This window comes from Xenopus tropicalis, chromosome 9 (genome assembly GCF_000004195.4).
Source record: "Xenopus tropicalis strain Nigerian chromosome 9, UCB_Xtro_10.0, whole genome shotgun sequence".
In the NCBI taxonomy this organism is placed as follows: domain Eukaryota; kingdom Metazoa; phylum Chordata; class Amphibia; order Anura; family Pipidae; genus Xenopus; species Xenopus tropicalis.
The window spans coordinates 21,943,874-22,088,052 of NC_030685.2; the positions used below are offsets into that span (position 1 = coordinate 21,943,874).

The 144,179-nt window shown below is 42.3% G+C and overlaps 2 protein-coding genes and 1 long non-coding RNA gene across 4 annotated transcripts; 1 reads left to right on the top strand and 2 right to left on the bottom strand.

Moving 5' to 3' along the window:
• Window positions 1-8,782: 8,782 nt before the first annotated feature.
• Window positions 8,783-72,321, bottom strand: ntn3 (netrin 3). Of its 2 annotated transcripts, none has more exons than XM_031892968.1 (7): window positions 71,879-72,321; window positions 48,661-49,634; window positions 29,476-29,664; window positions 25,606-25,755; window positions 24,287-24,340; window positions 16,608-16,682; window positions 8,783-11,968 (listed from the first exon to the last, which is right to left on the bottom strand). In XM_031892968.1, exons 2-7 carry the CDS (start codon window positions 49,628-49,630, stop codon window positions 11,640-11,642), a joined length of 1,767 nt encoding a protein of 588 aa, XP_031748828.1. In that variant the 5' UTR covers window positions 49,631-49,634; window positions 71,879-72,321; the 3' UTR covers window positions 8,783-11,639. The 2 variants fall into 2 exon arrangements, with proteins under 2 accessions (XP_031748828.1, XP_004918061.1); XM_004918004.3 differs by having other exon boundaries at window positions 71,867-72,321.
• LOC116407541 lies at window positions 58,082-68,754 on the top strand. The gene is made up of 3 exons (XR_004220401.1): window positions 58,082-58,169; window positions 59,377-59,437; window positions 68,218-68,754. It is a non-coding gene; the product is annotated as an uncharacterized LOC116407541 (long non-coding RNA).
• Window positions 72,322-115,933: 43,612 nt separating the features above from the next.
• nog2 (noggin 2) lies at window positions 115,934-117,056 on the bottom strand. The gene is given in 1 exon segment (NM_001007475.1): window positions 115,934-117,056. A coding segment is annotated over 1 exon segment (657 nt). The 5' UTR covers window positions 117,048-117,056; the 3' UTR covers window positions 115,934-116,390.
• Between the last annotated feature and the right edge of the window lie 27,123 nt (window positions 117,057-144,179).

Here is a 144,179-nt window from a genome sequence, read left to right on the forward strand (position 1 = left end):
CCCTGTGTGAAAAAGTAATTGCCCCCTGAACCTAATAACTGGTTGGGCCACCCTTAGCAGCAATAACTGCAATCAAGCGTTTGCGATAACTTGCAAAGAGTCTTTTACAGCGCTCTGGAGGAATTTTGGCCCACTCATCTTTGCAGAATTGTTGTAATTCAGCTTTATTTGAGGGTTTTCTAGCATGAACCGCCTTTTTATGGTCATGCCACAACATCTCAATAGGATTCAGGTCAGGACTTTGACTAGGCCACTCCAAAGTCTTCATTTTGTTTTTCTTCAGCCATTCAGAGGTGGATTTGCTGGTGTGTTTTGGGTCATTGTCCTGTTGCAGCACCCAAGATCGCTTCAGCTTGAGTTGACGAACAGATGGCCGGACATTCTCCTTCAGGATTTTTTGGTAGACAGTAGAATTCATGGTTCCATCTATCACAGCAAGCCTTCCAGGTCCTGAAGCAGCAAAACAACCCCAGACCATCACACTACCGCCACCATATTTTACTGTTGGTATGATGTTCTTTTTCTGAAATGCTGTGTTACTTTTACGCCAGATGTAACGGGACACGCACCTTCCAAAAGGTTCAACTTTTGTCTCGTCGGTCCACAAGATATTTTCCCAAAAGTCTTGGCAATCATTGAGATGTTTTTTAGCAAAATTGAGACGAGCCATAATGTTCTTTTTGCTTAAAAGTGGTTTGCGCCTTGGAAATCTGCCATGCAGGCCGTTTTTGCCCAGTCTCTTTCTTATGGTGGAGTCGTGAACACTGACCTTAATTGAGGCAAGTGAGGCCTGCAGTTCTTTAGATGTTGTCCTGGGGTCTTTTGTGGCCTCTCGGATGAGTTGTCTCTGCGCTCTTGGGGTAATTTTGGTCGGCCGGCCACTCCTGGGAAGGTTCACCACTGTTCCATGTTTTTGCCATTTGTGGATAATGGCTCTCACTGTGGTTCGCTGGAGTCCCAAAGCTTTAGAAATGGCTTTATAACCTTTACCAGACTGATAGATCTAAATTACTTTTGTTCTCATTTGTTCCTGAATTTCTTTGGATCTTGGCATGATGTCTAGCTTTTGAGGTGCTTTTGGTCTACTTCTCTGTGTCAGGTAGCTCCTATTTAAGTGATTTCTTGATTGAAACAGGGGTGGCAGTAATCAGGCCTGGGGGTGACTACAGAAATTGATATTGAAATTGAAAATTGAAATTGATAAACCACAGTTAAGTTATTTTTTAACAAGGGGGGCAATCACTTTTTCACACAGGGCCATGTAGATTTGGAGTTTTTTTTCTCCCTTAATAACGTAAACCTTCATTTAAAAACTGCATTTTGTGTTCAATTATGTTATCTTTGACTAATAGTTAACAGTTTTTGATGAGCAGAAACATTTTGTGTGACAAACATGCAAAAGAATAAGAAATCAGGAAGGGGGCAAATAGTTTTTCACACCACTGTATGTGCATGTAGTGTGTGTGTGATTAAGAAAGTGGGTTACCCTTTCCAGACTTGGAGTCCAGACTCCAGTACTAGGCAAGAAGGTACACCTAGGTATCAGGGGTGTAAGTGTCCCAGAAGCACAAGGCATGTAGCTGGGTGACTGTGGATTAGCAGCGGGTGAGAGGGCTGTGCCTTGTGCTTGGGAAGAAGGTGAGAGTTATGGAGCCCATGGAATGAGAGGCATGTGTCACTGATGTCTGGTGAGTATGATGCACCAGAGTTATGGCTTCTTTATGCCTGGGAAGTATTAGAATGGAGAGTTTGGTGTCATTAGGAGAAAGAAGAGGTTTGTGCCCCCCCATGTGTATATGGGAGTGCTAGGACTGGGGGTTTATTCCTGTGCTCTGTATTCTGTAAGGACTGAGACCTCACTCTATATCTTAGTTCCAGCACTGAGAAATTAGAACATGGGATGCACCAAATCCATCATTTTTGGATCCAAACACAGATTTTCATAATTTTGAACAAAAAATGTTACCTTCAGTCATCCAGAGCTTTAAAAATCACATGACCTTAAGTGTTTGGATTTATATTATATAGTTGTAAGCAAGGGCAAGTGTCCCCTGTATATGGGTGCTGCAGAGATGTGCCTGCTCTCTGTATTAGGGGGGGCAGGCAGGCTGGCAGTAGTGAGAGCGGTGTATGGTCTCTGTTAATCACCGCTTGGCTTAATTGAAATATAAAATGAAGTGCGGTTCTCCTGTTTCCAGGGAGCTGTCAGAAGTGCAGGTGTGAGTCCAGGCAGCCTGGGGTTGGCTTGAGGGGGGAGAGAGGGCGGCTCTTTTAACTGGAGTTGGGTTACTGGCAGCGATGAGAAGAACGGGAGGAATCCTGCCTCGGCCACAAGGCTCAATTCTTCCTCTTGGAATGAAAGGCAAGAAAACAGACCGCCCCTGTGCACCTGTCCCTTAGCCATGCTGGCCAGCACAGGAAAGGAGCGGGCTCACATTAACCCTGCAGGTGCCAAGACCTCAAGCACAGCTCCTAATATAAGGGGCTCCCATGTACCCCAACATACCTTTGCCTTTGTTGTGCTTCACATGTACTGTGTATTTCCCACTGTCGCTGGGACAGTACATAGAGGAAACACTGACAAGGTGTGCCTAATAGAGCACTGGGTGCCCCCAAGCCACCCTAGAACAACTGTTGGTGTAGTTTACAATTGTATCCAGACCATAACTTTTTCATGACAAAAACCATCATTGGTATTTTGTTGGTATTGCTAAAACCCCCTCTGTTGGATGTGCCCACTTGGTTTAAGGCCTGGTGACTGGGATTCCCACATTATATGGTTTTTAGCCTCATAAAACCTGATGTTTTCAGACAATTACCACAGGGGGCAGTGTTGAGCACATAGGTTTTCACCCCTGCAGTGTCAGACTGGGGTGTCCAGGGCACAAACTCCTCCACTACAACCAGCCTCCACCCCCACCCTGTGCACACTACATACCCCCTACATCCTTCATGTGGGGCCTAATGTTACTGCTGGGGAGTGGGCCTGGGTCGGCGGGGTCCAACAGGTTTTTTTCCAGTGTCCTGCCAGCCCAGTCTGACTCTGCACCTCAGATCTCACCCTACCTGACCTCCAGGCTGAGCTTAATGGTATGTCTTAGGAGGGCAAACATGCATTCAAGTCAAACCTCACCCTAACTAGCCTTAAAGTTCAGCTTCATGGTGTATCTAGGAGGGCAAACATGGCCTCAGCTTCATGGTGTATCTAGGAGGGCAAACTGGCCCTCTAGTTTTAGTATTTGCACAAGCAGCCTCTGAATTGCCAGCAAATATTGCCCATGAAAGAAAAGAGTTGAAACAATAACATGAGTGATATTTTGAGCTCCTTCCCAGTTGCCCCCTTGGGGGCCATGTGGCACATCGGCCCATACATACTCTCCAATAAGAAGCCATGTGTTTAATAGTGCATGCCATGGCTTGGGTTGCCGACTCACCCCTTTAATACTGGCTGCACATTAATCAGTTTATTCTGCAACATGCATCTTAATTAATTGCTACTTATCCATGCAGGGCGTGGATTCCATATGTGGCCGGTATTAAAGGGGTGAGTCGGCAACCCTAGCCATGGCATGCACTATTAAACACATGGCTCTTTATTGGAGGGTATGTATGGGCTGATGGGCCACATGGCCCACAAGGGAGCAACTGGGTAGGGATAAGGGGTGAGGTGGCAACTCTAGCCATGGCCCTAACTAGAAGTTAACGTGCTCTGCAGCAAAATCATATTAAGCACCTCCCTTAACTTTGGGATTAAGCCACTTTTTTAATAAAAACTGCTGATCAGTCTAAGCCCTACTGGGTGCCCTAAACCTACTAGGCCCCCAGCAGCCGCAGGGTCTGCTTCCTGTATAGTTATGCCCCTGGCGCTCAGATTGCAGACAATTCTGTATTTATACATACAGGCACCCTATCGGAATGACCCAGTCGCACTGCATTCCTGCTTCTGTTCATGACTAATACAGTAGAACAAATTGCCTGTTCCCGTCGCCCTATTAATACAGAATATTAGCTCTGGACAAAGTCATCGAATGATTTACTGCATTCCCTGATGATGTATGAAGACTGTTGGCCTAAGGCCTTGTGCTCATAAATTTGACTTTAGTATAAATGATTCTTTATAGTCAATAAGCAGTGCCACATATATGCCACCCCCCTCTCCCACTGACACATGCTGGTAATAATACTTGCATTCCATCCTCCCCCATCCACCCTGGGTGCCCAAACTGCCCAACAGACAGGTGTGTGGCTGATGATAATGTGATGAATTGTCGTCTCATTCCATTTAAATCTGTCCTGGCTCCCCCTGTTTCCTTTCAGCGCTGCACTCTCTCTCTCTAACATCCAGGTGCCTCTCTCTCCATGTATTGCCCCTTCTATACCTCTCCCCCACCCCCAGGTTCCCACAGGGGAATGTGCAGATCAGGAGCCGGGGAAGCAGTCAATCAAATTCATGTACATGGGAAAGCAGTGACACAACCAGGTTAATAAGTACAGACCACAAAGGGTGCTGCGCGCCAGATGCCTTCAATAAATCCTGCAAACATTTAAGCAAGTGCCAAAAACAAATAAACCTATCAGGAGGATTAATAAAGCTGATTGCCAGGCATTAAATGGCTCTGCATTGTTTAATGGAACACCGCTGCTACAATCCCTGTACTGGGGGGCTGGAATTTTTAAGGATTTTATCTGGTTTTTTTTTTAACCCTAGAATAGACTTTCATGTGCAGTTTGTTCTCAGGATTCCTGAAGTTATGAATATCTCATGTCTGTGTTTGTTTTATGGAACCAACTGGCAGTTCTGTTTGGTTGGCAGTTAGCTAATAATTTATGCACGGAATTGTTGATTTCTTATCTTACCTATGTTATTTTCTATTTTTATTTTCAAACATGTTTGAGGGCCATATCAAGATTAAATGGGTTGTGTACCTTTAAATTAACATGAAGCAGTTGGTCTTCATTTTGTTTTATTACTTGTGGTTTTTGAATTATTTAGTTTTTTGTTCTTTGGTTTGGTATTTCAGCATTTGGTTGCTAGGGTCCAAATCAACCTAGCAACCAGGCAGTAGTTTGAATGAGAAACTGGACTATAAATAGGAGAGGGTCTTAATGGACAGATAAATAATAAAAAATAACAATAACAGTAAAATTGTAGCCTCACAAAGCAATGTTTTTTTGACTGTCAGTGTCTGGGAAGAGTCAGAATAGAAAGGCAAATAATTCAAAAACTATAAAAAAATAAAGACCAGTTAAAAATAATTGACCATTATATAGACCATTATATATCATAGTAAAGTTAACTGGGGTTGCCAATATGCAATGCTAAGGCTGAAGGCACCATATCAACTTGTAGTTAGAATGTAACTGTGGTGCAGGGAGAGTTGGGCCCCTCATATCCATAGAAGTGACCCCTGCAGTCTGAACCATCACTCACCCAGCAGGGTAAGGTCTATACCATGTTGGTTGCACATTGTGTTGCTATGTTAACAAATTCCAGACAAGTCAAGGTTTTAGGGGCTTCACCAAGTGAATTTCCCTTGACAGTAAAGAAAAATGCTGCAAGTAGCCCTAGAACCTCGACACCAGGAGCAGCTCCAGGAAAGGTCTGAGAAGATGTTGGCCATGTAAAGCACTTTGGTAGCGGATTCCTTATACCCCCATTTATGGGTCAACCCCACCAAATCAAGTGGAGGTAAGGAATTCCTAAGGACAGAGGCAATGTGTTGAATATGTCCCTACCACAGTGGAAACATGAATGGAAGAAGAGTACATTACAATCTAGTTACTCACCCCATATACTACAATGGCAGAAGGGAATCAGACCCATATTATATAGTTTTTGGAGAACCAGCAACTTTCTTTTTTACTTCAACCACTGTCACACCTGGGGACTTGTTTAGAATATAGTGAGAAACCCATTTTATTGTCATAAGGGACCCCATACCTTCATGTTTTATTTTTCATTTTATTTGCCTAATGGAAACAACGTTTTATTTTCCTCATTTCTGTCTCCATTATTCTCAGTCTATCTGATCACAGCCTACCATAACCCTGCTGTAATGAGATATCCCCTTACAGGAAGCCAACAGGTGGCATGGCCTGACCTTATGAGTTATTATTGTAGGTGGGGTGGTCTAACAAATTCACAACCCCCAGTATATTTTTACTTTACTTTTGACAGGTCAGGTACATACCCTATGAGGAGCTAAAAAGAACATGCTTTTTGTGCGTTAGAGGTCATTCATACAAGTCAGAGTAATGGAGTGTACAATCCCAGCCAAACCTCAATACAACTGGGCTCTTTCAGTGTCCAAGAATCCAAGTATTTGCCTAGCACTAAACGCGTTAGGCACCCCTCTATATGTCATCCAGCTCCCAGTTGTTGGAGTCAAGTAAGATTTATTTAGTCAGTTATCTTTTGACACCCAGATCCTTTCAGGATTTAGCACAATTTTGAAAAAAACTCCATTTGAAGCCACATCTAATCCTGGCCACGCACAACGACATCCAGTTTGCACTCAACAAACCAAGAGACCCATGAATGAATTGGGACTGAGGACCAGCTTTTGTTCTGGGCTTTTCTTAACAAATACAGGAAAACATTGGTGTATCTGCCATTCAGAGAATATATAGGACAGCAAATAAGTGTTTACCCCAAAGTTTACCCTACCTACTACCAGGGCTTTCAAGGGTTTGTAGAAAGCATATAAGGAGGGCCAGCCATGCAGTTTGGGAACTACTGGTTTAGGCAGTCGATCCTACACCAAAAGACCAGACTTTTTAGTATAAAGATGGATATTCAACCCTTACAAATAGCAGGGGTGGCTTTTTACAATTCCTAGTAATGTTCCCTTAGAGAAAAGGTTCTGACATCCCTGACCTATGTTCTACAAATACTGTGCGCTAGATTGTTTGATAATGCTAGCCATTGTGTGTCTTAGGTGTCTCCTTCATCCTCCCTTTACTCAGGGTCTTAAGCTGGCCCTGGGGCCAAACGATCGAATTCTGCACGCGGCAATGGGGCAGTCGGTTCGGAGACCGCATCAACGAGCCGATGCGGTCCCCGATCCGACGGGATTTTCTAACCTGGCCGATCGATATCTGGCCAATTTCAGGCCAGATATCGGTCGGCCAGTCCGCTCGTTTCTGCCCCTACACGGGCCGATAAGCTGCCGAGTCGGTCCAAGGGACCGATATCGGCAGCTTCTATCGGCCCGTGTATGGGGACCTTTAGTTAAGTTTCTAGCGTCAGTGATGCTGCTGTCTGCTTTTACTTTGTCTCAGTAGAGATCTGTGTTTCTAAGCTAAGCTTCGGAGTGCGGAGACGTTGTCCCTTCCTTCTTTAGTTAAAAAAGACTAGCCCTGGCCATGTTTAAAGACCAAACTAGTTCTATAGATGATCATGAAGTTCAAAACCCAACACCCTTCCAAAGTCTTTTGGGAGAATGTAATAAAAGTCGTAAACGGAAAACAACGTTCACGAATAAGAATAGAAATGTGCTTTTTGCAATGTAATATTGTTCATTATACTGTTATTGCACTGCAAATTATAATTGTGCATTACATGAAGGCACGTTTGAACGTGGCGTAATCATTTGGAGCAGATGTAACTTTTTCATTAAGAGGTTTTATTACATACACTGCGCACTCTCGCTATCAATAACATTCGCAAACTTTCTGCCACTGTCGGAAGTGGTTGCTAAACAGTTTCCACATCCGCAAAGCCCATATTGAATTAGCGCAAAGGCAAACTTGTTTGCACAGAGGCATATATTTTTTTAATGGGAATAATTTGACAATTACAGACATTTATTACATTCCCCCATTTGGATGTTGCTTGGAATACTTCTAGTAGCCCTGTGAGGTCACAACTTACCTTCCAAGTTCTGCTGTCATAGCTTTCCCTCTGCTGTTCTTCAAGGGTGATAATCGTTTGCAGTCAGGGACAGACTGGACCAGAGGATTTACCAGAGCTCTATATAATTCCTATTACAATTAGCACTGCCTACATCTTAGACCTTTATGCCTGCGCTTCTGTTGGGCCCTCGGGTGCTTAGTCCAACACTGTTAGAAGTATGCCATCTTAGGGTGAAGACACACGGAGCTACTAGTAGCAGCTACTTATCACGGCTACTAAGATAGACAATGCTAATCATTTACTGATAATTGTCTTTATGTGTTTTCTAGCAGAGGCAATTCTCAGTATTGTCTATGGCAGGGGATTTTCTGGTGTTTAGTAATCATGACAATAACTGCTACTAAGTGTGTGTCTTTACCCTTATAGCCACGTGAATTATAGGAATCAGTTTCCCAATACAGTATGAGAGCACAGCTTGTTGTTGCTTCCTTCTCTGTAATATGGTTCCTACTCTTTGCTTTGGAAGATGGGTTCATCAATTATATGAACATCACCAACCCTAGTAGTTGTAAATATATTACCAGTACTTTTCCTTGCCAAATAGAGCCAAAAATACTACGGGTCTTATCCCTCTGAATAAATGCAAAAGTTTGCAGAGAAGGAAAGTTTTGCGCATAGAATCATCTCTGCCCTCCTGCATTTTCTATCTATGTGTATTTCAGGAAAAATCAACAGAATTTAAATGAAAGGAAAAAGGTTGTATCCCCCTTTAAACATGCTGGCACTTTGCATAAACATCTGGAAGGCAGTCGCAGTGACATTATTTTCCATGATCAATTACAAAATAATATCTGATGCAGATGGGAAAAAATGAAAGCGGTGCAGCAAAAACATTATTTCACTTGGTACAAAAGGAAAAACACACAGTTACAAGGTCAGATAAATCTTTTTATTGAATGTGTTTCCATGTTGGAAAGGTGTTTACAAGGCGGGAGCCTGCTCCATCGCCACAAGGAGGAAGGGAGAGAAGGACAGTGTAAACACAGGGAATAACTCCATTGAAAGTGGGGGGCAAAGTCGGCCAGTGGCATGGCCTAGAGTAGTGGTGGGAACCTGGCAGTCCTCCAGATGTTGTAGAAGAAACAACGGATACAACACACTTGGTCTATTGAATGTGCATAGATGCAGGAGAAAACCCACTAAGGCACTGAGGGAGATGAGGAGAAACAACAGCTTGTACAGGATCTCCCCCATAAATGTCTGCTATTTGGAACCAGGGTCAATACTGAGACCAAGGGCATAGAAACCAAATGTGCATTTTTGTTCTAAGGCGGGAGCAGGCTCTGTGCCTACTGGGTGTCCCAGGAGTAAAATGGGGCCCTGTCGGGGACTTGCCCAAGGGAGTGTTGGCCCTGTCGGGGACTTGCCCCAGGGAGTGTTGGCCAATAGAATCTAGTAGCAGTGTAACAATACACACAGCCGTGCTGGTGACTTCTGTGAGAGGCAAAGGGGGTCCTGGTCCATGTACCATGGTAATATAAAGCAAATATTTCTTAATAATTGGGGAATAGAACCAAATGTTTGTATCTAACGCCTCCAAGTACCTGCCTGTCAGGGGATGCTGGGAGCTGTGGTTTAAACACAGCTGGAGAGCGTCAGGCTGCTTGTTTCTGCCTCACCCTGGCTGCCCCTATACAGCCAAGCAAAGCAATAACAAACAAAAAAAATAATAATAACATTTTCCAGTGCCTGGAAATGAAAAAGGGAGAGGTTTTAATGAGAAACAATTTTTAACTTGATGTATCTGTTGAGATCACAGCACAATATGAATTCATTGCAATGTTGGCCACTGCCAGAATCATTCCTGCCGGCTCCCAAAACTTTGGGATTAATGAAAAGAAGACACACGTTATGCAATGCTTCTAAATGGCTGTGCCCCCTTTATGCTTTCATGGGGAATGAGCAGGCCCAGCCTCCATCTGCAGTTAAACTACCAGACTCCTGGCTCTTTATTAAATAACAGCAGGATTTTGGTGGGACAGTCCTGAATTCTGCACCTCCAAATGGACAGGACCAGTAGTATTTTAGGGGACTGAGGGTGTGGCATAAATGTTAGGAGGTATGGGATACAGCACACAGAGTTGTGATTGGGCAAATGTCTCTCACAGTGCTGATACAATTAGAACATCTTAAACAGCTGGTTGTGTAACTAGGGGCTGGCAGCACAACAGGGGGCCCGCAAAGAGAGGGGTCCCAATAAGAACCTGTCCTGCCAGCCCATTGAATGTAGCCCATGGTTGCCCCATGTGTGTATGCCAGTGCTGCTGATTTAGGAGGTGCAGCCTCCAAAAAGGCACCTTCCTGGAATGTGACAGGTGTCCCGGTGGATTGTGGGTGTGTCTGGGTGTGACATGGAGGGGTGGAGCAGGGGTGAAAACTGAATTTTTTCTCTTTTTAGTATTCAAATGCTCTGTGGTATGAGCCAGTATCATGAGTAGGGACCTAGAGATGATACTAATGCTCCATCGAGCGACCGTCGTCTCATTCTGGACCTGTGTGTTTATTTCAGGGAAAGAGGGGATAGTGATAGGAAGCTGAAGAGGGGATAAGTATAGATATTGTACAAACCAGACATACAGCCCTTCCATGTTCCAAGGCTACTCATAAAAATACATGAATTACTACACAAACCACAAATAATGTTAGTCTCTCCGTCAGAGGCCTAAACTTGCGCTACAGAGCCCCACCGCTGAGGGCAGTCTTTACCGACGTAGGTAAAACACAAGGATAAAAGTACAATCTCACACTATTTTGCATATCTGAACACATTTACAGTTTTCCCTTCTATGGTCCTTTTATTCATAGCTCCGGGGAAAGAGTCCCCAAATGCTGTGTTCTTTGGCAGAGATTCAGATTACTACACAGTACTCTGCAGGTCTAAGTAGGGAAAACAAAGCGTATCGATGGGCCGTAGGGCCGGCACAACCCAATGTGATGTTCCTATTGGATGCCCATTCCAGTCTGTGTGTAGTCACATAAGAACAGAAGATTTGGGGCATTGAGTGTCCGGATCCAATTTTAAGATAGAATAACACAGGAATAGCTTTTGTATTGAGCTCATCCAAAAACAGCTCCAGGTTAAAAGGACGTTAATAGCCTTATGCGTAAAGCTATGTCATATTCTTTTCTGTGCTGTTTTACTAGGAATTTGCCAGTACAGTCATGTAAATATTGCCCTTTAAGGCAGAACAGAGTTCTGAAGGAGATCTTCTGGCAAAAATCATTGTCTGAGAGAACACGGCTAAAGTTTGGCCCTTCCCCTTATCCTCTGTTTACATTTCATGTAAAATTTCCAATAAATGTTTATCAGGAGAGCAGAAGGCGGCCAAGTCTTGCAAGTTTCTTTTATCAGTGCCTAAGAATATAGCACCGTGGCCTTGGTGACTCCAGAAAAACAGAATTCCGACCCAAGAAGCTTGCAAGCTGTTGTTGCATGCCGCGGGAGCTGCTCTCGTTCAGCAAGGCAAGGTAGGGATGCAGTATCTGGAGTGGTTCCGCAATGGGTAGAGAGTAGGCAATGATCTCACTATAGATGGGTGAGGCTACAGGAGTCATAATCCATCGAGAAGAAGCCTCATTCCACATGTGTGGATCTCGTATGGGCTGCTCAGCACCACTGTTATTATAACACCTCTAAAAATTGGGTGGTATCAGAATGTCTACAATCCCAAGAGCAAAGACTTTTATATACAGGGTTCCCAATGTCTTCAACATCAGATGTTTTTCAGGGTTTGAGACATTTGCCTTTCTTTTCCCTGCGTTGGAGTTTCCTAAGCCGCCGGGTCCAAGCATCTCTCCACTGGATAACCATGCTGTTCTTGTCAGCCGTGAGTCCCGGCCTCTCGCTGGGCCCTTCGCTGCTGCCCATCACAAGGTACCGGCGGCTCAGCAAGATTTTGGGACACTTGCAGGACAGGTCTTTGATGTGTATCCATAGGAAGTTGTCCCCACGTTTTATTCTGTCATCTCGGCACTTGTACACGGACAATATGTTGACCGTGAACTTCGCCCATGATCCAACCATCTCCATCTCCAGCACGTTCACCTGAACCACTGCAAAAAAGAGAAAGTTCATTGAATAAAAAAATGAGTCAGTTGCATGTCTCCACCCACATTTAATGGCGTAAGGTTAATCCCCTTGTTCTCGGATTTTGTAAGGCAATACAGAAGGCACAGTAATATCATTATATAGTAAGGTCCTTTCTGTCTGTTATCCCAAAGCTTTATACTGAAGAGGAAAATTTAGTTATTTGCATATATTTGTTAACTAATTTGTTTGTCTGAGGCAATGGCCTCGGGCCCCAGTGTCGGACTGGCCCACCGGGAAACCAGGAAAACTCCAGGTAGGTTAAGGGCTCTGGCACACGGGGAGATTAGCTGCATGCAACAAATCTCCGTCGTCGCTGGCGACTAATCTTCCCGAAACGCCATCCCACCGGCAAAAATGTACCGTATTTTTCGCCACATAAGACGCACTTTTCCTTCCCCAAAACTGGGGGGGAAAAGTTTGTGCGTCTTATACGCCGAATGCGTCTTCCTCTATGTGCCGCGGCTTATAAAAGCACAGAAGCCGCTGGGAGCCGCGACACAGAGAGGAAGACATCACGGGAGCCGGAGGCCGCTGGGGGGAAATGGAAGGTGCTTGGGGGCCCGGGGGGAAGCTGAAGTATGCTGTTTGTGCCGTGGGGGAGCTGGAGGATGCTTGGAGGCCCTGGGGGACGCTGAAGGATACTTGGGGGGGCCCAGGGGGAAGCTGAAGGATACTTGGGGGGGCCCTGGGGGAAGCTGAAGGATGCTTGGGGGGGCCCTGGGGGAAGCCTCATTATGTGCGAGCCCAGAGACAATTAACTTTATACAGTTGATATAAAATATTTTACAACAGTATTTGCTTCAGAATCTTTTTTTCAAGATTTTCCTCCTTTAAAATTGGGTGCGTCTTATATTCCGGAGTGTCTTATAGGGTGAAAAATATGGTAAATCGCCGAGGAAACTTCCACGATTTCGAGGAAATCGCGTGCCGTGTATGCCATCCCACCGGCGATTTACATTTTTGCCAGTTGGATGGCATTTCGGGGAGATTAGTCGCCAGCGACAAGGGAGATTTGTCACAGGCAACTAATCTCCCGGTGTGCCAGAGCCCTAAGGTGTCAGTGGGCCCTTCTGCTCCTAACCATTTGGCCTCGGATAGGATACGAAAATTTCTGAAGATCGCAAATATCACGAAAATGCTTACGGAAAAATCGTATTAGTCACGATAATATTGCATCGTGATCCAAAAGTTACAACATTTTTATACCGAACGATTGTAAACAGCGGGAAAACCTTTCGCGCAAACGTACGAAAAAGTTGCGCGGACGTCGAAAAAGTTGTGCAAGACACGAACAATTTGGTGAAAATACGCTTCGAAGTGTTCGTGCCTTAATAAATCTGCCCCTAGGAAAACAAAGAGGCTGAGTGAAGAGAGGAGTTGAAATAGTTAGGAGAGTGAGCCCATAGTGTAACTTTCTGGTGGGCCCCCGGCATCCCAGTCCGGCACTGTAGACTGCTCTTAAGGCACCATACACTGGCAGATCCGACCCACGTGGTGAACAGATGGACACCATATGAGAGGCTATACCTTTGTGTTGCTCTGTACATTCATGCCAACAGCTTGAGCCAAGTCTGGTCAAAACAGGCCCTGGCATTTCAAATACACAGATGCCCAGACGCCCCCCCACAGGCCAAAGTATATGGTAAGTTACAGTGGTTCCTTGGCATTTGCCAGAATGGTCTGAACTTTTGGGCACCTGTGAATGGCTAATTTTTACTTATTCATTCACAGCCTACATGCTGCATCATTAGATAAAATTTTCAAACCTGCCCAACTATCCGATATTCAAGGAACTTGGATATCAGTGGGGACTGTGTGGCCAGCACACATGTGCTGATTATGATGTCTGCTGTGTGCTATGTGCATTTTCATTGGCGTACTTGTACTAAGTGCAACTTTTTATTCCCAGTCCGCGGCAGTCAAAGGGGCATTAAACTTACCTGGAACCTTACCCCCCATTTATCTCCAAAAAGGCTGTGGAAAATGTTTATGGGACAATGTATGACAGTTCCTGGCAAAACTTTAATGGTTGAAACTATGTTGCAGGATGCTGGGAGTTTGACTTGTGTAACATTCTGGTTGAGCAACACAGCTATGGGAGATTTTCCCTTAGCCCTAGGTGCATAAAATGTATTTTTCCGTCTACTGGTTGCCGGCCACGTCCCTTTTTGCTTTGGCGAAAGAAGGTAAAACAGAGTGAGGTTGTGGTATGAGACTGCTACCTCCCACTTCTATTTATCAGCAGGGGGGTTTTGTCTGGCTGACAGGGACAGCTTGGGGAGGCCTGTTGGAGCCCCTCTCGCCTCACAGACCATAACGCCCCCTCTATTCTCCACATGCCAAGATTCCCTGCAATACATCACTGAGTTGCTTCCCCTCTGTGCTCAGGATGAATGGTCACCGTGTCACACTGATTAGAGGCCATCAGTCTCTGTCCAATGGCAGCACAGCCAGGTGATTATTAGCATTTCATTAGCATACGGTACCCTCCCACAGATATTTAATTTTTTTTTTTTTTGAAGGCAATATCCTTTTTAACATTCTTGGCAGGGAGAGAAAAGGAGTGGAATGAAAAGCGAGAGGGAAGAGAGAGATACTGTCCCACGAATCAATAGGCAGGAGACTTTTCTCTCAGGACGGAATCCTTTTATAGCCCAGAGTCATCTCCCCTCTTGGAGCCTCTTCCAACATCTGAGTTGATGGAGGGCCTATTATGTGGCATTCAATGGCACAGCGTTGGAAAGGGCACGCACAGTCCACATTTCGCTATGATCTGTGTGCGCACATGGTGATCGCTGATATGGTGTGACCTCGGCTAATGCTATTCACTCAAACTCACAGACACCTGTGGCCTTAAAGCTTTGTGAGCCCATGGCCTGGCGCACAGTTTAAGTGACATATAAACCTTCTGTTTTGTTGCCCAAAGCAGGCAGCAATCTGACTTTCAGTACTTGCTACTTCTTCTTCTTGTCAGAACTGGAAATCAGGGCAGGGCTTTTGGATAACACTCAATCCCACTCTCACATTTGCACTGAACCACTGTTCCCCACTCATAAGTCACTAATTTGTTTAAGCTTTTCTTCACTCCCTGTTAGATCAGATTGCACAATACCTGCCCAATCAGGTTGTGGCCCATTGGTCAGATACCTTTCAAGTCAACCAGTATATGGTCACCTTGAATCATGTTCCTATTAGACTATCTGGATCACACATATAAATGTTTGTACTCTGGCATAGGTATTTCCTTTGCTATACTGATACACAATCTCACAATCCCTTATAAATGAGGTTCCCAAACTGTGGGGCTCATCCCGAAAGCCAGTTAGGGTGAGAATTGGGGAGATTGCCCATTTGCTCTTCTAGATACACCTGAAGCTTGAAGACCAGTTAAGGTTTGGAATGGGGAGATTGGTCATTTGGTCTCCTAGATACACCTGAAGCTTGAATACCAGTTAAGGTGAGGAATGGGGAGATTGGCCATTTGCTCTTCTAGATACACCTGAAGCTTGAAGACCAGTTAAGGTGAGGAATGGGGATATTGGCCATTTGCTCTTCTAGATACACCTGAAGCTTGAAGACCAGTTAAGGTGAGGAATGGGGGGATTGGCCATTTGCTCTTCTAGATACACCTGAAGCTTGAAGACCAGTTAAGGTTTGGAATGGGGAGATTGGTCATTTGGTCTCCTAGATACACCTGAAGCTTGAATACCAGTTAAGGTGAGGAATGGGGAGATTGGCCATTTGCTCTTCTAGATACACCTGAAGCTTGAAGACCAGTTAAGGTGAGGAATGGGGATATTGGCCATTTGCTCTTCTAGATACACCTGAAGCTTGAAGACCAGTTAAGGTGAGGAATGGGGAGATTGGCCATTTGCTCTTCTAGATACACCTGAAGCTTGAAGACCAGTTAAGGTGAGGAATGGGGAGATTGGCCATTTGCTCTTCTAGATACACCTGAAGCTTGAAAACCAGTTAAGGTTTGGAATGGGGAGATTGGTCATTTTGTCTCCTAGATACACCTGAAGCTTGAATACCAGTTAAGGTGAGGAATGGGGAGACTGGTCATTTGCTCTCCTAGATACACCGGAAGCTTGAAGACCAGTTATGGTGAGGAATGGGGACATTGGCCATTTGCTCTCCTAGATACGCCTGAAGCTTGAAGACCAGTTAAGGTGAGGAATGGGGAGATTGGCCATTTGCTCTCCTAGACACACCTGAAGCTTGAAGACCAGTTGAGGTGAGGAATGGGGAGATTGGCCATTTGCTCTCCTAGTTACGCCTGAAGCTTGAAGACAAGTTAAGGTGAGGAATGGGGAGATTGGCCATTTGCTCTTCTAGTTACGCCTGAAGCTTGAAGACAAGTTAAGGTGAGGAATGGGGAGATTGGCCATTTGCTCTTCTAGTTACTCCTGAAGCTTGAAGACAAGTTAAGGTGAGGAATGGGGAGATTGGCCATTTGCTCTCCTAGTTACACCTGAAGCTTGAAGACCAGTTAAGGGGAGGAATAGGAAAATTTACCATTTGATTTTAGTTCAGTCACTCAGGGTGAGATTTGGGAAGAATATGTAGTTGCTGTCCTAGAAGCACAAATAAAATTCTTACCAAAATCTTTTTTGCAGTATTTCTTCAAGTTGATCTTGTAGTTTCCCTTGGGCGGCTTGCAGTACTGCTCACAATCTAACAAAGGACGACAACAAAAACTTCATTGAACATCACAGGATGAAGCTTTCAAAGCTCAGGTCCCACATGTGGACCCTATAGTATAATATATAGGTTGTTTATTACGGTTATGTTTTTTACCCAAAGTGCTTTACTGCTCCAGCCTCTAATATCACTGTGTGAGACTACAAGCCAGTGTACCAGGCCTAAATATCAGTATTAACATTCTGTGTGCTCCGTCATTCTTTCAATTAATACAAAGTAATAGCAAGGTTCATTTAGCAGCTGAAATGGAAAATGGTTTGTTTTTCCACTTACTTTTTCTCCCTGGAATCTGCGCTAATTGCAAGGTAACATAACGTGTTCTGTGTAATTTGCCCCACCCCCACAGTCCTGTCTGCATATCAGGAGAAATTACCACTCAGCGGATCGCTATACAGAAGCGGGAAGGAGAGGGATTAACTGGGAGGGAGAGTCTGACAAAATATCTTCCTCCCCTCCCATACTGACATGAAAAAGTCCCGGTAGGGAATATACATTATACAATACTATTTTGCCTTATGAAAGAAAATGCTCTACTGAAAGCAGAATCTGTCTGTTCCTTTCTGTTCTATGCCATGGTGGTTCTGACTTTTGAAACCATGGAGCAGAAGCCAGCTGATTAACAGATCAATGTAGAAGGCTGCACTGGGCCCTCTGGCGCTGCCTTGGGGGGACTGTGGGTTCTGCTGTATTTATGCCACTGGTAATAGCTCCCATAGCATGATTTTATAGGAATACTGTCATGGGAAAACATATTTTTTTCAAAACACACACTCACACAGTTAATAGAGCTTCTCCAGCAGAATTCTGCACTGAAATCCATTTTTCAAAAACAGAGATTTTTTTTACAGTCATGTGACTAGTGCTCTGATAAACTTCAGTCACACTTTAATGCTGAGCTGCAAGCAGCTGATCAGCAGAATAATGGGAAGGGAGCAAGATAGCAGCTCCCAGTAAATATCAGAATAACACTTTATAGTAAGAAATCCAAGTCCGGGTTGGGACTCCTCCAGTTACATGGGAGTAGGAGAAACAATAGGTTAGCTGAAAGCAGTTCTAATGTAGTGCTGGCTCCTTCTGAAAGCTTAGGCACAATGCACTGAGATGGCGCCTACACACCAATATTACAGCTAAAAAAATACATTTGTTGGTTCAAGAATTAAATTTTAAATGGTAAAGTGAATTATTTGCTATGTAAACATTTAGAAATAAAAAGTATACCATAAAAATCACAACAGAATCGGCACTGACAGGCAAAAGCCCCTTTCTTTTCCCCTGGTTTCCCCCCTTACTCTGCTACCTTCCCTGTGTTTGCACACCTAGTTACCAGCTCCCGCTCTATTTTTCATTTCTCCACAACATGAAAATAATATTCCATTTATTTGCTGTCTCCACGCTAGGTATAACAAATGATGCACTGCCGTAATGAATACCCAGTGGCACAGGGTCCCTGGAAATTTCCTGTAATGCTGGCAGTTATGCATGGCGTGAGTGTGTACATTGAGGCCACATACCTGGAATTAGCCCACTAGGCAGAATGATCGATTTTATGCTTTTTGACATGTTATATACATTTCTGGCTGCGCAGAAGGCGGTTTTATGACTGGTCTCGTTTCACAGTCAGTATAGCGGGGTGTGAAGTGCACTGGGAGCAGGAAGCTAAAAGGATGTCCTCCCCCAGCAGCTTCTGGCCACCGGCCAGGGTGAAAAGGCCATCTGTTCTGGGGTGGAGGGTGCTAAGCGTGCCAGGGACCCATGCCAGGGTGACACTGGAAATCCTGTCACATGCCAAGTGAGTGCTGGGCACAGACAGGTACATCCCAAGGGCCCAGTTCCCTGCTTTGTAAGAAGCTGTGGCTGGATCCCTTAGTATAATGCTGATTACAATGACCTCACTGAGTGGCACAACAGGTTTTAACAGCTGCACTGCTGGAGACGACTGCCGCTACATACATCTGATTGAGCACCAGTGAATCACTCACTCTCAGGGCAATGTCTCTGTATTACCTGGCTATGCACAGTAGTGTAAAGTGTCTTCAGTTTCTGTAGACCCCCTAGCCCAACAATCAGATCAGCCTGATTTGGCCCAGAGCATGGGTGGCCATATTGGGCAGAGAAACACTCATTTGGTGATCTGACCAAACTAATGTATCTAAAGGTGCCCATACACGGTTGGCGAGATCGCCAAGCGAGCAGATCTTCACCCGCTATCCCCACCTACAGGTGGGCGATATCGGGGAGCGTGAAGGCTAATTTGATCGTTTGGCCCATGGGGACCTTTATGGTGTGTAGTTAATTCATCTCAGATCTGCCAGAAATAAGGAAATAATGGGGCCTTCCCTGTGCAGGGCCCAGTCACACAATATTTTGTTCATTCAGACCAATATATCAGTGCTTGTGTGCCCTTTAATAATCATGTTTTAAGGTTTGAAGTTCAAGTCACACCATGAAAACTTCCTATTATTGCCTTTGTTTAGTGTCAGTAAGCAAATTGCAGCTACCGTTACTGCTAAGGTAAACTGATCTGTGCTTGCTTGTGGTTTTATTCATGAGTAGTTACCTTTGTAATTACACACAGTTAACAGCCCATGTAAGCCATTCCTTATGGTGGATGTATGCAGGTTTTCTCCTGATGCACCTATGGGCTTGCAATGCTCTAATGCACAAATGAGCAAAGCGAAAGTAGCTATGGATAGTGCAAAGGGTGGGGACAGGGTTGGTTCTAAGGTAGGCAGCAGAGGAATGTGCCTTGGGCACAACTGGGGGGCACATCTGGAGGGCGAGCGAGGATGGGAGCAAGAGGCAAGAAGCCATAAAGGCTTATTTATTGTCTACCACCACAAATGATGGAACACTATGGAGCAGAAATGGAGGCCTAGTTTGTCCCCCCCCAATCTGTTCATAGACTTCTCTGCATGACAAGGGAGACTTGTTCTTACTATATAGGGCATCAGATAGCTTTGAATCCCCTTGCACCTCCTAAATGGTGCATAAAGAAGTTCTGCAAGGTGTTGCCCACATTAACTCTTTTTGTTCATTGTAGGGGTGAAAAATGTTGCCCCTTTGGTGGGACCTACTCCATGGTGTGGTGGGGAGTGAGATGCTTTGTGGCCAAAGCTTTCCATTTTGCACCTTGCCATAAAGTATATGAGCTATGAAGGGTTCTCCAGCTGTAAATATTCACAGACTTGTCTCTCTGTGATTGCCATGTAGTACATTTTAGTGCATTCCTGTAGGACTGCATGATTCACTGAATGGTATGGACCTGTACTCACAGTGACAAAGATGGATGCAGTAGCAGTAGCTCAATCCATTCAACAAGTGTAGCTGCTTATTAGCACCCTCATACTGGATAATAAAAATACAAATGGTGTTTTACATGGTGCAGAGGCCTATGTATGTGCAGAACTTCCTAATGACACATTTGCCCCATGATACATTGGGTAATTATTCCTGGTAGAGCTAAAAGCTTTGTTACAGAATGCTCAGACCGCCTCCCATGCCCTACGAGAGCAGTTTCTAGGTTATGGTTCCAAGCAGAACAGTCCCAAGGTTTTAAGTATCAAAGCTTTTATTCACATGGACACCAAATCAGCTTACGAACACACAACTGTTCTAAAATACAGTATCTAATTATTAACCCACTTCTGCTGTACTTCAGCTACTGTAACTTTTCTACCATAAGCTAGCTACACAGTTAACCCCTTACTTCCCCTCTTAACCAATGCCAGGCCCTTATTTCTCTGTGCCCTAGATGACTGGCAAGATAGACCCAATGGGGAGCAGATCTTTGGCCAGTTTGGTCACCCACTCATTGGGGCAAGTAGGGCTGCTTGGATTATATAACTGGGCCTACAAAGACCTACGTACAACAGATATTGGGCCCATTATTGGGACTCATACAGGGGCCCAATCAACTACTGACTGGTCTGGAGGGACTGAGTCGACTGCTTTTATCTGCCACTGTATGGCCAGCTTTAAACCCTTATCCTGTCTTTATAATCACAGAAGGCTGAAGTCATGGTTTGTGCACATTTCATGGTTCTCCTTTACATGTGATGCCCCAACTCCGCTTGACTTCTTGTACTAGGTGGCACAAGAGCAGGTCGGGGGGGGGGATGAAGGGGTTGATCATGGGTACTTACTGGATTTGGGTTCCCACTCCAAGGTCTATAGAAGCAACGCCATTCTGTGCATATCTCAGAAGCTGATCACAGGTACTAAACTGCACAGCCTCATTACAGCCAATCAGATGTTTCCCTCTAGCTAGTAGCGGGATCTGAGGCTAGTTACTAATTTGTTGCTAGGGTGAATCTGCACTGGTGGAAATTGGCACCAATGTATACTATAGCTTTCTGCAAGTTATCCTATTGCCATTATATATTATATTTCCAGCATATAACATGATTTTGCATATCATGAAATCCCTCTGGATGTTATTGTAGTGCTCAGAGTGTTTTTATATCTCAGCTAGTGCGGTTACATCCATGTGCCTGCCCGGTGCTCTATCCTTTTCTTATTAGTATATCCATCTGCTTGTTATTTTACTTTCTGTATGTTATTTCATCTTTCTGCTTGTTATTCTATCCTTCTGTGTGTTATTTTACACTCTTCGTGTTTATACCTCTCTGTGTTCCTTCTATACGGCTCGGACTGGCAGCGGTGACCTCGCTGGCAGCAAATGGGGGGCGCATTTTTACATAACGAAGATATTTGGCCCATCAGCCAGCTTCACTGTGACCTCTTTGTTCTGCCAGCAGACTGATGAAAGTGGTAGGATATGTATAAAGCGCCACTATAAGGTGCAGAATTTATTACGGATGCCAGTCTTTCTTTCCTCCTTTACCTTATTTACCCTGCTAAGCACAATGTGCAGCCCAAGGCAAGCAATGACAGCTCGTCTGGTAGCTAAGGGGTTAAGAGTCTCATTATTTCCGCCGGCAGATTCGGTTTCAGAAAATGAGGGGAGAGTCTCGCAAAAAATGTCAGTGCAAACAGAGCCGAACGGGCCTCCACCCTGACTGCAGGACAGAGGGAGAGAGGGAGAGGGGGACTGTTTACAAGGGAGGCTTGAAAGCTGTCATTCCACTACAGCACCTGGATTTACAGTGGGGTTTTTATCCAGTCTTTCTGAAAATCCCTAAAGCCTCATACATTTTCTTTCTTCCTCTGTATATATATAGAAATATATGCTATACGTGGCCAGGTACCTATCTCATTCACACACACTAAAGGTAGTTTTATCTGGAGCCAATAAACCTGACTGTAGGAATTTGACTTTAGGAGGAAACCAATACAGACACATGGAGAATATACAAACTCCCTGTATATAGTGCCCTTGCTAGAATCTTATTTAGGACCCCAGAAGTAATGAACAGGTCAACAAAGTGTTGACCCACTAAGCCACTGGCTCCCAACCCCAAAAATTACTAAACCTAGTATGCCATTCTTATTTATATACTTGCGCCCACCTTGTCCCTCTCTGAAAGGGAATGGGGTGGGCAGGCGTGAGTATATAAATAAGCCACGGTGGCCAGGAGGGGGAATCAATGGAAGTTGACGTCACAATGTGCTGGGAAAGTTCCCACCTGACTCACTGGTTTTGGTATAGTTCCCTCGACACTAGACCCCAAAGCTGCCAGGCAGCAGTACCAACCATTGCACCACCGCACTATTACCAGTTAATTAATTTTGTATATTGGAATAAAAGGGGCAGCTTACATGCACTATAACAGTGATCTTAAAGATGCAGCTCTGCCGCCATTGCGATAATCCTGCTCCCAACCCAATCTGAACTATGAACTATAGTTGCATTAAAGAACTAGGCCCACTGGCAGCCCAACCTTACTTGGTGTTCTAATGTTTGGATCCTGGTTGGTCAGAGACTGATCAGCCTATGAATCTGAGTATTGGTTATGGGCATGCACCATATCCAGGAAGTTCAGAAACCATCACATGATGGCCATGACTTTCAGTTTTTAATGAAGGGTTAAGGAAAATAAGGAGTGGTGCTGTCCTTAAGAGCCTTGCCAGTAAGGAAGTTTGGGTTAATTATCTTGTCAGTTACTGGTGACCTTAGGCAAGACGCTTCCCGGGCCCCAGGCAATGGAAAATATGAATGAGAGTTGAATAAAATGTGTACAGTGCACACTTAAGGCTATATAAAATACCAAAAAGGAAATGGAAGTTGCAAAATAAATTTACAGCTCAAATATAAAATATGGGCTTTGGGTTATTTTTTCTCGCTCCTCCTTTCATCACGAGGCCTATAATGATCCTTGCAGTTTCCACTACCAGTGTCTAAAGTCGCTCACAGATCCCAATAAAAGTACTTTTTTAACTCTTTTTCACTGCACTAAAGTCCCCAGAATGCTCAGTCAGAGGCAGCGGTATTTCAGCTATGGGGCAAGATGAGCACTCTGCAGGGGTGGCAAACAGCCATCTGCAATATAGAACATGCAGGTTCTGGCTGAGACCCAAAATAGGCCATGGAAATTCCTGTACACAGAAGTCCAAACAGCTCTTCACAGGCCCAATAAATATTGACTGTCTGGGGAATCTTACAGTCTGGGCCAAAGCACATGTAGATTTAGGACCAGAAGGTGTTCCTCTATTAAACCCCCTGACCTGGCTATGGGGCAGGCAGAGGTACAAAGGGGTGAGGGGGGAAAGTCTGGCAAATTCTATCCTTTTCTTACAAAACTTGCAATTAGAGTCACCCAAGTGCAAGTACAGTCATAGCCTTGCAGTCTTCCTATCTTTCCTTCTGGGTGATGACCCATTTGGTCAGGCCCCTTTCCTGTGCCCCTGTGCTTGGCCAAACAAAAACACTGTTTTCAGGACCCTCTGCTCTGCTTTCTGGAGTCATGCATGCATGGTAAGTTAGGAGCAAAATGAGTCAGGACCCAGGGGAGACCTTCATGGCAGAGGGCTTTGGGTATACTATGCACAGTTCACCATGTTTGCCACCTGGCTGGTAAAACTATGCTTGGTGGGAAAAAATCTAAAAAGATAGGAAGAGCATTATCCCTTTGCAGAAATGGAGGCAGCCCTACTACCTTGAGGTACCAGGATAAATAATGTTGTTAAAGCCATAATACTATATACAACAAATGTTTATATTGGTAAGTCATTTTGGTGGCTCCTAGGTGCAGCAACCCTTTAAATGCCAGTTTTGTTATACAAGATATGTTTTCAATGTAAATCCCTGTCCTCTTGGTTTGATGCCCCCTGTCCATAGTTACCATTCCCTTGTTTGTTTTGGCTAATATTTTTTTACTTTTAGCCTTTCTGAAACAATGGACAAGAGGCAGCAAAAGTTAACCTCTACTGTCCCAGAGCTTGCACCCCCAGCGGCCTGGCATATCCTCTGGCTAGCAGCCTGGAAAGCTCTATGCACAGCTACTTTCAGAATGCAAGAAAAGGAAGAAAAACCTTTCAGTGTTTTGATGCACGCTTTAAATGTTTGGCATCCCACGTCTTCCTCCCGACACAGTAAACTGGCAGCAAGGGTAATTTTGTTTACATTGGGGTTACTTTCTTGCAGACTGCCCCCACCCCTTGCATATGGTATAACTTACCAGCTGGCTCCTCTGTGCTAGTGAGAGCAGGGGTAGGGACCACGGCTGGGATTTCTGAGGGTGATAGAAAAGTAAAAAGATTATGTTAAATGCTGTACTTTCCTCCTAAACCAAGCGTGACATGAAATACACTGATGTAGGGGCCGGCATAGACAGGAACGCAGGGTTAAGCGGCAGAGGAAAGGGTGGGCAGTGAGATGTAGTGTGGTGCTGAGTTACAAAGAATGGTAAAGGAAAGTCAGTTTTAAAATATAATAAGGAATGGGAAGCAGCACTGTATCAGGCAGTCTGGGATTAGCAGGGCAGTGTGGTGGTTATACTGTATAGTCTTTTATCAATTATGCCCCACTTCAAGCTCTATGTTATAGGGAATATACATGGTGGCAGAAGAAATAAAGATAGGGAGTCCATGTCAGGGACATCCAACTTGTTGCTGAATACAACTCCCACTATCTAGCAACAATCAGAAAGACATAAGTTGGTCCCTCTTTAAACCTGGTGGATAGATAGAAGGATGGTGTTGTAGCATGATATTGTAGCATGGAAGCCAGTATAGCATGTATTGGATAGAAGAGAGGAAGCCAGTATGGAATGTTGTTTTGAAGAGATGTAGGCCAATATAGCATATAGGGAGGCTACCTGGCATAGCATGGTGTTGGATAGTACACAAGTACAAAGTACAAAGTATAAAATAGTTTTGGAAAGTACAGTAGTTGCAGAGCATAGCGTTGTATTCCATGGAAGATGTGTTACAGACAACTTGGAAATGGGGTGATTTCATATATAATTTAGGGCTGGGCTCCGTTATTCAGACCAGGATGAAAGGCGATCAAAGAAGTGGCCTACACAAGGTGTACTGAATTAAACACATGATGCATTCAAGGGCAAAATGTGGACTTCAAATCCCAATTCTGTGGGATGATTTGACTTGCAGTGCAACAATATCTGCAATGACATAATGGTTCATTAAACTCACAATGTAGGCAGTGGGGCTGCTGTTCAGGAGAGTAGACCCCTGTGGATGCTATATTCTGTTTGATGGAAGTTCAGGGTGGTTAGGTGCACAAATGTGGAGTCGCTTTATACAAGGGTACAGATATTTTATTCTATATGGGAGGGGGAGCAAGTTACACTATGCATTAAAGAAACTTACACTTATTTAAGCTAAGTCAGAAGGGCAAAGATGAAGGATAGAGCTGGTAGGTGATAGAACCAAGTAGTGATAACCATATAAAGGACAAGGGAGATAATATAAGTACAAGACAGGACACAGTAACACTACATAGGTTGAAACCCTTTGGAATAAAAAATGAACTTACTGATACAGGGAGCAATAGGAGAACGGCTCTGCTGGTATCCCTTGGCACATCGATTGCACGTAAGGCCGGTTACTCCATCTTTACAAGGGCATTGACCAGTGGTCTGGTTGCAGGTCTTACCCGCTGCTCCCACAGGATGGCAGTCACAAGCTAAAAGAAATATTGAATCCATGAGTACAGTTTATTGTTACTAATAAAGCACAAAAAAAGGATGCAGGCCACTGTAAGTTTATAGTGCAACTGAGCTTTCACCTAAGCCGCTTACAAACAATGGACGTCACATTGTGTAGAAGTTCTACATGGTTCTCAGTGGTCCACTGGGGCGACATGGGGGACCTGCTCCTGATATTTAAAGACAACAACTGTGGTTGTAGGTCCACAGTGTTGACTTGGTATCATCTTTACATAGTGGATGTTGGGAGAGCTTGATAGAAGGAGAGCATGGGTAGAGACATCTTCTTAAGATGAGACAGCACATAAATTGGTAGACAGGCTTTAATGATGTCTTAGGAAGTCTCTCTTTGATAGGCTGGCAGTGAGCAGTCTGATTTGCAGCCTATTACTTATCTGACAGTTTGGCAGCATTGGCTTATAGAGGCAAATAAAACTGGGAACTGGGTATTTACTCAATGACAGGCTGGTTTCACTTGGGGAAAACACATCCTGTGGCTTTCATGAGTGAGTTCTTGAGCCACTACTGATTCACATTGCTGCCCTATAGGGCCCCAAAGAACTTGTTCTCCTGTGAAACTCACAAAACAATGAAACGCTACATGAAAGTAGCACATCTGGAACACTCATGGGTTCAAATCTCTTGTGAACCTTAAAAAAAGAACATTAAAGTCTAATTGACAGTGAACATAAAAATATACAGCTAATATACACACAAAAGCAAGATGTGCACATACACACTGTTGGTTAGGTGAATGAAATTACAGGTTATTCTGTTCAAAACTATAATTTTGTTTTAGATACAGTAAATAAAGCTGAGGTTCTTAATGGGTGCTTTCTCTCACATTCAGTAAGGATTAACCTATAATTGGGCGATGAGGAAACGATTGTTTGCACTATCTTCAGTCATTAACAGTGGGTAACAGAAACGGCTCGGGAAAAGGGAAAGTTTATTCTCCATCTGTTTCCTTTAAGTTAAATAATATATGAATAATACAGTGTATATAATTTATTTAATCTTGGATTAGCAAAATAAATCCAATGAAAACCATACTTTTAGTTCTAAGCCCCATTGTGGTCCAATAATTCATGTGCCCCCCTCTATATCTAATAATAAGGCTACAATATTATTATATGCATCATCCCCCCATAGGTCCAAGAATATCTATGGCAGAAAGGGGTTTGTCCTAAGACTCACTGTTACTAGCCCTTGCCTGTTTCTCAACCTAATAAATACACATTTTTTCACTTTGCAACAAGTATTACAGCACCTTGGTTTCATTTGTACCATCTAGTCTGGGCCCCCCCCTCCTCCAGGACCCCCTGCGGTCATACGTTTTGCCTTGCAGGCCAGGGGTCCTGAATTCAGTTCCAACTTGGACTTTTTTTGCACAATCTGCATTGTGTAAACTGCTGCAGACCTGCTGCTTGCCCATAAAAATATAGGGCTGACTGCATTAGTCAATGCTCTATTGGGGGGGCACAGCCTGCATTAAGGCCCTGTCTTTACCACCTGCCCTAAAGCAGGCAGGACAGGTGAGCAGCACAGGTGAGCCAAGCCATCTGGGCATCTTAGGCAATAAGGGCAGAAACAGGGCCAAAAGAGCTCACACTAGAGGTAAGCAGAAGAGGCATGAGCCTATGGCCTCCCAACATGGCACCCTTGGCTGTTGCCTCTTCTGCCTACCCGTAGTTCCAGCCCTGGCAGGCAGTAAGGACAGGGATCTGCTACACCTGCTAATGCCATACTCAGCTCCTCGCACCAGATTTTAAATCCAACTTGAGAAGCAGAATGCAATTTAACCTGGGGTCCTGGCTAAGTGAACACTTAGGGGTGCACTCTTGCACTACTGAGCACTCTAGAACTTCAGGGTAACATAAATGGCTGCTTTAATATTCCATTCATGTCTGCATGGGTTTTCTCACGCTGAAGTCATAGGGGCCTTAGACTGTAAGCTCCACTGGGGCAGGGGCTGATGTGAATGCCGTATAATCTCTGTAAACAGATGCATAGATGTGTTGGTGCTATAAATATGAGGTAACAAAGAAAGAATAAAGGGGAGATTATAAAAGTGCACAGTAACCCACATGGATTCATCTCTTGAGACCCCGAGTGCCTCTGCCTATAAGTGCGTGATTGTAGTTTTCATGAAAGTTGAAGCCAAATAGTGAGGTGAGCAGCAGCAACAAGTGAGAATTTATTTCATCGTGCTAAGGGCACACTTTGTAAGAGAAAGTTTTGCAGTGCAGTAAATGTCCCTTTAAACAGCTGTTCCTAAACCCTCTCACACCAGCTACCTCAGCTGCAGCTGTTTATAAGGCAGAGTTGTATTTTCCGTGTGAAAAATGGGAGGAATTTAACCCAAATGGGGAAACTCACAGCTGGTAGAGTCATTTAGCCAATGGTAAACTGGCAAAGGATTGGAGGAGCGGGGGGAGGGGTACGCGTTAGGGCTCATTAGGAGAAACTAATTGCCACCTTGTTATAGGCCTGAAGAAAAAAAAAAAGTGAGAAAGCAATGAAGGAAGAAGGAAATTCTTTCCAGGATTTTTTTTTTTATGGTAACGGTGGAAAAAGAACGTGTTAGGAAGTGAAGAGAAAATATAAAGGAGAGCAGGAGGTGGGAGAAGAGCTGTCAGAGCGCTCTTGGGGGTTCAGGATTGTATAGGGGGGTGAGCATTGAAATATATAAGAATTAACTATTTAGTAGGTAGATATTTTGGGTTACAGAAGAATTAGCAGAAGGATTCAGACGCTTTATAAAAAAAACTGGGACTGCATTTCTGCATTTCTAGGGCCCACTCTCACAAAGGGGGTTATAGTCCCAGACTGGGGCCCACTAGGGCCTGGGCCCATGGGGGGATCCTCTGGTACTCTGGCAGGCCAGTCTGACTCTGGAACCTATTCATGAACCTCAAGATTGTTCCAACTGATATGCTCTGGTATTAGTAAAACTGTACTTTATCTCAGAGTGGGTCTCATTTGCTAATAAAGGTGCAAATCTGCTTTAACGCAGTTGTGTATAACAACCAGACATTTACTTTCTATTATTGCAATGTTTCTTTACTTTATGGGCAATCTACATCCAAATCTTCTGATTTTTGTGTCATGCACCCACAGACTGTAGACTGTGAACTGTGGGTATCTTTCTCTTATATTATTTACCCTTTATACACAATTGCAGTAAACCTTTTATAATTTTAAGCAATTATCAAACTCATAGGCTGCTTCAGGGTGGCAATAGGGGCCAAAACACCCCCGGCTATGACCCTGATGGATGTCAAGTTGACATTGAAGGATGGATAGTGGCCTGGTGACTTGGGGATCAAGATGAAAAGGTAAAGATTGAGTAGGAAGTGGATCAGGGGCAGAACAAGAGGCTATTACAAATTTACCAGCAAATACATTGCTGGTAAATTTGTAATACTGGGCCCGGGCTTGCCTGATATTTTACCGGTTAGGCCAGTAAAATACAAGATGGGTGGCAACCCCATTTGAAACTCTTGTAAAAATGTGAAACCTTTCCAATATCCATGGTACTGGCCGATATCCATGCTGCGTAGATATCAATCAGGATAGTTTGGCCATCATACATGTACTGAAAATTATACGTGATGATTTTATCAGTACATTTATGGCCAACATTAGTTCTTAGTTTTTTGCCCCCTAAACGTACAGAAACACACAAACCATCTCACCTTTGCAAGCCCTGCGGTCAGTGATGGCCCGGCTAACATCCCTGTAGAAGCCCTCTTTGCAGTAATGGCAGTGCCGTCCAGCCGTGTTATGGCGACAGTTCAAGCAGACGCCTCCACTTTTCCTCCCGGAGAGCTTGTAGAGTTCCATGTTAAAGCGACAGCGCCGGGCGTGCAGGTTACAGGTGCAGGCTGTGGGGAGAAGGTGAACACATAGTCAGACGAGACCTGAGATCCCCCCACACACATCAGATCTGATGACAGACAAAAGCCATTTGGGCTGCATTGTTTGCCCATTCTCTAACAGGCTTTATCATTTCACAACCTATTTCATTTTTTAAAATCTTTTCTTCATTCTTTTCCCTTTAAGTTGATTTGTCCGAAAGCCAAACCTGTCAAAATTGTCCGCGGCAAAAACTGCATTTAAGTAATGTGCTTTGACTTTGGCAGAGGCATAAAAAGGCCAAGGTTACAGAAACACACACTAAAACACAAGATGTTCTTATATAAAGGACCTATTGTAACGTGCACAGAGATTTATGGGAAATGTTCCAGATCCCGATAAAATATAAGATCTATGTGTTTCAGGAGCCAAATGGATGATTTTGCCACCTACTCTGCCCTGCCTTGAGATTAGCGGCCTAAAAGTGGGCATTGAACGCCAGCTCGCTTTGTTTGTGGATCAGACAAATGTATGGATGGCAGGGGAGTTCACACAGCGGCCCTGGGTAGGTTGGTGGGTTGGGCATCTATATAGCAGGTTATTACAAGTTTATGCATCTGGGGCTCAAGAATATGCAGGCTACTTATGCCTTTACCTTTATACCATTACATGCTTTATTGTGTCATTTTGGCTCCACTGCAACCCATAAACCTTTTGGCTCCACTGCAACCCATAAACCTTTTGGCTCCACTGCAACCCATAAACCTTGACCAAAAACAGATGCAAGAGAATGCACCAATGAGAATGCTGATTTCTGGCACTATGTGAGTCATCTTGCTGTTATCTTACATACAGACAGTATTGTGCCACTTCTGCTTCATTACATTCTGTTATCAAATATTAGAAGGTAGGACAAAACTGCTAGCCTTGTGGCCTTGGGAAGTACACATCTTCCATAAAAATCACACCTATCTAGGGTACTTTCTTGAAGCTTACCATGCCGCCATATTGGATCCAGTTTTCCAGGGTCCACTACACAAACACATGCATTGTCTCATTGTTTTGGTAAGGTTATTACACTATGGATGCTCAGTGGTTGTAGCCAACTGTGGGTTCTGGCAAATGCCATAGGGGCTACTGTAAGATGCCATAGACAGTCACTATTTATTGTGCTGGTGGGGGGCTGTTTGGACATCTGTGTAATTGAAATGCCAGGGCCTATTTAAAATCTCAGTCCAGAGAAGGAGCATAAGAGATATTTGGGTAATTGGTGCAATGTCTATGGAGGATTAGGTGATATAAGATCCTTGATTATTTTTATACAGTTTCCTGTGTAAAAGGCCCGTCATTAGAGACCCCCATCTACAGCCAATCAGTCAGTATATTCTGCCATACATACAACCGTAGGAACTGTATATTTATATTTCAGCCTGTGCTTTTAGGCCTGCAGTCAGAAGCCTCATTCCAGCCTGTGCATATATACACATATATGTGTGTGTGTCTGTCCGTGTATATGTGTCATTGTGTTTGGCAGAGTCCACCTGTGTTTGTGTGTACTTGTCTGTGTCTGTCTGTTTGAATATCAGTTGTGCCCGTGTGGCTATGGGAATGTGTGCGTACATATACATATTCCCTTTCATGTGTTTATACGCTGACAGAGTTGAACAAGCTGCGTGTCCGCACTCAAGTGTTTATGTATGCAGAGTAAGTGTGAGCCTGTAACCTTCCCAATGGCTCGCCCATGAACGTTTTGGCCTTTCTGCCTTTGTTTATTTGTAAGGCTCAGCCTTTCATTTGGGGAAGTGATTTTGCCCCATACTAGAAAACAAATGAGTTTGTTACTAAGAGCCTGCCAAGTGTTTGTTATTGCGTGCAATGGAACATTATTCCTCAGTGGTGCTGTAACACTGGTGATAAAGGGTTTGGAGATCCTAAATAAAACTCTACCAATGGCGCCCCCTAGCTCTCTGACAGAAGTGTCCCATAGGAGGCAGAAGGCACTGCAGTGTTCAGATAGTAAAACCACCAGCTTGACATGCACAAAAGCCACCATTTTTTTCTCAACAAAATTTAAAAACAAATCCACAAGCTGGTACAAGGGTGTAACTTGGCGTAATATAGGATCTCTAAACCCCACACCCCAAGGGGCCGCTGGAGCCACCTCTCACACCTGTTACCCCCATTGCCTCCTCCTCTGCATTATCGATCTATGTAAATCAGGGGTGTGGAGTCAGGATCAGAAGCAATTTTGGGTAACTGGAGTCGGAGTCAAAGGATTTATCTACCAACACCATAAAGCAGTGAAAACAGGGAATTGTGTGAAATGTGCGGGAGCGAGGGGCAGGTTCTTACAGCGCCCCCTCGTAGGGTTGGCTTTACCTAGTGCAGGGCCCAATTTATAGATTTGTGGGGAAAAATAAAAATTAGTCAGTGGTGAAATAAATCAACTGATATTGGAAATTTTATTAAACATAGAAGACACAATCACGGCAAAAGACGCAATGGTGTTTTGACACAATTATATATATTTTTTCCTCATAAAAACTAGGAATTGTAATGCATGTGTGCCCTTCCAAATGCTGGATTTGGTTCCTCCCTGTTTGGGGGGACAGAACATTCACTTTCTGCACATTGGGAGCTGCAATATAGTTTTTGCATATAGTTTTATCTAAGTACAATGCTACAACCAAGGTGGGCAATATGGAAACTTGAGCACAACATTGTGCCACACAATAAGCACTGCCACAATACAAGACACAATACAACACGCACACATTTTTGGTTCATGTTACATTTAGGTGGAGACCAACTGGAGAACTGGAATTGGCTGGGATGGGGGGGGGATATAATATAAGATTCTGCATGTGATACCAAGCAGAACCTGTTAAACTGCGCTCTGCCTTACCATTGCACTACATGTGAATATGTATCCAATTACTGCTGTCCAACCAGAGTCTTGTTTCCTTCCCATGAATAGGATAATGTTACTACCCCTATCATTTTTTTTCTCAACCCATGTTTCCAGACAGTTTAATTATATGTATAATAACATGATTTATAATTTAATGACATGCACATTATTCACACCAGGACATCTTTCCAGATCAGTAATTTCAATTATGTGTAACCTTGCTCTTATCATGCCTGCCATATCCCGCTATCCTGGGTACATTAGAGCACAGAAAATGTATTTGCAAATGCAATAGATAATTGTATGTAAACTCATAACTGAAGCACTAGGCCGGCCAACAAATTGTGAGCAAACACTGCACACTTGATTTCAAGTCTAAATGCACTGCTGGTCCAGGCAACCACTGCAACATTATTTATTGAATGCCATATATTGCAACTACATCTATGTATGTTCCAGAGATGTCAACCCACTATTATTTTGTGGAGGGAGGGTGTATTATAGTAAGGCCTCATTACGCCCGCTTACACCATTAGCCATGCCCACAGCTCTGCCCAGTGGGAGAGTCGGCAAATGCTGCGGGAGACTGGGGAATGGGTTCAAAAACTGGGTGATGGTTGGGAGAGCTGAGTGAGGCTGTCATCAGGAATCATAGGGTCTCATACAATTAACAGGGATAAATAAGCTGGGCCTTCAGTTCAGGATCCCTCATTATTAGCCCATTGGTCACCTAGTCCCTGCCAACAGGTTGAATGGGGATTGGATTAATGCAGCCACACCATTTATGCTGAAACCAATTAAAAAAATGGCCCAAACTCCATCCAGTCACCATCAAGCCCCACTCATTCTACAACTGCAAATCACACTTTTGCTTCTCTTAGGGCCCCCTACCCTCCCTGACTGGAGTTCCCCCTGTATCCCCCTGATGGCAGTCTTTGAGTTGACATGTTTATGTGCCACCAGAGAAGAGCTGTTAACCAGAGTCAGGCTTCCCTGCAAAACCACCAAATAATTTTTTATTCCCATCACTGGCCTATGAAACCAGTGTTGGAATGAGGTGTCCAGGGCCCACCAGAGACAGGCCCCCACCTGTGTAGACTCCCCATAAACCCCTCCCACCTACCTCCCCTTCACAGCCACTGCAAACCAGTCCCTGCCCGCCCCAGTCCCAGTGTTTTATCATGCTGCCCCACTAGGACAGCCCGACCCTGTATAACATTTCTAATTTATATTTAGGTGGGCCCTCAATATCATGTCCTCTCATGACCCCTAGGGGGCTGTGACCATTGTTGCTATAACCAGAATAGGAATTTGACAGAGAAAGCATGAGGATTAATCTTTGCCCTTTACATGAAGGTTACCAGATCATCTTCAAAAATCTGGGGTATGTGTATAAGAATGCAATTAGCAGGGCTGCACCAATTTAAAACCTAAATGCCATTAAATGAATCAGGATCAATGTGCAATTACTGCAGGCCCAATCATTGCATATTTCTAATGGCTTCCTATTATATTAGATGGTCTGCTCTCTCTAACGCCGCATAGGGGACCCATTAGTATCAGTTAAAAATAGCTTTTCCCTACAATTATGGAATAAAGAGCGCAGGCGAAACCTTTTTTCTTTCCTGATTCCTTAATGTGCTTTTTAGAAACTGGGGTCTAGCAAATGCTCGCTGTGATTTATGCTTTCATAACAACAGGGGAGAGCGGCTCTTCCAGGCCAGAGAACTGAGGGAAGAAGGGCTCATTGGGATGGCAGAACTGATTTAAAGCCCCCTCGCTATTTTTTTCGACTTAAGAAAGAATATGAATGAACTATTTTTTTTCTGTAATAAATCACAGCAGCTTCATTTGCTAGCAGCACAAGCAAAAAAAAAAAAAAATGAAATATATAATATAATGGTGGCGTTAGAACACAAATGAATTTACTGATATAATCAAAGTGGGATTTTTTTTCCTGCCGAGCTCAGGAATATTTTATATGCCTGCAATAAGTGTTAGGCCTATGTCCCGACTTTTCCCCTGGAAACGTGACTTTGACAAATTGCTGGGAGTCACAACCCATTAAAATAAATGGAAATCACAAGTTTCTTGTACTGTGTTGTGACTATCTCCCCCCACAAGAAAAAGTTTTCATGAGACTGTTGCCAGCAGAATACTAGAAATGCGATTTCCATTGCCGCCCATGGGTGTTTCATCACCTTGCCTTATTATGTAAATAGGAACGGCTCCAGTTAACCCTTTCAGTACCAGCCAAGTTGTACCCTACGTTTGCCAGGAGCTTTTTGAACATTTTGTATTACATTTTCTTTTAGTTTATGGGACAAGCGGACTTTAGCCTTTCTAATTATTATTATTAATATTATTAACATTTATTTATAAAGCGCCAACATATTCCGCAGCGCTGTACAATAAGTGGGTTTCATACATTGGACATATAGGGGCACATTTACTAATCCACGAACGTCCGAAAAGCGCCCGAATGCGGTTTTTTCGCAATGATCGGTATTTTGCGACTTTTTCGAGCGCTCAATACGAAAGTCGCGACAATTCGCGAAAGTCGTACTGGCTATGAAAAAGTCGCGACAATTCGCGCAAGTCGTAACGGCTACGAAAAAGTCGCAAAATGTTCGTTTTCCAATCCGAATTTTTCCCATTCGGATTCGGATTCGTGGATTAGTAAATCAGCCCCATAGAGTAACATATAAAGCAATCAATAACCGATACAAAAAGTGAAGAGAGCCCTGCCCAAAAGAGCTTACAATCTAATTCTGACTTGGGTTGACTTGTGCGCATTACGAAAAAGGGTGACCACAATTATTTGCAAATTTCCATTTACCGATCTCAAATTTTTCAACCTTCATTTATTGAAAATGAACCTGAAAACCAGAGTTTCAGAAATTGGGCGGCTAAAATCAGCTGAGCTTCTGTGGATGCTGACGGAAGGGGTATTTTCAAAATGAAAGCTTTTTTCCAGTTGGAGTTTTCAAATAAATTTAGAGACTTTATTGAAAATGAATAGTAAAGTGGACATCTATAAGAGTCTTTCTGTGGGATTTATTGTGATCATGGTTTTACGATAAACAACCCCGTGTTTTAGTTCGTTCATTTTTTACCTAAAAAAATGCCATTTTTTATTTAATGTAGGAAAAACAACCACAAACATATTTTATGTGCAAAAATACAATTTCTTGGCAAAGTCCCATGCATCCCGAGCAGGCCATTATCTAACATGTATAGCTCTGCATGGTATAAATCAGGGCCCCGGGGGGTGGGAGGGGTATTGAGGTGATCCACTTGCCCTGGGCACCCTTAACCTTAGGCATTGAAAATAGCAATTAGTTTATATTTGAATACCACGTATTTTCACATAGTTGATGAATCTGAAATTAGTGTTTGAAATGGGTCTGAAAAATGTCTCAGAAGAATGTGGCTTACAGAGACCCAAAAATAAAAATTGCCACATATATTTTATGGGAAGTAATAAAAACACAGTGGAGACAGTGCTCGGGGAGCTGTGGGTGCCTGTACCCTGACTGCACCCATTGGGGCACGGCGAATCCCAAAACATAGATTGGAATAGCTGGTCTAAGCCAGACTTTTTCTGATCTGCATGGTTGAGGGCAGGTATTGGAATCACAATTACTGTTGTTATCACAAGAGCTTTTACGACAATACCCACATAAATGGTGGTAGCACAGCAAAAACCCAAATGGTAGGGTCACTGTAGAGATATCACCCTTCATTCATATTAGAAAGAATGTCATATTAAGACATACCTTTAAATCCATATGGCTCCTCATCCCCTGTGGAGGAGGCTGCATAGGGCAGGCAGAGTATGGCACACAGGCAGCAGAGGGCAGGCAGAGTATGGCACACACAGGCAGCATAGGGCAGGAAGAGTATGGCACACACAGGCAGGGTAGGGCAGGCAGAGTATGACACACACAGGCAGCATAGGGCAGGCAGAGTATGGCACACACAGGCAGAATAGGGCAGGCAGAGTATGGCACACACAGGCAGCATAGGGCAGGCAGAGTATAGCACACACCGGCAGGGAAGGGCAGGCAGAGTATGGCACACACAGGCAGCATAGGGCAGGCAGAGTATGGCACACACAGGCAGCATAGGGCAGGCAGAGTATGGCACACAGGCAGCATATGGCAGACAGAAAACGGCACAATGACAGCATAGGGCAGGCAGTATATACAGTGACACAGTGGTGGCACTACAGCCTGTCTGAGGTGTGAACAGGTGAACAATGTGGGTGCTAACAGTGTGAGCCTTAGTTGTGAACAATGCAGGGACTAAAAGGTCTGAACAATACATGGGATTACATAGGAATCAGATTTGCATTCCAAAATAGTTGCTATTTGTACAAATACATTTCTGGAATCTAAAATTTTCACTGGAATCAAGCACATCACCGTGACAAAGCCTAAACAACCCAGCAACCCTCTTACTGGTCCCGACCCACAGGTTAGGAACCCCCTTACCTACATATAATAGTAACGAGGTAGGATAAACAGATACATGTGTATGAGTATAAAGAAGTCTGGCCGCAGCAGGTTTGTGGAATCTGTATTCCAGATGCTGGGTGTTCTCACTACCCCACAGAGCCAGGTGCAGGGAGGTCAGAAAGCAAACAAAATTAAAGTCGTCAGAGGAACAGAAAAAAAAAGCCATATTTCAGGGGGAAGGGGGCGGGTGAAGGATGGGTGAAGAATAGATTGTCAGCTCTAGAGTAAGTTGTGCTGCATTATATAAGATTGTGATGCAGCCCTTATTGCATTAGCATAACTCCCTGACCCTGTTAAATTCATTTCCAATTTCAAACCGTTGTTTTTTTACAGCTGCTGGGGGCCTGATGGCTTCATAAGCCACATGTGCATTATAAAATTCAGCAGCAAGAGCCCGCGCCCCCCCCTTAACCGAACCTCCACCTACACAGGCCATCTCCACCTCTTCTACTTTTTTTTTTAAAGGGTATAATGAAAACAAGATTTCCTTTGGCTGATTTCCCCCTCTCCGCCCTTTTTATTTTATTTTTTTTCCCTTGAACCCCCCTCAGCTAAGGTGCGAGTTTTTCCAGACATGCTGTGAAATTCATTAACGTGTCAGAGAAATAATTTAGCATCCCGAGCAAGGATCGCTTTATTAAGGAGAGAGAGCGCTGTCCATTTGTGAAGTCCATGTCGGCAGGGGGACATAGGAAAATTGTGATGATGCCCAGGCGCCCGTGACTAAATGAAGTCGAAGCGCACGCACAGGCATGCATACACCCGGGCCAAAGAGACATGCTAAAGTAATTACTACTGCGCAGCGCTGGTACTGGGTGGTCTTCTCATTCTCTAAATACACGGGGGCACGGGTTTTAAGGCACAAACGGAGCGACTCATGAGCAAAGCAGTATCAAAGTTAAAAAAAAAACATCCTTTTGAAATCTATAGGATTTTTACTTGACACATGTTGCAGGTGGTTTGACCACGTTTTTTTTTTAATTCCCTCCACATTCCCATAAAGCGAAGGGGGTGTCGAACTCATCTGGTGGGACAAACTCGTTACAGAGCAATTTCAAACAGGCTTTATGAACCATAAAAAGCACACACCATTACCATGTAGAGCCAGACTCACAACAGCTGTGAATTCATCAGTGGATATACTATTAATCTGCATTTAAATTCAAGAGCAAGTAAAGCTTTTTAGCAGTTTGGGTTATGGATGCTGATGCTCTGGGTAAAGCTTCTCCTAGTAGCCATTTGCCCTTACGTGTGCGCTCTGGGCCATTGTAACTCATGAAGCACTAGGACTTGGCAACTTAGGCCCCACTCACTTGATCTCTTGGTTGAGTGTACCACATCCATCAGGGTGGAACCTTTCTTAGTGTAAACTGCATGCTACAGCTGTGCCTACTCTAGCTCTAAAAGCAGGGATCCCCAACCAGTGGTTCTTCAGCAACATGTTGCTCACCAACCCCTTGGATGTTGCTCCCAGTGGCCTCAAAGAAGGTGCTCATTTTTTAATTTCTGGCTTAGAGGCAAGTGTTTCTTGCATAAAACCCAGTGTAAAGCCAAACAGAGCCTTCTGTAGGCTGCCAGTCCACATAGGGGCTACCAAATAGCCAATTACAGCTCTTATTTGTAGCCCCCCAGCAACATTTCCAAGCTTATGTTGCTCCCCAACACTTTTTCCACTTGAACGTGGCTCACAGATATAAAAGGTTGGGGATCCCTGTCTTAAATATATGTAACCTCCATAACTTGTTCTGAGCACTATTGTGCTGCTCCTGCACAACTACGCTCGGAGACAAGGATCTCACCTCATAGTAGAAATGGAACTATCACCCTGAAGCACTGCACTGTGCATAGATTTAATGTCACTAAATATTGGTTTCCAGGATCTTGGCAAATGGTGTGTATTGCCATTGTCCTCTGATGGCTGCCTTGCTTGTACAAACACTAGGAAAGCACTGAAATCAAAATGTGGGCAAACAACGCTTCCTTCACAAAAGATCAGATAGAATTTAAACCCTGAAATTTAAGCAAAATCCAAAAATGGCAAAAATGAAATCTAATCTTAATTCTGCAAAAAGTGCTGGAATTTGCATCCTAGGAAGAAGGCATTCACCAAAGATTTTGCAGGATGCCATTGGTAGGTAGATTAACCAGCATTCCAAATTGTCTCCCTGTTGAGTTAAGTTTTTAGCTGAGGTTCACTGTCTGGATAACATTGTCAGACAGATAATTTGGGTTATATACCATCAAGTTCAAGCCCCCATATGGTCCCCATTGCATATATATATATATATATATATATATATATATTAACAAACAAACATACCTATACCACTTATATATACAAGACCAACTGTAGATGTTGGATAATATGATCTGCCATCACATCACCCGGCAGCATATTCCCCAACCTCACTGCCCTCACAGGGAAGAACTATTTGTGTTTTAAATGAAAGTTCCGTCCTCTGAGTCTGAAGGGGAACCCCCAAATTTCTATAAAGCCTTCCAATGTACTAGTAAGGAATAATCAAGTTCCCTACAGAGAGAACAACTCCAATGTCTTCTCTGATATTTTATTTTTTCCATCCCCTTTACCAGTTTAGTTGCACGTCTCTGCACTCTCTCCAGCTCATTAATATCCTTCTTAAGGACTGGAGCCCAAAACTGCACCGCATACTCAAGGTGAGGCCTTACCAGGGACCTATAAAGAGGCAAAATTATGTTTTCATCCCTTGAGTCAACGCCCGTTTTTATGCAAGACCTTTGAGCATGGTATGATGTGCCTGTATGAATCTTATTTTGCCTGTTTAAAGTTGAAGGCAGTAGTAGAAAATTATATTTGAAAGAGCTGGCCCAAATCAAACATCTGGCTCTAACAAGCACTTTAATGGGATCTAAACACTTTTGCTTAACCACACATTACCTACATTTTGTTGGACTAGCAATAAGAGCATTCTTGAACATAAAGCATGCTGGGAATTTTAGTTCAGCTGTGTCAGGGTGTCATTTTAAAGCAACATTGCTCAGTAAAACGTTTCTTTAACTCTCCAGGGCCACTGGCTAAATTCATGCAAATGAATTCTCCAATGTGAATTCCACCTGATCTGCGACCCTTATGTTTTGCTTCATGAAATAAGAGCTGGAATCATAGTTTTTTTTTTTACAGAAGAACCAAATGACTGTATGTCCTCCCTTTTGAGAGATTACAGTGTAATATCTGGAGTCCAAAACTGAACAGTCTCCCTATGTTAGATAAGCAAAATGACATATTCTTTGTAAGCTGAAAGCTCTCTGGTGAATCTTCATGCACCTGTAATTAAGTCTTGGCCACTTATTGCAGAGATCTTAGGGGCACAGTGGGACAGTTTAATGACACCCTTTTTAATTAGGTTAATAAACTTAGAAGCTAATTACTTTCCCACACCAAGGAAATCACAGTTTTTCACAGCACCTTGTATATAATGATCTTCTCTTCATTTTAAAGAAGTTCCACAATTTATTAAAGGGGATCTATTTTTGCTGCTATTTTTATCTTTCAATAAATGTAGTTTAATTAAAATATATTTTCTGTGTGTGAGTTATATATATATATATATATATATATATTTTTTTTTAGACATGGGTACCTCCTTTACACCTGAAGGCTTTCATTTCTGTGTTGAAAAGTGCCAGCACTAGAGGCTTCAGGTGTTTCCCATTCCAAATAAAGAATAAGTAAACCTTTTTTTTTAATCCTTAAATTACATACCTTTTCCCTGCATCCAGATTTATTTTCTTTCTCTATTACAGCCAGTTCAGCTACAACTCTTTTACTGACTTCCTTGTCTAACGTGAAGTTCCACCCCCTTTTGCTTTCTGAGCACTCCTCCTTTCTCCGATTAAGGCCGTGGCAGACGGGGAGATTAGTTGCCTGCGACAAATCTCCCTTGTTGCAGGCAACTAATCTCCCTGATATGCCATCCCACCAGTTTGAATGTAAATCGCCAGTGGGATGACATATGCGGCGCCGCGATCAAGGCAACTTCCACGATTTCGGGAAATCATGGTGCCACATATGCAATCCCACCGGCGATTTACATTCAACTCGGTGGGATGGCATATCGGGGAGATTATCATCCTTGTCGCGGGCTACTAATCTCCCCGTCTGCCACGGCCCTTATGTTGACCTCAAGTCAAAACAATCCTATTGGATTATTTTAAAGTTTAAATGGATTTTTAGCAAATTTAAGGTATTATAATCCAAATTACAAAAAAGATCCTTTTTTTGGAAAGCCCCAGATCTGTTCTGCATAACAGGTCCGATACCTGTACCTTGGGCAGTTTTCTCATAACAGGAGCACCGGACAGGTATCAGGTAAGCTCCCCCACCCTAAAGGCACTCATATAATGCTATGTGGCCCTATGCAGTAAACAAACTGCCACAAGTAGCACACATACATCAAATAAATTCACACGGGAAATTATTTTTAATTGAAGTTAATTGAAAAAGACAAACACTAATGTAGTAAAATATTTACACACAAATATCCTATTTAATTACATTTGCAGGCAGTGTCTCAATTTGTGGGTAGATGTGAGTTAAGAAAACCATACTTGTCGTGGCTGAACTCGATTTATGATTCTACCATGATTGCTTAAGTAATGGCTCAAAGCTATAATGGGCGAGCAAGATCGATAGCCAAAGGACGGCACTTAAATATCTCCTTCCATTTTGGTTTTTTAATGAATTGTTATTAAGTTAGGCTGATTTATTAATGGAGCCCAGATGGAGTCATATTTTATTGGCTTTAAAACCTGCGGCATAATTAAAAGAGCATGCCGAAACATTTCTAGAATGTGATCTTCATTTAGACTTCCAGTTGCCAATGGCCTTATTGAGTATTTTACTATAAATGGAGGATATGTGTATTTTTTTTTTTTTATTCATGAAAATAAATGATGGCCCAAGAAGGAACTTCCTTCTTGTGTGACAGACTTTTCAGGACCCCACAGTACTTTGTAGTGCTGTGTGACTCTCCATGCATCCCAAGAGTTGGGGTCCATTATGTGGCATCTACACTTTATGATTTGAGGATATAGCTACATAACTGGCAAGTGTAACACACCTTTAAATAGTTCAAGGGAGACTGCAAGTACAAAACTGAGAGATTTCATCAATCATATTATGGAGGCTGAATATAATTTTATATATTCTTTTATAAGCTAGGAAGGGGTTTATTAAGCTGGTTCCAATGCCATCTAACATTATATCTACAAGCTAGAAACCTGCAGAGGGCTGGGCAATTGTGACTATTTTGTGGGTGGAATTTGTAGATGTATGGGTTACAGGTCTCAATACAAGAACAAAGAAATTAAGGAAATTTCTTTGGAGATCCCTTGTATTGACAGTGACAATAAATACAATATAAATGATTTGGCACTCATTTAGAGTCGAATGTGTTCTGTTATTTAGGCCTAAATGTTGGTGGCCAGCAGATGGTGGTCTAAGTGGGTAAAAATGGGGCTTGTGGGCCGGGTCCGATGTACCAACTTGTCTATAACACAAGCTACAGTTTTGGATGTGACTGTGAGATCTCTTTTGGCTTGGAAATAATAGGGAAAGCTGAACTGAATTTAATATTACCCAATTAGATGTACATAAAATAGAGGTAGAATCTGTTCAATAAAGTTGACATTTGATTTTGAATCCAACTCCTATTCTTGAGCAGATGGTGTTGTCCATGCCTTCTATACAGGGTTGCCACCTGTCCAGTTTTGACCTGGACAGCCTGAATTTCAGAAGAGCTGTCCAAGTCAATACTGCCTGCCCAGTTTTCCAAATTAGGAAATCCACACAACCACTTAACTGGCGTGGCGACCGGCAAATCACTGATCGCCACATTAAAGTCCCGCCTCCCGGCATCATGGTCAGGTCTCAGAAGCACCCGGAGTAAAAAGCACAATTAAGAGTGCTTGGCCTGGGCAGATAGAGGAATATTCTTTGGGGATTATAGCAGTAGACCAAAACCAAATAAATGTATAAAACTCTCTTGAATTGTTCAAACATATAAACATTAACAACATAAGAGACTGGTACTAATTAAACATAAATTTAGCATAAAGGGTCAGATCATACCATACCCAAATTCTAATCTCACTGGAGTGTATGAAACCCCAGGTCCATTGCTCACTTCACAGCAAAATCAGGCGGTCAAAGAAAAATCAAAAACAACTCACCACTGTGGTGGTCCGAGTGTTAGAAGCCCCGAACCCGTAGCTTGAGGGAGAAACCAATCAAAAGCAAGAATACAGCTTCAATCTCACACCGGACACGCCATTAGACTTTATTTATCCATCTAAATGCAATACCCCTGGTGCGTTTTGTGCACATGTGCAGTAGCAGAAGGACTGGGTCACATTTGGACCACTGAGTGATTTATAGAATGGATGATCATTTTATAAGGCTCATAATACAAGGGAAAGTGCCATAATGGATACAAAATTGAGCAAGCATTGATGCTACTCAGAAAAGTACTTGCATCCATACTTGTTCCTTTGCAACATGCGGTGAGCCCTTTCCTTTGAGTAGTCCAGAACATTGGTCCTTGAACTGTCAGAGGTTGCTGTAGTTCTGGGAGGGTAAAAAAGGCTATAGAAAGGACATTCCTGTATAATAGGACCCAGATTATTTGCAAATGCAATTTGTCACCATCATCAACCTGTCCTTTTGATGCTTTGCTACTGTCAGTCACACTTGCCTGGTCAAGAAGCTACTAAGGCCAATTAACTGCACCTCCCCACACAGACAATTATGTTTTTTTAACCTTGTTACACTTGCCAGAAGCCCCAAGGTGGCCAGTCAATGGTAGATATCATGTCAGAGGTTTAACCCAGTCACTGACCTTAGTGTGGGGTGTGGGAAGCAGAAGGTTATTATTATTTTTTATCCTGAGCTACTAATTATAACCAGCATTTACATAGAATTTAACCTGCACAGAGCCGCTTCCCTGCCCTGGTGGCTGAAGTGCTATAAAAGAGCCTAATCAAATCTATAGTGAAAATATTGGTCATTTATTTATAGAGTGTAAATATATATATATATATTTTAAATTATCTATAATGGTTGAGCTTTTAAAGGAGTGCCATCATGCCTTAAACTAAAATAAGTATTTTGTTTAAATGTGAAGTAGGGGCAGCAATTAGCTTTGGTCCCAGTTGGTGTTGTGTATAAAAAAGTATTCCCTACAGCCGATTAAACCTTCCTTACCAGTGCAGCGCAGTCCAAATATTGGTGAACTACAAATCTCAACATTCTCCAGCATTTTAACAAAGGTTAAAGAATAACTGTATGTGTAGCCCAGCAACCACAGGCAGTGTCAGACTGAAGTACCGTGAGCCCCTCCATTCCTGGTTCTCCTTTGGGGGCGGCTTGTGGGTGACGCTTTGGCAGATTGCAAGGGAAAGTGACTTGCGCTCGCAGTGAGAAGAGGAGGCCCCTGAAGCCGTCTGCCTGGCGGGTGGGGGGGGTTCAGTGACAATGGGACCCTCCCTAGCTTTGAGGCAAAAGAGGGTCTAAAGACCCTTGCAAGTTGTTTGGCTGGGCATCAGGGAGTAAAGGGGCCATGGCATTTTAAAGGCAGGCTTGAAGATTTTGGCCCCCTCATTTCACTTTGCATTCTGGTTACAAGAAAGAATGCATGCCCTCAGGTTTATAAAAAAAATTGGGGTGCATAAAAGTCACGCTGTAACACATACTGGCCTTATAACCCTTACTGGATACACCCCTGGTTTAATAAATAGATTAGATTCCCCTGATCTGCCCAATCTCTGCCCCTGGCATCACCACCGGGCCCTTTCCAGCAAAGTAGGTATCTCTACCTGGTAAGCAGAATTCTCCCTGGTGATTATTGTTGTAGTAGTAGCTACCCAGACTGAAACCCTACCATAAAGCCATCCAACTGCACTCCCTACCATCTATAGAAGCTGCCGAAGAACTAAATAAGAATTCTACTGACCAAAAGCCTATTTAGAGACAAAAAAGAATTGACCAGTGAAAATGCAGCTTGCTACTTTCTTTATTCTAATCTAAAAGTGAACAAGAGGCAGAATTTAAAAAAGATTCCATGAAGCTAGAAAAGAAAACTTTGTATTCTCATATCTTTTTGTGAGATCTGACTGCAAGAAAACTTTAAGAAATGATTTTATTGGCACAGCCGTCTTTACCATCTATAATTGTTGCTAATTAAATATAAATATTAAAAAAAAAAGCTTTGTTTCCCTTTAATTGTATTTTTTTCCCTTTTCCTGTGCAGAAGCTAAAGTACAACCATAAACAGCTTCCAAACCCTTTATAGTCACCCAGGTGTAGAATTTCCCGATACTGGCACAGGACCGTTTCATTCTGGCCACTGGTGGAGGCTGCTAGATGCCTCCCACACAGATGGTTCCTTTCGCTTGAGCAGAGATGTGGGGTGAGAGACTGTGCAAAAGGACCTCCCGCCAAGACCAGAAAGGATTCCTTTAATTGGTGCTAATTAGAGCATCTGTTCTCAAAGGCAGATGAGGTGCCATTGTTAAAAAGTCACTGTGCGGGAGGGGGTACTGCTGAGCAGCCCAGAGTTATTGAGGCAGGGGGGAAAGGCTGCACAGCGAGGAGGGGATACTTAGTTACAAAAAGAGAGAACTTATTGAAAGGGAAAGAATGGCCCGAGACTGCAGCTAAGGGCAAAAAATGGGGATTAAGGATGATGGTCTGTTATAGTTTATAGAATAATGGGGCTGCCCCAAGAAGTGGGGGGGCAGGTGGAATAAAGGTAAGGAGTGATTGCTGCCCAGATGAAACTTTGCTTAGAGTTAATAAATTAGCCCCACTGTTGAATAAATGTATTTAAAGAGGACATACTCTTTTCATATTCAAACAAATTATCAAAGGTTAAGGCAATGCCTAAAATGTAGTCCTAAACACGAGAGTATAATTCTTAAAGCAACGCTGTTCTATAAAACTTTTTCAAGTTCTCAAGAGCCAGTGAGACCCCCCCCTCTAAATACATTCAGTTTTTTTCATTTTTGGTCTATATGGGCATTGCAGGGGCAAATTAGATTCATCCTGAATTTGTAACTTAGTTTGCAATACCTACACTGAAGGGTTTATTTCCCCTTAAACTGGGAATGTGCTAGCTAGGCATTGTATTCTACAGGGCTGTAGCAAACACTGGGAAGATTACCACTATTATGGAAAGATTGTGTCTTGTTTCATGTGCTTTCTTGTTGAATGGTTTCAGAAATAAAGCTAAACTTTAAGTTGTGTTAGAATTTATATGTTCCCATCAGAGATGGCAACCTGTGGCCCAGCATATTTTATTTACTAATAACTCCAATCCCTAATCCAGGCCTCAAGTACACAGAGGCCCAAACTGCCTCCCACCAGCCCAATAAATAGTGACTGTGGCACCTTACAGCAGCCCCTCTGGCATTTGCCAGAACCCACAGATTGCCAGTCCAGGCCTGCTCTAATCTACATTACGGTAAAATCTAATTTTATTTGAACTTCTTATTTCAAGGCAGGGTTGAACTGGCCTTCCAGAGTACTAACTGTTTAGATCTGGTTCAATGAAGAGCTCAAGAGGCCAAGCCTGACATGGTCTCATGGAGACATAAGCCTTCTATAGCAATATATTTTTCTAGCGTTTAACACCAAACTGAACCTTTATCTGGCCTTCTGAGCTTTGATTGCAGTACAGGTATGGGACCTGTTATCTAGAATGCTCGGGACCAGGGGTTTTCTGCATAAAGGGTCTTTCTGTAATTTAGATCTCCATAACTTCAGTCTGCTAAAAATGATTCAAATATTGAATACACCCAATAGGATTGTTTTGCCTCCAAAAAGGATTAATTATATCTTAGTTGGAATGAAGTACAATGTACTGATTTATAATTAAAGAAAAAAACGAATTTTTAAAAAAAAAAAACAGAATTACTTGCTTATAATGGGAATGATAGTCTATGGGAGATGGCCTTTCCGTAATTCAGAACTTTCTGGATAATGGGTTTCCGGATAAGGGATCCCATACCTGTATAATACTGGTAGCGGAGTAGCAGTCCCTCAGTAAATAACTTCTTTGGGCCCCCACCACATGGGAGGTGAGAGTCGCTTGCACCCACAGCTGTGTGCTACCACCCCTTTCCTCTTTATACTTGCTTATTTGCTCACTTGAAATGGTAGTGGGCAGCAAGGGACAGGGGTGCTCATGGGACTTTACAGCAAATCCCCAAGGTCTGCTGTATGGTAGTTACGGCACTGAATACTAGCAAGCAAAATTGTGCCGCAGTGATTGCAATCACTGACCTGATACCCCAGGTATAACATATGGCACCCACCCCCCAGCGATTGAAGCTTTCCTGCTTCTTTAATGTCTATGGGATGGATGCATAGTGTTGCTCAAGCCTTGCTTTTGTACATTCACTGATCAGGATCAAACCAACAGTGAGCCACACTGATCTGGGACAACCTTTCCACAATCTTATACAGTATATTTCATTTGGGGGCCTCAGTCTGTAAAATCCCTCACTGGTCACCATAGGCCTATAAAATCCTATAACAGAGCTTAGTGTTTATGTATTAGCTTGTTATGATAACTAGAGTGTGAGCTCTAATTTCGCTCTCTCTATGACAGATTGTTGGAGTCTGTTTGTAATTCTTGCCTGCAAATGAATCTGGGCTATAGCATAAACTGTTGCTTTATTAGAAAGTGATAATAGAAATGGGATTTTGCAAGCCTCTGAGTTTGGCATTGTGTTTGCCTGTGTAAATCAGTGTGTGCTAATATGCAGAAATATGCAGAAAACGGTTTTTATGTGTTTTAACTGTAGGGTCATTCATGGGAAAACATGTTTTTTTACAAAACGCAGTTAATAGAGCTTCTCCAGTAGAGAATTAGAGAAAATATTTAATTTTGAAATTTGACATGGGGCTAGCCATATTCTTCATTTACCAGGGTGCCACAGCCATGTGACCTGTGCTCTAATAAACTTCAGTCACACTTTACCGCTGAGCTGCAAGTTGGAGTGATATCCCCCCCACTCCCAGCAGACGATCAGCAGAAGAATGGGAAGGCAGCAAGATAGCAACTCCCAGTAGGTATCAAAGTAGCACTTAATAGTAAGAAATCCAAGTCCAGCTTGGGACTCCTTCATCTATGGTTTCTGTTATGTCTCGCAATAAACAGGGCAAAATTGTAAATTTAGAGTAAATTCAAATTCTACTCCCATTGCCAAGACATCTGTATAAACAAACCCCTCCCTTCCCCCAGTTGATGCTCTTGTTAAACGCTGGGATAAGGAGCAGCTTATATTTCCCATTTAAGGTGAATGTCTGGGCCAAGGCAAGTAGTATTGCAACACCAATTGGTGAAATGCTTCTGATGCAAAGCTTCTGTTTTACAAAATAAAGAGAGAAAAATTGCGCAGAACAGGAAAAAGCTATATATTATCCTGTTATTTCTAATGTCTTTTTATGTCTAATGGCTTTTGAACACCCTAGTATCAAATACAGTTGGTAACTCCTTGTGGTATGGGATGTGGTTTGGGATAAATATGAAATGGCATTGCTGCCTCAGACTTACCCATACATTCATTGGCCTCACGTGCAGTGGCTCTCTGCCATGGACGATCATAATGAAAGGGTTTACACCGGTCACATTCTGGGCCCTCTGTGTTGTGTTTACAATCACAGATCAAGCGAGCCTCCTTATCCTTGCCACAGCGGGAAGCATGCCCATTGCATTTGCACCTGCCCCCAACTTGGAACTCTCCTACTGAGTAGTAGAAACCTGGGCCTTCATCACTTGCCTCAGATTCCTTATTTCCTAGAAGGTGAGGGCGGCTAAAGAAGACACGGATATCTGTGGCAGTCAGCCAGTCCTGCAAAACAGGGCTGTTGTCAAGGTCCTGGGCAGAAGGTCGTCCATCTAATGTACTGAAGGCTATTAGTCCACCAGTGAGAGGATAAAGTTCTGTTTGTCCATCTGTGCACAAAGCCTCTTGCTCATTTTGTTTGGTAACACTTGCACGGCTAGGTTTGCCATACACTTTACGACACTGTGATGAGTAATACTGATAAGGGACCCAGCTCTTTCCATAATCCATGGACTTGAAGATGGCCACAGATTCTGGACGGGGAGAGCAGAACTGAAGGCTGACATAGGTCACCTCAAATTTCTTTCCCAACGAGAGGGTAAGACTAACATTCTGTGAAGAGTGGCGAGGGAAGGTCTCTGATCTCCAGCAGGTCATGTTGCCAGCAGTGTTAAGGTCAGTGAGGTAAGAGGCTGGGTACGACTTCCGAGGATCTGTAGTATCACAGTGGCGAGTTGCCAGACGCCCACAGGTACTGGAGGCTTGGACTTCTTTGTTAAATGCTGCATTGACAAATTCTGGCACACAGCGTCGGGGAAGGCCATGCTCATCATAGCAGGGGTCTGGAATGGAGTGTTGCTGCTGCTGCCCAGAGAAAGGAGATGATGTGGAGTGAGGGAGCATGGGAAAAAATGAAACAAGAAGGAACAGATGAGGCATCTCCCGAAGGTAAAACATAGCCCTGTAGCGGAACAGAAAGAAACACCAGTTACTGGAAGACATGTGTATGTTGGCATAGTCATGTGGTAGTTCAAGTTGAATACACAAGCCATGCAAAGTCAATGTTTTACATTAATCTCTCTGTATATTGACTGAAGGTAACGACAAGATTCCTGAAGGGAAACAAGACTAAACAGATTTAATGTGAACAAGTAGCAATTAGAAATTCATCTTCATTATAAAGCCAATAATAAATAATATGTGGCACAGTAGAGCCAAAATAGAATGAAAGCAGCCAATCATAACTCTTCCTTCATACAGGAAGATATAGTGTAGTTTCCTTTCAGGTCTGCCTAGTTGCTGGCTGCCCTTCCAACATATTGCTTAGCTGGTGTCCAACAAACCATGCAGCTTTGGTAGAGTGTTGACTGATACAATGTTCTTACATTGCTTCATGCCAGAAGTGCCACTGGTTGGCAAAGTAGTTAAAAGTCACTGAAATATCCTTATTCAGTGGCATTTCAACAACTTCCACCAGACTGTCACTGGGTAGTAAAACACCGATTTCTTGTTGTTTTTATGGTTTTCCAACTGAAGTTCTAGATCCTCACATAGAGAAGATGGGATTTTGCCAGGCCTGGGATGGTAGAGTAATTACAATGATATTTTTGTCAGAGGAAGTTGAATTCTTTATGAACAGACCAAAGTCTGATTTAAAATAAAAAGTCTGTACAAAAATACTAAAGAATTAAACACTTTTCTTGAAGTTATTATATTAAGCAAAACTGTAAATCCTGCTTTGCTTTAGCAGCTGCTGCCTGACATTGAGCACTGTTGCAAAGTATCTGGTCTACAAATGTTTTTCCATCACCGATTCCCACAAATATAGACAATTTCATTAATACGCTGGTAAAGCTATCAATATTTTCTTCTCTGCTTTGACCAATCTCTCAATATGAACATTCCTGGATAGGCCCCTATATCTGCTTTTGCAGCTGCTGTCTGACATTGAGCACTGTTGCAAAGCATCTGGTCTACAAACACTTTTCCAATACATATGCAGTTGGAGTGTTTCTACAAGTAAATCTTCACCGGTTACAAGGTAGATGCTTGCTACAGGTCTCCAGCCTGCACTGGAGGCATAGTTATAGACAGGCAAAAAGTCCAGTAGTACATTATCAGTTGTGAAAATTTTTTTGACAACGTTGTTAAGCCCAAAAGTAACATACAGATGTTTCAGGCCCCTCTGGGCCCTTTCTTAAGCCTAAATATAAAGTGACTATGAAACAAATTTGAAGACCAAGTGATGTATGGGGTAAACAAGTCCAACCCCTAATTAGTAGGTATGTCAGATCTGTTAATCTATTGATGTTGATACTTTTGTTTTAAACAACACTTTGATCACTATGAATTACTGATATTATGGATCCACTTTACATTTATTTATTTATTGAAACAACAACTGTCAATGGGACTTTAATTGGACTATAAGGATTAACTTGGACTGATTATGGACTCTGTATGGTGGCACAGTAATGTCACCAACCGGACTTGTTTACCCACCCAGTGGGGCTCCAAACACCGCCTGTGTGCTACTATTGGGCTAAATACATTTTCCAATGATAGTGTCCCACTGGATTTTTTGCCTGTTTGTTAATGCTGTTCCATCATGGATTCCCACAAATACAGCCAATTTCATCTAAATACTGGAATAACTGGCAATATTTTCTCCTGTGCTCTGACCAATTTCATAACATGAACATTCATAAATAGGCAACTACAGTATATCTGATTTTGGAGCTGCTGCCTGACATTGAGCACTGTTGCACACTCTGTGGTCTACTAACACTTTTCCATAGCAAATTCCCATAAATAACAGGCCATTACATTTATATGCTGGTTGCTCATTTTTACTACCCAAGTGTATAACTTTACCTACATCACACTCCATCTCCCATTTACTTGCTGACTTCTCTAGCTTATCCAAAGCTCTCTTTAATGAAAAGAAAATGTTCATCTGTATTTATTACCTTACATGACTTGGTATCATCTGCAAAATAATCCTTTACTTTCCAGACCTACTTCAAGATAGCTAATACATTTAAATACAACTGGGTCCAGAACTGAAACCCTGTGGTACACCACTTGCAATTTTAGTCCAACTTGAAAATAATCCATTTACAAGAACTCTTTACTCTCTGGCTTCCAGCCATCTCTACATGTACACATTTTTTTTTCTCCGCGCCATATTTCTTTATTTAATTTCCTATGGGGAACAGTATCAGAACTGGCTCAGGACTTGGCTATTTAGTTGTATATTCAAAACACTGCTAAAGTTTCTTATACGTCTCGAGGCAAAAATGAAGCAATTCTGGTGCGAAACATCTGCTTGATATTCACTGAAGAAAAACTCTTTTGTCGGGAATAACCTTCACAACATTGGTCTGTTTCTATCGAAATCAATCGGCAAGATTATATAATGAAGTAACTTATATATAAGGTAGATGGTGGTGGAATGAAAGAGACATGTATGGATGAAAGAAGTTGTACCCAGAAACACATAGCTCTAAATAAGAGAATTCACCCAAAACAAGTTTTGCACAAGCCTCACATATGTTGCACAAGCCTCACATTTAAATGCCTTTTGGTGGCCTAAAATGCTCATCCTTCTTAGTGTAGATATGAGCCTTATCGCATACATGGAAGGATAGTGGCCCACTAATGGCATCCTGATGGCTTCCACTGGTGGCCCACCCACAGTTTGGCAATTGTAATCATTTATTCCATACAGGAGTTGGTGCAGCATAGATCCACTCTGGGTTTATTTGCAGCCTGTAGGGTAATTACTCAATATGAGTACTAATGAATAATGATGGCCACATTCACACAAGTTTTACTTTATTACTGACAGAAAAAATAAAAACTAACTGCAATTTGTCTTAGAACATGGTTATATGCTTCATAGTATTACTTAATTTTAGGTTAAAATACCCCTTTAACCTCTGCGCGGTGCTGGATCATGGGCCCACAAGTTTTATATTACTGCCATTAAAAAAAGGGTTAAATACGCCAGACGTTTCTCTTTCTCATTTGAAAGTGCATAGTTGAAAAGCTGCCCAGCTGAGATAAAAAAAAAAAAGTCAAAATACAGAACAAAAGCTAAATGTAGCTATACACAGGCATACTATATGCACTTTATCAGTGCTAGCAACACTTTCCAACTGTGCTCCCTCTGATCCCACCCTTGTTTGTTATATATTAATGTAAATTGCTGTACAACTTAATAAATGATGATGATGATAGTGCAACAAAAAGTCACTGGAAGACATAGCAATCTCTTTTTTAGGGACCCAGGACCACCGGGGGGGGAGAGGTAGAATCCTGTCGGGGAGGGTGGGGGTCAGATATCTGCAACAGTTTCGATTAGCAGTTCCTGAATGTAGAGGAAGTTATCCATGAGTGGGCAGGGTTTGGGGGAAATAAGGACAGGATTTTTGTTTTTATTAACTTTTTATTTTTATTAACTTTTACAACTGAGGTGAAGAAATTGCAGACTGAGGATTTTTTTTAAACTGGGTCCCCAGATTGCAGGGCCCACTCCTATACCTCCCAATTGTCCTATTTTTGTTGGACAGTTCCAAACTACAGACCTGGGGGTATGTGGCAAAATAGGCAGCATCTGGGTGGATTGGAGGAGTGTCTCGTCATAACTGTGCGTGGTCGGGAACAGGGCTGTGGTCTCATTTGTTCTTCATTTGATAATTCGAATGTTGGGAAGTATGCACGGGCCCAGACAGGCATTTGGCTATTAACTCAGCCCTCAGGTGGGGCTGAGCTTGCCAAATAAGTAATATATTTTTGTGATATTTAAATTGATACAATATAAAGAATTGGTGCCACCCTCCTAAAGCAGCTCTCCCTTTGTGTCATTTAGCATACCCCCCAACTGTCCCGCTTTAGGCGGGACAGTCCCGCTTTCTATAGCGCATCCCGCTGTCCCGGATAGTCCCCTGAATGTCCCGCATTTTCGTAATAGATTACGGAAATGCGGGACATTCATAGAAGGATCCGCGACAGCGGGATGAGAAGGCTTAAGATGAGCGCTCTGACTCCTTGCGCTGCTTCTCTCCTGTGACTCCTTCTCCGGCGGTCCCTGGTACTTTTATAAGGTTGCGCCCGTGCGTAATGATGTCAGACGTACACACGGGGCGCAACCTTATAAAAGGGCCTGGGACCGCCTGAGAAGGAGCCACATAAAGAGAGAAGCAGCGCAAGGAGTTGGAGCGCGTATGGGGGCTCTGTGTATGGGGGCACTGTGTTTGGGGGGCACTGTGTTTGGTGGGCTCTGTGTATGGGGGGACACTGTGTATGGGGGCACTGTGTATGGGGGGTACTGTCTATGGGGGCCTGGGGGGCACTATGTATGGGGGGTACTGTCTCCCCTGTGTGGGGGGGCAAAACTGGTAGATAGTTATAACTCACTTATATTTATTATAACATTTGTCCTCCCTGTGTGTAATTCTGTATATTGTAAGATTGTACAGCACGGCGCTTTATAAATAAAGTTATACATGCATACATACATAACTGACTGCCTTCTCTCTATATTTGTATTTTATATGTAGGAGTTGTTATTTTGTTTTCCTTAGGTAGTACAGTATGAGGATATAGCACATTTGCATCTGATCCCGCCATTTCAACTATATAAAAGGAGTATTTTTAGAAAAAAAATGGGGTGTGTTAATTGGGGCGTGGTCACAAAAGTGGGCGTGGTCAAAAAAAATTGCCGTGCTGCGCGCCCAAATCTATTTGTCCCTCTTTTTGTTTTTCAAATATTGGGAGGTATGATTTAGGACTGTTGCCATCTACATATGTGTGTGTAGAAGAAGCTAATGAAGTATGTCTTCTTAGAAGGAAACACTCAGAATGACAGATGGCATTTCCTGGCAAATTACACTAATAATTGGGCATGACAGTGATGCACAGAGGTGATTGTTTTTAGGTACAACCAACAAACCAGGGAACTCTCTAGGGTTGCGTTAATTTAGATGCAATGCTGTGTGTGTTATTTAAGTCGCGAAGACTATCTTCGTGTGGTATTTGACGCGCGCTAATTAACGTGCATGTGCTAATTAACGCATGTGCGCTACTTGTTGCATGCGCGCTAATTTACACAGTGAGCATAAATTGCCGCCGCATGCGAAAAAACGCATGCCATATTAGCCATACACACCATTACGTTCGTAAAACTACTTTTCTGAAAATGACCATTTCCCTGCAAACTGGCGGCTGCATCACTCTAGGGCCAACACAGACTTGAATAAATCCCACTGAAAAGTCCATATTGTGTTGCCAAAAGCTCATTAACTGTACTTTTCTATAATTACCGCCTGCCCCAAGTAGGTGTTCATTTTTGCATGGACTAATGCGATATTTAGCGCATTTAACGCTTCATATGTTACTATTCTTTTCATTCGCTAATTACCGCAATGCGTTACAATTAACGCATTTGGTTGTGCGCTATTTAACGCACAAGATATGCGACTTAACGCATGCGATAATACTTTAACGAATTGCACTTTTTTTGCATCAATTTTAACGAAAAAAAGCATGTGATAATGCTTATCGCACTTTAGTGAATCAACCCCTCTGGCTGATAAGTGGACTTACAGGTACACTATATCAGTGTTTTTCAACCTTTTTTGGGCCAAGGCACACTTGTTTCATGAAAAAAATCACGAGGCACACCACCATTAGAAAATGTTAAAAAATGTAACTCTGTGCCCAGCAGCAGTGCCCCCCTAGTACATTGGTGCCCAGCAGCAGTGCCCCCTAGTACATTGGTGCCAAGAGCAGTGCCCCCCTAGTACATTGGTGCCCAGCAGCAGTGCCCCCCTAGTACATTGGTGCCAAGAGCAGTGCCCCCCTAGTACATTGGTGCCCTGCCTACGGCACACCAGGCAACATCTCGCGGCACACTAGTGTGCCGCGGAACAGTGGTTGAAAAACGCTGCACTATATGATAGCAACACACTAAACAGTCTCTTCTCTCTCCTGCTCCCCCCTCCCACCAGAATGCTAAGTACTCCCTCCCCCCTCCCTTAGGAATGTGTGATCTGAGCTATAAGGGCTAGACTGCAGGAAGGAAGCTACTTAAAATGGCAGCTGCTATCCTAAGCAAACGGAGAAAGCTTCTGAAGCTGTTTACTCGAGTATGGTAATGGTTTCTGCAGAATACATATATTGTTCTAGGTGGCAATAATGTGGCAAATCTATTGGCAGTAAAATGCCAAAATGACTTTCTTTCTCCTTTAAGCAATATAACATTTTATCAGCTAGGGACATATAGAACTAGAACCCTGACACCTGAGGAGCAGTGTGAGGGACACTTACCAACGGCCATAGCTCTCCACTTTGAAGAGCTTGGGGACACGCAGAGTCAGTTATAGGGAAGGTGTAAGTAACCATCATGGGTTCAGATGGGATCAGGTAAATACTAAGGAATTAGCTGACTCTGAATAAGGGGGTACTGTAATGAGATTTGGAGTCCTGGATTTAAGGCACCCCTACATTTAACTGACATTAACTATATATAATGTAAATCCTTGACTTTCTACATTTTTTTTTCTCACCCTATTTGGGCATTGGCTACAGGTACTAAGCCATAGATTACAATTCTTTACTTATGGATGGAAGTTGCAATGAGAATATGAGATGCACCAGTCATTAGAGCCAGCGGGTGGATGTAGCAGTGACAGCAGAAGTGCCATTGTGACATTCTGACAGACACTTTCTTGGCAGAGAGCCAAGAAAGGTAAAAAGCCCCCCTGCAGGGCCGGAACTAGGGGTAGGCAGAAGAGGCAGCTACCTAGGGCGCAACGATTGGGGGGCACCAGGAAGGAGCCTCTCCTGCCTATCCCTAGTGCTACTTTGTCATTGCCTCTGCTGCTTGTCATTAGAGGTGGAGGCAATGACCGATCTAATCGCCCCGCCCCCCCTGCACTGCCTCCTGTGCTTTGGTGCGCCATTCGGGGGGGGGAGTTCCGATTGAACGGGGAATGCGGAAGTGCAATGTGAATGCATACGTAGGCAAGGCAGCGTACGTAGCCCATTCATGCAGTACTTCCGCATTCCGGGCTTGATCGTGGTCCACCAGAAATCCACTGGGGATCTACTGGTGGACCGCGATCAACGTATTGGCCACGCCCTCTCCAGGCCCAGGCATAGGGTGGCACAAACTTAGGGGTGGCATGCCGCCCCACCACAGTAAAATTTTGCTCCCATACGGAGCAATGGGGACCTCGCGCGTGCACGCTCGCGGGGGGGGGGGAATTGGGGGGGGGTTGTGTTTGCCAAATTTAGTCAAATGGGATTTTAAAAAATGAGGTTTAAAAAATGGGCGTGGTCAAAAAAATTCGCCGAGCTACGCGCAGCATTTCTTTTTGTCCCTCTTTCAATTTTCAAAATGTTGGGAGGTATGCACTCACAGCCTCACAGCTATTGCTCAAGTTTACTATCATTTGCAAAATGCAACTCTATACCTAGGAAAATAAAAAGTTATATATTCACATGGAAGTTTATATTAAAAATAATACCTTAAACGCTTATATATAAAAAAAAAAACCCCAGAAAAAATAGATAAAATCATTTTCCTACATATCTCATCAAAAATATCGGTATGAGGTACCTCAAGAGATCCCATATCTTCCTTCATGGTTTGGGGAAAGGACTTTAAGACCTGACATGTACTAATCATTTGCACCAATGAACGGTAAAATATCCACACCCTCACAGGAGTCACTGCCTTTTGGACTTTCTGCAATAATCTCTCGGGAAGGGCACAATTATGCAGCAATATAGCCACCAGGGGGCAGTGTATGCGCAGGGTGTGGCTCCCCAGACGGATTAGACTATCTAGGAATCTCTGATCTCGATCCATCACTTGGAGGACCGCAGTGGTGAGACGATGCTGGGTGATTGTAACAAGGCTGCATGTTGTCACTTATAATACTTATTCTTCTTAAAAGAGACAGAAATGTAAAGGTTAACGCCCTTCCTGGCCGTGACACTAGTATGTAGTATGTAGACTAACACTTCTATTACTATTACAACTATCGCCATAGGTGCTGTGATTTGAAAAGGTGCGCACAATAAGGTGTGTCCTGCTGGTCACATGTTTCCTCTTTTACTTTGTAGCTGACATGGAAGTGGGTGAAAAAAAAGATCAGACTTCTCCTCCATTTTGACCCAGAAAATTAAAAAAAAAAATCACCAACTAAAACAATTTATCACCTTTTCTAGAAAAAGTACAATATTAATAACATTGGCATCAAGCATAATTTTACAGGAAAAAACTGGCCAGGTGGCAACCCTAGGGGACATATTTATTATAGCATGTAAGCCAACATCACTTGTGATGTTGCCTATAGCAACCAATCAGATCTTTGCTTTTGTTTTCTTGTAGGTGACCGTTGAAATCTAATTGTTGATTGGTTGCTGTGCATAATGTTGGCTGCAGAAGTAAGAACTGAAAGTTGAAGAATAGAATCACAAAACGGTAATATACTGCAAGGTAATTACACTTCTTTTAATGCAAGCAAGCAGTGTTCCATTTTGGAAGGGATGCACTGAATTGAGGATTTGGTACGGGACTCGGCCAATATTCGGCCTTTTTCAGAATTATAGTATATATGCCCCTAGATGTACTGGCTGGTTAGTTTGTAATTTCCCATGGTTCCCTCACCTCCCTGAACTCTTACTATACCCAAGGCTTCAGTATATGCCCTCTCTACTCTCACCAGGTGCAACACCCTATCCGTTGTGATCAGGGGCTGTTAATTATGACTCCCAGCATGCAGCAGTTGGACTGACAACATTTTAGATTTTACATTAATAATAAGCTACACAGCTTTAGAAAATATTGGTAGCACTCAGATTAACCCTCTGCCTAGGATGGTGGTTGAACTTTATTAGTTGAGGCTTCCATTGGAGGTCTAACTTTAAGGCTCCTATTATGTTATAATGAGACTACAGATGTAGGAAAACATTAATGTATCATTCATTCAGCCACCATAGAAAAAAAAACAGAAAGGAAAAGAAAGTTCTCACCATAATTGACCTTCAAACTGAGCTTTCCCAGAAAAGTGGCATTACCCAAATCTAACCCCTCGTTGATCTTCATGGTGGGCTTTCAGATATATCTAGAAGATCACTTTTTTTCCCGCAAATCTCACTCTGGGTGGCTTTTTGGCTGTACCCCCCTACCACTGCTCCAGGCCCACAGTGGGTAACTATAGAGGAACACCCATGGTTGTGGGGGCTTGGAACATTAGAAATCCCCCTTCTCCGGCTGCTCTTATCTACACCAGCGAGTGGGCTGGGAGCAGGGGATCCAATGGGGGGGTGTAGTGAGGGCCAGGTAGGAGATTCTGTACATATCAGCCCCCTCCAAAGATTTTTTGCGGGGGGGGGGTGGGTGGAGGGATAGCATATTTGTTATGCTACTGGGAGCAACCCCACAGTTTGAAGACCACTGGACTAGTGATATAGTATTTAGTGCAATAATAATAATAATTCAGCATCTCTCAGAATAAAAATGCAAAAAGGTGAATATAATATCATGAATCTCACTGCAGTTTATCAAGCCATCACACATGTATAATTACAAACCTTTAGATACTCAGAGTACAGGGAGAGGTCACACCACACTAAACATTAATTATTCCATCATGCTCGACGTTTAACTTGTTGACTTTTTTACTTAGGTCATGTACAAAGGGAACTAGGCACTAGTTTGAGAGTCATAACTGAAGAAGAATTAGAGAGGTAAGAAACATTCTGATATTGAATAGCACAGTCCCCCAAACAAAATCTAGTCTTGAACTCAATTATTTTTAATACTTTACTAATATAAAAACACCACAAGCTCATAAATTACTAGCTGACCTAAGCGTGATGTATTTTCCAATGAAGCTGCAAGTAAAGATGGGTACATGACTTATCCGGCAGATTCACTTAGTGGGATGATTTTGTTTTCAGTGGTTTGTTACAGTGCTGGAAACCAGCACATGGAAAACCACAAACCAGCATGGAACCAGATCTGAAAAGCATCATTTAGAATGTATAATGATTCTTTGTTCGGGGTTCGATGCTCCACTGGTTCTAATCCTGTCATCAAGGAGATCTGTTGGATCACTGATAAAGTGCCCAATCCCACAGATTTCTCTGTAAGCACAAATATGCAAGTTTCCTGCCAATTTGTGCAGAAACACAGCCCGCCTAAAAAGCAAGGCTATTGAACAGTTTAAATCATACAGTCTCAGCTGTCAGATCAGCATGGAAATGGAAAAGAGGCAAGAAATGACCCAGAGACGCAGAAAAGAAATGTACATTAGAGAGTGTGTGAAAGAGAAGCAGACGGAGCTTGAGAGAAAGTGCTGGCGCAGCTCTCAACCTGTCTGTTTCCAAACACAAAGCAGCCGCCTTTTAGTTAAAGCCAAACCCACAGCAGTCCCTTCCCACAAAGCCACACACTTCCAGTCCGGCAAAGAGCTGTGTATGTGTTTCCATGTCAGTGATACATCCTCCACACATGGGCAACTGGCCATACCCAAGGTGATTGCAGGGACTGTCCAGCTCTACTTGCAGTCTGAATGGGTAATCAACACATTGTTCGAAAATGCATCCATAGCATTCTTTGACTATTAGAGAATGCTATAGATGTAGCTGGCATTTAAGGAAGTCCAACATCTTTGCTTGCTCTCCTGTCTAAATCCATATGAATGATGACTTGCAAAAGTATTTACAACCTTATTACATTGCTAGTGAAATCACAACTAAACCCTAAAGCAAACATTCCCTTTTTTGTTCCCTGGTTCTGACTTTTGAAACAACATAGCAGGAGTCAGTCCTCCTCAAGTTGGCTTCTACATAGTTTCAGGAGTAAGAGCAGTGTAGAGAATATAAACAGTCAGACAATTTTTGTTTTGTTATATTACAGATAACTTTAAAACCATTGATCGTTATAAATGAATGTAAATTGGAAAGTTGCTTAGAACTACATTCTCTTTCATTATGCAGAGATCCCTTTAAAGGGCAATGTCACATGGGATGTTAATGTGAGCTACAAAAAACGCAAAATCCATGCTATCACTGGCTCGGATGAGTGATTTAATACCCTCTGAGGCATTTCGGGGTGATTACACGATTTGAAAAATTTACATTCTGTGATTTACATTGCAGGCAATAGCATTTTTTTTTTGGCCGTTAAGGTGAGCGACAATACAGCCCATGTGTCCTTGCACTAAGAAAGGGACAGCATTCACAGTACACAGCCAGACAGATGCTGCTTTTAGTAGCAGTTACATTTACAAATAATAAATAATAATAACTAAATAATAACTATTCAAAATGTTAAATTTGTTTATATTGGAAAGTCGATAAGAATTATATTTTCTGTCATTTTTATGCCAAAATATAGACAAGTGGTAAACCTGGCTTTAGATACTGCATTGGTACAAGTTTGAATACAGTTTCTATTTATATTTTTGCCATAGGAGAATATCATGTAAAAGGATCATAACATTGTAGTGCTCAAGTTAACCCAGTAGCGGCTTAAATTCTATTTTTACAAGTTTAAAACTTGGTGGTCACAAGTTGCCTTTCCTTTCATTGCTTACTGCCTCTCTGTTCCCACTCGGCCCCATATACATCATGCCATTAAAAGAAGCCACAGTAGTTAATTTAAGCCAAAACTAGTAACAAAGTAGGTGCCCAAATATGCTTTCAGTACACTCAGTATAAGTTGAAGTGCAGGGCAGGGTATAAAGTGTATAAAAAGAGTAGAGTTAGCTATATTGCACCTTCCCCAGCACTGTTCTGAATTTCCACAGGTCTCTGCACTCCAAAATAAAGCATACAGCCCCACAAATATAGCGCTGCCTGGTTTTGGCAAAACTCTATAAGGTGTGGGTGTCATGTAGGCACCATGCCTCCTACTCATTCCCAATCTTTTGTGTTTAGACTTTGGGGCACCTAGCTCTCAATGTCCAGTCTGGCGCTAGGTGCACATGCAAGTGCTTTTAGAATGAGCAGTAAGGGGTGTACTTTTGCTCCCTAGCACTTGCGTCCGTGATTGTAGTAAATTAGCCCATCCCTTGCTTCTATGTCAGTGTTGTGCCACCTTCCTATACCTTCCTTCCTATATGCCACTTATACTTTCTCTATTTGTGTATGGAAAGGGAATTTTATTAGAATTGCACACATACAGATGTAAGCACACCAGTACAACCCAACAGGACAGACTGTGCTTTCAGCACTCTGTAATGCTGGTGGTTTCCGCCATAATAAGTGGGGTTCCATTGTTCTCAGTAATGACAACACTTTTTTTATCTGTATGGGCACAGATGATTAACCCACCAATTGCTTAGCACACAGGCAAAGTATTTGGAGCCAAGCTGTGAGCAGTGCTCTTAAAATAAAGATTGTGCTGATATAATGGCAGTGAAACCAAAAGGCATCTTTGGCAATCAAGGAGAGGTGAAGGGAAAAACAGAGATTGTAGAGTATGTAGGTCCCCTTTATTGGACACTCTTACCTTTTGCAATTTGACATTAACTTTAGGGCCTAATTGTAGCTTTCCCTGCAGGTAGGGTATTGAAGATTGCAATATATAAAAATATATAATGCCCTGGTACAGTATTGTCCAGCATTTTCCATCAGCTAAAGCACACATCTGGGGCCACATTATAATTCAATTATAAAGTCCCCTAAACAGCCCATAAAAGTATTTTGGCATAGTGGTTAGAACTGCTGCATTGCGGCACTAGATTCTTGTATTTAAAGAGGTAGTTGCTCCAAACCTGCTCCCCCTGCGCCCCTTCGTGCCAAACTGTATAAACAAATAATTACCCTGCGTAGTTAAAAACAGAAGGGAAATGAATGGCCAGGTCGTAAATTACATTCAAAAAGTTACTTTGAAAATATTCTAGCTTGCAGTAAAAGATATTTCAGTGTTCAAAAGCTATTAAACCAATGAGAGCGTTTTGATGTAATAAAATCAATAAATAAATGTGCACCTGCTGCAGACTATTGAAGTCAGAAATGCCAACCCCCTCCCTTTGCAAAATGTCTCTCTCCTCCACAGAGATCCATTGTTCTGACTATATATATATATATATATGTATATATATGTATATATATATATATACAGACATTTTTCTCTTTTCCTTTCACTGCCTCCCCCACCCTGTGTGGTTGAAAAGCAAAGGATCCGCCACACACAGGAGCTCACACATGCACAGACCCTTCCGTCTTGTGTTTATGGGGGTACAATTGGGAATTATGTGCCTTCTGCATCTGTAATTAGAGGGAGGGGCAGGACGTGAGGGCTTAGGCGTAAGTGATGTTTCTTGGATGCACACAGACAGTTGAAACAAAAAATTCTTAAAGGTCTGGGGACATTGGGAAGGGAAATTCAGCAAAGAAGGCATGATACAGCACTCACTCCACTTTAAGGGCGGAATATCTGGGGTGTGGGGTATTTGGGGAATATTTTTGTGCAGTGCTTTTTTAATATTCTTTAAGATGATGGGTGGCACAGATTGGATTCTGATTCCCTATCTTTGGCCCAAATGCTGCCTCAGACCACTGTGGGGAATTTGTTTTATTTTTTTTCTCTTATATCAGCACCCAAGGCTTGACCCGCCCCCCCCCCCCCCATCCTTCCTAGGTATGGGCTCTTGGGTGCCTATATAGAAAATATGGCCCTGGTCTGCATTGTATATTCCAACACTATGAGTTGAAATACAGAGTCAGACTGGTCTGTCAGAGTACCCAGTGAATCCCCAGTGGACCTCAGCCAAGGACAATTCCCATCAGCCCTTTTCTTATTTTCACCATAGATCATATGAAACATGTTATATTTGGCACAATCTGCATCTAACTGTTATGGGAGTGGGCCCTCAATACCAGTTAACCTCAAATTTTCTACCAGTTCAGAACTTGGTAGACAATTTCCTTGTAGATTTTGATGGTAGTAGTTACTTGCTTTGGACTTCAGTTTTGCCAGCCACACATTGTAAATTCCTCCCCTCCTAACTGATTTAGGTGGTACACTCCTATGAAGTGGGCAGGGCTACAGAGTTATTAAGGAGTGTTTCTGGGATTTTTTTGGCATGTTTGCAGAAATACTGGTGTGAAACTGTATGCATAATAATGGTCAGATTTGACCCTTATAAGGAAACTTTGCATTTGCAGATATCATGCATTGACTGCAACTGACTGTATTTCTGTACCCAAGCTGCATATGCCTGAGGCTGGCATGGGCATTACTAACGTGCTCTGAAAAGCAAGAAATTGTGAGGAATTTACATGACCTACAGACTTCTATTTAGATTTCTAGTTCAGCCAAGGGTTAGGTTACTATGTCCCTTCTAAACTATTCCCTCCACCCATAAACTGTTTGCATAGTAAAAGAATAGGTCACTCTAAGCATCTTTGTGATATACATTAACTAAAACTTTTCAGTGGATTTAGTTATTTGTCAGTGTAATTGCTGTGGACACCAGTACACTTCTGGCTGTTTATATTCCTTGCACTGTTGGTTCTGACTACTGAAGCAATGCAGCAGAAGACTGCTGATGAACAGAGCTGGAGGATAACTGACTTCTACTACATTGTATTACGAGTCAGAACCAAAGAACAGAAAGGGATAAACAAATCCAACTTTCAATTGCCTTTGCGAATATCTTTAAACCTGTAGAAATATTGTACAGGTATGGGATCTGTTATCCAGAATTTTGAAAAATGATTTCCTTTTTCTCTGTAATAATAAAACAGTACCTTGTTCTTGATCCCAACTAAGATATTATGAATCCTTATTGGTAGCAAAACAATCCTATTGGGTTTATTTAATGTTTAAATGATTGATTTTTTTAGTAGACTTAAGGCAGGAGGTCTGAATTACGGAAAGATCCCTTATCTGAAAAACCCTAGGTCCTGAGCATTCTGGATAATGTGTCCCATACCTGTGATAGGTATATTAGGCATTCAGGTATCTGTGGGCAGATAGGGGTGTCAGATCAGGAAGCAGATGGCTGCTCATGTTAATAAGGAGCGTGGGTATGGGTTTTATATGGGCTATCATGCATGTACTAGCCATGACTTGTCTGCACTTACTGGTAACCCTGGTTTGTTATCTGTGCAGCCTGAAACTTCCATCGAGGGTTGCAGAGATCGTTCCGGGGGATTCCGGACTCCGAGCTGATAATGGCTTATGCGGTTGTACTGCTAGGAAGTCACGGCAAGCGTTTTATGCAAGATTTCTGCTTTTAGGATTTCTGGGGACATACATGTGTTTTCTGTTTCATTGTTTTCTAAGAGAAAATGGATGTTTTTTAAGGATTCCTTTTTCTGTCTGTAATGCTTGCCATCTGCTCGCATTTCGTTAGGTATCACAGCTGAGGTAAAATGAAAGCTCAAATACTTTGTTCTCTGAAACCCTGAAAAACGATTTTTTTTACAATGTTCAGTCATTCTAAGCAACTTTACAGTTATATTAATTAAACCTGTTCAGTGGCCTTAATGCCATTTTTGTTTTGCTGTTGAGAGTAGTGTTTGTTTATCCATTTCTGTTCTCTGCTTTGGGCCCTTAAAACCATGTAGCAGATGTCAGTTCTCCTTCAGGCCTGGATTCTGCTGCACTGTTTATGGAGTCAGAACCAGCAATGCAGAGAATATACTATGGCAGTAGGAAAGTTATTATGCAAGAAGCTCAGTGCAGAATATGAGCCAGTACCAGCGTCAGGTTACACTGAGACTAGGAAGCAACAAGCACAAGAGCATTTGGAGCAATTTATGTTCATTTTTGTCAAATGGTTTAGTAAATATATAAAGTGATTAGTAAGATAGTGATCATTACTGTTTCCTATCTAGCCCATTAATCTATTCTTTCCTGGGATCAAGTGCAGGAACAACTCAAAAAAAGTAAAGATAAAAAGTACCTCACAAAAAAAAAAACAAATAAAAATTCTGCCCTAAATTTCCCTGCGTCCTATAGGATACGATCATAGTAGTCATCCTTTACTTTCCGGAATATTTATGCCAAGAAAGGGGTTGTTCATCTTTGAGTTAACTTTTCGTATGATGTAGAGGGTAATATTCTGAGACAATTTGCAGTTGATCTTCATTTTTTATTGGCAGTTTTTTCATTTTTCATTACTTTTTTGTTTCCCAGCTCTCCACTTTGGAATTTTAGCAGTTATGTGGTTGCTAGGTTCCAATTTGTGCAGACCCGGTGTGTTGGAAGCGCATGAAAAATAAAAAATAAAAATACAAAATAGTGCAATATGTTTCAAAAGTTAATGAAACTGAAAAGAAAGAGTTATACCTATAACTCTAAATAATGGCAAAGTGCAGATAAAATATACAAATGGCAGAGTGGTGTAGTTGCACACTCACCAGATGGTTGTTAAGATATGCAGAGGTAAGTAAAATCCACTGTTGATAGAGGTAGGTTCAAGGTCTCCATTCAGTTTGGGAAAGCAAAAGATAAAACAGAATATAGTGTAATACCCTTTATTAAAAATAGTCCTGCTGCAGTACAGGCTACTTACAGTATCTGGATAAGAACAAAACGTATCAAAGATAGCGCTTCCAACACACTGGGTCTGCACATGTTTTAATACCCATCCAAGAGGGGTATTTTCTTTGGAGGAAGCAGCAGGAGATTTGAGCACCACGCTTATTGTCTACATTGAAGGCTGAAAGCAATTAAGCACGAGGACACCTATAGCGCTGAGTATCACTCACAAACCTAGGTTCCAATTTACCTTAGATAACAGGGAGTGGTTTGAGAGAGTGGCTGATATATGAATAGTAGAGTGACTGAATAGAAAGATAAATAGTAAAAAGTAGCAATAAGAATAAAATTGCAGCCTCACAGAGCAATCATTTTTAGCTGCTGGAGTCAGTGACCCCCATTTGAAAACTGGAAAGAAACAAAAGAAGAAGGCAAATAATTCAAAAACTATAAAAGATAAAAAATGAAGACCGGTTGAAAAGTTGCTTAGAATTGGCCATTCTATAACATGAAGGGATGCAGCAAATTATGCAAAATGTAGCAAATGGTATACTACAAAATTAGTAAAATGTATAGAGCCCAAGCCCATACTTTAATTTTATTGTTATTGTTACTTTTATTGCTTATCTGCCTATTCAGTACCTGTAGTATGCTTATTCCAGTCTCTTCTTCACACGACTGCCTGATAGCTAGGGAAAATAAGACCCTAGCACCCAGATAGTTGCTGAAGTACCAAACTGGAGAGGTGCTGAACAGAATGCTAAATAACCATAAAAAACATAAAAAATTAAGATCCAGAATATTACTCTTTACACCATACAGGTATGGGATCTGTTATCCAGAAACCCACTATCCAGAAAGTCCTAAATCACAGGAAGGCCATCTCCAATAGACTCCATTTTAAGCAAATACACTACATTTCTAAAATGATTTCCTTTTTTCTCTGTAATAATAAAAATCCCAACTAAGATAGAATTAATCCTTATTGGAGGCAAAACAATCCTAATTAATGTTCAAAGGATTTTTTACAAGACTTAAGTTATAGGGATTCAAATGACCGGAAGACCCCTTATCCGAAAAAACCTCTGTCCTGAGCATTCTGGATAACTGGTCCCATACCCGCAACTAAAAGTTAGTATTGTGTGAAAATCAATATTGTGCCAATATTGTGCCAATATTGTAAATTGTACTCATCTAAATATAGAAGAATTGTGCTGATTTATTGAAAATTTCTCCAAGAACCCTACTAGTCCCGCCCATCTCTTCCATTTCCTACTGCCTCAGTTCCCAGGCTGTGCAGGGGGGCCAGTGGCTCTCAGCACACTGCACTGTAGGATAGGAACCAATCAACAGCTAGGCTGACCTGATAGGGAACTGAAGCCTGTCTTTGCTTGTCTGACTGCAGGGCTGTGATTGGCTATCCCCCTCCTACTGTGCCTCTGGCAGGGGCCGTTAGGACACACCCACCCCCTCATTTGACTCACGGACAGGGACCTGAGAGGATCTATAGGGAACTCCAATAAAAAGGCCACTTTTACAGATAGTAATCATTTTTAGACCAAAGTGAAACCAGCACCATATATTATTCATAATTGCCTACAAGATGAAAGGATAGGCAACCTACATGGCTTTTGGTTTGGCCTCATCCACACTAAGGATATTGGAGGGATTGTTATCTGCTTCAGTTGAAGAGAGTCAGTACAACAGCTATGTGGATCACTGTCAGGCCCATTATATTGATATCAGATGACCTGATCACGCTATGCATATTTCTCTGATACGACTGACAATACGCGGCATTCCATTACAGCCTTTGAGACTTTGAAGCAGTGAAGCCCAGGCCCAAGTCATAGCATCCCTTAATTCCGCAAGCAGAGCTGGTAGAGGATGATGCTTAGACCTGCAGTTCTGCAACAGTTGCCATCGTCACTGTTAATGTGCTAGAACCAAAATTGTTCCATTATTACAGTGAACCCATTCATCGTCAAAATTCAAATGTCCTGCTATTTTTTTTCTCTGTATACAGAATTGTCTGGGTCTTGGTGATCCCTCTCCTGTTAAATAGACCTTCTATATTCCAGAAACTGTAAGGTAAGCTTTTCCCTGTTAGCACTGTCTATTGCTCCCTCTCACCATGGTGTCACATCCATCCAGGGTATTTCTAGCAGACTCATCAGGAAATCACATACATACATTAAGACTCTCCTATATAGACAGCTTGGGAACGTATTGGGGATCTTTCCATTGCGGCCCTGGGCAGGCTACATTATGTTGGAAATGAATAACATGGGGCCCTACCATATGTGATTATTTTGAACAAACAATGTACGCAGTAACATTAGGCGGCCAGGGCTTTTTGTGCAATTTTCTGCTTTCCTAAATACATCTTATTTCTCTTTTTATCCCACCTGGAAGCAATTTGCCACCTCAGCTTGCTGGAGGAGTCGGCATTAGACAGCAGGTAACAATCATCTGGCTTTGCCCAGCCATATGCAACCTGCAGCCCTCCAGCTGTTATTGAACTGCAGTTCCCATCATTGCTTAATAGACTTTGACTTGTCATGAAAGCCTAAGATATGTTGTTCAGCATTGCTCTGCCTTTGCTTTTTAGTGAAGGCTTTTACCACCTCTGCTGGGAAACAGTTCCACTATTTCTGCCAAGTCATCCTTTTAAAGGATTCCTCCTACATTAATACACGACTTGGTGTTTTCGCGTTAGCGTTTCGATCATCTTGTCCTTTTTTTCTATAATCACCAGCTTTTCCCTTCTTAAACATTATGCACAACGTCCCCTGTGTTCCTGTAGGTGGTAAATTCCTGGGCACCTGTAACAGCCTAGGATTTGCTAGATTTTATGATCAAAAATTAATATTCTTCCCGATTAAAAAATAAACAAAAAATATTCTGACATTCGAGATATTTAAACACTTAGCTAGTGCTCTGACGATTTTTAATTATAATCTGAGGACATAGGCTCATTAAAGTTAATGAAGGGTTGTTTAATTTTACCTGGGCGGCAAGCAGGGCTGCAGCTGGCGCATATATATCAGTGCAAACACTGTATGCAGATAAATAAGACCCTCTGTGCACTATGTATACTTTATCAAAACAAACCCCAATCATTAAAATGGAATATTTGCCTGTTGTTGTTATTCTAATGTAACATGCAGCTTTGGTAAAAATCAAAGGCTGAAAACGCACCAGCTGATAATATAAAGGGGTTATTCATGGTGACAGCACTTGATTTAGGCACATTGATTTCCAGCTGCTTTATAAAGCTGAACTTTTTTTTTCTGGGAAGGAAATAAAAAAATAGACATGATATTCTAAGTAACAGATAAATGAACCCTGCAGCTTTCATACATGACTGTTTCTGGAAGTTACTGATGAACAGCGCCCCCTAATGGACTCATCTGACTTTAATGCTGGTACAACATTTCTGTAATCTGGGCACATTATAAATCTATATTTCCTTTTTTTTTTTTGTTGCCCGATTCAGTAATTGTAGAAAAGGGAGGGGAAACACTATCTATCCTACCTATCTATTCACCATCTATAAAATATTCCAGTCTAGCTGTGGTGCGGTAGACCAGAGCAAGACAGTTGTATAAAAGTTAAATATCAGTGTCCAGACAAATGTCTGTTTCCTTAAACATTAAAAAAAAAAAAATAAAAAAAAATAAATATATAAATATAAATGAAAGTTTCTGCAGTGAATGGCATGTCCTAAGTGTCTAACGTAGCCCTACAGATTACCTTGCTGATTTCATATATACATTTCATCACTTGAAAATCGACTTTACACCTTTAAAAAATACTTAGCCCATCTCAGGGCAGAGATAAAGGGGTGGCCTACCCACCTGATAAATATCAGGATTCATTTGAATTGAATAAATGGCACCTTCCCTTCCTGAGGCCGAAGGGTAGTAATGTCATTTCTGGCCACAGGTCACAGAACTTTTTTTTTTTTGCCTAGAATATCCCTGTATGTAAAACTGAAGTGACTAAAGCAGACTGAGAGCTTGTCAACAAACCACTTAATTAACAAATACCAAATGAATACATCTAACGCAACAACAGGCACAAATGAGATGGGAAGCAATAGTTATCAATTATACCCGGTATTGCTGTGGTGGTTCCCCAGTTTTGCCATAGCATCTTGGTGATTTTTTAAAAATATTCCATTTAGCAAAGATGATAATGTGGGCTTTCCTATCCAAATTTAGCCGTTTTGGAATGAAAGCGAAGATGTTTGCTTGGGAAAGGAAATGGCCAATCCACTTTCCATATTTACACTAGAAAGTGCTAATTCTTTGCCTCTTATTGTCGCTCATTACGCAGATTTAATTAACCCCCATTCCCTTCATTCATTGTAGGCCCGTCCAGAACAATACCTTTTTCTCGCTAATATCATTTCAGCCTTCGTTAATCATGCCTATTAGCTTTCTAATCTGGTGTTAACTGACCCGGGGGGGACAGGACGGAAAGAGCATTGATTTGGAAATGACTCCCGAACACAAATCTTCATTCCCTGCAAGAGGCAACGGCTGCACATCCCTGTATCCAGCTCAATGATTGGCTGGTGCTGTTAGAAATCTTTTATATTACAAGCATGGCATCTGTTATCGGAAAAACCCTTTATCCAAAAAGCTCTGAAATACAGGAAGGCCATTACATAAAGAGTTCTGTTTAAACAAACAATGGTTATATTTTTAAATGACTTCCTCTCTGTCATAAAAAGACAGGACCGTGTACTTGATGGCAACTAAGCTGCATGAATCCACGCTGGTAGCAAATCAATCCTATTGGGTTTTTTAAATGTTTAACATTTTTTTTTACTAGTCTCAAAAAAAGTACAAAAGAACCCCCGGCATTCCAGATGGTAGATCCCATACCTGTAATATACGCAGTGCATATGGCATGTAGGGTTCCACTGAACCCTAAACATATATTCCTATATTCTAATATTGTCTGAATCTGTATCCATAAACCTGTTCTTTCCCCAAACACTGTGTTTATCTCCTTTCAGTTGGCAAATAAACTGCTGTGCTATGGATAAATAACATTGCAGTGCTGTTTAACAGGTTGTGCCCCTGTAATGTACATTGAAATAATATGTATTCTACAATCACAGTATGTTTGACCACAAACTATGAATGCCTGTTAATTATAATTTTGATAAATGTAACACTAAGAATAGAATTATTCCATTCACAAGGAAAAGAAATATCCATTTTTAGAAGTAAAAAAAAATCCCTGTCTTTTCTAGACATGGAAACAGTTGGCAGAGCTCATTTCTCTGTTAGAGCTGAAAGTATTATTAACTCCCCCCTGTGATCTGCAGTACATTATAGCAGTAATAGTTTGGGGGGAAGTTAAAAAAAAAAAAAAGAATTTGCGCAGGAAATTTGGAAAGAAATGATGATTTTCAAAAAGGTTTAATGATTTCATTTAAACCACTGGAATTCATTGGATGGCAACAATGTTCTGTGTTTGCATCGAGACTATATAACCTGTTATCTGAGCACTAGCCCGGCACACAGACTAGAAGAACTTCGAATTTAAGGAAAGTTTAGCATTCAAAGATTTTTTTTTTCAATTAGTTTTCAATTAATTGATAAATCTAAATTCCTATGTAGGGAAACACTATATGTCAGGCAAGGGACAGAACTCACTTGTGAACTTACAGTTAGAAGACAGGTACTCCTCTTGCTTTTCAGTCTTCTGTTCCAGCACCGGGTATTATCCGGGGTAGTATAAAGGCTGGGCACATCCAATAGGGGTACAATTCTGTTATCCCGCAAACTGTCACGGAAAACCCGCTTTTTCTTTGATATCTGCCTGCAAATGTCTCTGCTGTAGTGCAGGCAGAGGCACGGGCGAATATGAGCTGCAGAAAAGGGGGAAAAAATTCCTAAAAAGGGGTGAAATAAAGGAATGATGAGAATCTAATGAAAGGGGCATGCATGGAGGTAACAAGGTGCTAAGAGTTAATGAAAGGAACAGCGGGTGAAAGAGAGAGAGATCTGTAGTAAAGGCTAAGAGGGTCACCCTGGTAGATGCTGAGTTATGCAGAGCAGCCTGAGATGTGTTACATAGCCCTGTGCTTCCTCTGCTCTACCACTTCAAGGCATTACACTTTTCTTTAGTTATCCCTCCCCCTCCCACCCTGAAGTATCACTCCTTCCGAGGCTCTACGGTGTGAAAGGAGGGGGGTCCCCAGCAAGTGTGTGTATGTGTGTGTTTGTGTGTCTGTGTGTGCTCCACATACCCACCACCAAGGAGCAAAATAGGGGAGAAGCAGAGATGGGACACTCGAGAGCTAGGATTCCATAGGAAAAACAGCTGTAAAATAAGCTTTGGGCAGATTATTGAAACCTGCTGTAAAATATGGGTTTCTCTGGCATTCACCTGCCAGGGGGTATGGGTACGGGGGCACCCCTCTGAGCTTGGACTTCATTGCATTCTGCTGTAACTTCCACACGAACAGAAATATTCTATTAGGGTATTCTGTGCTGGTAGTAACACATCTGCATATTCATGCGAGTGGAAACTGCCATGCTGCTTGCTATGGATCTGGGGGTCAATCAGCACCACCCTTGCAGGTCTTATAAAGTGATCAAAGATTTATAATGGCGAGAGACTTCAGCCTGTGTGCAAGGTGTACCTTGTCTCCCAGATGCCTGTTGTACTTATGGACTGCACCCAGGCCTGCCTATCCCATAGTACCTTCATATATGCCCTTTATATAAATATCATTTCACAGACTCTAAATCAGTGCCCCTCCAGTGGCCGGATTCACATGGAACATACATAATAGAATGCTTGACCATAAACCATCAATAAATAAGCTCCTTATTTTTGGGTGCTATGTCTCTACTGTACAGCGCTGCGTACAAGTAGCGCTTTATAAATAAAGATATACATACATACATACATGTCCAGACGGAAACACATATGCTGCATTTTCTGTTCTCTTTATCTAACAACTATAGAGGTCCTACATATATTTCTGTGGGAGCAGAGCATCCACCCTGTACCTATTAACATTACTACATGCAGAACTTGATCTTCTATAGAACAGCACAAAGTAGTGGTACAAAATACATTGCGGCACATCAGGTAAGGTGTGCATATGCCCATTGGATGGTGAACTAACTCCATTCAGCTTTCTCTAATGTCATAAATAACACACCACTAACTTTTTAGTCTGTATTAGATATAGCCTTACTATAATTCAGACAACTGCAAGCTGGCCACCAATGGCTGAACCTAAATATGGAAATCACCGTGACGTCATTGACAAGGTGTATTTGGCAGGATTGCACTAAATCTTGGATTTGGCCAATCCTTGGTGTTTAGCCAAACGCACTATAAACCCTTAATGTCATATGACTTTAAAGCATGTGTTTTAGCAGAGGCAATTCTGAGTAATGTCTATGGCAGGGTATTTTCTGGCATTTAGTAACTGTGATGAATTAACTGCCCTAGATATTCTTTAAGATGCAAAGCATATATATGTAACCTGGTTATGGGCCAAGGGTAAAGGGGCCTTGACCTCAAAGGGGGTCGACCACGTAAGTGGATTCTGTAATACACACACATATATATACATGTGGCTGGGATGCCTTCCCCATTGTAGATGAAACTTATTGTGTGCTGGCAGCCTCCTCCAATAGTGTGAATACCCTTATGTGGAGTCCTTTGTACAAGGTGCTAATGGGCCTTTTTCCCCCTCTTTCTACACAGGCCTATTGGAGAAGGATTTCCATAATTAAACAAGGAATTAGTAACAATTAGCTTGGTGTTTGCAGGTCAAAAAGAAAGCGAGTTGCTAGTAGCTTATAAAGGAGGGGTCATAGAAATGCACATTTGCATTTTCGGGACTATATCTTCGGCTTTATTCCGTCAGCTGAGAAGTTGTGCTTTGTTCTGCGGGCACAACTCCATGTTGTGGGTTGGGCAACAGACAGTGTTATTGTAAACTGTGCCTTAGCAGTGCATTAGTCTGATTTTGCACCAAAAACGATGTCATAATGCATCCCCCAGGCTTGAGGTGAAAGGCAAAAAACTGGCTTTTTGGCTCATTTTCACAGTGCGGTCCTAGTGCCGCTAATCTATATTTTTTTTAAATATAAGGTACACTGGTATTTTTTTTTCCTAGTGCAAAAGTTATTTTGTGATTCAAAAAAAAAAAAAAAAGAAGCCAGATGTGAACATTTTATTGGAAATTTAAAGAATGTGCTCAGAGAAAGAACTTACGAAACATGCAGCCCTCATTCAAACAAACATAGAGGGGATTGTGTCACAGAGTAACCCATATTGGTTCAACCGAAAAAGCAGTGTCTCCAGGGCATGCCAGTGCACAGACCCAAACTGGGCCAATTTTGTAGAAAAAAAAAATAAATATATTGCTATTGCTATATTGCCCCCTGCCTTTTCCTCTATCCACCACTCCCTTCGCCATTTCTAGGAAGCTTTAGTGCTCCAATTCTGCTTACAGGACACTTTGTATGGTGACTCAATGATTTAATGGTGTGGATGTGCTCATGGCTGGGAAAAACTGTGTCTGCGGATCTCTCTCTAGCCCGCCCCTGAACACACACACGGAGAGACAGGGCGAGGCATGGGAGGCAATATATATATAATGTATATGATCACACAGCTAATCAATATATTGCCATAATATATTATGTGCCTTAGCATTGTTCTGACACCCTGTGAATGAGGTAATTGCTGCACTTTACAGAATGAGACAGACCCGAACCCCCCCCCCCCGGTGGTCTTAAAATTTGTGGAACTAAATGTGCTTCAGATTTCGGATTTTAATGGCTTAGGGAAATCTCAAAGCGTCTTAGTTAAAATAAAAATCATGGTTGGATAAATCCAGCCAAGCATTCTACCATTTTTTGTGATAGTTTGGCCACTAGAGGGCGTTAAATATAATAGTCACTTATTAAATGTACTCGTTAAAGCCATCACTATGGCAGCTCTTAAACACAAGTATGCTAATATATAAATGTTCCTGGTAAGAGTTACCCAGGCTATACCCCTAATTAGACAATTTCAACATGATTTAAATGAAAACTATAAGTTAAAAAGGTTGTGTTTTCTGATAGGGAAGCAGCAGCAGCAGCCAGTGCTGTCCAACTTATTACATGTAGTGGGATGATTATTTCTCATATAGCATGTTTTAGGGCGGTTTTAAATTAAAATGATGATGTCATACATTGAAATGTATAGAACCCCTGAGCAGACTGGTGGCCATAATAATGCCATGGAGGGCCACATTAAGGCCTAGGCCTCCTGTTTGACAGCCCTGGTTGCCACTTGCTCATCACAGGCTAATTGTGTGCTTGGAGTACTCAGTCTTCCAGGAATCAGCGGGTCCCGTGCTGCTAAGTTTGCAGGGCCTTTCCCCCCAGCACACAATAATCCTGTGCCGCTGGCCTGAGGGCACTGCCAACAGTAGAGGTTCCAGTGAGAAAAAATCGCCATGTTTGCACAACCACACCCTGATCCACCCAACCCCACTATGCTAAAACCATGCCTACAGTCCACCCAAAACCCACCCACTCTCTCACAAGTCCCACCCCTTGCAACTTTTGTGTCTCTTTGGGGCCCTCTCTGCCATGGAGCTCCTGGCGTTAGTATCCCCCTGACAGCACCCTTGACTCAGCCTTATCATATGCTTTACCCATACATACTGGATTGGGAACTTATCCTAAAGACCATTTAAAAGCAATATATTGTGGTCAGAATATATTGTAGTGTTCCTCCAATGTTTATGGAGCATGGTTTTGCAGACAATATACCATACAGTGGTGTAACGTGATGTTACTGGGCCCCATAGCAAATTCAGTTTAGGGCCCCCGTACATTGGTAAGCTGACCTATTCTACCAAGATATATTGAAATTGCTCATCAATTTGGGTCTTACTGGGCTCCCTGCAGCCTCAGGGTCTGCTTCCTCTGTAGTTACGCCACTGATACTATCTCCTCTTTACCCCCAGGTCTGATGACCATCTTCTATTTAGGCCCAACTCACATTAGCACCAGTGAAAGCAGGGTTGGTGCCTGTATTTCCAACTACAAGTGTGCAGCTTCCTTTAACATGGATTGTATTTTCTCAAGTGCTATATAGCAATCACACGAATATGGTGATCATGTCACATTCGTACATTCTGCATGTACTAATGCATCCAGCCAGTGATAAAACTAGCTATACAGCAGACCCCACTGTTGAGGGGAAACCCAGGCGACAGTGGGGCCCGGACCACGGAGTTTGCTGTATTGCAGTCCCACCTCCCCAGCCCCTCTCCACCTGTTTTTTAAAATAGCGGCACAGCATGTTGTGGCCTGGGAGTGGGCCGGGTGGGAAAGGAGGTACTTTTTGTGCCAGGCCCCCTCAGAGGATTTGTTTGCAGAGGGGCCACTGTTAAGCAAACTGACTGATCTGTTACCCCAATGCAGTGTCGGACTGGCCAACGAGGTTACCAGGAAAACTCACGGTGGGCCCTCCTGCTCCTGACCATTTGGACTACTTCATGGTCATTCCCTATTGCTGAATGAAAACAAAGAAGAGAAATAGATGAAAGGATAGGTGCTAGCATGTAAATAAAATAGGCTAGGAGAGGTTTGAGTGAGGAAAGGAGTTTGGAGAGCGGGCCTATGGTCTAAGGTTTCCTGGTGGGCCCCAGGGGTCCCAGTCCGACTCTGCCCCTACGGGTGCCATTCCAAGGCAAGGGCCGGGTGGCACATATTCACAATTGAGATTTGTAGTGTATTTGTGTAGTATATGAAGAAGGAGCTTTCGTATGTATCAGTAATGAAGAGAAGAAAGTGTCACGGGTGTTTGCACAGTGGGAAACCAGACGGTTTATTTTGGGTGGGATAGTTTGAGGTTATTACAGGAAAAAGTAGGTTTCTGTGGTATTTGGGTATGGCTTAGAAGTTATGTGCTACTGAAATGTGTATACAGTAAGGGGTGCATATTCTACATTCTTGTATATGCTGTAGCACTCTGCGTACACAGCCAGGAAGATATCAGATTTAAGGATGGATCCAAGGACAAAATAGCCACACATTGGGCCCCCTCCCATCAATTAGTTTATTTAAATAACTTTCTCCATGCGGGAGAGCTGGATTTCACTATGTCTGCCCCACGTTGTTTGGTCTGCCACTTAAATACCAAGCAACCGGACAGTCATTAGCGAAAGGGTGGCACACATTGCTCAGCACCACAACGTTGTTTGGATAACACAACCTGGCCACCTGTACTGATCTGAAGGCTTACATTGTATGTGTCCCCCCCCAGAGGATTCTGGGAACCACACTCGTTTCTGTGCCGTACTGAGTAAACAGCACCTCCTCTTCAACTTAATATGTTCCTATTCTTCCCATATAATGGCCGTTATTTGACATTAACTCCCAGCCTCATTAGGAAAGCTGGCATGTCTAGAGCCGCCTTCAGGACCCAGAACCTGCCACTTTTTCCGACGCGGGTGACAGGTGTGATGAGGCTGACACTTAGCCCTTTGAAAGGTTTTTAAATGTGTAGCGTCAGCTTGTGTGGTCGCGAATGAGTCAGAGGTATCTAAAATTAGGAATCTCCTTTCAGAGGCAGTCCCTCAGCATTTTCCTGCAACTACTGTAATCCGTGCGAGGATGATGTGTAAATGCGGGCGGCGAGGAGGCACGGTGGAGCGTAGAGCAGGGGACATAAATCACCCTCTCCAACAGCACACAAATCAAAGACTCTCCTCATAGCAGCCATTTCTGAAAGCTGCGTGTAGCCTGCGCATGATTTATTTCAAAGTCATCAACTCTTTTAACGAGGCGAAGCACTGTGGTTGTAAATGCCCTTGCCCTTTCCCCAAGAGCTTACTTTCTAGCAGGCCCGGACTTGCAATCTGTGAATTCTGGCAAATGCCAGAGGGGCTGCTGTAAGATGCCATAGACAGTCACTATTTATTGGGCTGGTGGGGGGCTGTTTGGGCCTCTGTGTACTTGGAATCCCTGGGCCTATTTTCAACCCCAGTCTGGCCTGTTCTCTAGAAGCTTGGGGCAGATCATAAAACAATAAATGATATGGAAAATAAATCAATCATCGTTGTGACTTTTAGGCCAGAATCTGCATATTTTAGCCCAGTTCAGCCAAGTGTGTCAGCTGAACTTCCTCGAAAAGGTGGGTTTTTCTGGAAGTATTCGGAGTTCAAGAGGCTACAGGAGAGGCCAACCATTCCTGGCACATCACGGGGCTTCTTGTAAGGAAGAGTGGGTGGAATTTTTGAAGTAGTGAGGCACTGCACACCAGTCATTACAGCAGCCATTCAGAATTGATATCCAGGCTTGGAATGGGATTCCAAATAGGCCCTGGCTCAGGCACAAAGAGGCACCGACAGCCCCCCCACCAGCCCAACAAACAGTCACTGGCTATGGCATCTTACAGCAGCCTCTCTGGCATTTGCCAGAATCCACAGATTGGCAGTCTGGGCATGTTTATATTTCTTAACGAGTTTTACATATTGATATGTGTGGAGTAATGTACTGGAGTAAAGTATGACCCTATACCTTGTAATATTGGTGGTTTCTCTATTGTATTGGGTTGTCCTTGGCCACGTTGTTGATGAATTAACAGGACTCGAGTCCCACCTCACTGCTTGTTCCATTTATTTCTGCCTCTGTTGCCTGGGGTTCCCTTAGCAGTAGGGATCCAAAGAGGAGCAAATATCACATCAGGTGAATGTAGAACTCTATAAAAGGTTTTTTGAAGGTTTTACTGTGAGATGGACAGTTCTACCTTTGCTTTATCTTTCTCATTGCAAAGCTAACTGCCAGGGTACCAGAGGATCTGCCGATTGACCCTTAGCTCAAGTGGTCCCCAGTGAAAAACATTTCTATCATCTATTTTTTTTATTTCCATATGAGATGTGTATGATAACTATTATATTTGTCAATATCTCATCTGTGGGCACTTGATGTCAGGTTCTCTGGGGCCATAGGGAGCCTAAACTGACTATTAACTGCTACTTACTTGCTGTCAGTCCGTAACCAAAAGCAAAGTTTCCCCATGTTTCTACATAACCCTCACCTAGAGTCCTGCAGTGGGTCGGGAACCTTCGGATACCTTAAGGTGGTCAGCGGGTTGTGGATTGGGTTACGAATAAGGCAGTTGCGGGTCGGGTAGTGGGTCCAAGTCGGTAGAAATGTGGGTTGGGGGCCGTGAGTCCGGGTAGGGTTCGGGTTTCGAGAATTGGTTCCTGCAGGTCTCACCCACTGCATGGGTTCGGGTTTCGAGAATTGGTTCCTGCAGGTCCTACCAATTGCATAGGGCCATTTGTGTTTCTATAGCATAAAAACAAAGCAATATTATTAGCAACAAGAAAAATGTATAACGAAAGATTAAGAACTAAAAATAACCAACCTGCAATTTTTGACTGGATCAGACTGCTAGCAGTTATAAAACGAGAAGCTGGATTTTGATCAACTCCATGGCCTGTTTACAAGTAGACTTATAGTCTAGGTAGGAAAGATATACAGCACCATCTGCTGGTTAAAACATGGCGGTACAACAAATTCGTTTAACACATTGCAACACATCTATCTGTATCTGCAAATCAGTCCCCTAAAAAGATATAAGGGGTTATATAATAAAAAGCATTACGTTTGCTCAGGAGCAGTAACCCCTAGCAACCAATCAGCAGGTAGCATTTACTGGTCACCTGTTTAAAAGCAAACATCTTATTGGTTGCTATGGTTTACTGCTCCTGGGCAAACTTAGTGCCTATTATTACATATGGGGGATAGAGTCCCTGAATATATATAGGCAAAATGATGTTGCATTTGTATTGTCAATAACAGCTTTCTGGATAACCATAACATTTACATAATAAAGACAGGTAATAGAGAGCTGCAAGGAATACAGACTAGTATATGGAATGCACAGCAGAACATGGATTTGGAGAAAAAAAAGTTCCCTACTGCCTTAGTTGTTTCTTCCCATGTGGCTTTGTGAGACTCCTGCACTATCCATGTGGAAGGCCAAATCACACAAAATCTATAACTGAGTGGTTGGCCACTGAACATGGCTGTGGTCAATTGTTTTTCAAAGAGCACTCAAAAAATAATTTTAGTGAAGTCAAGGAGAACTTTTCCTACCCAGCCACACAATGACCCATGGATAGCAGTAGAGTTGCAGTTTGCCCCTATATTGGCAAAGCATTAACCAATTGCCTTGTTACTTATATTGCAACCTGTCAAATAGATAAAGGGCACATCCACAGTGATGGACAGTGGGGTCCTTTTTTGAGAAAGTTATTTGTATCTGTAAATGATCTACAAAGACTATCACTATGTAATTATTAGGGATGCAGATGTGGCTGAATCCGAGCAGCAAGATTCATTTGATACCAATTTCTTGGCTGAACCGAATCTGAACCCTTAAAACTATTGTTTCCCCCAAATGGAGTTCGGTCTCTTTTAGTGTGATTTTAATGTGATAAGTGCCCTTTAAGAGCTGAGTTGTCGGTTATTAATCCAGAAACGTAGCTCTTCTAGTGTAGATAGGGCAATTGCGCTTCCTGCACTAGCAATGCCGCCCCCCTGGCCCCCCTCCGGCTCAGGAATGGTAAGGGGCAGCTCATAGGCTAGAATTACCCCTGTATGCAACCAATGGACCAATGCCAATAAATAGTGAAAAATAGTTCCATATGTATGCAATAACTTATTATGATCACTAATGGCTTTAAAGATGTTGTTACTATTACAAGTATGGGACCTTTTATCTAGAATGATTGAGACTTTTCAGAGTTTTTTTCTATAATCTAATAAAAAAAAAACCCACAAATATAAGAGTATTGTAGAAATAATACCTATATTGGCTAACAATAAAAATACATTGCAAGCTTGCAATGTATTTTTATTGTTAGCCAATATAGGTATTATTTCTACAATACTCTTGTATTTGTGTTTTTTTTTTTTATTATTTTTGACACTGGCTAACACGGTACTACAGTTTTTGTTTTGTGATTTATAATATAATGTAAAGCATCATGCATTAAAGGGGACATAAACCAAAGAATATATTTTTTCTTAATGAAAGAAAACCACTTCCAGTGTTAAATTGTTACACAATTGTGTGTATCGGTTGTGTGTTAGTGGGCGGGCTCAGATAAAAACTCAACCCACACCTGACCCTGTAACATAACCCACCCATTTTACCCAGCTCACAAAATAATGCCATTTTTAAGACCCACACCTGTACCTGCAGCTTGAGAGGTGCCTGGTGTAAAAGCTATTCCACCAAATGAAAGGGGCAAAGAACTTATAGTATGTTATAGAATGGCTTATTATAACCAACTTTTCAAATTTTATAGTTTCTAAATTATTTGCCTTGACTTTTTCCAGCTTTCAAATGGGAGTCTCTGACCCCATCAGCAAAACAGCAAATGCTACAATGTTATTGTTATTGCAGCTATTACCCATCTTTCTGTTCAGACAATCTCCTATTCATATTCCGGGCTCTTAATGCCTGGTTGATAGGGTATTTTTTACCCTAGCAACCAGAAACTCCAAACTGGAGTGAACAAAAAGCTAAATAACTTGAAAACCGCACATAATAAAAAATGAAGACCAATTGCCTATTGCTTTAGAATGTCAGTCTCTGTATCATACTAAAAATTTTAAGGTGAACGACCCCTTTAAGTAAAGACTGGTCTGCTGTAAGTAATGCTCACCTTGGCATCACTGTGCATATTGCCTGCCCAATTAGGCACAGTCAGGGGGCCCTGCTGCTTTTTAAGCCAATAATAGCAGACAGCACAAGGAACAGTGCTCTGGTCCACATCCAACCAAAACCCAATATGAAGGCACACATTTTATTATCAACATACCCAACCTGTGGGCCCTGCTGATCATTTTGGCCCAGCCTGCCCATTACTAGTGATTTGTACCCAGCACCCTAGACAAAGGGAAGAATAGATTATTAATGAGAAGTCACTGGCATGTCAATAGGGGCATCATGGCTGCCTCCAAACCAAGAGAATGCCGATGGGGCTGTCCCATATGGGGGACCGTTCTCAACCCTGAATGTCAAAAAATGACCCTTTGGTGTAACTCCTGGATATTTGCCCCCTGTGTAGAAAGTTCCAGGCCCTTGGGAAGGAAGGGCTTAAGCACACCTGTGTTGACTTTCCTCCTTTGTCACGGGTTTTATCACCTGCAAAGTGTCCACTTCAACGGCCATGATAAAAAGATCCAAGGGAATGTGTTTATCTTGCTTTCAATTGATCCCTCCTGGGGGAAGAATAAAAAGATTTGGGAGGGGCCCCTTTCAAAAAAAAAGAGCCCATTTTCCTCTGAAAGGTGTAAATAGCACTTTGTGTATCTGTAATTTTAATCTGTATCATTGTCTGAAAACATCTGACAGAATTAGCAGGAGGTGTAAAGGGCCGCCACCAGCGCTGGGAAACCAGGTGAGCGGCCGGAGCACCTGTGTACAGCTCCTGTGGCATGTCCTTTGGGCGGAGGCATTGCGCCGCACCGTCCACTTTGGGGCTTTTGTCACTTTGCAACATCAGTCATTTGTTTGACATTTCCCATGCCGCCTTTCACAGGATGAAAGGGCAGGATTTTCTAATATGAAAGAACGGCCTTTCCTTCAGTCCCTTTCCTTTCCACTAGTATTTTCTTTGCTTTGCAAACTCTGTGTAAGGTTAATGAAAGAACTGTATCTGAAACACAAAGAGCTGTGAGACCAATCATATTTAAAGGAAAACTTTACCCCAAGAATGAATACTTAACCAACAGATAGTTTATATTATGTTAAGTGGCCTATTAAATAATCTTACCAAACTGGAATATATATATCAGTAAATATTGCCCTTTTACATCCTTTCCCTTGAGCCGCCATTTTGTGATGGGCTGTGTGTTCCCTCAGAGATCACCTGACAGGAAATAATGCATCTCATAAGTGTAACAGGAAGTAGTGTGGAAGCAAAAGACCATTAATTGGTTAATGTGAGCCCTTGGCTTGTTTGTATGCACAGTGAATTTCCCCAGGGGGTGGCCCTTAAGGTGGCCATACACGGGCTGATTGTAGCTGCCGATATCAGTCCCTTGGACTGATTTGCTAGCTTATTGGCCTGTGAAGGGGCAGGAACGAGGGGCATGGCCTGAAATTGGGCAAATATCGATTGGGCAGGTTAAAAGATTTAGTCGGATCGGCGACCGCATGGGCTCGTTGATGTGGTCCCCGAACCGATTGCCCCATTGCTGCCATTATAATTCGATCGTTTGGCCTCAGGGTCAAACGATCCAATTAGCCTACATTTTCCCCGATATCGCCCACCCATAGGTGGGGATATCGGGAGAAGATCCGCTCGATTGGTGACCTCACCAAGCAAGCGGATCTGCACGTGTATGGGCACCTTTAGTATTTAAAATGGCAATTTTCTATTTAGAATTATCTAGTGGCACAAACTACTAAAAAAGGTTATTTTTATGAAAGTGGTTTACTCAGATGAAACCGGGTTTTACATATGAACTGTTTTATTTGATATAAGAGACCTACATTGTTCAGGGTTTATTTTTCCTTTAAGGCTACTGCCAGACATGATGCAGGGTTTTCTTGCTTATATCCACAGTGAATCTGCCCTTACCCTGCTAAAAGCTTCTTTATGTTCCAGCACCAGAGCCATTGCATTGGGCCAGGTGGAGGCACACAGAGCGGATTTTGGCACAAAACTGTTTTAGTATGCAGTTCCATGCCGAAATCCGCTTTGTGTGCCTCCACCTGGCCCGACACCATGGTTGCAGGGCACATCAAGCAGGTGCGTGGGTGATTGGCCGGCTGAGCTAACCGTATGTATCCTGGCCCGCCAGTCATGTCACAGTGGGTCAGGTGTGAAGCTACAAACCTTGGCAATCTGTTGAGAGAGGTTGAGGGCTTGTTATAAAGGGGCAGGGTAGCCTAAAATGCCCTCTAATTGGGTCACAAGTTCTTTTGTTGCCTTTAAATCTATGGTGTGAATTGTCCTTTGTCTGCTAATCACCTGTGCGGAGATTCACTGCAGCCCCTGATTAACCCCTCGGTCTGCTCCCTGGAAACACTTTGGGCAGTGAGGGAATGCAAAGCAAGCAAGGACATGATACTGGTAAAACATATCCTTTTCTGCAAGCTGCAGCAGTGAAACCACAAATAAAAGAAGTTAGATTATTTTGAAAACTGGGAGAAAATGATGATCTTTCTTTCATTCCCCCCTGGTGTTAGTGCTGTGCCCCTTATTCTCTGCATCTCTGCTGCTCCCTGTCCAGCACCCCCCCAATCTGTCTCTTTTCCCCTACTGCTCTCTCTTCCCAACTTTCTCTCTGAGTCTCCATCCATGTCTCTCTTTCTCCTCTTTCCCCCGACAGACGCGCTCTCACACACATACAAGGCGTGTTGTTTTAAATGGGTCTCGGCCCAGATCAGACTTGGGAGTGCCAGGAAACGGGGAAAACTCAAGTCTGCTCTCCCTGTGCCTTTCACACACACACACACACACACACACACTGCAGGCTGGCTCTGGTTACAGCGAGGGGGCAACTCCGACTGGAAGGGCACCAGTGGCTGCGGAATGTCTCCTTCAACCCTTTCAGTGCCAAAGGGCACTCAGGGCAGGCACCACATGGCTCGCTGCTGTGAATGCCCATGACAAGGCAAGCACTATGGCAGCTCCCAGCTGTATCCAGGCATTCAGATATGCACCCAAGGAACACTGAGTTCACCAAGCGAGCGGATCTTCTCCCGATATCCCCCACCTATGGGTGGGCAATCCAAGCGAGCGGATCTTCTCCCGATATCCCCCACCTATGGGTGGGCAATATCGGGAGAATTCAGGCAGGCAGGCCAGTCAGTAGTGCCCATACACGGGCCGATTAGCTGCCGAATCGCTCTAAGGGCCCAATATCGGCAGCTAGAATCGGCCCGTGTATGGGGACCTTTACTGTCTGTTAAAAACCTTTTTCTCTGTAATAATAAGACCCTTGTATTTGAATCCAGCTATGATATAATTGATCCTTATTGGAGGCAGAAAAGTCCTACTGGGGTTAATTAATGTTCAAATAATTTATTATTAGAATTAAGGTATGGAAATCCAAATTACAGAAAGACTCCTTATCTGGAAAACCCTAGTAGCGGATCATGCTGGATAACAAGTCTCATACCTGTACAATAGAAATAGATAATAGCCTAAATATACACATAAGCCACCAAACTTATGGCAACCAATCATTGATTAGTTTTTCTCATTCCCAAGTAAGACTTGGAAAGCAAAAATCTTATTGGTTACTTTGGTTTGATGCCCAGGTCTCCCCAGTGCATCATATCCAGGGAGTTTAGAGTAGACACATACCTACAGGGGATGTAGAAAAAGATGCAACTTTAACCCTTTCCTTGCCAACAAGGTGTTTTCTCCCTTATTATCAAGAAAGTTGACAGAATTCGTGTAAAACCTACTTTTCTAAATTCTATTTAAATTATTGGGAAAAGTTTGTTGTTCCCTGTGGGACCATTATTACTTAAAGGGTTACTGGACTTTAATGGTGGAAATTAGGGCTCTAGTAGTAGATTAACACCGCTAATATCATGGATGTATAACTTGAGCGCCACCTGCTGTTTTATCCTGGTGGTGACCGGACAGAATGGCAAATGCTTTTGCAATTAAAGGGGTAGTTCACCTTTAAATGAACTTTTATTATGACATAGGCAAGACAGTTTACAACTGGTCTTCATTTTTTATGGTCTTTGAGTTATTGCTTTTTGTTTCTTCAGTTTGGTATTTTAGCGGTTATCTGGTTGCTAGGATGCAATTTACCCTAGCAGCAGGGCAGTGGTTTGAACAGTAGTTGAGAAAATAAATACAAAGATAAGTAATAAAAAGTAACAATAACAATAAAATTGCAAGCTCTCAGAGCAATAGTTTATTGGTTGCTGGGGTCAGTGACCCCCATTTAAAACCTGGAAAGAGGCAGAGGAGGAAGGCAAATCATTCAAAAACTATAATAAATAATGAAAACCAATTGCAAAGCTGCTAGGAATTGGACAATCTATAACAAACTAAAAGTTTACTTAAAGGTGAAACCCTCCTTTAGGCCACATCTTGCCAGCGCTTGGATTACTAGGAGTGATGACATTTTCTCTGTATAGGGGAACTGACATATGGCGCTGGTCTGAAGGTAAATAGAGGGGGGAGGTATTATTGAGAAATTTGTCATTCCTGGTAGCGCTGATTCCCTGTGGGTGACTTACATCAATATGTGCCAGTTTCCCTATAGAGAGAAAATCCCATGGCTCCCAGTAATCCAGTCTTTGGTAAGTGCTTTATTATTGTCTTTTTATGTGGAAATACCTGGAATTCTATTCTTTCTTATAAACAGGGCATGTTTGCTGTGCAAGGAGGGCAGAGCAAACAGTGGTTAATGAGTGCCGCATTAACACTGCTCCTTTTCTGTTGGGGGCACACACAAAAAAAGAAAGAAAACCAATTTATTTCTGTACAGGGAGCTGTGTGCCTCCTGAAAGCGCCACCCCATGCACTTGCCTGTTGGTATCTATATAGAATCCAACCCTGAGTGCACGCTCAGAATAATGTAAGATAAGTATAAATAAATACATTTATGCATGTATGCAGCTCCATCAGGGGATTGGTAAGGACACACTTGCACCCACACTGTAGGAACCATGTGCTCTCAGGCATGTAGGCACAGACATACAGTATTTACCATATAGACACTCAAATGCCCAGTGCCTAAGGGGACAGTGTGAAGAAAAAATCTAAATCCAGTGACAGAGCTGAAGGATGGGGTACATAAACCTTTGTCATAGGGTGGTACTGCATATGTGCCAATCAGGGGCTGAGGGGAAGGCCTCTGGTCCCATAGCTAGGGTGCTGGCCCGACTGGCAATCTGTGGGTTCTGGCAAAAGCCAGGGGGGCTGCTGTAAGATGCCATAGACACTCACTATTTATTAGGCTGGGGGGGGGGGGGGCTGTTTGGGTCTCCATGTGCCTAAAATGCAAGGGCCTATTTTAAATCTGGACTGGCACTGGACCGAAATACAGCACTGTATGGAGGGTGGGTGTTAGTGCAGGGGCCACTGCATATAAAAAGGCTTCCTGTGCAGAATAACGTGACAGATATTTTACACAGTATTTACAGAATAATACAATAATGGGAAAATATAGGGTTTAAAGGCTTACTAAATCCTGCTGTACTGCACTGCTCAACCAAACATGACTCAGCTGTTGCTGGACTACAAGCCCCACAATAATGTAGTGTTTATTAGGGTTGAGGCATGCTGGGAGCTGTAGCCCAGCTACATCAGGGTTGTATTCTTAAAGCAATATTAAACAATAAAACTTTTTCAAGTTTTGCCCAAATCTCCAGGACCAGCGGCTGCATTAAAATGCAAACAATTCTCCAATGAGAATCCCAGCTGATCTGTGTAAATAAGGTTCCCTGGTCTTTGTTCCTGCAATTGGAGTTGGGAGCAATAAGCACAGTTTCCCAGCACTGAACAAGTCTGTTCTTTATCCCCATGTCTGATTCCTGTGTCATATAATGAAGGAAAAATGACATAATTATCTCTATATGTAAGATACCAGCAAGATGCCTGACACAGTGCTGGGAATCAGCCCCACATTGTGCCCTAAGCACCTACCTACTCTTTGTTACAGGCATGAAACAGTGTGTTCATATAAGTAGTACTATGTAGTACCGATGCAGCAGAGCTCAGCTGATTAGTTTAGGGAGCCCTCTGCTGGTGAAAAACATAAACAGACTCCATATCCAAACCAGGCAGCATGATTTCCCAATATTTATTAATCAAAAAGTATAACATTCTGAGCTGTGCTGTGATCCATCCCAATCACACCCTGTTCTGCCCCAGCCATATTATGTAGCCAATATCCCCGCCCACTTTCCAGTAATCCCTTTTAAATTATTATCCCTTCTATTTGGCCTCTTTTTACCCTGCATCTGAAATGTGGTTGTCTGGGTCAGCGAAACCAGCAAAGAAACACAGATCATCATGAACAGTGATTGGCTCAGTCCAGCTGCTAGAAATCTGTATGCTATGTTGTACATGTAAGGTGATAACCACCACACCAGGCTTAGTAATACATAGTAACCAATCAGCTGGAAGCAGTTCTTTTAAAAGCAAATATCTGATTGGTTGCTATGGCCTGATGATGCAGACTTAGGGACTCCTATGAATTAGCCAAGGACAAATCAGCACCTGGGCAGTAACCCAAAACAACCAGTCACGTTTCTGCTTTCATTATTCTTCCAGCAGCTAAAACTAATCACTGATTGGTTTAAATAGTTTCTCATTTAACACAGTGACTTTATTACATTACCTTCTAACTAGTCTAAATCAAGTAAATGGTTATTACATAACCTTCTACTAGACTAAATCAAGTAAATGGTTAATTGTTTGGTAGGGGTAACTTCAGAGGAAACTTGGGTTTAGGAAAATGTATGTATAGCTAACTCTCCCTTATCTGGAAACCTGGCATTTAGACAGTAGGGATAAGTATATAGCAGTCAGTGAAAGGAAGGGACTCATTACAAACAACTCATTGTCTCTTATCAAACATTGTGACTTTTCAAATTAAAAGAAAATCATCATTCATTGTACAGGTATGGGATCCCTTATCCGGAAACCCGTTATCCAGAAAGTTCCGAATTAAGGAAAGCCCATCTCCCATAGACTGAATTATAAGCAAATAATTCTAATTTTTAAAAATGATTTCCTTTTTCTCTGTAATAATAAAACAGGACCTTGTACTTGATCCCAACTAAGATATAATTAATTTGGAGGGAAAACAAGCCTATTGGGTTTATTCAATATTTAAATTATTTTTAGCAGTTGTAAGTTATGGAGATCCAAATTACAGAAAGATCCCTTATCCAGAAAACCCCAGGTCCTGAGCATTCTGGATGAAAGGTCCCATACCTGTATATTGCAGATAAATGATTCTTCAATACCAGAAAGAATCCACCAGGTGGCAGTCTTGCACTGTTAATGTGTTTACAGGGGTAAATTCAGGAGCATCATTATCGTATTTTCCTTTAGCAGTTTGACTGTAAAATGTGCAGGCAATAAAAAAGTTCAAACAGGTTTTTGGCAACAAAAGGGAGCAATGCTAACCGGTACATAATTGTCTGATTAAAAAGTATTAAATAGTTTTTCTGCTATGTACGGTACAATTTAGATATGTTGCTAGGGTCAGTTACCCCAGCAACCATAAAACAATTCATTTTAATCATTATTTATAATTATATTTCTAGTCCCTCTTTTCATGCTGTAGAAAACAAACACATGAGCTCACTGTGTATTAGAAAGGGAACTTACCCTGTTTATGGTTGCAGGGATGGTTCATGTATAAGCAAACATTTTGTGTGTTATAGAATGAACAATTCTACACAACTTTTTTATTGGCCATCATTATTTATTTGTTATAGTTTTTGAATTATTTGTCTTCTTCCAACTCTTTGCAGTTTTTAAATGGGGGTCACTGACCCCGGCAGCCAAAAACTATTGCTCTGTGAGGCTACAGCTTTATTGTTATTGTTAATTTTTGTAACTTTCTTTTCTATTCAGGCCCTCCTCTTCATATAACAGTCTTTCATCCAAACCATTACCTGGTTGCTAAGGTAACTTGGACATTAGCAACCAAATAACTGCTAAAACTCCAAACTGGAGAGCTCCTGTGTTTGCTTTCTGCTATTTGTCAAATGGGCCTGGATTGTTCTTCCTCTTTGGACCATTCACTGCTGCTAGTAGCGGGTATATCTTGTATCCTTTCTCCATTCCAGAAGCAAAACTAATGGCCAGTGGCATAAATAGAGTTACTGTGCTCCTCAGTAGTCACAGGGTCTCTTCGGGGGTAAAGACACTAAGTTTGCCCATAAGCAACCGATCAGAAGGTAGAATTTACAGGTCACCTGTTTAAAAGCAAACATCTTATTGGTTGCTATGGGTTACTGCTCCTGGCCAAATTTAGTGCCTTTTATTACATATGGGTGTAAGTTTTATGGAAAGGTAGTGATTTTATGGAAACAGCATAAATAATAATAATAAGCGCTTGGTGTTCTTCGATTTTGGCCATGCCCCATAGACTCCATTATAAGCAAATAATGCTAATTTTTAAAAAATGATTTCATTTTTTTCTGTAATAATAAAATAGTACCTTGTACTTGATCCCAACTAAGATATAATTACCCCTTATTGGGGCAGAACAGCCCTATTGGGTTTATTTAATGGTTAAATGATTCCCTTTTCTCTGTAATAATAAAACAGTACCTGTACTTGATCCCAACTAAGATATAATTACCCCTTATTGGGGCAGAACAGCCCTATTGGGTTTATTTAATGGTTAAATGATTCCCTTTTCTCTGTAATAATAAAACAGTACCTTGTACTTGATCCCAACTAAGATATAATTACCCCTTATTGGGGCAGAACAGCCCTATTGGGTTTATTTAATGGTTAAATGATTCCCTTTTCTCTGTAATAATAAAACAGTACCTGTACTTGATCCCAACTAAGATATAATTACCCCTTATTGGGGCAGAACAGCCCTATTGGGTTTATTTAATGGTTAAATGATTCCCTTTTCTCTGTAATAATAAAACAGTACCTGTACTTGATCCCAACTAAGATATAATTACCCCTTATTGGGGGCAGAACAGCCCTATTGGGTTTCTTTAATGGTTAAATGATTCCCTTTTCTCTGTAATAATAAAACAGTACCTGTACTTGATCCCAACTAAAGGTCCCCATACACGGGCCGATAGTAGCTGCCGATATCGGTCCCTTGGACCGATTCGGCAGCTAATCGGCCCGTGTATGGGCACTCCCGACAGGCCTGCCCGACCGAGATCTGGCCTGAAATCGGCCAGATCTCGATCGGGCAGGTTAGAAAATCTGGTCGGATCGGGGACTGCATCGGCTGGTTGATGCGGTCCCCGAACCGACTTTGCCATTGCCCGTTGTTGTAATTCGATCGTTTGGCCCCGTAGGTGGGGGATATCGGGAGAAGATCCGCTCGCTTGGCGACATCGCCAAGCGAGCGGATCTTATAGTGTATGGGGACCTTAAGATATAATTAATCCTTATTGGGGGCAGAACAATCCTATTTGGTTTAATTCATATTTAAATGATTTTAGCAGACAAGTTATGGAGATCCAAATTCCCTTATCTGGAAAACCCCAGGTCCCTAGCATTCTGGATAACAGGTCCCATACCTGTACTGTGCTCTGTACCTGCTGAGCTAAAGAGCTGAGCACAGTCATGGGTGCAAATGCTCCACCCATGGGCCCTGGGACTAGCTAGAGCTCAAAATACCCACAAAGACTTTTAGGCCTTATTTTAGAGGAATATCTTAATAGTGTCCTTATAAAACATAGTCATGTTTCCAATTTGTGTCCCCCTTAGGGTTGCCGCCTCTCCTGTCCAGGAACTCCAGGCAGGGAGGCGGTGCGTGGCGTCACTGTGACAACACAGGGATGGGCCGCCGTCTTCACGGGGGCGGGGCTATGGCGCATGATCAGTAATTTGACAATCGCTTTATCATTCTTCGAGAATTGTGCCCAGTTTTCCAAATTGGGAAAACCAGACAAGCAGTTTTGACCTGGACGGCCCTACCGAAAACCGGGTTTTCTGGGTCAAAACTGGACAGGTGGCAACCCTAGTCCCCCCCCCCAACAACACTTTCAGGGGGTCCCCACTGGATCATTTCACATTTACCGGGGTTGTTCCATTGACAGGACTTGAGGAGGAGGGTGTTACACCAGGTATGGAGGTGGCCTATGTTACTGGCAAAATGAAGGCTAGGGAATCCCTTGTGGGTGGGGGGCAGTTGGGTGTTATTAGTAGAAGAATGAGTTTGGGTTACAGGCCAGACAGCGATACTTGCATCTGTTTCCATTAGCTTAGAGATATGTATCAGAGGCATCTGCCCATTCCGAGAAGTGACACTGAGCAACGTAATCAAATCCTCACTGCTGGTTCAGAGGCAGTACGTCCATAGTGGCTTCTTGTCACCCAGTCTGTATCCCGAGCATAGGGCAGGCTCCAGAAATTCTTACTTATAATAATAACTCTATATATAGATAATATTATTATTAGTAAGCATTTCTGGAGCCTGCCCTATTTATCATTATACATAACATGCAGGAGGGAACATTGGTGACTAATTAGGATAATAAATTAAATAGAGATAATTATAAAAGGGAGATTTTGGAATAGTGTTATCCTTTTTAACATCTGTTTCCTGTAGTCATCGAATGCCAGGGAAGAAAAGGTTCACCTCATATTGGATGACTGCACCGCCCCCCTCCCACATCTCCCAGCATCCCCCACAAGACAGGGCTTATGAATTCCCCTTATTTACAGGCAAGGGATGGCGGCTCTGGGTTTGTGGACAGGGAATGTCAGTTAGCAAGTCGTCACTATGGCGGTGTTGAAGGTAAGGGATGCGTGGTATCCAGAGCCCGCGGCCATGATGGGAGGGGGGGGGGGGGGAGGATTCTGGTAACTAATTATAGAAGAAACTGATTCACCAGTATAGCCAGAGTGTTACACAGGTGTAGTAGCTATTTACGTGGCCCTTTTATAGGTATCATGCATGAGAATACCTTTTTAGAGATGGCTGCCTGTTCTAGAAAATGTGAAGTAAGTGTGACTAAATATGTGATTAGGTGAGCCAAAAGTGTGGCGTTTTTACTAAACAATAGGAGGGCTATTGGGCAGTATGCTTTTTAAATTTTGACTTGCATTCTCCTTTAACAGCTCTGCATTGATGCACAGGGTGATGATCAATTGCTTACAGAGCAGCTTAGTTTCCATAGGGATAGGGATAAGTGGTATGGATGCAGATCTATTGGCAGTAAAATGCCAAAATGCCTTTCCTTCTCCTTTAAGAAATGAAAGCAGAGACCAGATTGGTTGCTATGGGTAACTGCACTGATGCAGTTTAGCAAATGTTAATAAATTATCCCGAATTTTCCTTATCACCTGCTAAAACCCTGCAGGCAGCAGGGGAGTTAAGGTGCCCATACACGTTAAGAAACTTCACCCCATATCCCCATCTTCAGGTGGGCGATATCGGGGAGCGTGTAGGCTAATTTGATCGCCAAGTGAGCAAAACTTCACCCTATATCCCCATCTACGGGTGGGCGATATCGGGGAGCGTATAGGCTAATTCGATTGTTTGACCCTGGGGCCAAACGATCGAATTATATTGGCGGCAATGGGGCAGTCGGTTCGGGGACCGCATCAACGAGTTGATGCGGCCCCCAATCTGACTAGATTTTCTAACCTGCCCGATCGGTATCTGGCCAATTTCAGGCCAGATATTGGTCGGGCAGGCCCATTGGTAGTTCCCATGCATGGGCCGATTAGCTGCCGAATCAGTCTAAGGGACTATTATCGCCAGCTAGAATCGGCACGTGTATGGGGTCCTTTAGGATGGTGCTTAAGACACGGCATGGATTTAGTGTGCATAAGGGATCATGTACATGGCAGAATGAAGTGCCTCAAAAAAACCTCAAATTGGACTTTTTTGGCATTTTGGACACTGCATTCTTCACACAGAGACCGGTGGAGTGTTACTGTATATACTCGAGTATAAGCCTAGTTTTTCAGCACCCAAAGTGTGCTGAAAAAGTCACCCTCGGCTTATACTCGAGTCGGGTGCCATGGGTCCCTCCAGACTAGCACCCTCTGTCCTTTGTGTGCAAATTAGGCCACCCGCAACCAGACCCTCCAGTGCCCTGGCACGCTCTCAAATTCATCTTCATCTACCATCCTCACCTGTCCCATTCTGCACTATACATTGCACTTTATATTCTATATAAACCATAGTTTTGAAGGATTTTAACTCTTTCTGTTTTAGCTTGGTTGCTGATTGAGCTAAGAGGGGGTAGTACTCTTAAGGCATCATTGTTGATACCATATTGTTTTTGTTGACCTTCTTCTCCACTTACAGAGCTAGTTTAGTGTTTTTCTTTGTAAAAAATATTTAGAAACATATGCCCCACTGATGCCTCATTTAATGTAATTTTATTGGTATTTATTTTGATTATTGAAACTTAGCAGTAGCTGCTGCATTTCCCACCCTAGGCTTATACTCGAGTCGATAAGTTTTTCCAGTTTTCTTAGGTAAAATTAGGTACCTGGGCTTATATTCGGATCGACTTATACTCGAGTATATACGGTATCTTGAATAGTGAGGTAGAGCTGCATCCAAAGGGGGCGGGCTGGGGAGGGCAAACAGTAGTCCTGCCCCTTACCTGCATTTTAAGTTACCAGAGGCAGATTTTTGCCACCCATGATAACTAGCCAGTCTCGGCCGCCTGAGGTTTTCACCTTGCCTTATGGCATGAGTGGCACTGGGAGTTAGGCCCATGGCACACATTCTGAGTAGGTTTGCCACCTCACCCCTTTAATATGGCCACATTTTGTTTAGACTGCACCAGTTACCTTTAGTGAGCACAGTGGTGCAGAAACATTAAGGGTAAAGCGACCCACTAAATATAGCCAAGTGCAGCTTTTATTTGGTTGGTATAAACACTAGGGACCCGTGCTATAAGAGGGTGCTGGGATTTGTAGTTTGTAGGGAAATATGACACAAAGCGGGTCTGCACAGCTTTTAGTCCCCTGTTTAAATGGGCGTGTAGGCGAGTATGTGTGATGTCCCTACGGGCCGCTACAGATGGTGCATCCATCGCTTCCCCATGTAACGTTACATTCAGAACCAACTATCCAATTACGCCTGTTTCATTCTAAATGTCGGCAGATAACTTAGGTTACATCAAGTCATGGAGCCTTTTGCACTTGGACCTGCAAATCCCATCACATGATAAGTCACACAAAAATAATGGGCCCCAGAGCCCAGACTAATTCTGATTGAGAGTATTTTGTGCTCCTTGCATGGTAAATATAAAATTCCTGTGCAGAATAACCCTTACCTCTATGTCTTTATAGGGATATGAAGGAAAAACAAAAATACATAGTCTTATCATTAGTTTAAGGGGGCTGACCCAATATCGGTGGGCATCATATGGGGTCTGAACAAAGAATATAGGTCCCCAGGGCACCCTACTTGGAAAGGCTGTAGCAAAAGGTTAACATTTATTTCTCAGGCAATAGTTATACACAGTTCCCTCAGGGCAAGCCAAAGACTGATACTTACCAGCAGGTGGTGCTATATTACTGCCAATAGAACTGAAATATAGGCTCCCTTTCTTAATAGCTTATATCACCCATTCATTTTATTATGTTTGTACTGATTATACAGCTATAATACCACTACAGATAAAGGCTGTATACTCGGTAAATAAACAGGGTTTTCTATTGTTTGTTTTTAATGGATGGTATCACATTCTAATTTCTTATGTTTGCACTACTTCTGTAACTTTTAATTTCTACATTTAATTTAGTGCACTTTTCTCTCTTATATCCATGAAACCATGTAAAAGCTTGGTGTCCTTGTTATGATATTTTGAAGTCAGGAAGGCATTTTTCCCTTCTGTGGCCAGGAGGGGGGCTTCCCAGACTTGCTGCTGCCCAATCTCCCCCTAGTCTAGAAAGCACATTTGCACTCTCTACACTAAAAGAGACACATTTCTATTTTAAAAATTGAAATGCAGGTCTTAAAGTTACCAGTGGAGGCTTTTTTGTGGCCCCTGCTAAAGTGCCACTCTGGTCCGGACTGGGATTCAAAATAAGCCCTGACATTTTCAAGTGCCCAGAGGACCCCCATATGTCCAATAAATAGATGTTAATTGTATCTGACAGCAACCTAGAATTATTATTATTAACATTTATTTATAAAGCGCCAACATATTCCGCAGCGCTGTACAATAAGTGGGTTTCATACATTGGACATACAGAGTAACATATAAAGCAATGAGGTGAAGAGGGCCCTGCCCAAAAGAGCTTACAATCTAGAATCTACAGATTGCCAGTCTGCCAACTGTGGCAAGGTTCTTAAATTGCCTAATGGCAGAAATGGCACTGGTAACCAGTTGGAAACAGCTTCAGATTGGGGATTTTGGTCTTCCTCAGGGTCAGCTAGAAGCACTCTATGAATTATATGTGCAAAGTGGTCAAACTTGATAGACACAAGTGTTTTTTGGACATCAGTTTTTTTAATTCTTATGGTGGATAATAATTATTCGAGTGACATGGGGACTAGGAACCTGTGCACCGAGTTTGTATGGTACGTGTGCCTGATGACAGTGACCCTAGTGTATAACCGCAGTAGGGATATTCCATTGTGAGCTCCACTTGGGCACATGTCATTGACCAATATCTGCAAAGCACCATGTACAGAATTTTCTGGGACTACCAGACTGAGGATTAGTGGAGGCTACCTGGCCAAGGAAGTAGAGAAAGAAATTCAGGAGAAATAAATGCAGTTTCTTTCAGTCTAGGCCCAAGGATCCACTGTTAACTGGGTTGAATAACTACTAGTGTAGCCATCCAAAAATAACAGGAACCCAAAGCCGAGCGATTATCAATTAGGAACATAGATTTCCTGAGCAGGCTCCCAGCGAGGGAAGAGCCAATGACATCACCCAGAAATCCGATAACAGATGTCTTCAAACTTCCCGAATTCCTTGAGCGAAGAGGCATGACTTCACCCAGCAAGCAGCACCCATCCGCCATGCACACATCTTGGCACCACAGCCGCGGCATGCAAGGAATGAAGCCCAGTGACACGTGGGTCATGTGAATGGTGTAAGATGACTTCGGTAATATTGTTGATAAATATTTTTTTCCAGGAAAAGAAGAGGAAATGGCTCACAGCTTTGTGAAGAAAACCAAGTCATGTTTTGTGACTAGGGGGCATGGGGAGGTGCAGGCAGCTGTGCACAGGAACGGCTCAGGGTTATGGTGCATTCTTATCTGAAGGGTCACGGCATGCCTCTTGTTGTTACACTTAAGCTGGCCATACCTCATATATTTTGCACAAATTGTGGTGCGTATGTGGCTGATCCAGACTGACTTCAGTCGGGCATGTTTGGTGTACCTTATTCTTAATTTTGTCATTATCGGGGAGGGAGATAAGCAAAGGAGTGCTAGTGCTTCAGAATGCATCTGGTTTGGCAGGATTTTTTTCCCAGTGTCCCGCCTGCCCAGTCCAACCCTGGACTCTGCACTCACCCATTATTAATATATAAAGGACATTAAGACATTCTGTGCATTGTGCTACTAAGAAATGCCCTCGCCATTAAACAAAACAGGGATTGTTTGTCCATGTATCGCAATATATTCAAGATGGCCAACTACATCAAAGTCATCCCCAGACTGGGCAGTCCTAAACTCACTTTTATCTGATTCATTAAGAATTCTACTCTTCATAATCCACCTTACAAAGGGACTGGATTTTACCTGCAACTTACTTACTCTCAAGTGTAAGACTCCCATATGGTAGCACGGTCAGTGAATGGTACTTTAGCAAATGAGGTGGTGAATAAGAGCCACAGCTGTACTGATCATTTGGGCTATTGCCCCAAACACACAACAGAGAGGCAGCCATAATGTGTATTGGCACTGCAGTGGACAGTCGCACAACATCACATTACTGGGCCTTTATTCCTCCATCTCCAGAACCTGGCCCTGACTGGCAAATGCCAAAGGGTCTGGTGTAAGATGCCATAGACTGTGACTATTTATTGGGCTGGTGGGGGGCTGTTTGGGCCTCTGTGTACTTGGAATTTGAGGTTGGAGCTAAACATCAGTAACACCACATATATGTCTAGATCCCACAACACTAGTTGGGTTTGCTTGTTACAACCATTGCTAGAAACATAGCTGTAATTCTAAAACCCAGTGTTTGAGCATTAGAGGGTCATCGTTTTGATAGATACTAACCTTGAACCAATGTTCCCCCTCCTCAAAGGACACCTTTCAGCAGCTAGGAGTTGCAGTCAAGCAGCAACTGGAGGGCCACAGGTTATATATTGGTAGGGCAGTGAAAAACACTGGCACTTGTGGGAAAGTAATCGTATTTCACATTCATAAAGTTGGCCAGTGCGAGAGCCAGACCTGGTAGGTTGCAGGATACGGCTTGAGATGTATTGAATGGCAACTGCTAATCCCTGGAAAATTAATTTTCTTCTGTCGTTTTCCTTGTAATGCTTGCTATCAGAGAACAGCCTGAGTATTTTGCTCCTAAGGCACATTTAATTGTCCTGTGCAGATATGTTTTATAGAGACATGTGCTTTTGCCCTTGCTGTTTAAATCGCACCTGACTCTTCCACCCGATCCATAAGTGCTAAGTTTTATCCCGGGCACTGGGCAATGCATATCACTATCTTGTATGCTTATTGTGGACACTGTTCTTTCCAATATCACAAGCCTATTTTATATTGACCTGGTATGTCTAATCTTTGGCCTTTAGTTGATACCCAACAGGCATGGCGGGCGTTCCATATGTTTGACATACCTGCTAATTTATAGGGGCCAGCAAGGTAACCTACTTCTCAAAACAGAATAATGGGAGCATTAAAGATGTCCTTCATCTGTACACATTTCAGCACCATGGGTTCTGGGAGCTGCAGTTAAACAACAAGTTGCATATTGTATTGTTGCATAGGAATAGTAGATACAGACCCTTGGATATCTGCATCTTTTAGCAGCCATCATAATGATAGACAAAGTGGCTTGGGTATTGGTGAAGTCCCTGTGGCAAGAGGGATTGGGAATAATATAACATGTATTAGGCAACCATATGTGTGGCAGTGGTCAGGTTATGTGACCAATCAGCCAATACTTCAGTTATCAGTTATTGTGCAATTTGGTTTGGCCAAATTGATTTGACGTTCTCTTTTAGACTGTTAGCCAGCTGAACAGACCTGGATGAAGGTATGAGGGAGCTGTGGTCCCTTCATTGTTTTATCTGCTCACTTTCCATAATGCACAGAAAATAGGCATGGACACATTATTCCGTAAGATCCAATGGCGTGGTCTGTGAAGACTGCCTGTAAAGGGGGTCCATAGGTGATTAGGGAGATATCAGCCTCGCTACCCAAACATATCAGTACATGTATGGCTACTTTAAGGAGGGTCAAATTGTGGGCCAAACTGCAGAAGAAGGAGTCATGGTAGTGCCGCTTGCATAAGTTGTTTTTAGTTCTTAAGAGGGAGTTCGTGGACTACAGTAGTTTAGGCTACTTATGATGTATTATAGGGTCATTTCCACACTGCAGTCGCGGTCTCACAAATTGCCCTGCAGTCAGTTGCATGAAAAATCCCATTCATTAAAGGTACCTGCTCCAATGGTCACTCCTTGCGCTTTCTGTATGGCTGCACTCTAGTGATGTGCAGGTCGAGAATAACTTGACCCGCACCCCTGGGATTACCAGCAGGTCCAGACTGAGATTAATTCCAGGGTTCCTATCCAGTAATCCTGTAGAGCAGGCTGAAGGGGTGCCTTGGCGGTTACCGCAGGTTGCAAACAAGCATGTATGGGCACGGGTACATAGGTAAATAAATCCCCTTTCTTTTTTTCCCTCTCATTATGCAATATGGATCAGATACATTTTGTGGGGATTGGAGATCCCCTGATATCTGGGTCTTTAGGCACTTCCCTCCTGCTTCATTCAGAATACCATGGCAAATGGGGTTAAATTTCTGGTGCTATTGGGGGAGTGACCTGCCTCATCTAAAGTAGCATTATACACCGGCGCTTTACCAATCTGTCAGTGTTATTAGCAAAGAAAGCGGATCTTTTATACAGAGGCATTTTATCAATTCCCCCTGGCGTTCGGGCTGCAGTAAATATCCTGATCGGGAACTAACAGCATTCATAGCCGCACTGAGCTACACACAGCTTATGAATAGTAATTTGTTTACAGCAGTTGCCAGTTAAAATTTCTAGTGGAATGCTTGTTTTTTTTCATTTGCCTTGTCTTAACTAATAGAAGCCCTGTGTGCATGTGTATATATAGGTTCCCAAATTGCTCAATGGAACTCAAAATCAGATCTGTTTTTGAAGTGCAATAAAAAAAAAATTCTCTTTAACCTTTTGAGGGCCCCACAGCGTTCTGGTTGTACAATAAGCATAGCCGACCCACCCCCTGTATATCGTGATGTCCATGAAGGTGTGTAATATCTATAAAATCAAAGTAGACCCCTGAATTTTATGTGTCCTGAGAGGATCTGGTAATATCATAAAAGTCAGTATTACCCTGAGTCAGCTGATATTTTTATGAGGTATAACACTATGGAAAATGGAATAGACTTGCAGCCCTCCAGCAGATGTTTCACTATAGCTCCCAAAGGCTCCCATTGTAAATGACGACATTGTCCAATCACATCACTCCAAGTATATCCAGCTTTAACCACCCCCCCCTCCATAGTACTGCCCTTTAATTCTTACTACACCCTTTCTTGTCAACTGTTTTCAGTTTAAGCCCCCTTGAAGGTCCAACCTTTGTTCAGGATCCCCTTGAAGATTGAAGCTTTTGTTCAGGGTCCCCTTAGCTCATTAAATAGGAACATGTATAGGAGAGTATTGGTGTATCAGTCATGGTTCCAAGAATGTCTAGCTCAGCAAATAGATATTCACCTCTAATTTCACCCTAACTGGCCTTCAATTTGAACTTTCAGGTGTATCTAGGAGAGCAAAAGTCCATTCTCCTTAATTCTCACCCTAACCTGCAACAGGTCGGGTACCCATGGGTCACCCACTTTTTTTATCCTGCAGGTTGCGGATTTGGGTCAAGGGTAAGGTTGCGGGTCTTATCCATATTTCTTATCTTATGTTACCTATATTATCTATATTTTACTCCTTTAAACATTTTTTAAAAAGTTTGTTTTCTACTCCTATCCACTACTGATGATGTCACTTCCAGTTTGCAGCAACAGCACTTCCTGTTTAATTGTGGTCAGCAGATTGTAGATTGGAATGTGGATAAGGTAGTTGAAGGTTGGGAATCAGGTCAAAGTGAGTAATAATCCAGGTCACAATTTGCAGGCTGTGGGTCTGAGTCAGGTCTGGATCTCAAAAATCGGTTCCGTGCAGAACTTTACCCTAACTGACCTTTAGGCTGTGCCCTACACAGTACCAAAGTAAGCCTGATGTTACTTCTACAGTCTAGCTCTGATCTCCATCTCTTCTCCACCGTGACACCTTGTTATCTTCTTAATCTTCTTTGTCATTTTGTATTTTATTACCATCTATTATCCTCACATTTAGATTGCTAATCATCCTTGTCAGTCCTTTCCCTAGTGAAGATTACAGTCTATGGTCCTGATTACATTTACACACTCTAGGGTCCGTTTACCAGGAACTAATTAATTTGCCGGTATGTTTTTGCCATATGGAAGGAAACTGGAGCACCCAGAGGAAACTCTCACAGACTCTTAGAGCGAACATATATTGTAAACATGGATTGTTCCGGCACTTTGAATGTATACCAGTACTCAGATGTTTGAAGAAAGACATATCCCTAATAGCTAATGCCATTCTTCTAGTCAATGACCACCTTCTGTCATATCTAGTTGGGCGCAGGTTGCTATACTCTTCGTATACCAGTGATTGTGCCATGGGCTTAATAGGAAGATACCAAATGGGTGGCCATGTTTGGGACGACCACTTCTTGTTTCCTTTGTTTGTATTGGCAGCCAGAACAACCAAAACAGTAAAAAGTGACTAGGAAGCTATTTGTCACTTTTTCATCTGCTGATCTGCTGATTGACCCACCAACACTGTACCCATTCTATCTTTTTTTTTTAATTCTCATGATATAGCTCAGCTTTATGAATTAGGTCGGTACTTTAGAAAGTAGCCTTTCAAGTATACAGTTTCTGGTAGATATTGGGGACCCTCTAAAATTACAAATTACAAACATTACATTTTTCATAAACAGATATTTACACAGTTAGTGTCCTATTATATCTCTTTCCCCCTCCCCTAGCAGTCTCAGGGTCTGGCTTCTCTATAGTTACACAGTCTGTGCTCAGTATGGCTGATCTTTGAGGATCGTATGATTATCTACTGAAGGCAATTTGGGGGCATGCTAAGGAATTGCAATGTGATTGGCTGGGTTCTTGCCACATTTATCACTGTACCCTATTGAGAACCTTCTGGCATATGTGTTCTCCTTCATCACCTCGTAACCAAGGGTATATACATTTCTGCAAAGAAAAGGATTGTTTATTGTTTAGTTCAGGGGGCATCATTTTTTTCTTCAAATATAGCTTTGCCCTGTTTGCAGCCATATTAATGCAGCTTTTAGATTTAATTTTTGATATCAGCTCCAAAAATAAAAAAAAAAACCCATAAAAAGCAGCAGTGACTTGTGTGCGCGGTATTAGGGGGGAACACAGGCACCTTTTTGTACAGCAGAGAACAAGAATTCCAAAAGGAATTAAAAAATTAAACACACTGAAGCAACTGTCCCTTTAAGAGTCTAATCCCCCCTCCATCTAACAGCTTCATCAGTCGGCTAAGTGGCGCCTACCATTTAGAAGGGAGCTTCTCAGTCCCCTGATATTTGAAGTGTGGAAAGCCAGGTCCTCTCTTGCCTGGCAACCTGCCCTGAATTTTTTTTTTCTACAATTTTTAAAGAAGAAACCTCTCTTTCAATGCACACACATACAGGAGGAGTATAGAGACACAATACAATGAATCATATATTCCACCCCCCCCCAAAGCCCTTCATTGGCATTTCCCTCCCTCCCTGCGGGGCTTCCACTGAGTGGCAGCCACTCAAAAGCACTCACCCATGCAACACCTTCTTGTATTCGATTAATGTGTTTTTATGGTGACTTGTTTAAATGTTGTCATTGATTCCCGGTTTGGCTGAAGGGGGAACTCGGCAAGCAGAGTGGCTTCTGCTTGGATCCTTGTTCTTTTTGAAAAGTGCAGTGTGACAGAATTTTATGTTATCCTCTTCCACAATTACATGCATTAGTTTCAAGAAAGGGTTGGATGCCTTAGCAAGGGAGAAAATACAGGGTTACTGCAACTAAATTATTCACAGGTCCCCTGTACCGGCTCATCTTCCCAAAAATCTTAAAAATTAGTTTTGTGCATTGGGGTTGGTTGGCCACCATTATAGACTACTTGTCTGACCAGGAGCACTATCAAAAATCATCACTCATGTAGATACTCTGGCACCTTGTCCTTTATATAAGCCACAGACTGACTGGTGCTGTCAGCATTTCGGAGGAAACCAAACTCCCTTCCTTACCTTCAACCAGGAGCATGCATAATAACATATTAGGGTTCATTTAAGAATAAGCGGAAAAGTAGAAGAGCGCACCCCATAGTTCTCATTCCCTGGCCTGGCTGTGTTCTGTACCTCACACCGAACAAATGAGCAAAGGACCAGAAGAGAAACCTGTCATGGCAACTTCCAACTGAAATGGTCACCTCTGCATTTTCAAGACCAGTCTTAGTTGCTTTTTTTGCTTTGGTCAGGGTACCCTCATTAACACTTGATCTTTTCCTTTAAATCTTTGTACATAGTTTATTCAGGGATTAGTATCATTGCCATTTTGGAGTCCAAAGGGATTTTTTAGCACCTTTGCAAACTGGAGAGGTTTGAGATGGGCTTGTCTTTCCTTTCTTCGGATCAGCTAGGTTTCACTTCCTAGACAAAAGAGTAGAGCTTGGAGCTATGTATGTACAGGTATGGGATCCCTTATCCGGAAACCCGTTATCCAGAAAGCTTTGAATTACGGAAAGCCTGTCTCCCATAGACTCCATTTTAATCAAATAATTCAGAATTTTAAAACTGATTTGCTTTTTCTCTGTAATAATAAAACAGTACCTTGTAATTGATCCCAACTAAGATATAAATAATCCTTATTGGATGCAAAACAATCCTATTGGGTTTAATTAATGTTTTATAATTTTTTTAGTAGACCGAAGGTATGGAGATCCAAATTACAGAAAGACCCCTTATCCGGAATACCCTTGATCCCGAGCATTCTGGATAATGGGTCGCATACCTGTATACGATTGTCAGCAAAACAGTCCATCTCAGGCTGTGGTTTGGTGGGATAGGAAATAATGATGAAAAATTGGTGCATCAAGGGAGGGTAAACAGGAAACTTTATTGGCATTGACTGTGCCACTAAATGGCAATCATCTGCCTATTTAGTAGGTTTCATTTGAAAAGGCGTCTGATGGACTTGGGACTTCTTCTTAGCTTTGTGACATTGCTCCTTCGTCTTTCAATGTTTCTGTAGATTATTTTATACCCAGTAGTACAAGTGCAGTCTGTTTATTGCTTTTAATGGAGGATAAGCTCCCTGATACAGTGCATTTACACACCCTGCAGTACTACAGGTACGAATAAATCACTAAAGCAACATTTATATAAGCAAAGGTTATACATTTATATTACATAAAATGTTGGGACCACTGATCAACTAAAGTGGAAAATTTGGCCAATATTATCAAATATTCCCCTCAATAATGGAATCTTGTGAACAGACAATGTCACTTGAATACAATTTGCTCCCACAGTGGTAAATATACTACAGATGGAGGTAAAGAACTGCAATCTCCAAGCTGTCACATATCAGTCACAATTCCAGTCACTCGGCGGTGATGAGCTTATAAGTCAGAAGTTACTTTATACTCGTGAGACACATTCAAATGGAAAAAGTGTTGGGGAGCAACACAAGCATGGATCAAGTTCCTGGAGGTGCAAATAAGGGCTGTGATTGCCTATTTGGTAGCCCCTCTGTGGACTGGAAGCCTATAGAAGGCTCTGTTTGGCTTTACACTGGGTTTTATGCAACCAAAACTTGCCCCCAAGCCAGAAATTCAAAAATGGGCACCTACTTTGAGGCCACTGGGAGCAACATCCAGGGGGTTGGAGACATGTTGCTCAAGAGCCACTGGTTGGGGCTCACTGCTATAGTGAAAGTGGGATAGTGCTTCTCCTGAGGCTTTTTAGAATGGAACAACCATAATACGCAGCAAGCACTTCTCACTGTATAGGAGCTTCCACCAAAAACATTTAGGCATGGGGCTTTGGGTAAATGATTACTAGTTATTAGACCATGCTCCCATAGTGAGAAATAAAGAGACTCATTGCTCAAGTGGCCATACACAGGTCATCCTGTACAGTATTCATGGGCCTTATGGATGGATACTATACAAGGGTTCATACACAGTATGGTCAGATATCTATTGTTTTATTCTTACAGACCAAAAATCTAAATTGTTAGAACAGCAGGAAGTAAGGAGCAACTGCATGGCGTCTATGGGCGTATGAAATGTTTTCATTGTTTCATATAAGGCTTTAAACCTGTTCTGTGCCCATGCCTGGGCCACCATCAGTCAGTATTGCAAAGGAATTTCTTACACTTTTGCACTAAAGTGGATTGACCACATTAAAGTGGTTCCCGTTTCACCGGGACCAAGTGAACATGCTCAGTTAGTAAGACTATGAGTCAGCTTCCTGCTGATTGGCTCAGATCCACATTCCTAAGGGGGGGGAGTGAGTTCTTAGCATTCTTGAGGCAGGGGGGAGCAGGAAAGAGCAGAGAACAGAAAGCTGCGTGTCTCTGGCACAGGAATTACAGACACAACTAATCTTTTTTCAGAGAAGTCAGTGCAGCGTTTCTGTGAGTGCTTATGGCTGTATTTACATAGACCTTTCTGATAAAGCTTCCTTAGTTTTTACCTTTCTTTTTCCTTTAAAACACTGCAGAATGTCAGTCCATTATAAATAAAGGCTAAAAATATTAATGCTGTGTGATAGATCATTGTGAATTTTTTTATTCTATATTGACATCCAGCTATACATACACTCATACATTTTTCCTTCTGGATTTATTTCCTACCACAAGGAAAGCCCATTCTATTTTTTAGTGCTGTCGCATGGTGATATAAGCTACGGTCACATGCAGCTGACACAGGGACTGAACTCAAGCCTCTCCGTAGCCAAGCACAGTGCATGTGATTTGATACGTTACTTAAAGGGCACCCTAAATTCCCTCTTGCTCCTCAAGCCTTTGCAGCCTTACAAAGCAGAGACTGTAGAATCTGTGCCTATGGGTGGGCTCTAGGGAGTATTTCTGTCAGTACCATGTGACACAGCATTCAAAAATGTGCAATAAATTAAAAACCATGTTGATCTATCAGGGGTTTCCTTCCCTGTAATGGTTGGTGTTCTGAATTAATGTGGCTCCTTAGAGGGGACCTATGTTGTGATGTAACATTTATATATTCATATGTGACCTATTAAAGGAAATCTATACCCCCAGAATGAATACGTAACCAATGGATAGTTTATATTATGGTAAGTGGCCTATTAAAGAATCTGGAATATATATATCAGTAACTATTGCCCTTTTACATGATTTCCCTTGAGCCGCCATTTTGTGATGGGCTGTGTGCTCCCTCAGAGATCAGCTGACAGGAAATAACTGTAACAGGAAGTAGTGTGGGAGCCAAAGGCAGAACTCTGTCCATTAATTGGCTGATGTGGACTTGTATACATGTATGCCTTGGCCAGGTTGGCAAGTTGGCATAAACACACAGGGGCTGATTTACTAAGACACGAATTCGAATCCGAATTGGAAAAATTCCGATTGGAAAACGAACATTTTGCGACTTTTTCGTATTTTTTGCGATTTTTTCGGCGCCTTTACGACTTTTCGGAAATTGACGCGACTTTTTCGTTACCAATACGATTTGCGCGAAAAAACGCGAGTTTTTCGTAGCCATTACGATTCGCTCGAATCTTGTCGCAACTTTTTCGTATTGAGCGCTCGTAAGTGGCGGGCGAAACTTTCAGACTTAGCATGATTTTGGAAGCCTCAATGGCACCCTGCAGCTCCAACCTGGCCCAAGGAAAGTCTCCCATAGGGCTCAATGGCACCCTGCAGCTCCAACCTGGCCCAAGGAAAGTCTCCCATAGGGCTCAATGGCACTCTGCAGCTCCAACCCGGCCCAAGGAAAGTCTCCCATAGGGCTCAATGGCACTCTGCAGCTACAACCCGGCCCAAGGAAAGTCTCCCATAGGGCTCAATGGCACCCTGCAGCTCCAACCTGGCCCAAGAAAAGTCACCATACTGAAGCTTGAATGAATCCGAACGCTAAGAAAAAATCGCAACATTTTGCGCATCTTTCGGAATGGCTACGAAAAAGGCGCGACTTTTCGTGCAAGTTTTAACGCTACGAAAAAATCGCCAGATTTTGCGCAACATTCGGAATGGCAACGAAAAAGTCGCGATAATTTTCCGAAAAATCGCCAAATACCGATCATTACGAAAAAAATGCAATCGGACGCATTCGCCCCGTTCGTGGGTAAGTAAATGTGTCCCACAGTATCTGTAAATATTGCCCTTGAGCATCTTTTGACCACCATTTTGTGTCTGTGTGTCTTTCAATGATCACGTGGCAGGAAAAAATGTAGGTTCTGACTGTAGCAACAGCCAAACCCCTGCGCATTCATTGGCTGATGTAACCTAGCGTGCAGGCATGCCTTTGGTCTGTGTGTGAGCCTAGAGCCTCACTTTAGTAATTAAAATGGCTGTGTTCAGTGTGAGGGTATTCAGTGGCACATCTATTTATCATGTGCATATTTATATATTGGCTGGTATGTGCAGTATAGTTTTTTAGAGGGGTATAGTTTCCCTTTAAATAAAGTATAATAATGATAACTCCAGAGCAGGACTGGTATATTTGTTTAATATTACAGTTCTGTGCACTGTGTCTATGCTTCAACTCCTCACAGGTTCCATTTATTCCAAACGTTATCAATTTGACTTGGCATCACTTGCCTTTTAGCCCCGTAAAATGTAATACAACACAGTGGTAACACTGGACGGGACAGTAATTTCTGCTTTATTGTGCATGCCAAGCCCCAATTAGTGCATATTCTTTCAGGATACATATATACCAGATGTTTTGGCCATTTAGACATAGCGTGTTGTTTGTTGGTGGTGCCAGCGATATTCAACACCTCAAGGGCAAGGCAACCATATCATGTAACCCCCTACTCATTTTTATAGGTTACATTGAAAATGCATTAATGCACATGAAATAAACTTTCTGATTCTTTTGGGTTCAGTTACCTCAGGCAAGTATATGATTCCTGCAAAAGCTGCATGTGTGCATATTACTATGTATACACAAGTGTGTTTGCTATATAGAGATAAATATACTGAAATTAGAAGGAAGATACTGGGGAACATTTATTATATGTGCAAAGAAACGGCACCAGGAGTGTAGTTAATACCGGTGCAGCCCTAGGCAGGGAACTTCATCCCTCCCCGCTTCCCTTGGGGAACAGTGCGGACCTGCTGTACTGCGCATTCACCAATCCTAGGCCTATATGAATAAAAATAGGGCCCTGCAATGCACCCCATAAAGGAATAACAGTCTACAGTTTCATTTGCAGTGGCATAACTAGAACTTTCTGGGCACTTAGGGCAGAGGATTTGCTTCACACATATTGAAGTAGGGATAATCTTATAGTTTGTCCGCCAGGCCATGGGTCAAATCTGATCTATCATCTCACTGTTGCAGTGCTCGTCTGATGGGATTTTCTACCCTTTGGAGATATATCTGCCCAATTTTCTGATATCTGTCTGGCAAGCCATTGCATGCCCCCCACACATTGACCACTAGGCTGCCAGTCTGCAGGGGCTGAGTTGGCACCTTTCATAATCCATGCATGGCCACTGTTAAGCAGGACCAACAATGGGCTCTCTCTGTTATCCTCAACCCTCAGCAGCCCTTGGTCTACTGTCTCTACCAATAATCCCCTGGGAATTTCTTGGGCAGATTGGGGCAGATACATTGAAGAGCACCACAACTAGAAAATGAAGCCATAGCACTGCCCTCTGGTCAAACGCAAGTTTAAGCTAAAAGGAGCTACCATATAAATGCCACCGTATAAAGCACAATGGCACCCAGACATTTGGTTCCACTGTTGTCATTGGCATTGGCAAATGCTGATTAGTTGATCTGCAAAAGCAGGATTATGGTGCCTGCAAATGCAAGAGAACTCTTTATTAAGAATTTTCCATACCAGTGATACATTGGTGATTTAGTTGTTATCTAACATAGTAAGATTATTGGGAAATGTATTGTGTGCCACTGTGTGCCAACTCAGACTTTGCTCCAACTCAGACCTGGAGCTTTATTATTGCATAAACCTATGAGTAAGTGTCAGTCTTTTTTGCTGGCCTGCCTGTGGGTTTCCAGCCCTGAGCTGAGTGTCTGGGGCTGGAGCACCTGGGCCACAACTTAACTTTGGTGTGTCTTCTACAGTGATGAATGCGTTAAAGATGTTGTAAACCAAACCACAGCCCTGTCCCGCTGCACCCCCTAGTTGTCTATAGAAGTTGGCAAAAAATGTAAATATAGATGCAACATAATTCACGAATGAGAATTCTACTGACCAAAACTTTATTATAAACGCAAAATGTCAAATTGTGTCAGGCATTTTGCTGTTGTGTTACATATAGAGATAATTATGTCATTTTTTCCTTTATTATATGTACCATTATTTTAAGATTTGTAGTCCAGCAACAACTGAATAAAGTTTTCTTGAGCAGTGTAGAAGGGATTACAACCCCTTTAATGTCTGCGTTTGTAACTTTTCTTAATCATTGCATAACCACACCTTTTCTTCTATAGAAAGGGGGACACAAAGGCAAAATGTTAAGTATATAATTAAGGTTTTTCATTTTTGTGTCCTGAATCCTGTAACACGGCATTTGTAGCAGTGTGTTTTGTTGCTCTGTTCTTCTTAATTATTGGGTATTTACCTTATTCCCCTAGGGGCAACTGTTGGTTTCCTGTTTAAGTGAAAGAAGCTCAGTGATGAATGTCGAGGACAAGGATTCAGGTATGTGCTATTGTTTCTGCTGCATTCATATTTAACTATGGGTACTCAGCCATGTAGAACAGTGGTCCTTCCTTATGGCTTTTGGCACTCCCATTACCAGACAACAGCTTATTCAGGGTAGTTGCCTCCCAATCTCTTCTAATACACAGGGCACCTAACTCTCACTGTGCAAAGATGCAAGCCAACATGTTTTTTACTCAGTGCAGTGTTTTTTCCAATAATTCCAGTCTAATTGCATCCACAAGGGGGAGAAGCTCCTTATGCGATTGCATCCCCTGGACCAAAGCATACGTAATTTCCAGTACTCAGCATCAGAATGTCATCTGGGTGTAATTCTTTAGTCGCAAGTACACTTAGGGGCACATTTATTATGCTGTGTAAAAAACTGTGAGAAAATTCGCCACACATCGCTAGGCTTCGCCGTGTAAAAACCACGTAAAATCGGCGTCATTTTTTACGCGTTTTTTCTTCCACCGGAACTTATGTAAAATAACGGTGTAATATCCGGCGTTCGGACTTTTTACTCCGTCTTTCCGGGGAATTAGGTTTACACAGAGTAATAAATACGCCCCTTAGTCTGTTCACTATGGACACTCAGAAGCACCCAACACCTTCAATCTAGCAGTGCACCTACCTCTCTCCTCTGCTCAGCCTTCAAGGCATCTACTTCTTCCCTTCTCTTTATTTACAGAAATATCTGCATCTCCAATCCTTAAATTTCCCAGGCAGTACTTATATTTCTCTTCCTGTGTATAGGCACTTGGGTGCCTACCTCACCCCTTCTTTTATATGTGTACATCTGTGTGCCTACCCCTCCAGGTTTCCTAACTTCCCCCTTGCAAATACACAGACCTTAGCGCTACTTAGCTGTCTCTCCTTTCCTTCTAATACACAAACATCAATACATCTATCTTCCCCCTACATCTAAAATACAGACATTAGTGCACTTACCTTCTACTAATGAACAGGCATCGGGACACCTACCTCTCCCCTCCTCTGAATACTGTACACAAACAGCAGGTCACCTTTCTTCTTTTCTTAATACAGACATCAGGACACCTCTCTCTTTTCTCGGGCAAACACATACCCCTCACCTTGTGGCAATCTTATGTTCTCTGTTTTATTTGTATTATAAAAATAAAAGTGATGGGAAGGTTTTCATTGATGTAGGTCAGTAATCCACAACCAGTAGCTCATGAGCAACATATTGCTCCCCACCCCCCAATTTAGGTGCAATTTTTAATTCCTGGCTTGGAGGCAAGTTTTGGAAGAACAAAGACCCATTTTAACTCCAAGCAGAGCTAAAAAATAACCAATCACAGTCCTTATTTGGCATCCCCAAAGGACTTTTGTCATGCTTGTGTGGATCCCCAACACTGGTTACATCTGAATGTGGCTCACGACTAAAAAAGGTTGGAGATCCCTGATTTAGGTCTTGATATAGAGCACATCTCCCAAAAATTGAGTTCCTAGAAACAGTATCTCAGCTATATGGAACTGTCCAGTGGAAGATGGCACCATTGGGACTGTATATGTTGTATAGACAATCTCTAGTAAAAGCAACTCCAACTCCACATGACACATCTTCCTTTGGTCCTTTTATGTCCCCACGGGTTACTATGTAAAATATACACTTAACAATACAAGGCTGTTTAGCCATGAACTGCAAATCACATTTCAATGCAGTATTAATACTTTTTAAAATCATAATTAACTCATTATAAGTTATCAAACCTGTAGCATCAGCTTCTATGTAAGTAACCTTATATTCTGGTAATGTTCTGAAGATTCCTGAAGATGCCTAAGGTTAAGGAGGATCAACACAAAAATGAAAATTTAATAGAAGCTTCATCTAACTGAAATAATGAACTTAAATACAATCAAACTGTCCTGAAATAATTAAGGTTTTCTTCACTCCCCACTTTCGTCATCTGTCTCTCTTCATTCCCTCTTCATGCAGTAGGTGGAGTCAGGTTTTGATTGACAGGTCTAATACATCTTTTGGAGGGGTTGCATCCTTTGCCTAGAAGGGGTGCTAGAGCTCACTTTTTCAAAATAAGGATGCAGGGTTTGTGCCAAAGTCAGTTCTTTTGTTTGTGCTGCAGTCAGTTATTTGAGTGAGATATAACACATCTGCTAGGAATATACGGTAAGCCCCCCTAAAAGATGTATGAGACCTACCTGTCAATCAAAATCTGACCCCAAATTCTGCATGAAGAGAGAATGAAGAAAGACTGGTTGCCATGTGACAAAGCTTATATTACATTTTCATTTTTGCGATAGTTACCTTTTTACGCCGCAACAGCAGCCCAGAGCACCCTGAGCATGTGCAGTGCCACTGACACTGAAACGATGGCCTAAAAATATCCAGGATTGGAAGCTGCTGTGGAAAAGGTATGAAGGTGTGATGGTATGGGTCATTACTCTTATGGGACTGCTGAGCCACTGGTCTAGTATATTAAGGGTACAGCTTTTCTAGCCATATTCTTTTTTAGTCCTTACTTCTACTTCAACGTGTGGTCCATGAGTGAAAAATGAGTTCCAATGATCTCCTTTCACACGCTGAATTTTTTTTCCTGCACTAGACAATAGTTGCTTAAATACACTGCATAAATAAACTGGTTTTAAACTGGTCCAGGGTGACATTCATCTCCTTAGTCTTGCAGTGATGACCCAAATTGAGAGGATGGGGAGATAAACTTGTGTTAGGTTAGGTATCAGTATTGTGGGAGCATCGCAGCACAAAGACAGTGTAAGAGAGATTGATTAGTGGCTAGTTTAACCCATATGCCCCCCACTGGGTGTTGCCAAGTCTGGGCAGCATTGTGCTAACCTGATGTGTTATTATTAACAAGCCCTGTATTATTGTAATAGACTTCCGAAAGCGGAGACTTATAAAGGGCAGATTAGAACCCACTAATTCATAAATAAACAGCATACAGTATATTTCAGAACATTTGAACAGTTGCCTGAGATTGGCAATTCAGCCAACAAACCCATAAATATATAGTTATGTCATGTCCACTAGATAGTACAACCTTTTCTCTTATTCTCTCGTTCATCCCTATAATTGGTGTCATTATGCGTAATGTTCTACTGATAGAGGCTTGGCCTTCCTAAATCTGGAGTTTTAATCAGGCGTGGACTGGCAATCTGTGGATTCTGCCAAATGCTAGAGGGGCTGCTGTAAGATGCCACAGACAGTCACTATTTATTGGTCTGGTGGGCTGTTTGGGCCTCTGTGTACTTGGAATGCCAGGGCCTATTTTCACTCCCAGCCTTGGCCTGGTTTTAATTCAATATATTTTTGCTTCACAATGCATGGGACTCACTATTTAGGTGCTTAGTTAGAACTCACACAGCTAAATTCCACGTTTCTAATCCAAATTATGACACTTGTAAGACCATAATAGTGCATAGATAATACAGTGTAGGAAACGGAAAATATAAACATGTTTTATAATACAGAGACACACTATGCAGCCTTAACAAACTAACAGGAGGTTCTTTTGGCAGCTGATATGCTTGTCTTGTATATTATTTCCTTCCATACAAATTCATATACATATACATCATAGTCCTACAGTGTATAACTTCCTTTTAAGTGTGAAAGGGTTCCTTATGAAATACATTTCAGTGTGTGATAAAGTGAAAGAAATGAAATAGATAGCATAAAAGCTTTAATTGCAGCTAAATAATATTTCTTAATATTTAGCTGTAATAGAAAAAGAATCAGAATGCCTGACCTGCTCTATGAAGCCCCAGTCCTATTTGCCAAACCGCTATTCCCCCTGCCTCCCTCTCCATCTATGTATTGCTTATTGGGCAGTTAGAGAAGGCAGCAGAGACAGGTGCCTATGGCCCTAGTGCCCTCCAGTTGCCCGCTAGGCACATTCCTCTGATACCTACCCATAGTTTCAACCCTGGTAAATCATGTGAATATATAAAATATGTAATTTTGAGATGTAGTGTATAAGACCTTGATCTGCACAACAACCTCCTTAAGGATTGTAATGACTTGTATGTATTATGGAAAGGCAATTAGTTACCAAACCATTCATTTTGTCATTAGTATTTTAAACACATTTATCAGAGAACCTGTGAATTAGTTATGAGTTTCTCCAGCCCGAGGCAATATCAGAGTGGCATCCTAGCCATCTTTAGTAGTGGTAAAGCCCATGGATAAACAAGGAAGTGCACCATTACAGTATTTATATGATGTTGAACTGTCCAGCCTATGAACCATCTGCACCTTTTGGCGGTGGGAGGTGATTGTTCCATCGATTGAAGCTCTGAAGGTTGGATATCACAGATGTAAAAGGTAACTACGATCTTCATCTGCTATGCCCAAATATGACTGATAACGTATATGTTTCCACTATAGGCAAGAGATAATTCCAGTTATAAGACTTGCTTTGCCAGTGATTATTGAAAAGAGCAGTACCGTGCCTACAAAGCAATAGCTCACATCCATAATTTCACATAACATCCATTTGAGACCTCATTAGGGTTTAAACCCCAATACTATGAACAAATATACACAGTGGATTTGATTTTCAGTCTGTATTTGTGCCTTGTTATTGGCACCTAAGTGTGCACTTATTATAACACTGGAATGGCCCTCATTGTTTTATTTAGGTATACACATATACATGCTTATACACGTATCACAGTTGCCCAGACGATTTTGCAATAGATTGCATGTGTTATCCAACAGTCTGTTACATCACAGAACAACCAGACACCCCCCCCTTCAGTTTATCAGTGTGACTTGAGCTATAGAGTTTACTGTAAGCTGCCAAAAAGAGAGAGAGAGGGACGCAAGCAAACACATAAAGTTTCGGAATTATCTTTGAAATCAATCTTGCATAGCTGTCCTTGTCCCCAGCACTCATGGGATTAAGAACAATGACAGGTGCCGATTTATAATAACAGAACTGGGGATTTATTTTATTTTAGCCATTTGTATTGTGTTTCCAACCTGGGCGATATTTTGCAGACAGTTTAAATTAAAAAAAAAAAAAAAAAAAGTGTTACCAAAAGAATAACACAAACAGAAATGTATTTATTTTTCCAAAAGAATATCTGAACCACCGAATATTTATTTGACTTTATTGCTAAAAACGCCTGGTGTGTGCCTTCGGCTCGCTGTTAAACTGTATGTACAATGATATGTTAAATGGAATATTCAAGTAAACTTGACCGATATTTCTCTGTGATAATTAACTAGCATTTTTTTTTTTTTACAATACACAAACAATGAAAATAAATAAGTGTATACAAAGATATTCTTGTTTGACCTCTAAAAACCTATGTATAATACAAGAAAAAAATCTCACTCTTATAAAAAAAAATCTTTTTTTTAGAACAATCATACTTATTTTTGTGAGTTATCCATTAATAATAATAATAATAATTAAAAAATCTAATGATTTCTGCAATGTTAGTGAAAAAAAATTCTCAATAAACCAGCTTTTATTGATGAACTCACCAGAACACTACTGTGAGGACTGTAGACAGGGGGAGAAGTACATTTTAGATGCTTCCTGGCAGCACAGGGTTAAATTAAAGGGAAAGTGCTTCCTCCCATCTCTGCATATTGGGATAGATTAAAAATGTGGTCCATATGCCTCATAAAATACAAATGACCCAGGCCCCCCCCCCCCAACAAAAAAGACTCAGCTAGCAAAGAGAAAATTACAACATTATTATCTTTTCTGTCTTTAAAAAAGAATCTATTTATTTACAAAAAGCTGGTGACGGTTTTATATTCCCTTTTTTTCCATTCTGCTCACATATTTTGTTTTTTTTTGTTAAAAAGCTATGTTACATATAAAAATAAAACATCTGATTGGAGGTGCTTAGCTCTGGGTGCTTCATTAAGCGTCAAAAAATAAAATACATAGCAATAATAATAATATCAATAGTTATATTTGTCAACAGTGCTTGGGGGGAATACTTGGATTGGGTCATTTCTTTAAATATTTTATGACTTGTCTGTTAAACCCAAGATAAAGCAAAAGCTTAATTTATTATCTTTCTCCCTCTTAATAAACAAAGAGGCTAACTACATCTACATCTGTGACTTCACTGCCAAGCAATGAACGTGTTATGGGTATGTCCCCATCTACATATTCCTCTGCCATCCAACAGTTCAGTGTCTAAAGAGTTAGTCCATTACAAATCTTTCCATACCCATTGTCAGTGGCAGTAATGCACCATGTTGCTTGCCCGTCAGCAGTACAGAGGTTAAACATTGCCCCCATTCCCATTTCTTTCAGTCTTTTTTATTTTTTTTTTTTGGATACCAGCAGTTAGCATGAACACTTACACTCTGAAATGATAGGGTACTGAACTGGAATCCATGTACAATACCTCTGCCTAGTCCATCCCTGGCAGTACCACCTTAAAAAAGTCTTTGTGACTGACTTTATGGGCTTGCAGTACATGCCCTCTGGAAAGGAACAAGACTTTTCTGAGAAGCAGTGTCCCTCCTTGATAAACCTTGGCCAAAACCTGACCCCCAAGTCCTTCCAGGTGTACATCACTGGGCAGTAAGTATAAGCCCACAACCATTGCAAGAACTTCCTACGGGCCTTCTTGCCCATCCTGATTCGGCCACCATACGGTGTCTCACTGAGGTCTAGTTTCTTCAGCTCCAATGGGACAGAGCCAAGGGTTTTCATTTTAGTCAATGAGTCCTGGGTGGACATGTTGACGCTGTTGGGTAAAACCACTGACATGAAATTAGGGTCAAAGTTGCTACCAAGCTTCTTCCTCAATGTCCGCTCATCCAGATCCTGCTCCTTTGGGTCTTGCTCTGGGTCTGGGTGTTCAATGATGTCCTTTACAGGTAAGTTTTCACTTGGAGAGGGTCTAAGCCTGAGATAAGGCTGACAGGACCCCTGATGATGAACCAGAAACAGCCACGAGCAAAGCAAAAAAGCCTCAGGCAGATTTATCCTCTTCATGATGTTCAACCCCCTTCAATGAAGAACAAGGTTCTCCCACCCCTCCCTCCCACCTCTTAATCAATAGTTACAGATCGTTAGATTCCAATGAACACTTATAATCCACAAGCAGATTGTAGAATGCAGGGGAGCCAGGGGAACATGTGGGTTCTGGTCAAAAGAGATTCTTCCCAAAACAAAATGCTTATATTCTCCCCCGGCCTGCTTTGCAGAGCTCCGAAATAGATACAAAGTCCAGAGAAGATGCTTTAAATAGACCAGTGGTTTATGTGACACTCACACACAGATGGGTATACTGTATGTGATCTGCAGCCTTGTGGAGCCAGGAAGTTTCTCACAGAGAGGTAGCTGTGTCAGTAAGTAAGGCAGAATCACACAGGGAAAGACGATATTTGAACCCCTTTTGCAACTTTTTCATTTGCACTCTTTATTTTTGAGAGGGGGCACACAGATTCACAAAGGGCTTTTCTCCATCCCGACATCCAGGATAACTCGTCTAGACATAGTGACTGCTATCAGACCAAAGCCAAAGCAATAATAAAAAAAAAAATAATAATCCGTTGCACTACGTGAAAATTGATTGGCTTTTATCTCCTTTACAAATACTACAATCCTTTTAGTTTGACTTTTGAACTATTTACAATTGGGGAAAAGAATCCCCCCACCCCCTAAACAAATGCAACAAAAAATGGATATTTATATCAGATTTGCCTTGTTAGGCTCTCCCAAAATCCCAAAAGATATCCAGACTTACAGAAGGATAAGGCTTCATCTTCTCCACTGATGCTCTCACTGTGTTGCCTTTATTTCCAGCAAATCATTTATGCAGAATGGGCTTGCTGCGTGTGGAGCCTTATTATCCCGGGTATTCTGCTGTGTGAAAACCAGCTTGCTCACAATTCCCCTTGGCTCCAGCTTTTGTGGAAAGGCTAGCAAGTCTTCTTTCTTTTTTAGGAGCAGATGAAAAGGCAGTGAGAGCAGACACCATACACATGGAGCAGCCTGTGTGTGGAGGGGAGTCCCTTTGAAAGGAAAGCTCCTGCTTTTTTTTCTTCTGCAAGCAAAGAATGCTCTTTGGGTGCAAATGAGCTGGTGCCGGCTGGGAGGAGGACAGATTAAGACCCCCTTGTATAATTCAGCATGGTATCACATTGCCATACTCTGTCTCATATCCAGATGCAGACCATAGTGAGCCTTAAATGACACCATTCTGGTTTTCCTCAGTCCTTGGCCCCGGGGTCTTGTCTGTGAGCTTCTGCAGGGACCAGATGGGAGCTGAGAAGTAGCAGGTTACAGAGCTGGAAGATGCTCGAGACGTTCCCAACAAGTGTGCTGTGTCCAGTGTTTGCTTGGTGCCTGAGGATCTGGTGCATTCAAGCAGGTTCCTATACAGGGGGAATCCTCTTATGGACTTGCCTCTCACCCTCCTGTCTGCAGAGCTTGCAGAAGAGTGTGTGTCCTCCACTGCTACTCACTCCTTAATGTGCTCTGCTCTTCCCCTTCACTGCAAGTTAAATATCTCCCCCTGATGGTGTGAATTGTTAACTGACACTGCCCACTGCAGTCACTCCCCCCACAACACACACATTCACACACACTCGTACATGCTCTCTGACTGACAGCCTCTCCACAACAACCTTCAGAGACCCCCCTCCTGTTTCCAAACCCTAACCAATTGATAGATTTTGCCTGCTGGGTCCTAAACCACACCACCTGCTTTTTGGGCTTCCCTTTTTAACCCCAGCGGAAGCTCTGCAGATCTGTGCAAACACCAAGAGGATCATTTTATATACACTGAAAGCACAAAAAATGTCCGAGCTCCCTTTATAAAGATACGTTGATGATAATGTAGGAGGCTAATTAGCTAAGGCAGTGCCAGCGGGCAGCATTTATATCCTAGAATGCAGAGGCGTGCATCTAGGCTCTGCCAACCATCCCGATTTATATCTATGGAAAAAGCTTGATATGAAAACAAACAAAATGACCAATAGAGTGCCCTGAGCTTATAATTTAAACGTTACCCACTTAGTAAATGAATATAGTATTTGCCTGTATACATGGCCGGTAAGAGACTGCAATGCAGCGGTTCACCTTTGCTTTTTTAAGCTCATCAGTTCCACGCCATATCAGCTCCACTTAGGAACCTTGCTCGCTTGACTTAATGTAGTGTGAAAATGCATGACAGGTGTCAGTCTCACAGGCCTCCAGCAGTTGCCACAACTGTTATACTCGCCATTGCGGACTTCCGATGGAAAGCACTGTGAAGTCATGGGCAGACGGCACCTGGCGTGAATAATATACCCACAGAACCGCAGAGAAACACTGGTCAGCCACTACGACCCCCGGCAGGCATCTATTAAACTGTCTAGCAAGTAAAACTTTCCGGCACTCCATGTGACTTACATATGGCTTGTGCTAAGACTATGGAGCCTGCTGAGATGCTGACAGGTATATATTCAAAAGTTTACTAATCTCACTAGGAACGTGGCCTGCGGAGTACTTTGCACGCTGTGTTTTATATCCTGCCGAGGCACAGCAGAGGGAGCACTTTTCCTTCTCAACGTTACCTGCTGTGCTGTGTTACATGCCGGTTAATGTCCAATAAAGAGCAGCCACCAATGAAAAGTTTGATCTCGACCAGTAAAAGAAAATGAAAATAATATAAGTGGCAGCTTTTGCACTAGATCTAGTAACCCAGAGCAACCGACCGGATACTAACTGCTGATTGGTTCACCTGATCTGGTGCCATCCTTGCCACTTTCATAGGGCTCATTTGTTAGGAAGAAAAGTGGAAAGAAAAAAACTGCAAAAAAAAGTGCCAGGTTTTTCCTTTTTGCATATTTCCCCCAAACCCCATGCAATAGTGTCTGCCACTTGCAGGCACAACACTATAGTGGTTCTAGAATGGGGTGCAAAGTGTTGGGCCTGTGTTTATAGAGCGCTGGAGAGTGGAAAGGTGGCACGTGGGCAGGAAGGCTGCTTTCCCCTTCTTACATGAAAGCAAAGTGCCCTAGGGATGCATGGCGAGCTGTACTATGGGTTTTTAGTTGCAATGGACGCCAGTGCTTTTGTGGAGGCTCTAAGCAAGCCTTAGTTCTCCAGAACTTGCACCCCCGCCCATTGTGAATGAACCCTTATGATTTAGTGGACTGGGGGGAAGCCTAGGGTTGCTACATAATCTCCAAACATAAATAGAAGTTTCAAGGGATCCCTGGAATTATCAGCAGCCTGGAGCTGCCAGTAGGGTACCCTTAGGGGCTGATTTACTAACCCACGAATTCGAATCCGAATTGGAAAACGAACATTTGGCGACTTTTTCGTATTTTTTGCGATTTTTTCGGCGCCTTTACGACTTTTCGGAAATTATCGCGACTTTTTCGTTACCAATACGATTTGCGCGAAAAAATGTGAGTTTTTCGTAGCCATTCCAAAAGTTGCGCTTTTTTCGTAGCGTTAAAACTTAAAAGGCACGACGTTTTGCGCAAGTTTTAACACTACGAAAAAATCACAACTTTTTGCGCAAGTTTTAATGCTACGAAAAAATCGCAACTTTCGGAATGGGTACGAAAAACTCGCGTTTTTCCGCAAAAATCGTATTGGTAACGAAAAAGTCGCGATAATTTTCCGAAAAAATCGCAAAATACCGATCATTACGAAAAAAACGCAATCGGACGCATTCGGCCCGTTCGTGAGTAAGTAAATGGGCCCCCTAGTGTCACATCAAATGTATCGGATGCTAATGCCGCTATTAATTCTGCAGTAGTTCTTTTGCTAAAATGCCCAAGGCAATTTCTATCTGTTCTGCCTAAAATCTTTAAGCACAGTGCAGGGCTCAGCTACATCATATCCTATGCACAATCTGTGCAGCGGAAAGTTCCCTTTGCTCCCAAACTTCAATTACATTTACATTTGGTAGCAAAAAGTACCTTGCAGAGCTAAAATAACTGAATGGCACACTGTATGAGTGCAAAGGCTCAGTTGCTGCAGTCTTGCAGAACTGTAATTCCCATTATCACTGTAGTTTGTTAACAACTGGGAGGCTGGGAGCTTGACATCCCTGATGTTTGGTATACACAGTCCCACTTACAAATACTGTGCAGTAGCAGCCACCACCTGGCCACAAAGACCTACTGATCGGCAGCTATGGGTTCAGCAAGCCCTTATTAACCCCTCTTGCAAAGTTCTGGTTTATGCCAGGCAGTAGGAGAATCCTGTAATCAACAGAGGTACCTGCCTTGCAAGAAATGTGGGCTGCTTACACACAGCATGCTGTATATTACTGCATAATGTAGGGGAAACAATATGCCTTCTATGTTCAACACAACTCTGTTTAATAAATTGTATCAAGGGAATACCTTGGGACACCTGCCCCCACCCACAGACCTGGACTGGTAATCTGTGGATTCTGGCAAATGCCAGAGGGGCTGCTGTAAGATGCCATAGACAGCCACTATTTATTGGGCTGGTGGGGGGCTCTTTGGGCCTCTGTGTACTTGAATGCCAGGGCTTGTTTTTAATCCCAGTCCAGACCTGCCCAACCACACTCATAGGACCCCCTGCCACCCACAACTGTGGGGCCATCTTGCCCCCTCTCTCTCTGTTCCCTGCACAGAATGTTTGTGCCACCTTAGGGGTTAATATTACCCCTAAGGTGGCACAAACATTATGTGCAGGGAACAGAGAGAGGGGGGGGGAAATTCCCTGAAGTTCTTGTAAAAGTCCCCTAAAGGGGAACTAAAGAGAAAGAACTGCCCCTGGGACAGTTAGTGCAGTAAAGAAAAATTAAAAAACAAAATTCCACCCATTGGTCTGGTCATTTGTATATTTATGTATGTATAATATAAATATTATATTGTTTTATGTATTTTTCCTCACCTGAGGTTTTGAGGGCACAGTCCGCTGATTAGGGATCTGTCTCTCAGACATAGGGGATGTTGGATGGCCATCAGGTTCAGAAAGTTGCTCAAAATAAAAATAGCGGAAGTGATGCCTGCAAGGCAAAAGGAGGGTTTGAAGACCCTTGCTCTTTGATCATTTTGGTTATGAGGTTGGTGATAAAGGGGCCCACCATAGCTTTCACTAAGGTGGATCCGAAGGTTTGAGTTTTTGCTTACTACCATTTCCTTCATCTCCATGATGTTTTGTAGTACTTTGGTGGGCAAAGACTTGGGCCATTACACTATTTCTGCACATAGACCCTCTGCTGTCTGCTTCTGCTCCTGCTTCATGCTTACAGCGATGCACATTGGCAAACTGAAATTACAGTTCAAATACTCTGGGCGTTTCTACGGTCTAATCCTCTAACTGGTTAAATGGCTCTGTTGGCAGCTGTAAGAGTTTAAGGGTAGGTATCACTGAGCTTTTATTGATCAGTAAAAAGCAGTTCAGCAGGGACAAAACTGCTCAATACCCAAGCTGCTTCTATACAAAGTGACCTGTGTCACCACCAAAAACATGTCAACAAAAGGGAACACAGAGAAACTGCTGTTTCCTTCCAAGGTTGAGGCGCCAGACAGGGACACCAGCTGATTCAGAGTGGCTGTCAGGGGTCCTGACACTGGCTCTACAACAGCACTGCCCATGTGTTACGCCAAGGAGAAGGCACTACAAAGGAGGCAAAACAGGGGTGCACTCACAGAACAGCCAGGGATGTGCCTATTTTAAAGAAATAGGTAGGGGATGGCTGATCCCCCAGGATTCTAAAGCATTTTCAGCATGCTCGTGTAAGTGCAAGTACTGGAGATACCACAGCACAGGATCTATATATATGGCAACTATACTTTATATAATGTTAAGATGCCTTATACTTGGGTTAATATCACATGCCAATATGGACACCAGTAGCCCTATGATCTGGGCTTATTGAGATACTGATGGCATCACAAATGGGAAGAGATATCATGACAAATGGGAAGAGACGTCATCACAAACTGGAAGGGACATGTTTAAAAAAATATAGAAAAGTAAAGTGTAAAGGAAAAAAATTCACAATGCATACCCACATTGGAAAGTCTTACCTGCTTTTTTATGTTAGTGTTTGGGTACCTTGCATGATGCAGGTCTCGACTGTGTCTGTTGGTGCACGCAGTTATAGGCCAATAGCAAGTAACTGGGTCCCTTGGGGCAAGAACCTTGTAAAGATGGATTTCTTTGGCAACCTGACTAATCTACAGGGATGGACTAGCCCACTGGGATACCTGCCTGCAAGCCAGCTACTAGTGTGCAACATCAGAAAGATTCAAACAAAATAAAAGATGGCCATGGGGTTGCCACCTGTCCGGTTTAGACCTGGAAAGCCTGGTTTTCAGAAAGGCTGTCCTGGATGCCTGGTTTTTTAAACCACTATGTCATAACCCTGCCCTGTGACATAACTGTCCTGCCCCAATGATGTCGCTGCCATGCCCCTGGGTCATCACGGGCCAGTGACATCATAGCTCAACCCCCTTCCTGGAGTTAGCGGGGAAAGGTGGCAACCCTAGATGGCCAAGTGTTCCACTGTTTCCCCTAGAAATGTGGCCTAATTGACACCAAAGTGGAGTGGTGGCAAATGGGCGTGGCAGTGGCTGGGTGGTGTGTCCTTGAGTTGGGTCTCCCAGTCCGACTATACATATATAGGCAGCTTTATTTTTCTCACTAGCTGTGAGTGCAAATGCACAGGCTAGACAACATTCAGTTCCACAACTATTATAGTTCTGAATGCCATGAGTGGGGGCGGGGCATGCCACACCTGCATAACGTTCTCTGAGGCGTTGTACATTCCCCTAATGTCTAGGGCAAGTCTCTGCCACTACATTTTTCTGCAGAATCACAGCAGCGTTAAGCTGGTCATACATCTAAAGATCCACTCATTTGGCGAGGTTACCAAACGAGCCGCCCTTATCCTAATATGCCCACATTAAACTGGGAGAGCTGGGCTAATCCCATTGTTTTGTTCTCAGACCAAAAAATCGAATAACAGAAATGGTAAATGCAGACCATTGGGCCAAACGATAGAATCCCAATGATGGTAAATGCAGCTGCCAATTAGCCCATGTGGTCCTTCCACCAACAGGTTATTTAAACCTGCCCAAATACATATTGCCCTGATATTGGTCCTCAGGTCCATCAACAGGCCTCAAATATGGGCCAGTAATGCTGCCAACTCAATCCATAAAGACCTTGTTGCAGTTTTTCCAGCCTGTGTATGGCTACCTTTATATATATTATAAATCTGCTGCCAGTCATCACTTGTATGACACACAGACAGCTGGCAGTCAGCACATATACTGGGTGGGGTATTTACATTGTGTAGATAGAGTGTTGCAAGGCTCAAAAAAGGATCAGCTCTGGACTCTGTTTTTTTTTTGTCAGACAAGCCGTGGAGCTGTCTCTCCTTCCAGCTTCCAAACAGGGGGGGCTCATTGACCAAAAACAGCCAAAAACCATTGCTCTGCAAGGCCACCGTTTTATAGATTTCCTTTTTATTTTCTTTTTAGAACATTTCTTTCTAGAACATTTCTTTCTATTCAGGCCCTCTTCATTTTCTAGTCTTTCATTCAGACCACAGCTTGGTTTCTAGGGAAACTTAGATCCTAGCAACCAGATAGCTACTACTACAATTCCAAGCTGGAGAGCTGCTAAAAGAAAAATTGCAAGTTGTCTTCCAATTTACATAATTGTAAAGGTTAACTGAAAGGTGAAATAGGCCTTTAATTTGCAATAGGAACATTAAAAAAAGGCATTATCCTTAGGGCTTTTGTGGGTCGCTGTGCAGAAAACCTTCCCGCAGCCGATTCTTTGGAGGAGAAATGCTCTAAATTCATTAGAAACATTCTTGCTAAAGACACCAGGGACCAGTATACATTTTTCTTAAAAAAAAAAAAAAGCGTAAGATCAAATAAGACTTCACTTTTCACAGCAAGTCATAAAATCACAACGTAGGTGGGCCAGATATTTCTTATTTGTTGGCCAGTCTTGGCATCTATAAATGTTTTTGTTTTAAAGTATTTTTTTTTTTTTTTTTATAAATGTTTCATCTGCGAGAAAAAAAAGGCACAAAGAAATGCATTTTTTTTTTTACGGCAGTTATATCAGTTACACTGTTTCAGAATATTGGCAGGAATAACAGTGTTCCAGTGTAAAATTCAGGCAATTACTTTTTACAGTGTACACCTTGTGCAGCGCAGCACCTGTAATGTATGGCCGCTATAGAACGCGAGCAGGCTTTAATACTTTTTAATGAACAGGCCCTGCTAAAGCTGTTTGCTTTGTGTATTAATGTGTGTTTGTGGATTTGAACACTACTTGTTTTTTTAATGAGTACAAGGTTCATTTTTTTTTTTTTTTTTACAATTTCTAAATACGGATTGCGCCCAGTTTTCCAGCTTCATTAATACCTGGGGGTCATGTAAGATCACGGAGCAGAACAGGACAGATGATCTGTTTTAGCGCTCTACCTTTCTTATGGTGACACGGCCAATGGAACTGGAGGAGGTCGAAGAGCTTCCTACTGGGGTAGGAATGTAAAACAGATATTGAGTTTCTATGGGAAGAACTGTAATTAAATGTGGGCCCTGTACACTAACGTTGGCCTTTCACATACCAACAGCCCTGGGCTGGGATTCGCAATAGGCCCTGGCATTTTAAGTACACAAAGGCCCAAACAGCCCCCACCAGCCCAATAAATAGTGACTGTCTTTGGCATCTTACAGCAGCCCAGGTCTGCATACCAATAATATTTTTGGCAACTGCATGTTGGTTGGACGATACCCACCAATTTTTGTAATGCAAATAAGGGTTGGGTCATTGATCGGGCAGTTTTAAAAATTTCAGCATGATTCCGAACTAACAATATATGGAGTCAAGTGCCAGAGGGGCTGCTGTAAGATGCCACAGACAGTCACTATGTATTGGGCTGGTGGGGGGCTGTTTGGGTCTCTGTGTACTTGGAATGCCAGGGCCTATTTTAAAACCCAGTCCAGGCCTGGTCTAGTTGGCTTAAAGAAGAAGGAAGGAAATGTTAGGCACTCCCCTGTGATTGTAATTGCTTACCTTATACCCCAGGTTGGTGCTTCTGTTAGGAGAAAAGTACCCGGGGTAGTAGCGAACAAGTGATGATCTTCCTTCCTCTGTCTATCTTTGGAATCCTGGGGCTGGCACGTGTGCAGTAGAGTGAAAAAGATGCTTTTTTTGTTAAAGTTCAGCTTTTCACTTTACTGCGCATGACAGAAGAAGGAAGAGGATCACTCTCTCGCAGCTACCCTGGCCGGTGCGGTTTTCTCCTAACAGGAACACCAGCCCAGGATATAAAGGTAAGTGATTACAATTACTGAGGGGTGCCTAAGATTTTGACACCCCCCCAGTGATTGTACCTTTCCTTCTCCTTTAAAAGGTGCAGATTGCCTTTAAATTAACTTTTTGTAGGATGTGGACAGTGACAATTTGCAGATGGCCTTCATTTTTCTTGTGGATTTTAAATTATTAAGCAATTCTCTAGTTTGGAGTTTAAGCAGCTGTCTGGACATTCTGGTCCAAATAACTCTAGCAACTAGACAGTGGTTGGAATCAGAGACTGGACTATAAATAGGTAGGGTCTGGATAGAAAGATAAGGAAGAAAAAGTAACGAGAAAATTGTAGCCAAACGGGACTATAGTATTTTGGTTTTTATGGTCAATGACCCCCATTTACAAGCTGAAACAGAAACTCTGTGTACTTGAAATGCCAGGACTGATTTTGTATCCAAGTCCGGGCCTGCATTCAAGGACGAGGAAAGGCCAAGTCACTTGGGGGAACTTGGGGGAACTTCAAAAACCCTTGATTAAATATAGGTGAACAATCAACTAAATGATCATTATGACCTGTATCTGAAGGAATATCACAATATTATGCTATAACTTTCCTGCTGATTAAAATGTTCACATCATTTCAATATTGTATGGATAAATAAGATTTTATTTCTCTATGGAGAAAGTAATATGGCAGCTCCCATGTATGTGTATAAAACAGAAGCTCTCTGTTTAGAATCACCTACGCCCACATATGTTTCTAAGGGGGACCTGGCCCCAGAAATGATCTTTATGCAATGATTTGTCATAGCGAATCCTAAACTTTATAGGTTGCTCGTATGGATTTATTGACCAGGTTTTCGTGCACCAATTCAACTTCATGTTCTGCAAAGTCTAATTAGCTGTTTATTTTTAATCTGCAAAATAAAGTACATTCCTCTGTTGAAAAAAAAAAAAAAAAGAGGGGGGGTTGATATTTACAGCACGCGCTTTATGAAGGTTCAGCACTTTATTTTTCGTAGCGTGGTTTAATCATTCCGTAAACATCTGCGGAAAACACACCACAACTGTTTTGTGTTACAAAACATCTGCAGTTTCAGTCCTGAAGAAACCCATTGGAGGGGGGAAAGAATAATGAATGCACTGTTGGGGCAGGTAGGGCTTTAGTGATAGGGTTGGAAGAATCCATGGCATTTCATATTGTGAGGGGCATTCTTGGTAGGAATTGCTTTAAGTGCCCTCAAGCCAAGCTAACATATAAAATGCTCTATTTTTAGGCGTAGATACCCAACAGCATTAATAACATAATAATATGTAATGATAACAAATAGTATGATTATATTTATTGCAATTTGAATACCTTTTTTTTTACCTTTATTCTAACCAACATGGGTGGAAATGTCAAATGAATCTTTTCTGCTCTCCATGGACCTTTTATGCATGCGTTGCTTGCCCAACAAACTTTAAAATTACCATGCTGTGAAAACCAGGATATTTAGCACATTGTTAAGATTGTTCACTTCTGTTTATGGCAACGTACATTAGTGATATGCAGACCTGCACCCATTCAAAATCCGTCCTCTTCCAACCTGACTCAGCATGCTGCCTTTATTTATATATCTGTGCCCCCCGCCCATCTCTGACATTACCAGAGGGGGCAGTTAAGATAAAATATATAAGCTGATGGCCACAATGGGCATGAAGTTGGGCCGGCCTCCCTGAGACTCGGTAAAGGTGCTTTTCTGCTCAAACACACCTTATTAGTGGATTTCGGACTGGGCTGCACATCATTACTGCATATTGTTTTTCTCAGATAGCAAGTTTTACATTTCATTCTCCTAATAATCTGAGCTAAATTCCTCTCTGTGGATTTATCCACCCTAGCTTTATTGTACATGTTCCTCAGATATAGGGGGCACCCAGATTTTTTCTGTTTCCCCCCCCCCCATAAACTCAGTATCATCTAAAGCAGTAGCAACAACACAAAACTGTAACAGACTGCACTCAAATCCAGCTATTCTGCTAATCCTTTTTATTGGGATCTCTGCACACAATATTTTGGGGGATGCTCCCCCTTCTTCAGGAGCTGGATTTGAGTGCTGTCTTTTACAGTTTTGTGTTGTTGCTAAGTATTGGGCTCCTGGGCAACGCAGCTTACAGATCTGAGCACCATTGCAATCATTGAGCATTTTTCACAAGATTGGGAAGTATCATCGAAAGCAGTGTCCGACTGGGTCTCCTATTCCTACTGGAGAACTTAATGCCCTGGGCTCACTCTCATATCAATAAGATAAAGATAGCGCCAAATACCCACTGCTAAGGCCAACCAACTTAGTCCAAGGCACCAATCCACTGTCAACGTAGTTATTATAAGTGCTTTGGCTGGATCATTTTCACAGCACAATAATTTTTTACCGTGTATATGACACTTTTAAAATTACAACAAATCCGTAATACTACAAGATGCTGTCTGTGAATCTGCGTGGTTTTATGTGCAACAGATCATACCATACTAATTTAATTCCCTTTCATGAGGAGGTGAGCAGAAACCTCGACTCTGGGATGGCAGTGGATGTCATCTACTTGGACTTTTCTAAAGCATTTGTATAAGTATAAGCCTAGTTTTTCAGCACCCAAAATGTGCTAAAAAAGTCACCCTCGGCTTATACTGGAGTCGGGTGCCATGGGTCCCACCAGACTTGCACCCTCTGTCCTTGTGTGCAAATTAGGTCACCCTCAACCAGACCCTCCAGTGCCCTGGCCCTCTCCCAAATTCATCTTCATCTACCATCCTCACCTGTCCCATTCTGCACTAGACATTGCACTTTATATTCTATATAAAGTGTATATAAACTATGCATAGTTTTGAAGGATTGTAACTCTTTGTGTTTTAGCTTGGTTGCTGATTGAGCTAGTTTACTGTATTTCTTTTAAATAAATATTTAAAAACATATACCCCATTTAATGTAATTTTATTGGCATTTATTTTGACTATTGAAACTTAGCAGTAGCTGCTGCATTTCCCACCCTAGGCTTATACTCGAGTCAATAAGTTTTTCCAGTTTTCTTAGGTAAAATTAGGTACCTCGGCTTATATTCGGATGTAACTATGTAACCATCCTGAATGCCTTGTCTAACCTGCACAGAGAGTAACTGCATTCCCCATATTCTGATGAGCCGTACATTGCCAGATCTGGGCCCGATGACCCTGTAGGACCAGTGATCAGATCATGCACCGAGGCCTGATATGGTACCTCTCCAGAGGGATTTTTAAACCTGCCAATTACTGTATATACGCGAGTATAAGCCTAGTTTTTCAGCACCAAAAATGTGCTGAAAAAGTCACCCTTGGCTTATACTCGAGTCGGGTGCCATGGGTCCCTCCAGACTAGCACCCTCTCTCCTTTGTGTGCAGATTAGGCCTCCCGCAACCAGACCCTCCAGTGCCCTGGCCTAGGCTCCCACTAGCAATACTTATTCTCCCTTACATCCCTCCAGGACCGGGCAATGAGCGTGGGGTAGTACTCATATTGTTTTTGTTGACCCTCTTCTCCGCTTACAGAGCTAGTTTACTGTTTTTCTTTGAAATAAATATTGAAAAACATATACCCCACTGATGCCTCAATTAATGTAATTGTATTGGTATTTATTTTGATTATTTAAACTTAGCAGTAGCGGCTGCATTTCCCACCCTAGGCTTATACTCGAGTCAATATGTTTTTCCGGTTTTCTTAGGTAAAATTAGGTACCTCGGCTTATATTCGGATCGGCTTATACTCGATTATATACGGTAAATATCTGGCTGCTTTTTTGCAGATATCGTTCCAATAGGCCTATTTGTTAGCCCCATGAACAGACCAATAAGGTGCCGACTTGGTTTGGTTCTAAATCAATCATCAGAAACATTTAATCACTAGTGCACCAGTATATGGTGGGCTTTCTTTAAAGAAAGGCATATGGGTAAGCTGCATTATAGATAGCGAGTGGGATGGGGACTAGCGGCTCAGGGGTCATGGACGTCACTGGGGACTTGACCAGCTAAAAGCGGTTGGTTATGTTCTATGTCTATAAGCACATCATTAGAAGGGATATCCCTTACAATTTATAAAAGCAATGGCAGCAGGGGTTCTAAGCATGATTCAGCTCTGGCAGAGGAAGTCTAGCAAGTGCCTATGGATGATATACTGATCATACCATGCTCAGACCTACCCCTCTCCTCCTCCTCCTCCTGCATTTTAATATCCTGCAGCAATTTTGACGATGGAGTAAAAACAAACACACATAAAGCCATTTTTTGGGGGGGAAAAAGAAAGCCTGTGGTTAAATTTACTGGCATTTGGCAACCATAAGTGGGTCATTAGCGTACTGTCTAATTTCAAGGTGGGGGGGTTGTTTTTCAACCACTGCTTCTCGGGGTGGGGGGGGGGGGCAGTGAATGAACGACAGGACAGAGGCTGTTTTAGCTAAGAGAAAGGCAAGCCTGTTACAGGGCTACAGGTCATTATGGAACACACAGCCTTAACTTACAGCTTAATGGGCCACTTCACTTCTATGGACTCACTTGACACAGCAAGTTATAGTTTGCACAGCGTGTAAAACTGAATATATATATATATAGAGCAGCAGTTGTAAATTTATGATGCTCTGACCGATTCTCATGTTTATTTTTAATGCCCCCCACGAGAAACCTGCCGTCATTCAAGCAGCATTTTATTGGCTGTCGGTCGCTTGGCTTGATGGATAACATGGTCCTGTTGAGTGAGTGACAGCTCAGCCCCTTCTGCCTAGCAGGTAGGTACAGAAAGCAGCAGGGGAAAGCAGACCTGCTTAATCCCCTCATCTGTCTAAAAAAAAAACCTAAATAAATACCAGTTTCACACTTATCTCAGTTCTGCCACGGCGAGAGCGAAAGGCATTAACTCCGAGCCTGTGTTTATAGATGGGATCAGGAATAGGGAATCCATTGTAGTCTAGATGCTGCTGGAGGGATGGTGGGAGTTGTAGTCCTGTTACAAGCTCCCAGTTCCAAGTGGGTTGAGTGGGCTCATAAGAGCACATTTCGTACAGCGAATCTGATTGGATAGCGAGTGAGTGAATGGCCTTACTAGTACACAAGGACATTTTGAGTAATCACAGTAGCTGCTATTGGGACACAGTGGGGCTGTGTGCTGGATGGTGACCTGGGACTTTTATATGTGTACATTTATTGTATACTTTTATTTATATGGCGCCAACAAATTCTGTAGTGCTTTACAGAAATTGTACATCATCCATGTCAGTCATTGCTGCAGAGGAGCTTACAATCTAATGTATTATGAAGAGCCGGTTAGCCTGCCTATATGTTATTAGGGTGTGAGGTACCTGAAGGAAACCCACACAAGCACAGGGAGAATGTACGTACTACCTAGAACCCTGTCAGCAGGGAAGCACAATGCATCTAGATTTTCACACCTTACCATCGGCGCACTTTACAGAGAAATTTTTTATATAAGCAAAATATCAAATAGATTTAGTTCAGTGCATAGCCCCATCAACCAGGGACTTCCTTGACTTCCAGAATGGCTTCTATTTGCAGCTCTGTTTGCCCCATTGTTTGGGTGGGATCATTTAATACTTACAGAGCAAAAATAAATAAAAAAAAATTCAATGTTTTTGCCCTTTGTGCCCTATCCTGCACAAAGGAGAATTGCTGTGTTTGTCCCTTGAATGCAGACCTGCCTGTGTTCAGTAGCACTGTATATATTATGGAATAGTAATACAGGAGTGTAGTGAAAGTTAGGGATTAGGGAACTTTTTTACCCAGTGGCAAAATCCTACGCTCCCTTACCCACTACTCCTGCCTAGACATACACTGTGTTGCTAAGCCCTCGGGTATTTTGCTGTGTATTCTGAATATTGCCATGTATAAGTGGTAAAGCACTTGTGGGTTTGTGTAGGGGCAGCGGTGTACCTCATCCACTCTTGCACAGCTGGCACTATGTAAATGGAAACCTCACCTTAACCCTCCCCAGAGTTTATTCAGCGCCTACTGGAGATCAAGGCAAATAATAATAGTGGAATCCCACCTCTGCTGAGGAAAATCTTACAGAAGCCGGGCAACATAAACACCATGCTAAAAATACTGCCTCATAGCATAATTCCCATCTGACATTATATATATATATATGTATAAAACCACCTTCACTTATTTTAACCCTCCCTTTGCTGGAGCCTAATGTACAGTAGCAAGTTCCCAGCCAACTCATAGACATGGATCTGAACACATTTTTTTCTCTTTAACTCTTTCTGCATTTGATTTCTTTTTTTTTTGTGCTTGTTAAGCAAGGTATCCATGGCAACACATGATTTTGCCTTTTTTTTTCGTTGTGCTTTCGGGCAAGAAAATTTGGGAAATTTAATGAGTAGCTTCTCTAATGGCCAAGGGCACAGGATCAGGGGCATCCAATAAGGATGTGCATTTTATTGGATACAAGCATGAGTCTAACTACTAAGCTATCTAAATATAATTATTGTTGGATGTGAATTGGATACAATAACATATTTTTTTCCTGTATTAAAGTATTTATCTTATCCTCATTGGACAGCACTTATCCTGTGATGTACCTGCATAGATCAGAGGGGTCATTTACCAAGACCCCGGGACACAAGTGATAAAGAATCACAGGGCTCCTTTGCACCTGGCGCTACATAAATTTGCAGTTTGATGTGCAAAGTAGGTGCCTTCCCTAGTATGCCCCTTATAAATACAGCCAGGCCCGGACTGGCAATCTGTAAATTCTGGCAAATGCCAGAGGGGCTGCTGTAAGATGCCATAGACAGTCACTATTTATTGGGCTGCTGGGGGGCTGTTTGGGCCTCTGTGTATGTGATATGCCAGGGCCTATTTTAAACCCCAGTGCAGATCTGAGTACAACACTTATGAATTCAGGCAGCAAGGGGGTAGAAGTAGGCTGCAATTTTTGGAAAACATGGCGGCTTGCACCTGTGTTTTGCGTTTTGTACCTTGCCCTGTACATGCTAAATGGCTCCTAAAGTATGTTGCAGCCAGTACCAGATGGAGTGTGATTTGTGTAACATGTTCTCCATGTCTACCATCCCTGTTGGCTACAGTGGAGGTATATTATTTATCGTTTAAGCCGTTGCTCTTAATAAATATTCCAGAGAATGCTGCCTCCAGGTAAATATAAATATTGTTTTTAAATAAAAATATAATAACCCACTCTGTGTCCTTATGGGACCAGCATTCTGATCTAAAACCCCTGTCTTAAAGCAAGACCGGACTGCTGTAAGTGATGAGAATAGGGTCCACTTCAGACTGCTGACTAGACCTGGGTTTACCATCTTTTCTGAAAAAAACTGTCCTTCCTATAGTTTTATATTTCCTCACTATTAATAACTGGGCAGGGGAGGAGGGACTAAAACATTGATGTTACAAATTGTAACGTCTCTGCAACTTACAGACAATGCATTGCACTGTGATGTTCTTTTCCCTATTGACATCACCTGTGCGGGGGATTGGGGGGTTCAGAGGATGCAGGCTGAAGGCAGGCTGCACTGCGCATGTGCTTACTCCTTAGTGTTTGAGCTTACGTAGGGGGGATGCGGACAGCTTGGTTGCCTAGGGCACCCGCTGGTTTGGCCCGCATTTGCTTATTGCCGATATTATTAGTAGGAAGGGAAGATAGATACAAATATAAGTAAGGCCATGTAATATTTCCATGTATCTATGGCATTGTCCCAAGATACGCTTTTGGACTGAAATACTAACATTTATGGACACTACTCTAAGACTGCCGAATATACAGTTCCCTTCAGGAACATACTGAAGGGCTTATATCGAACTACAGAGACAAACTGTGCTTTCTACAGCTTCTAGACTATGCCACTAAAGCTACTTTGATGACCTAATAGGCAGTGGTGCCTCCAACACTGATCTCGAAGAAGCTGGTTGACTGCGCATTCCTAGCAGATGGCTAAATGATACATGAAGTGAAGACCCTCACTTCACCTACTTAAATGGCCTCCTCCCCCTGAGCTAGTATTCCACTAAGTAATGGTCATTTGTAAAGATACAATTGTATGAAGTTGAACCTTTATAAGCTCTACATATGGATTGCCTTAGGAAGGCTGGTATTTTATTTTTCCAGAAAAGGTGGAAGCCCTATTTGAGCGTTATTATCCATAGGGAGGCAGAATATATATATTAGCTATGGTAAAGCTTAATCTGTGGTTGGAAAACCTAAAACTCATTTTATTACTATTTTCTGATATTTTGGCCAGTAGAGCATTGTTTCATTGGACTCTATGACTGATATTGTATTATAGCTTACCAAACAATACAGCTTCCTTTAGTGTTGATAGATGTAAGTATATATAAATCAGGGCCCACACACATGGGGGGGAGGGGGGTTAATGTATTTGATGTATTTATTTTCTCTGTTTTGAAAAATGCAACATGCATTTCTTTGGATTCAGAATATACTAACAGAAATGCTGTTGGTTAAGTATTCATTATGGGGTATAATTTTTGTTTAAAAAGGCATATAAGCGCAATAGATACATTTTAATGCATTCATTTCAACCCATGCACATGGGATCCAAGTGCAGAATAAACATGTCTGTGTGCGTTACTGCACATGTATAGGAAAAATGTGGCGCAGGAAGGTTGTCACTTACAGTAAATGTGTTATCAGCCCCGGTACACTATACCCTGCAAGTTCCTTGACTTTTTGGGAAGGGCACTGCCATATTGTACCTGAGTCCATGGACCACCCAGAGGGAAATTGTGCTGTTCATATGATATCTGGATTATAGTCTTTTCCCCCTAGGCAGAGCTCTATTTTTGAGTGAAAGCTGAACCGGCCTTGTTGTAAGTAATTCTTGTTGTTAAAGAATATATTGTTGCTTCCTAATGAATGCCTGCATTAGTGCAGATCCATAAAATGCCTTTGTCTTTCTCAGCATATGGATTGTACTTCTGTTCGGCCGCCACAGGAGGCTGCTGATGTTTTCTGCAGTGTTGCACTGCTGTCATCCCGTCCAGACGCGTGTTCTTACGGAGCCAGGCTCCAGTCTACTTATTGGTGCTAAATAACTATTATGAAGCCAGACTGGGACTCTGAATGCGTTCCTATGGAAGCGGCACCAATAATAGCAGAAAAGACCCTGGCGCCAAATCTTATATAACCATTTGTGTGGGGCTGTGTTCATCTCAGCCTGAAAGGGCACATTTGTGTGGCACTGCATAGCAACATTACCAGGGCCAGGTCTCAGTTTTGTGTGTGTGTGTGCCAGGCTTGATAAGCCAGACAGGGTGTTAACCCCATTGCTGTCAGGATAGAGGAAGGATACTTTGTAAGAGGGGTTAGAAGGAATTTTCCCCTGTATTGCATGTTTGATTTTTGAGATTCAGCAGAGCAGTAGAATTCCAGAAGGTTTTTATCTGAGTACAGATAATAGGAATAAACATGGCGTGCCTGAGCAGAGACATATACTTCATCAGGCACCGGTACGTATCTTTGTGCCGCTACCCTTCTTTGCATACTTGGAGGTAACCCTGAGATCTGAAAAATCTTGGTCCTTAGATTACGAACGTCCAGACGTTTAGGCACATAATAAAGCTGCAGTGGTCACTTTTGTGACCCTGACTGGAACTGTTTGGGGTGCAGAGCAAGGAATTGAAATGCAACCTTTACATTTTTTGGTGGAACCAAAACATTGCTGCTAATGTGTGGTTCTACAAAGTGTTATGGCCACCTAAATATAGCTAGCACCAAGGAGAACTCCAAAAGAGAATTTTGTAGGCTGAAAATACTGATATTAGAACAGGTTTATTTTCAGGTTGAATCATTATAGCATACAGCAGTGCATAGCCAGCTTACAGTGCTGCAGTCTTTGGTACGTTTCAACCCTCAGTACCATTGGCATGGAGTTTGTATGTTTTCAGCATGGGTCCAAGACCATGTGTTTTCTTCATTAGCAAGCATCAACAGATTTAGGTATAACTATTACCCCTTCCTCTCTACCTCAGGGTAATAAATCACAAAAACTAGTGCCATGGGGGTAAATAAAATGCAGTTATTAACTAGGGGAAGGTACGAGTTGCCTGCCATATTGGTAGTCTTGCTTAGGCTTTTTCACAAATGCAAGTCAAAATTCGGACTTAATTGCCATGGGTTTTTACCCACCACACAGTATTTTTCTCTGATTCTGGCGTCATTAGGATTACTCACTAAGCATCTGCTAAATTAATATCTGTTTTAAGGCACAAGTTCTGGCCCTTGATTTTGTGGGGGGGGGGGGGGAGTGGTCAATAACAATATTAGTCCTATTTGTTTGAATGAGTCCTATTTGTTTGGTGCAAGTGAGTTACATCTATAGTAGCAAGGGAAGCTGAGGGAATGGTGGGATTACTGCCAGGTCAAGGCTCTGGTATTGTAGGGTTCCTTTGCACCTTACACACAGTTACACATGGGCATTGGCGCAGGGTGCTGAAGAGCATGTATAGATGCACAGAGCTTTTAGAATAGCATTAATGCTCAACTTTTCATCCAATTTAGCACTTTGCAAATACAGATAAGGGATCCATTATCCGGAAACCTGTTATCCAGAAAGTTACGAGAAGGCCATCTCCCATAGACTCCATTTTAATAAAATAATTCATTTAAAAATGATTTGCTTTTTCTCTGTAATTATAAAATGGTACGTTGTATTTGATCCTAACTAAGATATAATTAATCCTTATTTGAGGCAAAACAATCCTATTGGGTTTATTTAATGTTTAAATGATTTTTAGTAGACTTAAGGTAAACAAAACCCCTTCATCTGGAAAACCCCAGGTCCCGAGCATTCTGTAGCTCATTTTTATGGGTTTTCCACTGAGCAGCTATTATTTTAGTGCCTCTGTGTAGCTGATAAGCACATAATGTTGGCAGTATCCATTATGTAAGGTACCTATGAGAATATTCAGCATTGACTAGTGAGAGTCATGAATGACACCCCAACACATGGCCTGGGGTAGAGTACTAACCCTTGCAATCAATAAAAATAGATACATAGAGCAACAAATATAATGTGCAGTGCTTTTGAGTAGATAGGGGTCACATATGTCAAATGCTGCCTATTATTGGCCTAGGCCCTCCTGTCAGTTTAGTTCTCTTTTATGTGCATTTCCTTTCCATAAATCTTAGATTCTGTGTTTTATTATCATATTAATCCAATGAAGCCGGTCAGTATTGATTATACTATTATCAGCCCTGGCTGCAGTTAGAACTTGTGGCTTTGGCACGCGCAGCCAGTCTTTTTTTAGTTTTCCCTCTTTTGTATTACATAATGTAAAGCATGCCAACATCTTTGGCTAGGGCAGCTGTCAGGGGACAAAGGGTGTAAGCTGGTCCAAATAGAAAGCAGAATACATAAAAAGAGATGTTGCAAAATATGGCTATTATCTTCTGTTTGTGGGAAAGTGCATTCCAGTCCATGCTGCTTTTATTTGTGTTCATGCTGATCCATTTAGCTGAGCACAGCAATAATATAAGGTTACTTTTTTATTAGTTAATCGGCATTTTCTGAAACTCGCTCTGTTTGGTCAGTTTTCTCTTCCAGGATGCCCTTCTTTATTGAAGAGAGAGAAGGTAACTGATAGTTGAATACAGGCATGGGTTGTGATTGGTACAACATTCTGCTCTACTTTCCATAAAACCTCACTTCATTCCCCCCCTCCACTTGCAATGTGGCCTTTGATGGCATCACTTCTGTGTTTCTAGATGGGCAGAAGCCCAAACTATTAAATGTTAGGTTGGGTAAAAATTTAGGCTAGGGTTGCAGGTTGTGGGTCTATCAAGCTGGGCCCAAGTCACAGCTGGGCTTTAGGGTGTCAGCCCTGTGCCATTTTACTGGGCACAGCAGAGCTTTAGTGCCACAATAAATAATTTGCTTACTACCATTCCGTCACCCTGTCAAACTGTGTAACCTTACTTGAAAGTGCTTGGAACTTACAGCTGAATAGGTGGTGCTTTGGGTACATAGGGAGGCATTGGGTATCAATGTACATCACAACAGACAACTGGGTATTATTGGCAGTGTCGGACTGGAGTGGGCAAAAAATATAGAAACATGAGATGATAAACAAGGCTTATAGCCACATTTATTTCAGAAAAAGGAAAGTACAGAACATTTTGTGGGTAATAACCCTTCTTCAGTTAAAAAAAGGTCTGGAGTGCCAGGGGCCCACCAGAAAAACTGCAGACCCACTTATTCTTCACTCATCTTTATGAGGATGAGTGAAGAATATAATCTTATAAAAATGGGGAATGGCCATGGTATAGGCACATAAGACAAACAGTGATCAAGAGTCCACTGACACCTAGGCCCAATAGAAGTTTTCTAGTATCCCGGTGGGCCAGTCTGACACTACTTGAATAAATATTAGGGATGCACCCAATCCAGGATCGCGTGGCTTTTTGTCACATAAACACAGAAGTTGACCCGTATTCAGAGGAATCTTTTACAAAGGATTCGGGGTTCAGCCAGATCCAAAAAAAAAGTGGATTTGGTGCATCCCTAATAAATAAGTGTATCTACCCCAGAAAAGACAACATTACATGATTGTTGCGTGCTGATTGGAGAATGATTTTATAGCAGAGAGTATCGTTTAGGCTAATTTCCCTGGGCTCCTTTGTCACCCTGAATTTCCACACTCTACATTGCATTGAAGGTGGCTTTTCTCGTTCTCTCTGTTTCTAGTTTTCACATGAAAGACTTGGGTGCTGCAGAGTGAATCAGGCTCCAAAAAATAGTTTTTTTAAAAAAAATTTGGATGCATGTGATGATGCAATAAAATGAAAATTGAGAACATATTTACAATGTAGTTATAGTAGTCTAAGAGTCGTAACATGTACTCATGTCCATAGAAGGAGCTCTCAGATCCTATGTGTGAAAGGTTTTGTTAGGACCATCTGCTCGCAATATTTTTTCTTTCGCTCACAGCCTAGTAAGTGTATATTTGTTTTGTAATGGTACTACTAGATTGGTACATTAGATTGTCACTTGGCTACCGCAAGCCATGGCCTGGAAATGTTTCCATTTTGCAACTTTGTGGTGCGCCTGGCACTTCAAGTGGGACAGCAGCCTAGAAATGACATGGATATGCCTGACAAGGTTCTCCAGGACAGCCCAGGAGTTCAGGACAATAAAGTGGGTGTTATTAAGAGAGTGTGACTTGGGCATACTAAAATTATGGTTTTGGTGAATTAAAGGTGGGACCAAAAACATCCTGATACAAGGCTGATTGTAATTCTTTTCAGTTGGGGGTTTTGTAGGTCTTAAATTCAACCCCTCCCTAACGGCACAGTTGTGTTTTCACATTTCTTCTCTTCTCGTTACTATTCCTTTGAGTGGATACCCTCAATGTTAATTGCCAAGTGTTACTTTGAGTTGGTGGTTGCTAGTGTGCTACTTTACAAGCAGAATTTAATCTGGTAACTAGGTTTGCCACCCAGCTGCTATTTCACTGGCCTAGCTGGCAAATTGGCAGCTAGGGCTGTTGTCGACATTATAGATTTACTGGCAATATATGTAAGGGTAAATTTGTAAGAGCAGAAACCCTTCCTATAGATCTCTCCCTGACCCTTTCCGTGGCTATCCTCCCCCTTTTAACTAGAAGCCTGCCTCTGCCCTGCCCATCCTGCCCATTTCCCCACTAGCCCACCCTTTTCCCCATGCAGTTACATCATCAGCTGCCTCCAAGTATCATTAATGCCCCCCAACCTGAAGGCTGGTATAAACAGGTGGCAACCCTACTGGTTACAGAGAAGACATCATGGAGGTGAAGAAGGCAGGTTACACACATAAAGTTTTTTATTTTTACGTAAAGTTGTGTTAAACAATAGACGTGAACAGAGAGCTGTGAATTGTCCCTGTGATGTGCCCCTATAAAGCACCATTCAATACTAAAGAAACTTTGTAGAACACAAGCTTCTGCCTCATAATATCCCAATACGTCATTGCCCCCAAAAGAGTCTTATCATTTTACCAAAAGAGCAGAAGCCAACCCCAAAATGTACAGTATAATAACAGCCAACAAAAGAAACATCCCCAAAACACCTTTGGGGACACTGCCTTGGTGCTGAGGTACACAAGAATGATTGCTTCTGTTTCCTCTAAATATAAACCAGCTGAATGGTGTAAAGTTCATGAGAACCTGCCACTCTGTGAATGGGAAATTCATTATCTGCCACATCAAACTGCCAGCCATGTCATCCATGAGCCATTTTACAACTGCTACATTTCCTGTCATTGCTCAATGAGCAGCGAAGTCATGCACCTTGCAAGAGTGACGGCTGCGCACGAGAATGTTCCCGTAATGCCATCGGCATCAGCAGCCAGCTGTGCGTCCAATTTCTGGCTATGGTTCAACGTCGATGTCAACTGATTGAAATGCACGGGTTAGGTTTTGTGTTGTCATAAATACGGTGATGCAAGCTGAACTTCCAGGGCACAACACAACTCTCTGAACTGACCTCTGCCGCCTCCTAATTTAGCCTGAAACAGTTGTCTGAGTGTGTTCCATCAGGGTTGTTGGGCACTCTCCCATGTACAGTAGTTCTTTGAAGCTAAAATTCCATCTCTTGCTCAACCTGGTGCATACATTGCTCCTTCAGAATATGAGAGAATATGTGTTAAGATGTAACCCTACAAAACCAGAAAATAAATACATGTGCAATGAAGTGTTTGTGCCCCCTGATCCGCCATGGCAATATTGCCTCGATCCACCCCAACCCACCCTACTTTCTTATTCTTTCTCCCCCTCTCCATCATTATGCTCTATTCTCTTGTCTGTTGAATTAGCAGCTAAGAGTTTGATTCTTACCTGGGCATTGTCTCCAAGGAGTTTGTATGTTCTCCACGTGCCTATTTGGGTATACTCCAGTTACATTTCAGAAACATCCAAGCAAATTGATTGGTTGCTGATGAACCAGACCCTACTACGTGTCTCTGTGTGATAGGGAACCTTAGAGAGTAGGCCTGTTTTGGCTTTAGAAAAATGGTGGAAACCATAAATGTTCCCAGCACCATTGCCAGAAAAGCTCATGTGGGTAAAACTTATCCCATGTTCATAGCACTTACTCATCCCAGCCATCTTCTTTTGTATTTCACCCTCCCATTGAATCTCTTTGTCTTTTACTAATTCTCTCTCCCACTGATCCATTCTGCATTTCACTAATTCTTTCTCTGAGTGATCTCCTCTAATTCTCTCCTTCAGTCTTTATCTCTGTATTCCCCCAATTGCTTTAAAAAGACAGACGGATACAGCATGGGATGTGCTGTGATACTTGAAGATATTCCATATCCAATGCCACCCATAATAACTGAAGCCAAGATCCTGCTATGCCAAGCAGAGCAGCAACCTTTTCCATGCTGGCTATTGGGTTTTCTAACAGAATGGTTTCTTAGCACGGAAAAGGTCTTACTTTGCCATCCTAATTTTATGTATTCATTTATTTTATGCATTTCAATAACTACCTGGGTAATGGGTTGCAAAACAACAAAAGATCCTTCAGTTACCTGGCCAGTGTGAAATTTATTTGTTGCAGTTATCCATGCAGGAACCGAGTGCAGTCAAATGGTTTGATCAGAAAATTGTAATTTGTAGTAATAAATGCACAATACCTCAAATAGAAGCTTATGCCTGCAACTCTGCTGCTGGGTCCAAATACATTTTTCCGTTGTTTTCTTTTGTTCTTCTTAATATGCTATAGATTTTCTTTTTACATGCTTTTCCTATTTCCAAAGGTCTGTGTTTAATAGGATTTTCAAAAGTAGTGGCTTCCCGCATAGTGAGAGGGCAGCAAGGTTTGCACTGCTGTGTGACTGGGCTCAGGACTGCCTGCTGGGTTTGTTGTATAGGCAGCTCTCTCCAGGAAGGGTCAGAGATGAGTGGGAGAAAAAACGGGCGAATAAACTTCTGTCTAATGGTTAAATACATTCTAGAAAGATAAGATGTTAGAAGTTTCCCTGCTGAACTGGCAATGGACTTGCTAATGGAGGGGGTCTGGATGAAACTGAAGGACACCTAGAAACAAGCTAGTATAATTGGTCAAGGGAATTAGACATACACATTTTGGGTCTTGTATTTAGGACAAAGCCTGGAATGTAACCTCTTTTGCACTTATAAATACATTTGTAAAAAATGTGCACCTTAGTGATAATTCAGGCAGCACTTCTTCCCTTGGGATGGCTGCAGTTTGCACTTCATACCAGATTTTAAAAATCCGATTTACATTAAATTTATTTAGGAATGCAACTTTGGACAGTTTGTTGCCTGCACTGGAGGAGATTAAGCATGGGTGACAAAACATCCCATCTGCCATAGCCCTAAAGGGTGGTCTGGCCCAAAGAGGGCAGAATAGAGGTGAGTCTGATAAACTGTAGTACAAAGATAAACTGTTGTACAAAGAATAACATGAATTGTGCATAGGCAATGGCAATAAGGCAGGAAAAGAGATTCTTTAGAGTAGGTATGGACCCACTATATGAGCAAGAAGCTCCCTAGGCCATGTATGTGTTAGTCATCAATGCAAAGTACTCTAGTTACAGTCATAATGATGCAGGGTTCATCCTGGACTTGTACGTACAAGTGTAAGAGGGTGGGCGAAGTCTATAGAGAGAAGGTCTCTAATTCAGGTCCTAATGCCCTCACCGCTGCGCCCTAGGCACATACCACTTCCGGCCCTAGAGTTACGCGTGTGGTTCCTTAATGATAAATTCTAAATAAGTCTGGAGTGGATACTCTTAGAAGAAAAAGCAGCAACCACTAACACGCTACTTGAAATAGCATGGAAAATAAAAAAGTAAATATTGTCCATAGGACTATATATATATATATGTATGAATTTAGTGCTGAGGGTGATATTAGTTTTTTTATCTGTGCCATTTTGGGTCGTGTGTTAGTGGTTTAACCCTCAGGGCCATCATTTTTATCACAGTTTTTTTTTTCTCCCAATGACATAAAGTTGAATTTGTACCAACCAGACTGGTAAATATCCCTGCCAGGTAACAGCCCTAAGCATGGCTCCCAAGTGAGGCTGGAAGCACTCATTCTAAAAGTTTGATTTAAGGCGACCTTCTCCTTTAAGCTACCATGCTGTTTACAGAAAAAAATACAGCTTGAGAAAAACTATGTGATACTGTGTATATTAAAGGAGAGATGGCTTTGAGCTGAGCTATCGGAAAGAATTAAAGGGGGAGTCGAGCTGGACTGCTTCTCTTCTCTGCTGATGTTATGGCGCCTATGCAGTTTGTGTGAGACTACATTTATATCAAAAGTTGTAATTGTAAGAATAAATAAACTCCTCCGAACACCCACGCTCCTGCTTACAGCTTTAACCTCTTACCAACCTTTACCCTCATTCCTTTGCGTTCTGCGTTCTTGTGTTGGCAGCGTTTACTCATATAGCATTTTGTACTTGAATTTTTTAAGAAAAGGACCACCCTTCTCGAATTTAAAAAATACAGTTGTGTTTTTATGTTCAATCTTGTGACACAAAAGGATTGGAAGATATGAATTTTATGGATCTAGAGAAAATTTCTGAACAATATGGAAAGATTTTTCGGGGTGGGGGGGGGGGTCGAAAAAGTGATTTTGGCTGAACAAAATACATTGGAGTTGAAAGATGAACAGTAATTAATAATTGTGTTCACTATTTCGCCTTCCCTTCTCAGTACAATGTCAGTGCCAGTATGGCTCTAAATCAGCTGTATGGTGTATTCCCAGTTTAGCACATAGTATAACCCCTAGCCAGAATTTAAACCACTAACCAGAAATTAAAAATCTATCCAATGGGCTCAGCGTTGCTTGATAACCACAAA

What these genes read in the sequence shown, in the direction of transcription:
- ntn3 (XM_031892968.1), bottom strand. Translation starts at nt 49,630, where the DNA reads ATGTTTTACCTTCGGGAGATGCCTCATCTGTTCCTTCTTGTTTCATTT. An exon ending in TGAGGCCAATGAATGTATGG is followed by an intron (nt 29,665 to 48,660) that starts GTAAGTCTGAGG and finishes TTCTCCCCACAG; the next exon opens with CCTGCACCTGTAACCTGCAC. An exon ending in TGACCGCAGGGCTTGCAAAG is followed by an intron (nt 25,756 to 29,475) that starts GTGAGATGGTTT and finishes TATTTCTTTTAG; the next exon opens with CTTGTGACTGCCATCCTGTG.